The sequence below is a fragment of the Pleurodeles waltl genome, chromosome 7 (assembly GCF_031143425.1).
Source record: "Pleurodeles waltl isolate 20211129_DDA chromosome 7, aPleWal1.hap1.20221129, whole genome shotgun sequence".
NCBI lineage: Eukaryota > Metazoa > Chordata > Amphibia > Caudata > Salamandridae > Pleurodeles > Pleurodeles waltl.
In genome coordinates, this window is record NC_090446.1 from 925,565,790 (window position 1) to 925,709,968 (window position 144,179).

Below are 144,179 nucleotides of genomic sequence, written 5' to 3' on the forward strand. Positions count from 1 at the left end.
TTGGGGCATTTCCTTTCACGGGCACTAGGCCTACCCACACAAGTGAGGTACCATATTTATGGGAGATTTGCGGGAACGCTGGGTGGAAGGAAATTTCTGGCTCCTCTCAGATAACAGACCTTTCTGTCACCGAAATGAGAGGAAAAAGTATTTTTTTGATCAAATGTTGAGATTTGCAAAGGATTCTGGGTAACAGAACCTGGTCATAGCCCCACAAGTCACCCCATCTTGGATTCCCCTAGAAGTCTAGTTTTAAAAAACATGCAGGTTTGCTAGGTTTCCCCAGGTGGCGGCTGAGATAGAGACCAAAATCCACAGCTATGCACTTTGTAAAAAACAGCTCTGTTTTCTTTGTAAAAATGTGATGTGTCCACATTGTCTTTTTGGAGCATTTCCGTTCACGGGCGCTAGGTCTACCTAGACAAGTTAGGTACAGTTTTATCGGGAGACTGGGGGGAATTCTGGGTAGAAGGAAATTTGTGGCTCCTCTCAGATTCCAGAACTTTCTGTCACTGAAATGAGAGGAAAAAGTATTTTTTGGGCCACATTTTGAGGTTTCCAGAGGATTCTGGGTAACAGAACCTGGTTAGAGCCCCACAAGTCACCCCATCTTGAATTCCCCTAGGTGTCTAGTGTTCAGAAAAGTGCAGGTTTGCTAGGTTTACCCAGGTGCCGGCTGAGCTAGAGGCCAAAATCCACAGCTAGGCAATTTGTAAAAAACAGCTCTGTTTTCTTTGTGAAAATGTGATGTGTCCACGTTGTGTTTTGGGGCTTTTCCTTTCACGGGCGTTAGGTCTACCCACACAAGTGAGGTACAATTTTTATAGGGAGACTTGGGGGAACTCTGGGTGGAAGGAAATTTGTGGCTCCTCTCAGATTCCAGAACATTCTGTGACCGAAATGAGAGGGAAAAGTGTTTTTTGGGCCAAATTTTGAGGTTTGCAAAGGATTCTGGGTAACAGAACCTGGTCAGAGCCCCACAAGTCACCCCATCTTCGATTGCCCTAGGTGTCTAGCTTTCAAAACTGTGCTGGTTTGCTAGGTTTCCCCAGTTTCCGGCTGATCTAGAGGCCAAAATCGACAGCTAGGCACTTTGCAAAACTCTGTTTTCTTTGTGAAAATGTGATGTGCCCACATTGTGTTTTGGGGCATTCCCTTTCGCGGGCGCTAGGCCTACCCACACATTTGGGGTACCATTTTTATAGGGAAACTTGGACGAACGCTGGGTGGAAGGAAATTTGTGGCTCCTCCCAGATTCCAAAACTTTCTGTCACCTAAACCAGAGAAAAAGTGTTTTTTTGACCACATTTTGTGGTTTGCAAAGGATTCTGGGTAACCGAACCTGTCAGAGCCCCACAAATCACCCCATATTGGATTCCCCTAGGTGTCTAGTTTTTAAAAATGTGCAGGTTTGCTAGGTTTCCCTGGGTGCCGGCTGAGCTAGAGGCCAAAATCTACAGCTAGGCACTTTGTAAAAACCAGCTCTGATCTCTTTGTGAAAATGTGATGTGTCCATGTTGTGTTTTGGGGCATTTCGTTTCACGGGCGCTAGGCCTACCCACACAAGTGAGGTGCCATATTTATGGGAGGTTTCGGAGAACGCTGGGTGGAAGGAAATTTGTGGCTCTTCTCAGATTCCAGAACATTCTGTCACCGAAATGAGAGGGAAAAGTGTTTTTTGGCCACATTTTGAGGTTTGCAAAGATTCTGGGTAACAGAACCTGGTGTGAGCCCCACAAGTCACCACATCTTGGAATCCCCTAGTTGTCTAGTTTTCAAAAATGTGCAGGTTTTCTATGTTTTCCCAGGTGCCGGCTGAGCTAGAGGCCAAAATCCACAGCTAGGCACTTTGTTAAAAACAGCTCTGTTCTCTTTGTGAGAATGTAATGTGTACACTTTGTGTTTTGGGGCACTTCCTGTCGCGGGCGCTAGGCCTACCCACACAAGTGAGATACCATTTATATATGGAAACTTGGAGGAACGCTGGGTGGAAGGAAATTTGTGGCTCCTCTCAGATTCCAGAACTTTCTGTCACTGAAATGAGAGGAAAAAGTGTTTTTTGACAACATTTTGAGATTTGCAAAGGATTCTGGGTAACAGAACCTGTTCAGAGCCCCAGAAGTCACCCCATCCTGGATTTCCCGAGGAGACTAGTTTTAAAAAATGCACAGGTTTGCTAGGTTTCCCCAGGTGACGGCTGAGCTGGAGGCCAGAATCCACAGCTAGCCACTTTGCAGAAAACAGCTCTGTTCTCTTTGTGAGAATGTAATGTGTCCCCTTTGTGTTTTGGGGGATTTCCTTTTGTGGGCTCTAGGCCTAACCACACAAGTGAGGTACCATTTTTATCTGGAGATTTGAGGGAATGCTGGGTGGAAAGAAATGTGTGGCTCCTCTCGGATTCCCTAACTTTCTGTCACTGAAAAGAGAGGGAAAAGTGTTTTTTGGCCAAATTTTGAGGTTTGCAAAGGATTCTGGGTAACAGAATCTGGTCAGAGCCCCACAAGTCACCCCATGTCGGATAGCCCTAGGTGTCTAGTTTTCAAAAATGTGCAGCCTCGCTATGTTTCCCCAGGTGCTGGCTGAGCTAGAGGCCAAAATCCACAGCTAGGCCCTTTGTAAAAAACAGCTCTGTTTTCTTTGTGAAAATGCAAGGTGTCCACGTTGTGTTTTGGGGCAATTCCTTTCGCGGGCGCTAGGCCTACCCACACAAACGAGGTACCATTTTTATCGGGAAACTTGGAGGAACGCTGGGTGGAAAGAAATTTGTGGCTCCTCTCAGATTCCAGAACTTTCTGTCACCGAAATGGGAGGAAAAAGTGTTTTTGGGCCAAACTGTTAGATTTGCAAAGAATTCTGTGTAACAGAACCTGGTCAGAGCCCCACAAGTCACCCCATATTGGATTCCCCGTGGTGTCTAGTTTTAAAAAATGCACAGGTTTGCTAGGTTTCCCAAGGTGCCGGCTGAGCTAGAGGCCAAAATCCACAGCAAGGCACTTTGTAAAAAACAGCTCTGTTCTCTTTGTGAAAATGTGATGTGTCCACGTTGTGTTTTGGGGTATTTTCTTTTTCAGGCGCTAGGCCTACCCACACAAGTGAGGTACCGTATTTATGGGAGATTTGGGGTAACGCTGGGTGGAAGGAAATTAGTGGATCCTCTCGGATTCCCGAACTTTCTCTCACCGAAATGAGAGGGAAAAGTGTTTTTTAGCCACATTTTGAGGTTTGCAAAGGATTCTGGGTAACAGAACCTGGTCAGAGCCCCACAAGTCACCCCATCTTTGATTTCCCTAGGTGTCTAGTTTTCAAAAGTGTGCTTGTTTGCTAGGATTCCCCAGTTGCCGGCTTATCTAGAGGCCAAAATCCACAGTTCGGCACTTTGTAAAAAACAGCTCTGTTTTCTTTGTGAAAATGTGATGTGCCCACATTGTGTTTTGGGGCATTCCCTTTCGGGGGCGCTAGGCCTACCCACACAATTGGGGTACCATTTTTATAGGGAAACTTGGACGAACGCTGGGTGGAAGGAAATTTGTGGCTCCTCCCAGATTCCAGAACTTTCTGTCACCGAAACCAGAGGAAAAAGTGTTTTTTTGACCAAATTTCGTGATTTGCAAAGGATTCTGGGTAACAGAACCTGTCACAGCCCCACAACTCACCCCATATTGGATTCCCCTAGGTGTCTAGTTTTTAAAAATGTGCAGGTTTGCTAGGTTTCCCCGGGTGCCGGCTGAGCTAGAGGCCAAAAATCCACAGCTAGGCACTTTGTAAAAACCAGCTCAGATCTCTTTGTGGAAATGTGATGTGTCCACGTTGTGTTTTGGGGCATTTCCTTTCACGGGCGCTAGGCCTACCCACACAAGTGAGGTACCATATTTATGGGAGATTTGCGGGAACGCTGGGTGGAAGGAAATTTCTGGCTCCTCTCAGATTACAGACCTTTCTGTCACCGAAATGAGAGGAAAAAGTATTTTTTTGAACAAATGTTGAGATTTGCAAAGGATTCTGGGTAACAGAACCTGGTCATAGCCCCACAAGTCACCCCATCTTGGATTCCCCTAGAAGTCTAGTTTTAAAAAACATGCAGGTTTGCTAGGTTTCCCCAGGTGGCGGCTGAGATAGAGACCAAAATCCACAGCTATGCACTTTGTAAAAAACAGCTCTGTTTTCTTTGTAAAAATGTGATGTGTCCACATTGTGTTTTGGAGCATTTCCTTTCGCGGGCGCTAGGTCTACCTAGACAAGTTAGGTACAGTTTTATCGGGAGACTGGGGGGAATTCTGGGTAGAAGGAAATTTGTGGCTCCTCTCAGATTCCAGAACTTTCTGTCACTGAAATGAGAGGAAAAAGTATTTTTTTGGCCACATTTTGAGGTTTCCAGTGAATTCTGGGTAACAGAACCTGGTTAGAGCCCCACAAGTCACCCCATCTTGAATTCCCCTAGGTGTCTAGTGTTCAGAAAAGTGCAGGTTTGCTAGGTTTACCCAGGTGCCGGCTGAGCTAGAGGCCAAAATCCACAGCTAGGCACTTTGTAAAAAACAGCTGTTTTCTTTGTGAAAATGTGATGTGTCCACATTGTGATTTGGGGCATTTCCTTTCTCGGGCGCTAGGCCTACCCACACAAGTGAGGTACCATTTTTATCTGGAGACTTGGGGGAAGGCTGGGTGGAAGGAAATTTGTGGCTCCTCTCGGATTCCAGAACTTTCTGTCACCGAAATGAGAGGGAAAAGTGTTTTTTGGGCCAAATTTTGAGGTTTGCAAAAGATTCTGGAAAACCGAACCTGGTCAGAGCCCCACAAGTCACCCGATCTTCGATTCCCCAGGTGTCTAGTTTTCAAAAATGTGGTGGTTTTCTAGGTTACCAAAGTTGCCGGCTGAGCTAGAGGCCAAAATCCACAGCTAGGCACTTTGTAAAAAACAGCTCTGTTTTCTTTGTGAAAATGTGATGTGTGCATGTTGTGTATTGGGGTATTTCCTTTTGCGGGCGCTAAGCCTGCCCACACAATTGAGGTACCATTTTTATCTGGAGACGTAGGGGAACGCTGGGTGGAAGGAAATTTGTGGCTCTTCTCAGATTCCAGAACATTCTGTCACCGAAATGAGAGGGAAAAGTGTTTTTTTGGCCACATTTTGAGGTTTGCAAAGATTCTAGGTAACAGAACCTGGTCAGAGCCCCACAAGTCACCCCATCTTCGATTCCCCTAGGTGTCTAGCTTTCAAAACTGTGCTGATTTGCTAGGTTTCCCCAGTTGCCGGCTGACCTAGAGGCCAAAATCGACAGCTAGGCAATTTGCAAAAACAGCTCTGTTTTCTTTGTGAAAATGTGATGTGTCCACATTGTGTTTTGGGGCATTTCCTTTCGAGGGCGCTAGGTCTACCCACACAAGTGGGGTACTATTTTTATAGGGAAACTTGGAGGAACGCTGGGTGGAAGGAAATTTGTGGCTCCTCTCTGATTCCAGAACTTTCTGTCACCGAAATGAGAGGAAAAAGTGTTTTTTTGACCAAATTTTGAGATTTGCAAGGGATTCTGGGAAACAGAACCTGGTCAGAGACCCACAAGTCACCCCATCTTCGATTTCCTTTGGGGTCTAGTTTTCAAAAATGTGCAGGTTTGCTAGGTTTCCCCAGGTGCCGGCTGAGCTAGAGGCCAAAATCCACAGCTAGGCACTTTGTAAAAAAACAGCTCTGTTTTCCTTGTGAAAATGTAATGCGTCCACATTGTGTTTTGGGGCTTTTCCTTTCGCGGGCGCTAGGCCTACCCACATAAGTGAGGTATCATTTGTATCTGGAGAGTTAGAGGAACGGTGGGTGGAAGGAAATTTGTAGGTCCTCTAGGATTCCAGAACGTCTTGTCACCGAAATGAGAGGGGAAAGTATTTGGTTGGCCAAATTTTGAGGTTTGCAAAGGATTTTGGATAGCAGAACCTGGTCAGAGCCCCACAAGTCACCCCATCTTGAAATTCCTGAGGAGTCTAGTTTTAAAAAATGCATAGGTGTCCTAGGTTTCCCCAGGTGCTGGCTGAGCTAGAGGCCAAAATCCACAGCTAGGTACTTTGTAAAAAAAAAAGTTCTGTTTTCTTTGTGAAAATGTGATATGTCCATGTTGTGTTTTCGGGCATTTCCTTTCGCGGGCGCTAGGCCTGCCCACACAAGTGAGGTACATTTTTTATCAGGAGACTTGGGAGAATGCTGGGTAGAAGGACATTTGTGGCTCCTCTCGGATTCCAGAACTTTCTGTCACCGAAATGTGAGGGAAAAGTGTTTTTTGGGCACATTTTGAGGTTTACAAAGGATTCTGGGTAACAGAACCTGCTCAGAGCCCCACAAGTCACCCCATCTTGGATTCCCCTAGGTATCTAGTTTTCAAAAATGTGCTGGTTTGCTAGGTTTACCCAGTTGCCGGCTGAACTAGATGCCAAAATCCACAGCTAGGCACTTTGTAAAAAACAGCTCTGTTTTCTTTGTGAAAATGTGATGTGTCCACGTCGTGTTTTGGGGCATTTCCTTTCGCGGGCGCTAGGCCTACCCACACAAGTTAGGTACCATTTTTATCAGAAGACTTAGGGTAATGCTGGGTAGAAGGAAATCTGTGGCTCCTCTCAGATTCCAGAACTTTCTGTCACCGAAATACAGAACATGGTCAGACCCCCACAAGTCATCCCATCTTGGATTCCCTTAGGTGTCTAGTTTTTAAAATTGCGCAGATTTGCTAGGTTTTCCTAGGTGCTGGCTGAGCTAGAGGCCAAAATCCACAGCTAGGCACTTTGTAAAAAACAGCTCTGTTTTCTTTGTGAAAATGTGATGTGTCCACGTTGTGTTTGGGGCTTTTCCTTTCGCGGGCGTTAGGTCTACCCACACAAGTGAGGTACAATTTTTATCGGGAGACTTGGGGGAACTCTGGGTGGAAGGAAATTTGTGGCTCCTCTCAGATTCCAGAACATTCTGTCACCGAAATGAGAGGGAAAAGTGTTTTTTGGGCCAAATTTTGAGGTTTGCAAAGGATTCTGGGTAACAGAACCTGGTCAGAGCCCCACAAGTCACCCCATCTTCGATTGCCCTAGGTGTCTAGCTTTCAAAACTGTGCTGGTTTGCTAGGTTTCCCCAGTTTCCGGCTGATCTAGAGGCCAAAATCGACAGCTAGGCACTTTGCAAAAACAGCTCTGTTTTCTTTGTGAAAATGTGATGTGCCCACATTGTGTTTTGGGGCATTCCCTTTTGCGGGCGCTAGGCCTACCCACACATTTGGGGTACCATTTTTATAGGGAAACTTGGACGAACGCTGGGTGGAAGGAAATTTGTGGCTCCTCCCAGATTCCAAAACTTTCTGTCACCTAAACCAGAGAAAAAGTGTTTTTTTGACCACATTTTGTGGTTTGCAAAGGATTCTGGGTAACCAAACCTGTCAGAGCCCCACAAATCACCCCATATTGGATTCCCCTAGGTGTCTAGTTTAAAAAAATGTGCAGGTTTGCTAGGTTTCCCTGGGTGCCGGCTGAGCTAGAGGCCAAAATCTACAGCTAGGCACTTTGTAAAAACCAGCTCTGATCTCTTTGTGAAACTGTGATGTGTCCATGTTGTGTTTTGGGGCATTTCCTTTCACGGGCGCTAGGCCTACCCACACAAGTGAGGTGCCATATTTATGGGAGGTTTGGGAGAACGCTGGGTGGAAGGAAATTTGTGGCTCTTCTCAGATTCCAGAACATTCTGTCACCGAAATGAGAGGGAAAAGTGTTTTTTTGGCCACATTTTGAGGTTTGCAAAGATTCTGGGTAACAGAACCTGGTGTGAGCCCCACAAGTCACCACATCTTGGAATCCCCTAGTTGTCTAGTTTTCAAAAATGTGCAGGTTTTCTATGTTTTCCCAGGTGCCGGCTGAGCTAGAGGCCAAAATCCACAGCTAGGCACTTTGTTAAAAACAGCTCTGTTCTCTTTGTGAGAATGTAATGTGTCCACTTTGTGTTTTGGGGCACTTCCTGTCGCGGGCGCTAGGCCTACCCACACAAGTGAGATACCATTTATATTGGGAAACTTGGAGGAACGCTGGGTGGAAGGAAATTTGTGGCTCCTCTCAGATTCCAGAACATTCTGTCACTGAAATGAGAGGAAAAAGTGTTTTTTGACAAAATTTTGAGATTTGCAAAGGATTCTGGGTAACAGAACCTGTTCAGAGCCCCAGAAGTCACCCCATCTTGGATTTCCTGAGGAGACTAGTTTTAAAAAATGCACAGGTTTGCTAGGTTTCCCCAGGTGACCGCTGAGCTGGAGGCCAGAATCCACAGCTAGCCACTTTGCAAAAAACAGCTCTGTTCTCTTTGTGAGAATGTAATGTGTCCCCTTTGTGTTTTGGGGGATTTCCTTTTGTGGGCGCTAGGCCTAACCACACAAGTGAGGTACCATTTTTATCTGGAGATTTGGGGGAATGCTGGGTGGAAAGAAATGTGTGGCTCCTCTCGGATTCCCTAACTTTCTGTCACTGAAAAGAGAGGGAAAAGTGTTTTTTGGCCAAATTTTGAGGTTTGCAAAGGATTCTGGGTAACAGAATCTGGTCAGAGCCCCACAAGTCACCCCCTGTCGGATAGCCCTAGGTGTCTAGTTTTCAAAAATGTGCAGCTTCGCTATGTTTCCCCAGGTGCTGGCTGAGCTAGAGGCCAAAATCCACAGCTAGGCCCTTTGCAAAAAACAGCTCTGTTTTCTTTGTGAAAATGCGAGGTGTCCACGTTGTGTTTTGGGGCAATTCCTTTCGCGGGCGCTAGGCCTACCCACACAAATTAGGTACCATTTTTATCGGGAAACTTGGAGGAACGCTGGGTGGAAAGAAATTTGTGGCTCCTCTCAGATTCCAGAACTTTCTGTCACCGAAATGGGAGGAAAAAGTGTTTTTGGGCCAAACTGTTAGATTTGCAAAGAATTCTGTGTAACAGAACCTGGTCAGAGCCCCACAAGTCACCCCATATTGGATTCCCCGTGGTGTCTAGTTTTAAAAAATGCACAGGTTTGCTAGGTTTCCCAAGGTGCCGGCTGAGCTAGAGGCCAAAATCCACAGCAAGGCACTTTGTAAAAAACAGCTCTGTTCTCTTTGTGAAAATGTGATGTGTCCACGTTGTGTTTTGGGGTATTTTCTTTTTCAGGCGCTAGGCCTACCCACACAAGTGAGGTACCGTATTTATGGGAGATTTGGGGTAACGCTGGGTGGAAGGAAATTAGTGGATCCTCTCGGATTCCCGAACTTTCTCTCACCGAAATGAGAGGGAAAAGTGTTTTTTAGCCACATTTTGAGGTTTGCAAAGGATTCTGGGTAACAGAACCTGGTCAGAGCCCCACAAGTCACCCCATCTTTGATTTCCCTAGGTGTCTAGTTTTCAAAAGTGTGCTTGTTTGCTAGGATTCCCCAGTTGCCGGCTGATCTAGAGGCCAAAGTCCACAGTTCGGCACTTTGTAAAAAACAGCTCTGTTTTCTTTGTGAAAATGTGATGTGCCCACATTGTGTTTTGGGGCATTCCCTTTCGGGGGCGCTAGGCCTACCCACACAATTGGGGTACAATTTTTATAGGGAAACTTGGACGAACGCTGGGTGGAAGGAAATTTGTGGCTCCTCCCAGATTCCAGAACTTTCTGTCACCGAAACCAGAGGAAAAAGTGTTTTTTTGACCAAATTTCGTGATTTGCAAAGGATTCTGGGTAACAGAACCTGTCACAGCCCCACAACTCACCCCATATTGGATTCCCCTAGGTGTCTAGTTTTTAAAAATGTGCAGGTTTGCTAGGTTTCCCCGGGTGCCGGCTGAGCTAGAGGCCAAAAATCCACAGCTAGGCACTTTGTAAAAACCAGCTCAGATCTCTTTGTGGAAATGTGATGTGTCCACGTTGTGTTTTGGGGCATTTCCTTTCACGGGCGCTAGGCCTACCCACACAAGTGAGGTACCATATTTATGGGAGATTTGCGGGAACGCTGGGTGGAAGGAAATTTCTGGCTCCTCTCAGATAACAGACCTTTCTGTCACCGAAATGAGAGGAAAAAGTATTTTTTTGATCAAATGTTGAGATTTGCAAAGGATTCTGGGTAACAGAACCTGGTCATAGCCTCACAAGTCACCCCATCTTGGATTCCCCTAGAAGTCTAGTTTTCAAAAACATGCAGGTTTGCTAGGTTTCCCCAGGTGCTGGCTGAGCAAGAGGCCAAAATCCACAGTTAGGCCCTTTGCAAAAAACAGCTCTGTTTTCTTTGTGAAAATGCGAGGTGTCCATGTTGTGTTTTGGGGCAATTCCTTTCGCGGGCGCTAGGCCTACCCACACAAATGAGGTACTATTTTTATCGGGAAACTTGGAGGAACGCTGGGTGGAAAGAAATTTGTGGCTCCTCTCAGATTCCAGAACTTTCTGTCACCGAAATGGGAGGAAAAAGTGTTTTTGGGCCAAACTGTTAGATTTGCAAAGAATTCTGTATAACAGAACCTGGTCAGAGCCCCACAAGTCACCCCATATTGGATTCCCCGTGGTGTCTAGTTTTAAAAAATGCACAGGTTTGCTAGGTTTCCCAAGGTGCCGGCTGAGCTAGAGGCCAAAATCCACAGCAAGGCACTTTGTAAAAAACAGCTCTGTTCTCTTTGTGAAAATGTGATGTGTCCACGTTGTGTTTTGGGGTATTTTCTTTTTCAGGCGCTAGGCCTACCTACACAAGTGAGGTACCGTATTTATGGGAGATTTGGGGTAACGCTGGGTGGAAGGAAATTAGTGGATCCTCTCGGATTCCCGAACTTTCTCTCACCGAAATGAGAGGGAAAAGTTTTTTTTAGCCACATTTTGAGGTTTGCAAAGGATTCTGGGTAACAGAACCTGGTCAGAGCCCCACAAGTCACCCCATCTTTGATTTCCCTAGGTGTCTAGTTTTCAAAAGTGTGCTTGTTTGCTAGGATTCCCCAGTTGCCGGCTGATCTAGAGGCCAAAATCCACATTTCGGCACTTTGTAAAAAACAGCTCTGTTTTCTTTGTGAAAATGTGATGTGCCCACATTGTGTTTTGGGGCATTCCCTTTCGGGGGCGCTAGGCCTACCCACACAATTGGGGTACGATTTTTATAGGGAAACTTGGACGAACGCTGGGTGGAAGGAAATTTGTGGCTCCTCCCAGATTCCAGAACTTTCTGTCACCGAAACCAGAGGAAAAAGTGTTTTTTTGACCAAATTTCGTGATTTGCAAAGGATTCTGGGTAACAGAACCTGTCACAGCCCCACAACTCACCCCATATTGGATTCCCCTAGGTGTCTAGTTTTTAAAAATGTGCAGGTTTGCTAGGTTTCCCCGGGTGCCGGCTGAGCTAGAGGCCAAAAATCCACAGCTAGGCACTTTGTAAAAACCAGCTCAGATCTCTTTGTGGAAATGTGATGTGTCCACGTTGTGTTTTGGGGCATTTCCTTTCACGGGCGCTAGGCCTACCCACACAAGTGAGGTACCATATTTATGGGAGATTTGCGGGAACGCTGGGTGGAAGGACATTTCTGGCTCCTCTCAGATAACAGACCTTTCTGTCACCGAAATGAGAGGAAAAAGTATTTTTTTGATCAAATGTTCAGATTTGCTAAGGATTCTGGGTAACAGAACCTGGTCATAGCCCCACAAGTCACCCCATCTTGGATTCCCCTAGAAGTCTAGTTTTAAAAAACATGCAGGTTTGCTAGGTTTCCCCAGGTGGCGGCTGAGATAGAGACCAAAATCCACAGCTATGCACTTTGTAAAAAACAGCTCTGTTTTCTTTGTAAAAATGTGATGTGTCCACATTGTGTTTTGGAGCATTTCCTTTCGCGGGCGCTAGGTCTACCTAGACAAGTTAGGTACAGTTTTATCGGGAGACTGGGGGGAATTCTGGGTAGAAGGAAATTTGTGGCTCCTCTCAGATTCCAGAACTTTCTGTCACTGAAATGAGAGGAAAAAGTATTTTTTTGGCCACATTTTGAGGTTTCCAGAGGATTCTGGGTAACAGAACCTGGTTAGAGCCCCACAAGTCACCCCATCTTGAATTCCCCTAGGTGTCTAGTGTTCAGAAAAGTGCAGGTTTGCTAGGTTTACCCAGGTGCTGGCTGAGCTAGAGGCCAAAATCCACAGCTAGGCACTTTGTAAAAAACAGCTGTTTTCTTTGTGAAAATGTGATGTGTCCACATTGTGATTTGGGGCATTTCCTTTCGCGGGCGCTAGGCCTACCCACACAAGTGAGGTACCATTTTTATCTGGAGACTTGGGGGAAGGCTGGGTGGAAGGAAATTTGTGGCTCCTCTCGGATTCCAGAACTTTCTGTCACCGAAATGAGAGGGAAAAGTGTTTTTTGGGCCAAATTTTGAGGTTTGCAAAAGATTCTGAAAAACCGAACCTGGTCAGAGCCCCACAAGTCACCCGATCTTCGATTCCCCAGGTGTCTAGTTTTCAAAAATGTGGTGGTTTTCTAGGTTACCAGAGTTGCTGGCTGAGCTAGAGGCCAAAATCCACAGCTAGGCACTTTGTAAAAAACAGCTCTGTTTTCTTTGTGAAAATGTGATGTGTGCATGTTGTGTTTTGGGGCATTTCCTTTTGCGGGCGCTAAGCCTGCCCACACAATTGAGGTACCATTTTTATCTGGAGTGTTAGGGGAACGCTGGGTGGAAGGAAATTTGTGGCTCTTCTCAGATTCCAGAACATTCTGTCACCGAAATGAGAGGGAAAAGTGTTTTTTGGGCCACATTTTGAGGTTTGCAAAGATTCTAGGTAACAGAACCTGGTCAGAGCCCCACAAGTCACCCCATCTTCGATTCCCCTAGGTGTCTAGCTTTCAAAACTGTGCTGATTTGCTAGGTTTCCCCAGTTGCCGGCTGACCTAGAGGCCAAAATCGACAGCTAGGCAATTTGCAAAAACAGCTCTGTTTTCTTTGTGAAAATGTGATGTGTCCACATTGTGTTTTTGGGCATTTCCTTTCGCGGGCGCTAGGTCTACCCACACAAGTGGGGTACTATTTTTATAGGGAAACTTGGAGGAACGCTGGGTGGAAGGAAATTTGTGGCTCCTCTCTGATTCCAGAACTTTCTGTCACCGATATGAGAGGAAAAAGTGTTTTTTTGACCAAATTTTGAGATTTGCAAGGGATTCTGGGTAACAGAACCTGGTCAGAGACCCACAAGTCACTCCATCTTCGATTTCCTTAGGGGTCTAGTTTTCAAAAATGTGCAGGTTTGCTAGGTTTCCCCAGGTGCCGGCTGAGCTAGAGGCCAAAATCCACAGCTAGGCACTTTGTAAAAAAACAGCTCTGTTTTCCTTGTGAAAATGTAATGTGTCCACATTGTGTTTTGGGGCTTTTCCTTTCGCGGGCGCTAGGCCTACCCACATAAGTGAGGTATCATTTGTATCTGGAGAGTTAGGGGAACGGTGGGTGGAAGGAAATTTGTAGGTCCTCTAGGATTCCAGAACGTCTTGTCACCGAAATGAGAGGGGAAAGTATTTGGTTGGCCAAATTTTGAGGTTTGCAAAGGATTTTGGATAGCAGAACCTGGTCAGAGCCCCACAAGTCACCCCATCTTGAAATTCCTGAGGAGTCTAGTTTTAAAAAATGCATAGGTGTCCTAGGTTTCCCCAGGTGCTGGCTGAGCTGGAGGCCAAAATCCACAGCTAGGTACTTTGTAAAAAACAGTTCTGTTTTCTTTGTGAAAATGTGATATGTCCATGTTGTGTTTTCGGGCATTTCCTTTCGCGGGCGCTAGGCCTGCTCACACAAGTGAGGTACATTTTTTATCAGGAGACTTGGGAGAATGCTGGGTAGAAGGACATTTGTGGCTCCTCTTGGATTCCAGAACTTTCTGTCACCGAAATGTGAGGGAAAAGTGTTTTTTGGGCACATTTTGAGGTTTACAAAGGATTCTGGGTAACAGAACCTGCTCAGAGCCCCACAAGTCACCCCATCTTGGATTCCCCTAGGTATCTAGTTTTCAAAAATGTGCTGGTTTGCTAGGTTTCCCCAGTTGCCGGCTGAACTAGATGCCAAAATCCACAGCTAGGCACTTTGTAAAAAACAGCTCTGTTTTCTTTGTGAAAATGTGATGTGTCCACGTCGTGTTTTGGGGCATTTCCTTTCGCGGGCGCTAGGCCTACCCACACAAGTTAGGTACCATTTTTATCAGAAGACTTAGGGTAATGCTGGGTAGAAGGAAATCTGTGGCTCCTCTCAGATTCCAGAACTTTCTGTCACCGAAATACAGAACATGGTCAGACCCCCACAAGTCATCCCATCTTGGATTCCCTTAGTTGTCTAGTTTTTAAAATTGCGCAGATTTGCTAGGTTTTCCTAGGTGCTGGCTGAGCTAGAGGCCAAAATCCACAGCTAGGCACTTTGTAAAAAACAGCTCTGTTTTCTTTGTGAAAATGTGATGTGTCCACGTTGTGTTTTGGGGCTTTTCCTTTCGCGGGCGTTAGGTCTACCCACACAAGTGAGGTACAATTTTTATAGGGAGACTTGGGGGAACTCTGGGTGGAAGGAAATTTGTGGCTCCTCTCAGATTCCAGAACATTCTGTCACCGAAATGAGAGGGAAAAGTGTTTTTTGGGCCAAATTTTGAGGTTTGCAAAGGATTCTGGGTAACAGAACCTGGTCAGAGCCCCACAAGTCACCCCATCTTCGATTGCCCTAGGTGTCTAGCTTTCAAAACTGTGCTGGTTTGCTAGGTTTCCCCAGTTTCCGGCTGATCTAGAGGCCAAAATCGACAGCTAGGCACTTTGCAAAAACAGCTCTGTTTTCTTTGTGAAAATATGATGTGCCCACATTGTGTTTTGGGGCATTCCCTTTCGCGGGCGCTAGGCCTACCCACACATTTGGGGTACCATTTTTATAGGGAAACTTGGACGAACGCTGGGTGGAAGGAAATTTGTGGCTCCTCCCAGATTCCAAAACTTTCTGTCACCTAAACCAGAGAAAAAGTGTTTTTTTGACCACATTTTGTGGTTTGCAAAGGATTCTGGGTAACCGAGCCTGTCAGAGCCCCACAAATCACCCCATATTGGATTCCCCTAGGTGTCTAGTTTTAAAAAATGTGCAGGTTTGCTAGGTTTCGCCGGGTGCCGGCTGAGCTAGAGGCCAAAATCTACAGCTAGGCACTTTGTAAAAACCAGCTCTGATCTCTTTGTGAAACTGTGATGTGTCCATGTTGTGTTTTGGGGCATTTCCTTTCACGGGCGCTAGGCCTACCCACACAAGTGAGGTGCCATATTTATGGGAGGTTTGGGAGAACGTTGGGTGGAAGGAAATTTGCGGCTCTTCTCAGATTCCAGAACATTCTGTCACCGAAATGAGAGGGAAAAGTGTTTTTTTGGCCACATTTTGAGGTTTGCAAAGATTCTAGGTAACAGAACCTGGTCAGAGCCCCACAAGTCACCCCATCTTCGATTCCCCTAGGTGTCTAGCTTTCAAAACTGTGCTGATTTGCTAGGTTTCCCCAGTTGCCGGCTGACCTAGAGGCCAAAATCGACAGCTAGGCAATTTGCAAAAACAGCTCTGTTTTCTTTGTGAAAATGTGATGTGTCCACATTGTGTTTTGGGGCATTTCCTTTCGCGGGCGCTAGGTCTACCCACACAAGTGGGGTACTATTTTTATAGGGAAACTTGGAGGAACGCTGGGTGGAAGGAAATTTGTGGCTCCTATCTGATTCCAGAACTTTCTGTCACCGAAATGAGAGGAAAAAGTGTTTTTTTGACCAAATTTTGAGATTTGCAAGGGATTCTGGGTAACAGAACCTGGTCAGAGACCCACAAGTCACCCCATCTTCGATTTCCTTTGGGGTCTAGTTTTCAAAAATGTGCAGGTTTGCTAGGTTTCCCCAGGTGCCGGCTGAGCTAGAGGCCAAAATCCACAGCTAGGCACTTTGTAAAAAAACAGCTCTGTTTTCCTTGTGAAAATGTAATGTGTCCACATTGTGTTTTGGGGCTTTTCCTTTCGCGGGCGCTAGGCCTACCCACATAAGTGAGGTATCATTTGTATCTTTAGAGTTAGGGGAACGGTGGGTGGAAGGAATTTTGTAGGTCCTCTAGGATTCCAGAACGTCTTGTCACCGAAATGAGAGGGGAAAGTATTTGGTTGGCCAAATTTTGAGGTTTGCAAAGGATTTTGGATAGCAGAACCTGGTCAGAGCCCCACAAGTCACCCCATCTTGAAATTCCTGAGGAGTCTAGTTTTAAAAAATGCATAGGTGTCCTAGGGTTCCCCAGGTGCTGGCTGAGCTAGAGGCCAAAATCCACAGCTAGGTACTTTGTAAAAAACAGTTCTGTTTTCTTTGTGAAAATGTGATATGTCCATGTTGTGTTTTCGGGCATTTCCTTTCGCGGGCGCTAGGCCTGCCCACACAAGTGAGGTACATTTTTTATCAGGAGACTTGGGAGAATGCTGGGTAGAAGGACATTTGTGGCTCCTCTCGGATTCCAGAACTTTCTGTCACCGAAATGTGAGGGAAAAGTGTTTTTTGGGCACATTTTGAGGTTTACAAAGGATTCTGGGTAACAGAACCTGCTCAGAGCCCCACAAGTCACCCCATCTTGGATTCCCCTAGGTATCTAGTTTTCAAAAATGTGCTGGTTTGCTAGGTTTCCCCAGTTGCCGGCTGAACTAGATGCCAAAATCCACAGCTAGGCACTTTGTAAAAAACAGCTCTGTTTTCTTTGTGAAAATGTGATGTGTCCACGTCGTGTTTTGGGGCATTTCCTTTCGCGGGCGCTAGGCCTACCCACACAAGTTAGGTACCATTTTTATCAGAAGACTTAGGGTAATGCTGGGTAGAAGGAAATCTGTGGCTCCTCTCAGATTCCAGAACTTTCTCTCACCGAAATACAGAACATGGTCAGACCCCCACAAGTCATCCCATCTTGGATTCCCTTAGGTGTCTAGTTTTTAAAATTGCGCAGATTTGCTAGGTTTTCCTAGGTGCTGGCTGAGCTAGAGGCCAAAATCCACAGCTAGGCACTTTGTAAAAAACAGCTCTGTTTTCTTTGTGAAAATGTGATGTGTCCACGTTGTGTTTTGGGGCTTTTCCTTTCGCGGGCGTTAGGTCTACCCACACAAGTGAGGTACAATTTTTATCGGGAGACTTAGGGGAACTCTGGGTGGAAGGAAATTTGTGGCTCCTCTCAGATTCCAGAACATTCTGTCACCGAAATGAGAGGGAAAAGTGTTTTTTGGGCCAAATTTTGAGGTTTGCAAAGGATTCTGGGTAACAGAACCTGGTCAGAGCCCCACAAGTCACCCCATCTTCGATTGCCCTAGGTGTCTAGCTTTCAAAACTGTGCTGGTTTGCTAGGTTTCCCCAGTTCCCGGCTGATCTAGAGGCCAAAATCGACAGCTAGGCACTTTGCAAAAACAGCTCTGTTTTCTTTGTGAAAATGTGATGTGCCCACATTGTGTTTTGGGGCATTCCCTTTCGCGGGCGCTAGGCCTACCCACACATTTGGGGTACCATTTTTATAGGGAAACTTGGACGAACGCTGGGTGGAAGGAAATTTGTGGCTCCTCCCAGATTCCAAAACTTTCTGTCACCTAAACCAGAGAAAAAGTGTTTTTTTTACCACATTTTGTGGTTTGCAAAGGATTCTGGGTAACCAAACCTGTCAGAGCCCCACAAATCACCCCATATTGGATTCCCCTAGTTGTCTAGTTTTTAAAAATGTGCAGGTTTGCTAGGTTTCCCCGGGTGCCGGCTGAGCTAGAGGCCAATATCTACAGCTAGGCACTTTGTAAAAACCAGCTCTGATCTCTTTGTGAAACTGTGATGTGTCCATGTTGTGTTTTGGGGCATTTCCTTTCACGGGCGCTAGGCCTACCCACACAAGTGAGGTGCCATATTTATGGGAGGTTTGGGAGAACGCTGGGTGGAAGGAAATTTGTGGCTCTTCTCAGATTCCAGAACATTCTGTCACCGAAATGAGAGGGAAAAGTGTTTTTTTGGCCACATTTTGAGGTTTGCAAAGATTCTGGGTAACAGAACCTGGTGTGAGCCCCACAAGTCACCACATCTTGGAATCCCCTAGTTGTCTAGTTTTCAAAAATGTGCAGCTTTTCTATGTTTTCCCAGGTGCCGGCTGAGCTAGAGGCCAAAATCCACAGCTAGGCACTTTGTTAAAAACAGCTCTGTTCTCTTTGTGAGAATGTAATGTGTCCACTTTGTGTTTTGGGGCACTTCCTGTCGCGGGCGCTAGGCCTACCCACACAAGTGAGATACCATTTATATTGGGAAACTTGGAGGAACGCTGGGTGGAAGGAAATTTGTGGTTCCTCTCAGATTCCAGAACTTTCTGTCACTGAAATGAGAGGAAAAAGTGTTTTTTGACAAAATTTTGAGATTTGCAAAGGATTCTGGGTAACAGAACCTGTTCAGAGCCCCAGAAGTCACCCCATCTTGGATTTCCCGAGGAGACTAGTTTTAAAAAATGCACAGGTTTGCTAGGTTTCCCCAGGTGACCGCTGAGCTGGAGGCCAGAATCCACAGCTAGCCACTTTGCAAAAAACAGCTCTGTTCTCTTTGTGAGAATGTAATGTGTCCCCTTTGTGTTTTGGGGGATTTCCTTTTGTGGGCGCTAGGCCTAACCACACAAGTGAGGTACCATTTTTATCTGGAGATTTGGGGGAATGCTGGGTGGAAAGAAATGTGTGGCTCCTCTCGGATTCCCTAACTTTCTGTCACTGAAAAGAGAGGGAAAAGTGTTTTTTGGCCAAATTTTGAGGTTTGCAAAGGATTCTGGGTAACAGAATCTGGTCAGTGCCCCACAAGTCACCCCATGTCGGATAGCCCTAGGTGTCTAGTTTTCAAAAATGTGCAGCTTCGCTATGTTTCCCCAGGTGCTGGCTGAGCTAGAGGCCAAAATCCACAGCTAGGCCCTTTGCAAAAAACAGCTCTGTTTTCTTTGTGAAAATGCGAGGTGTCCACGTTGTGTTTTGGGCAATTCCTTTCGCGGGCGCTAGGCCTACCCACACAAATGAGGTACCATTTTTATCGGGAGACTTGGAGGAACGCTGGGTGGAAAGAAATTTGAGGCTCCTCTCAGATTCCAGAACTTTCTGTCACCGAAATGGGAGGAAAAAGTGTTTTTGGGCCAAACTGTTAGATTTGCAAAGAATTCTGTGTAACAGAACCTGGTCAGAGCCCCACAAGTCACCCCATATTGGATTCCCCGTGGTGTCTAGTTTTAAAAAATGCACAGGTTTGCTAGGTTTCCCAAGGTGCCGGCTGAGCTAGAGGCCAAAATCCACAGCAAGGCACTTTGTAAAAAACAGCTCTGTTCTCTTTGTGAAAATATGATGTGTCCACGTTGTGTTTTGGGGTATTTTCTTTTTCAGGCGCTAGGCCTACCCACACAAGTGAGGTACCGTATTTATGGGAGATTTGGGGTAACGCTGGGTGGAAGGAAATTAGTGGATCTTCTCGGATTCCCGAACTTTCTCTCACCGAAATGAGAGGGAAAAGTGTTTTTTAGCCACATTTTGAGGTTTGCAAAGGATTCTGGGTAACAGAACCTGGTCAGAGCCCCACAAGTCACCCCATCTTTGATTTCCCTAGGTGTCTAGTTTTCAAAAGTGTGCTTGTTTGCTAGGATTCCCCAGTTGCCGGCTGATCTAGAGGCCAAAATCCACAGTTCGGCACTTTGTAAAAAACAGCTCTGTTTTCTTTGTGAAAATGTGATGTGCCCACATTGTGTTTTGGGGCATTCCCTTTCGGGGGCGCTAGGCCTACCCACACAATTGGGGTACCATTTTTATAGGGAAACTTGGACGAACGCTGGGTGGAAGGAAATTTGTGGCTCCTCCCAGATTCCAGAACTTTCTGTCACCGAAACCAGAGGAAAAAGTGTTTTTTTGACCAAATTTCGTGATTTGCAAAGGATTCTGGGTAACAGAACCTGTCACAGCCCCACAACTCACCCCATATTGGATTCCCCTAGGTGTCTAGTTTTTAAAAATGTGCAGGTTTGCTAGGTTTCCCCGGGTGCCGGCTGAGCTAGAGGCCAAAAATCCACAGCTAGGCACTTTGTAAAAACCAGCTCAGATCTCTTTGTGGAAATGTGATGTGTCCACGTTGTGTTTTGGGGCATTTCCTTTCACGGGCGGTAGGCCTACCCACACAAGTGAGGTACCATATTTATGGGAGATTTGCGGGAACGCTGGGTGGAAGGAAATTTCTGGCTCCTCTCAGATAACAGACCTTTCTGTCACCGAAATGAGAGGAAAAAGTATTTTTTTGATCAAATGTTGAGATTTGCAAAGGATTCTGGGTAACAGAACCTGGTCATAGCCCCACAAGTCACCCCATCTTGGATTCCCCTAGAAGTCTAGTTTTCAAAAACATGCAGGTTTGCTAGGTTTCCCCAGGTGGCGGCTGAGATAGAGACCAAAATCCACAGCTATGCACTTTGTAAAAAACAGCTCTGTTTTCTTTGTAAAAATGTGATGTGTCCACATTGTGTTTTGGAGCATTTCCTTTCGCGGGCGCTAGGTCTACCTAGACAAGTTAGGTACAGTTTTATCGGGAGACTGGGGGGAATTCTGGGTAGAAGGAAATTTGTGGCTCCTCTCAGATTCCAGAACTTTCTGTCACTGAAATGAGAGGAAAAAGTATTTTTTGGGCCACATTTTGAGGTTTCCAGAGGATTCTGGGTAACAGAACCTGGTTAGAGCCCCACAAGTCACCCCATCTTGAATTACCCTAGGTGTCTAGTGTTCAGAAAAGTGCATTTTGCTAGGTTTACCCAGGTGCCGGCTGAGCTAGAGGCCAAAATCCACAGCTAGGCACTTTGTAAAAAACAGCTGTTTTCTTTGTGAAAATGTGATGTGTCCACATTGTGATTTGGGGCATTTCCTTTCGCGGGCGCTAGGCCTACCCACACAAGTGAGGTACCATTTTTATCTGGTGACTTGGGGGAAGGCTGGGTGGAAGGAAATTTGTGGCTCCTCTCGGATTCCAGAACTTTCTGTCACCGAAATGAGAGGGAAAAGTGTTTTTTGGGCCAAATTTTGAGGTTTGCAAAAGATTCTGGAAAACCGAACCTGGTCAGAGCCCCACAAGTCACCCGATCTTCGATTCCCCAGGTGTCTAGTTTTCAAAAATGTGGTGGTTTTCTACGTTACCAGAGTTGCCGGCTGAGCTAGAGGCCAAAATCCACAGCTAGGCACTTTGTAAAAAACAGCTCTGTTTTCTTTGTGAAAATGTGATGTGTGCATGTTGTGTTTTGGGGCATTTCCTTTTGCGGGCGCTAAGACTGCCCACACAATTGAGGTACCATTTTTATCTGGAGACTTAGGGGAACGCTGGGTGGAAGGAAATTTGTGGCTCTTCTCAGATTCCAGAACATTCTGTCACCGAAATGAGAGGGAAAAGTGTTTTTTTGGCCACATTTTGAGGTTTGCAAAGATTCTAGGTAACAGAACCTGGTCAGAGCCCCACAAGTCACCCCATCTTCGATTCCCCTAGGTGTCTAGCTGTCAAAACTGTGCTGATTTGCTAGGTTTCCCCAGTTGCCGGCTGACCTAGAGGCCAAAATCGACAGCTAGGCAATTTGCAAAAACAGCTCTGTTTTCTTTGTGAAAATGTGATGTGTCCACATTGTGTTTTGGGGCATTTCCTTTCGCGGGCGCTAGGTCCACCCACACAAGTGGGGTACTATTTTTATAGGGAAACTTGGAGGAACGCTGGGTGGAAGGAAATTTGTGGCTCCTCTCTGATTCCAGAACTTTCTGTCACCGAAATGAGAGGAAAAAGTGTTTTTTTGACCAAATTTTGAGATTTGCAAGGGATTCTGGGTAACAGAACCTGGTCAGAGACCCACAAGTCACCCCATCTTCGATATCCTTTGGGGTCTAGTTTTCAAAAATGTGCAGGTTTGCTAGGTTTCCCCAGGTGCCGGCTGAGCTAGAGGCCAAAATCCACAGCTAGGCACTTTGTAAAAAAAACAGCTCTGTTTTCCTTGTGAAAATGTAATGTGTCCACATTGTGTTTTGGGGCTTTTCCTTTCGCGGGCGCTAGGCCTACCCACATAAGTGAGGTATCATTTGTATCTGGAGAGTTAGGAGAACGGTGGGTGGAAGGAAATTTGTAGGTCCTCTAGGATTCCAGAACGTCTTGTCACCGAAATGAGAGGGGAAAGTATTTGGTTGGCCAAATTTTGAGGTTTGCAAAGGATTTTGGATAGCAGAACCTGGTCAGAGCCCCACAAGTCACCCCATCTTGAAATTCCTGAGGAGTCTAGTTTTAAAAAATGCATAGGTGTCCTAGGTTTCCCCAGGTGCTGGCTGAGCTAGAGGCCAAAATCCACAGCTAGGTACTTTGTAAAAAACAGTTCTGTTTTCTTTGTGAAAATGTGATAAGTCCATGTTGTGTTTTCGGGCATTTCCTTTCGCGGGCGCTAGGCCTGCCCACACAAGTGAGGTACATTTTTTATCAGGAGACTTGGGAGAATGCTGGGTAGAAGGACATTTGTGGCTCCTCTCGGATTCCAGAACTTTCTGTCACCGAAATGTGAGGGAAAAGTGTTTTTTGGGCACATTTTGAGGTTTACAAAGGATTCTGGGTAACAGAACCTGCTCAGAGCCCCACAAGTCACCCCATCTTGGATTCCCCTAGGTATCTAGTTTTCAAAAATGTGCTGGTTTGCTAGGTTTCCCCAGTTGCCGGCTGAACTAGATGCCAAAATCCACAGCTAGGCACTTTGTAAAAAACAGCTCTGTTTTCTTTGTGAAAATGTGATGTGTCCACGTCGTGTTTTGGGGCATTTCCTTTAGCGGGCGCTAGGCCTACCCACACAAGTTAGGTACCATTTTTATCAGAAGACTTAGGGTAATGCTGGGTAGAAGGAAATCTGTGGCTCCTCTCAGATTCCAGAACTTTCTGTCACCGAAATACAGAACATGGTCAGACCCCCACAAGTCATCCCATCTTGGATTCCCTTAGGTGTCTAGTTTTTAAAATTGCGCAGATTTGCTAGGTTTTCCTAGGTGCTGGCTGAGCTAGAGGCCAAAATCCACAGCTAGGCACTTTGTAAAAAACAGCTTTGTTTTCTTTGTGAAAATGTGATGTGCCCACGTTGTGTTTTGGGGCTTTTCCTTTCGCGGGCGTTAGGTCTACCCACACAAGTGAGGTACAATTTTTATCGGGAGACTTGGGGGAACTCTGGGTGGAAGGAAATTTGTGGCTCCTCTCAGATTCCAGAACATTCTGTCACCGAAATGAGAGGGAAAAGTGTTTTTTGGGCCAAATTTTGAGGTTTGCAAAGGATTCTGGGTAACAGAACCTGGTCAGAGCCCCACAAGTCACCCCATCTACGATTGCCCTAGGTGTCTAGCTTTCAAAACTGTGCTGGTTTGCTAGGTTTCCCCAGTTTCCGGCTGATCTAGAGGCCAAAATCGACAGCTAGACACTTTGCAAAAACAGCTCTGTTTTCTTTGTGAAAATGTGATGTGCCCAGATTGTGTTTTGGGGCATTCCCTTTCGCGGGCGCTAGGCCTACCCACACATTTGGGGTACCATTTTTATAGGGAAACTTGGACGAACGCTGGGTGGAAGGAAATTTGTGGCTCCTCCCAGATTCCAAAACTTTCTGTCACCTAAACCAGAGAAAAAGTGTTTTTTTGACCACATTTTGTGGTTTGCAAAGGATTCTGGGTAACCGAACCTGTCAGAGCCCCACAAATCACCCCATATTGGATTCCCCTAGGTGTCTAGTTTTTAAAAATGTGAAGGTTTGCTAGGTTTCCCCGGGTGCCGGCTGAGCTAGAGGCCAAAATCTACAGCTAGGCACTTTGTAAAAACCAGCTCTGATCTCTTTGTGAAACTGTGATGTGTCCATGTTGTGTTTTGGGGCATTTCCTTTCACGGGCGCTAGGCCTACCCACACAAGTGAGGTGCCATATTAATGGGAGGTTTGGGAGAACGCTGGGTGGAAGGAAATTTGTGGCTCTTCTCAGATTCCAGAACATTCTGTCACCGAAATGAGAGGGAAAAGTGTTTTTTTTGGCCACATTTTGAGGTTTGCAAAGATTCTGGGTAACAGAACCTGGTGTGAGCCCCACAAGTCACCACATCTTGGAATCCCCTAGTTGTCTAGTTTTCAAAAATGTGCAGGTTTTCTATGTTTTCCCAGATGCCGGCTGAGCTAGAGGCCAAAATCCACAGCTAGGCACTTTGTTAAAAACAGCTCTGTTCTCTTTGTGAGAATGTAATGTGTCCACTTTGTGTTTTGGGGCACTTCCTGTCGCGGGCGCTAGGCCTACCCACACAAGTGAGATACCATTTATATTGGGAAACTTGGAGGAACGCTGGGTGGAAGGAAATTTGTGGCTCCTCTCAGATTCCAGAACTTTCTGTCACTGAAATGAGAGGAAAAAGTGTTTTTTGACAAATATTTGAGATTTGCAAAGGATTCTGGGTAACAGAACCTGTTCAGAGCCCCAGAAGTCACCCCATCTTGGATTTCCCGAGGAGACTAGTTTTAAAAAATGCACAGGTTTGCTAGGTTTCCCCAGGTGACGGCTGAGCTGGAGGCCAGAATCCACAGCTAGGCACTTTGCAAAAAACAGCTCTGTTCTCTTTGTGAGAATGTAATGTGTCCCCTTTGTGTTTTGGGGGATTTCCTTTTGTGGGTGCTAGGCCTAACCACACAAGTGAGGTACCATTTTTATCTGGAGATTTGGGGGAATGCTGGGTGGAAAGAAATGTGTGGCTCCTCTCGGATTCCCTAACTTTCTGTCACTGAAAAGAGAGGGAAAAGTGTTTTTGGCCAAATTTTGAGGTTTGCAAAGGATTCTGGGTAACAGAATCTGGTCAGAGCCCCACAAGTCACCCCATGTCGGATAGCCCTAGGTGTCTAGTTTTCAAAAATGTGCAGCTTCGCTATGTTTCCCCAGGTGCCGGCTGAGCTAGAGGCCAAAATCCACAGCTAGGCCCTTTGCAAAAAACAGCTCTGTTTTCTTTGTGAAAATGCGAGGTGTCCACGTTGTGTTTTGGGGCAATTCCTTTCGCGGGCGCTAGGCCTACCCACACAAATAAGGTACCATTTTTATCGGGAAACTTGGAGGAACGCTGGGTGGAAAGAAATTTGTGGCTCCTCTCAGATTCCAGAACTTTCTGTCACCAAAATGGGAGGAAAAAGTGTTTTTGGGCCAAACTGTTAGATTTGCAAAGAATTCTGTGTAACAGAACCTGGTCAGAGCCCCACAAGTCACCCCATATTGGATTCCCCGTGGTGTCTAGTTTTAAAAAATGCACAGGTTTGCTAGGTTTCCCAAGGTGCCGGCTGAGCTAGAGGCCAAAATCCACAGCAAGGCACTTTGTAAAAAACAGCTCTGTTCTCTTTGTGAAAATGTGATGTGTCCACGTTGTGTTTTGGGGTATTTTCTTTTTCAGGCGCTAGGCCTACCCACACAAGTGAGGTACCGTATTTATGGGAGATTTGGGATAACGCTGGGTGGAAGGAAATTAGTGGATCCTCTCGGATTCCCGAACTTTCTCTCACCGAAATGAGAGGGAAAAGTGTTTTTTAGCCACATTTTGAGGTTTGCAAAGGATTCTGGGTAACAGAACCTGGTCAGAGCCCCACAAGTCACCCCATCTTTGATTTCCCTAGGTGTCTAGTTTTCAAAAGTGTGCTTGTTTGCTAGGATTCCCCAGTTGCCGGCTGATCTAGAGGCCAAAATCCACAGTTCGGCACTTTGTAAAAAACAGCTCTGTTTTCTTTGTGAAAATGTGATGTGCCCACATTGTGTTTTGGGGCATTCCCTTTCGGGGGCGCTAGGCCTACCCACACAATTGGGGTACCATTTTTATAGGGAAACTTGGACGAACGCTGGGTGGAAGGAAATTTGTGGCTCCTCCCAGATTCCAGAACTTTCTGTCACCGAAACCAGAGTAAAAAGTGTTTTTTTGACCAAATTTCGTGATTTGCAAAGGATTCTGGGTAACAGAACCTGTCACAGCCCCACAATTCACCCCATATTGGATTCCCCTAGGTGTCTAGTTTTTAAAAATGTGCAGGTTTGCTAGGTTTCCCCGGGTGCCGGCTGAGCTAGAGGCCAAAAATCCACAGCTAGGCACTTTGTAAAAACCAGCTCAGATCTCTTTGTGGAAATGTGATGTGTCCACGTTGTGTTTTGGGGCATTTCCTTTCACGGGCGCTAGGCCTACCCACACAAGTGAGGTACCATATTTATGGGAGATTTGCGGGAACGCTGGGTGGAAGGAAATTTCTGGCTCCTCTCAGATAACAGACCTTTCTGTCACCGAAATGAGAGGAAAAAGTATTTTTTTGATCAAATGTTGAGATTTGCAAAGGATTCTGGGTAACAGAACCTGGTCATAGCCCCACAAGTCACCCCATCTTGGATTCCCCTAGAAGTCTAGTTTTCAAAAACATGCAGGTTTGCTAGGTTTCCCCAGGTGGCGGCTGAGATAGAGACCAAAATCCACAGCTATGCACTTTGTAAAAAACAGCTCTGTTTTCTTTGTAAAAATGTGATGTGTCCACATTTTGTTTTGGAGCATTTCCTCTCGCGGGCGCTAGGTCTACCTAGACAAGTTAGGTACAGTTTTATCGGGAGACTGGGGGGAATTCTGGGTAGAAGGAAATTTGTGGCTCCTCTCAGATTCCAGAACTTTCTGTCACTGAAATGAGAGGAAAAAGTATTTTTTTGGCCACATTTTGAGGTTTCCAGAGGATTCTGGGTAACAGAACCTGGTTAGAGCCCCACAAGTCACCCCATCTTGAATTCCCCTAGGTGTCTAGTGTTCAGAAAAGTGCAGGTTTGCTAGGTTTACCCAGGTGCCGGCTGAGCTAGAGGCCAAAATCCACAGCTAGGCACTTTGTAAAAAACAGCTGTTTTCTTTGTGAAAATGTGATGTGTCCACATTGTGATTTGGGGCATTTCCTTTCGCGGGCGCTAGGCCTACCCACACAAGTGAGGTACCATTTTTATCTGGAGACTTAGGGGAACGCTGGGTGGAAGGAAATTTGTGGCTCCTCTCAGATTCCAGAACTTTCTGTCACCGAAATGAGAGGGAAAAGTGTTTTTTTGGCCACATTTTGAGGTTTGCAAAGATTCTAGGTAATAGAACCTGGTCAGAGCCCCACAAGTCACCCCATCTTCGATTCCCCTGGGTGTCTAGCTTTCAAAACTGTGCTGATTTGCTAGGTTTCCCCAGTTGCCGGCTGACCTAGAGGCCAAAATCGACAGCTAGGCAATTTGCAAAAACAGCTCTGTTTTCTTTGTGAAAATGTGATGTGTCCACATTGTGTTTTGGGGCATTTCCTTTCGCGGGCGCTAGGTCTACCCACACAAGTGGGGTACTATTTTTATAGGGAAACTTGGAGGAACGCTGGGTGGAAGGAAATTTGTGGCTCCTCTCTGATTCCAGAACTTTCTGTCACCGAAATGAGAGGAAAAAGTGTTTTTTTGACCAAATTTTGAGATTTGCAAGGGATTCTGGGTAACAGAACCTGGTCAGAGACCCACAAGTCACCCCATCTTCGATTTCCTTTGGGGTCTAGTTTTCAAAAATGTGCAGGTTTGCTAGGTTTCCCCAGGTGCCGGCTGAGCTAGAGGCCAAAATCCACAGCTAGGCACTTTGTAAAAAAACAGCTCTGTTTTCCTTGTGAAAATGTAATGTGTCCACATTGTGTTTTGGGGCTTTTCCTTTCGCGGGCGCTAGGCCTACCCACATAAGTGAGGTATCATTTGTATCTGGAGAGTTAGGGGAACGGTGGGTGGAAGGAAATTTGTAGGTCCTCTAGGATTCCAGAACGTCTTGTCACCGAAATGAGAGGGGAAAGTATTTGGTTGGCCAAATTTTGAGGTTTGCAAAGGATTTTGGATAGCAGAACCTGGTCAGAGCCCCACAAGTCACCCCATCTTGAAATTCCTGAGGAGTCTAGTTTTAAAAAATGCATAGGTGTCCTAGGTTTCCACAGGTGCTGGCTGAGCTAGAGGCCAAAATCCACAGCTAGGTACTTTGTAAAAAACAGTTCTGTTTTCTTTGTGAAAATGTGATATATCCATGTTGTGTTTTCGGGCATTTCCTTTTGCGGGCGCTAGGCCTGCCCACACAAGTGAGGTACATTTTTTATCAGGAGACTTGGGAGAATGCTGGGTAGAAGGACATTTGTGGCTCCTCTCGGATTCCAGAACTTTCTGTCACCGAAATGTGAGGGAAAAGTGTTTTTTGGGCACATTTTGAGGTTTACAAAGGATTCTGGGTAACAGAACCTGCTCAGAGCCCCACAAGTCACCCCATCTTGGATTCCCCTAGGTATCTAGTTTTCAAAAATGTGCTGGTTTGCTAGGTTTCCCCAGTTGCCGGCTGAACTAGATGCCAAAATGCACAGCTAGGCACTTTGTAAAAAACAGCTCTGTTTTCTTTGTGAAAATGTGATGTGTCAACGTCGTGTTTTGGGGCATTTCCTTTCGCGGGCGCTAGGCCTACCCACACAAGTTAGGTACCATTTTTATCAGAAGACTTAGGGTAATGCTGGGTAGAAGGAAATCTGTGGCTCCTCTCAGATTCCAGAACTTTCTGTCACCGAAATACAGAACATGGTCAGACCCCCACAAGTCATCCCATCTTGGATTCCCTTAGGTGTCTAGTTTTTAAAATTGCGCAGATTTGCTAGGTTTTCCTAGGTGCTGGCTGAGCTAGAGGCCAAAATCCACAGCTAGGCATTTTGTAAAAAACAGCTCTGTTTTCTTTGTGAAAATGTGATGTGTCCATGTTGTGTTTTGGGGCTTTTCCTTTCGCGGGCGTTAGGTCTACCCACACAAGTGAGGTACAATTTTTATCGGGAGACTTGGGGGAACTCTGGGTGGAAGGAAATTTGTGGCTCCTCTCAGATTCCAGAACATTCTGTCACCGAAATGAGAGGGAAAAGTGTTTTTTGGGCCAAATTTTGAGGTTTGCAAAGGATTCTGGGTAACAGAACCTGGTCAGAGCCCCACAAGTCACCCCATCTTCGATTGCCCTAGCTGTCTAGCTTTCAAAACTGTGCTGGTTTGCTAGGTTTCCCCAGTTTCCGGCTGATCTAGAGGCCAAAATCGACAGCTAGGCACTTTGCAAAAACAGCTCTGTTTTCTTTGTGAAAATGTGATGTGCCCACATTGTGTTTTGGGGCATTCCCTTTCGCGGGCGCTAGGCCTACCCACACATTTGGGGTACCATTTTTATAGGGAAACTTGGACGAACGCTGGGTGGAAGGAAATTTGTGGCTCCTCCCAGATTCCAAAACTTTCTGTCACCTAAACCAGAGAAAAAGTGTTTTTTTGACCACATTTTGTGGTTTGCAAAGGATTCTGGGTAACCGAACCTGTCAGAGCCCCACAAATCACCCCATATTGGATTCCCGTAGGTGTCTAGTTTTTAAAAATGTGCAGGTTTGCTAGGTTTCCCCAGGTGCCGGCTGAGCTAGAGGCCAAAATCTACAGCTAGGCACTTTGTAAAAACCAGCTCTGATCACTTTGTGAAACTGTGATGTGTCCATGTTGTGTTTTGGGGCATTTCCTTTCACGGGCGCTAGGCCTACCCACACAAGTGAGGTGCCATATTTATGGGAGGTTTGGGAGAACGCTGGGTGGAAGGAAATTTGTGGCTCTTCTCAGATTCCAGAACATTCTGTCACCGAAATGAGAGGGGAAAGTGTTTTTTTGGCCACATTTTGAGGTTTGCAAAGATTCTGGGTAACAGAACCTGGTGTGAGCCCCACAAGTCACCACATCTTGGAATCCCCTAGTTGTCTAGTTTTAAAAAATGTGCAGGTTTTCTATGTTTTCCCAGGTGCCGGCTGAGCTAGAGGCCAAAATCCACAGCTAGGCACTTTGTTATAAACAGCTCTGTTCTCTTTGTGAGAATGTAATGTGTCCACTTTGTGTTTTGGGGCACTTCCTGTCGCGGGCGCTAGGCCTACCCACACAAGTGAGATACCATTTATATTGGGAAACTTGGAGGAACGCTGGGTGGAAGGAAATTTGTGGCTCCTCTCAGATTCCAGAACTTTCTGTCACTGAAATGAGAGGAAAAAGTGTTTTTTGACAAAATTTTGAGATTTGCAAAGGATTCTGGGTAACAGAACCTGTTCAGAGCCCCAGAAGTCACCCCATCTTGGATTTCCCGAGGAGACTAGTTTTAAAAAATGCACAGGTTTGCTAGGTTTCCCCAGGTGACCGCTGAGCTGGAGGCCAGAATCCACAGCTAGCCACTTTGCAAAAAACAGCTCTGTTCTCTTTGTGAGAATGTAATGTGTCCCCTTTGTGTTTTGGGGGATTTCCTTTTGTGGGCGCTAGGCCTAACCACACAAGGGAGGTACCATTTTTATCTGGAGATTTGGGGGAATGCTGGGTGGAAAGAAATGTGTGGCTCCTCTCGGATTCCCTAACTTTCTGTCACTGAAAAGAGAGGGAAAAGTGTTTTTTGGCCAAATTTTGAGGTTTGCAAAGGATTCTGGGTAACAGAATCTGGTCAGTGCCCCACAAGTCACCCCATGTCGGATAGCCCTAGGTGTCTAGTTTTCAAAAATGTGCAGCTTCGCTATGTTTCCCCAGGTGCTGGCTGAGCTAGAGGCCAAAATCCACAGCTAGGCCCTTTGCAAAAAACAGCTCTGTTTTCTTTGTGAAAATGCGAGGTGTCCACGTTGTGTTTTGGGGCAATTCCTTTCGCGGGCGCTAGGCCTACCCACACAAATGAGGTACCATTTTTATCGGGAAACTTGGAGGAACGCTGGGTGGAAAGAAATTTGAGGCTCCTCTCAGATTCCAGAACTTTCTGTCACCGAAATGGGAGGAAAAAGTGTTTTTGGGCCAAACTGTTAGATTTGCAAAGAATTCTGTGTAACAGAACCTGGTCAGAGCCCCACAAGTCACCCCATATTGGATTCCCCGTGGTGTCTAGTTTTAAAAAATGCACAGGTTTGCTAGGTTTCCCAAGGTGCCGGCTGAGCTAGAGGCCAAAATCCACAGCAAGGCACTTTGTAAAAAACAGCTCTGTTCTCTTTGTGAAAATATGATGTGTCCACGTTGTGTTTTGGGGTATTTTCTTTTTCAGGCGCTAGGCCTACCCACACAAGTGAGGTACCGTATTTATGGGAGATTTGGGGTAACGCTGGGTGGAAGGAAATTAGTGGATCCTCTCGGATTCCCGAACTTTCTCTCACCGAAATGAGAGGGAAAAGTGTTTTTTAGCCACATTTTGAGGTTTGCAAAGGATTCTGGGTAACAGAACCTGGTCAGAGCCCCACAAGTCACCCCATCTTTGATTTCCCTAGGTGTCTAGTTTTCAAAAGTGTGCTTGTTTGCTAGGATTCCCCAGTTGCCGGCTGATCTAGAGGCCAAAATCCACAGTTCGGCACTTTGTAAAAAACAGCTCTGTTTTCTTTGTGAAAATGTGATGTGCCCACATTGTGTTTTGGGGCATTCCCTTTCGGGGGCGCTAGGCCTACCCACACAATTGGGGTACCATTTTTATAGGGAAACTTGGACGAACGCTGGGTGGAAGGAAATTTGTGGCTCCTCCCAGATTCCAGAACTTTCTGTCACCGAAACCAGAGGAAAAAGTGTTTTTTTGACCACATTTCGTGATTTGCAAAGGATTCTGGGTAACAGAACCTGTCACAGCCCCACAACTCACCCCATATTGGATTCCCCTAGGTGTCTAGTTTTTAAAAATGTGCAGGTTTGCTAGGTTTCCCCGGGTGCCGGCTGAGCTAGAGGCCAAAAATCCACAGCTAGGCACTTTGTAAAAACCAGCTCAGATCTCTTTGTGGAAATGTGATGTGTCCACGTTGTGTTTTGGGGCATTTCCTTTCACGGGCGCTAGGCCTACCCACACAAGTGAGGTACCATATTTATGGGAGATTTGCGGGAACGCTGGGTGGAAGGAAATTTCTGGCTCCTCTCAGATAACAGACCTTTCTGTCACCGAAATGAGAGGAAAAAGTATTTTTTTGATCAAATGTTGAGATTTGCAAAGGATTCTGGGTAACAGAACCTGGTCATAGCCCCACAAGTCACCCCATCTTGGATTCCCCTAGAAGTCTAGTTTTCAAAAACATGCAGGTTTGCTAGGTTTCCCCAGGTGGCGGCTGAGATAGAGACCAAAATCCACAGCTATGCACTTTGTAAAAAACAGCTCTGTTTTCTTTGTAAAAATGTGATGTGTCCACATTGTGTTTTGGAGCATTTCCTTTCGCGGGCGCTAGGTCTACCTAGACAAGTTAGGTACAGTTTTATCGGGAGACTGGGGGGAATTCTGGGTAGAAGGAAATTTGTGGCTCCTCTCAGATTCCAGAACTTTCTGTCACTGAAATGAGAGGAAAAAGTATTTTTTTGGCCACATTTTGAGGTTTCCAGAGGATTCTGGGTAACAGAACCTGGTTAGAGCCCCACAAGTCACCCCATCTTGAATTCCCCTAGGTGTCTAGTGTCTAGAAAAGTGCATTTTGCTAGGTTTACCCAGGTGCCGGCTGAGCTAGAGGCCAAAATCCACAGCTAGGCACTTTGTAAAAAACAGCTCTGTTTTCTTTGTGAAAATGTGATGTGTGCATGTTGTGTTTTGGGGCATTTCCTTTTGCGGGCGCTAAGCCTGCCCACACAATTGAGGTACCATTTTTATCTGGAGACTTAGGGGAACGCTGGGTGGAAGGAAATTTGTGGCTCTTCTCAGATTCCAGAACATTCTGTCACCGAAATGAGAGGGAAAAGTGTTTTTTTGGCCACATTTTGAGGTTTGCAAAGATTCTAGGTAACAGAACCTGGTCAGAGCCCCACAAGTCACCCCATCTTCGATTCCCCTAGGTGTCTAGCTTTCAAAACTGTGCTGATTTGCTAGGTTTCCCCAGTTGCCGGCTGACCTAGAGGCCAAAATCGACAGCTAGGCAATTTGCAAAAACAGCTCTGTTTTCTTTGTGAAAATGTGATGTGTCCACATTGTGTTTTGGGGCATTTCCTTTCGCGGGCGCTAGGTCCACCCACACAAGTGGGGTACTATTTTTATAGGGAAACTTGGAGGAACGCTGGCTGGAAGGAAATTTGTGGCTCCTCTCTGATTCCAGAACTTTCTGTCACCGAAATGAGAGGAAAAAGTGTTTTTTTGACCAAATTTTGAGATTTGCAAGGGATTCTGGGTAACAGAACCTGGTCAGAGACCCACAAGTCACCCCATCTTCGATTTCCTTTGGGGTCTAGTTTTCAAAAATGTGCAGGTTTGCTAGGTTTCCCCAGGTGCCGGCTGAGCTAGAGGCCAAAATCCACAGCTAGGCACTTTGTAAAAAAAACAGCTCTGTTTTCCTTGTGAAAATGTAATGTGTCCACATTGTGTTTTGGGGCTTTTCCTTTCGCGGGCGCTAGGCCTACCCACATAAATGAGGTATCATTTGTATCTGGAGAGTTAGGAGAACGGTTGGTGGAAGGAAATTTGTAGGTCCTCTAGGATTCCAGAACGTCTTGTCACCGAAATGAGAGGGGAAAGTATTTGGTTGGCCAAATTTTGAGGTTTGCAAAGGATTTTGGATAGCAGAACCTGGTCAGAGCCCCACAAGTCACCCCATCTTGAAATTCCTGAGGAGTCTAGTTTTAAAAAATGCATAGGTGTCCTAGGTTTCCCCAGGTGCTGGCTGAGCTAGAGGCCAAAATCCACAGCTAGGTACTTTGTAAAAAACAGTTCTGTTTTCTTTGTGAAAATGTGATATGTCCATGTTGTGTTTTCGGGCATTTCCTTTCGCGGGCGCTAGGCCTGCCCACACAAGTGAGGTACATTTTTTATCAGGAGACTTGGGAGAATGCTGGGTAGAAGGACATTTGTGGCTCCTCTCGGATTCCAGAACTTTCTGTCACCGAAATGTGAGGGAAAAGTGTTTTTTGGGCACATTTTGAGGTTTACAAAGGATTCTGGGTAACAGAACCTGCTCAGAGCCCCACAAGTCACCCCATCTTGGATTCCCCTAGGTATCTAGTTTTCAAAAATGTGCTGGTTTGCTAGGTTTCCCCAGTTGCCGGCTGAACTAGATGCCAAAATCCACAGCTAGGCACTTTGTAAAAAACAGCTCTGTTTTCTTTGTGAAAATGTGATGTGTCCACGTCGTGTTTTGGGGCATTTCCTTTAGCGGGCGCTAGGCCTACCCACACAAGTTAGGTACCATTTTTATCAGAAGACTTAGGGTAATGCTGGGTAGAAGGAAATCTCTGGCTCCTCTCAGATTCCAGAACTTTCTGTCACCGAAATACAGAACATGGTCAGACCCCCACAAGTCATCCCATCTTGGATTCCCTTAGGTGTCTAGTTTTTAAAATTGCGCAGATTTGCTAGGTTTTCCTAGGTGCTGGCTGAGCTAGAGGCCAAAATCCACAGCTAGGCACTTTGTAAAAAACAGCTTTGTTTTCTTTGTGAAAATGTGATGTGCCCACGTTGTGTTTTGGGGCTTTTCCTTTCGCGGGCGTTAGGTCTACCCACACAAGTGAGGTACAATTTTTATCGGGAGACTTGGGGGAACTCTGGGTGGAAGGAAATTTGTGGCTCCTCTCAGATTCCAGAACATTCTGTCACCGAAATGAGAGGGAAAAGTGTTTTTTGGGCCAAATTTTGAGGTTTGCAAAGGATTCTGGGTAACAGAACCTGGTCAGAGCCCCACAAGTCACCCCATCTACGATTGCCCTAGGTGTCTAGCTTTCAAAACTGTGCTGGTTTGCTAGGTTTCCCCAGTTTCCGGCTGATCTAGAGGCCAAAATCGACAGCTAGACACTTTGCAAAAACAGCTCTGTTTTCTTTGTGAAAATGTGATGTGCCCAGATTGTGTTTTGGGGCATTCCCTTTCGCGGGCGCTAGGCCTACCCACACATTTGGGGTACCATTTTTATAGGGAAACTTGGACGAACGCTGGGTGGAAGGAAATTTGTGGCTCCTCCCAGATTTCAAAACTTTCTGTCACCTAAACCAGAGAAAAAGTGTTTTTTTGACCACATTTTGTGGTTTGCAAAGGATTCTGGGTAACCGAACCTGTCAGAGCCCCACAAATCACCCCATATTGGATTCCCCTAGGTGTCTAGTTTTTAAAAATGTGAAGGTTTGCTAGGTTTCCCCGGGTGCCGGCTGAGCTAGAGGCCAAAATCTACAGCTAGGCACTTTGTAAAAACCAGCTCTGATCTCTTTGTGAAACTGTGATGTGTCCATGTTGTGTTTTGGGGCATTTCCTTTCACGGGCGCTAGGCCTACCCACACAAGTGAGGTGCCATATTTATGGGAGGTTTGGGAGAACGCTGGGTGGAAGGAAATTTGTGGCTCTTCTCAGATTCCAGAACATTCTGTCACCGAAATGAGAGGGAAAAGTGTTTTTTTGGCCACATTTTGAGGTTTGCAAAGATTCTGGGTAACAGAACCTGGTGTGAGCCCCACAAGTCACCACATCTTGGAATCCCCTAGTTGTCTAGTTTTCAAAAATGTGCAGGTTTTCTATGTTTTCCCAGATGCCGGCTGAGCTAGAGGCAAAAATCCACAGCTAGGCACTTTGTTAAAAACAGCTCTGTTCTCTTTGTGAGAATGTAATGTGTCCACTTTGTGTTTTGGGGCACTTCCTGTCGCGGGCGCTATGCCTACCCACACAAGTGAGATACCATTTATATTGGGAAACTTGGAGGAACGCTGGGTGGAAGGAAATTTGTGGCTCCTCTCAGATTCCAGAACTTTCTGTCACTGAAATGAGAGGAAAAAGTGTTTTTTGACAAATTTTTGAGATTTGCAAAGGATTCTGGGTAACAGAACCTGTTCAGAGCCCCAGAAGTCACCCCATCTTGGATTTCCCGAGGAGACTAGTTTTAAAAAATGCACAGGTTTGCTAGGTTTCCCCAGGTGACGGCTGAGCTGGAGGCCAGAATCCACAGCTAGCCACTTTGCAAAAAACAGCTCTGTTCTCTTTGTGAGAATGTAATGTGTCCCCTTTGTGTTTTGGGGGATTTCCTTTTGTGGGCGCTAGGCCTAACCACACAAGAGAGGTACCATTTTTATCTGGAGATTTGGGGGAATGCTGGGTGGAAAGAAATGTGTGGCTCCTCTCGGATTCCCTAACTTTCTGTCACTGAAAAGAGAGGGAAAAGTGTTTTTGGCCAAATTTTGAGGTTTGCAAAGGATTCTGGGTAACAGAATCTGGTCAGAGCCCCACAAGTCACCCCATGTCGGATAGCCCTAGGTGTCTAGTTTTCAAAAATGTGCAGCTTCGCTATGTTTCCCCAGGTTCCGGCTGAGCTAGAGGCCAAAATCCACAGCTAGGCCCTTTGCAAAAAACAGCTCTGTTTTCTTTGTGAAAATGCGAGGTGTCCACGTTGTGTTTTGGGGCAATTCCTTTCGCGGGCGCTAGGCCTACCCACACAAATAAGGTACCATTTTTATCGGGAAACTTGGAGGAACGCTGGGTGGAAAGAAATTTGTGGCTCCTCTCAGATTCCAGAACTTTCTGTCACCAAAATGGGAGGAAAAAGTGTTTTTGGGCCAAACTGTTAGATTTGCAAAGAATTCTGTGTAACAGAACCTGGTCAGAGCCCCACAAGTCACCCCATATTGGATTCCCCGTGGTGTCTAGTTTTAAAAAATGCACAGGTTTGCTAGGTTTCCCAAGGTGCCGGCTGAGCTAGAGGCCAAAATCCACAGCAAGGCACTTTGTAAAAAACAGCTCTGTTCTCTTTGTGAAAATGTGATGTGTCCACGTTGTGTTTTGGGGTATTTTCTTTTTCAGGCGCTAGGCCTACCCACACAAGTGAGGTACCGTATTTATGGGAGATTTGGGATAACGCTGGGTGGAAGGAAATTAGTGGATCCTCTCGGATTCCCGAACTTTCTCTCACTGAAATGAGAGGGAAAAGTGTTTTTTAGCCACATTTTGAGGTTTGCAAAGGATTCTGGGTAACAGAACCTGGTCAGAGCCCCACAAGTCACCCCATCTTTGATTTCCCTAGGTGTCTAGTTTTCAAAAGTGTGCTTGTTTGCTAGGATTCCCCAGTTGCCGGCTGATCTAGAGGCCAAAATCCACAGTTCGGCACTTTGTAAAAAACAGCTCTGTTTTCTTTGTGAAAATGTGATGTGCCCACATTGTGTTTTGGGGCATTCCCTTTCGGGGGCGCTAGGCCTACCCACACAATTGGGGTACCATTTTTATAGGGAAACTTGGACGAACGCTGGGTGGAAGGAAATTTGTGGCTCCTCCCAGATTCCAGAACTTTCTGTCACCGAAACCAGAGGAAAAAGTGTTTTTTTGACCAAATTTCGTGATTTGCAAAGGATTCTGGGTAACAGAACCTGTCACAGCCCCACAACTCACCCCATATTGGATTCCCCTAGGTGTCTAGTTTTTAAAAATGTGCAGGTTTGCTAGGTTTCCCCGGGTGCCGGCTGAGCTAGAGGCCAAAAATCCACAGCTAGGCACTTTGTAAAAACCAGCTCAGATCTCTTTGTGGAAATGTGATGTGTCCACGTTGTGTTTTGGGGCATTTCCTTTCACGGGCGCTAGGCCTACTCACACAAGTGAGGTACCATATTTATGGGAGATTTGCGGGAACGCTGGGTGGAAGGAAATTTCTGGCTCCTCTCAGATAACAGACCTTTCTGTCACCGAAATGAGAGGAAAAAGTATTTTTTTGATCAAATGTTGAGATTTGCAAAGGATTCTGGGTAACAGAACCTGGTCATAGCCCCACAAGTCACCCCATCTTGGATTCCCCTAGAAGTCTAGTTTTCAAAAACATGCAGGTTTGCTAGGTTTCCCCAGGTGGCGGCTGAGATAGAGACCAAAATCCACAGCTATGCACTTTGTAAAAAACAGCTCTGTTTTCTTTGTAAAAATGTGATGTGTCCACATTGTGTTTTGGAGCATTTCCTCTCGCGGGCGCTAGGTCTACCTAGACAAGTTAGGTACAGTTTTATCGGGAGACTGGGGGGAATTCTGGGTAGAAGGAAATTTGTGGCTCCTCTCAGATTCCAGAACTTTCTGTCACTGAAATGAGAGGAAAAAGTATTTTTTTGGCCACATTTTGAGATTTCCAGAGGATTCTGGGTAACAGAACCTGGTTAGAGCCCCACAAGTCACCCCATCTTGAATTCCCCTAGGTGTCTAGTGTTCAGAAAAGTGCAGGTTTGCTAGGTTTACCCAGGTGCCGGCTGAGCTAGAGGCCAAAATCCACAGCTAGGCACTTTGTAAAAAACAGCTGTTTTCTTTGTGAAAATGTGATGTGTCCACATTGTGATTTGGGGCATTTCCTTTTGCGGGCGCTAGGCCTACCCACACAAGTGAGGTACCATTTTTATCTGGAGACTTAGGGGAACGCTGGGTGGAAGGAAATTTGTGGCTCCTCTCAGATTCCAGAACTTTCTGTCACCGATATGAGAGGGAAAAGTGTTTTTTTGGCCACATTTTGAGGTTTGCAAAGATTCTAGGTAATAGAACCTGGTCAGAGCCCCACAAGTCACCCCATCTTCGATTCCCCTAGGTGTCTAGCTTTCAAAACTGTGCTGATTTGCTAGGTTTCCCCAGTTGCCGGCTGACCTAGAGGCCAAAATCGACAGCTAGGCAATTTGCAAAAACAGCTCTGTTTTCTTTGTGAAAATGTGATGTGTCCACATTGTGATTTGGGGCATTTCCTTTCGCGGGCGCTAGGTCTACCCACACAAGTGGGGTACTATTTTTATAGGGAAACTTGGAGGAACGCTGGGTGGAAGGAAATTTGTGGCTCCTCTCTGATTCCAGAACTTTCTGTCACCGAAATGAGAGGAAAAAGTGTTTTTTTGACCAAATTTTGAGATTTGCAAGGGATTCTGGGTAACAGAACCTGGTCAGAGACCCACAAGTCACCCCATCTTCGATTTCCTTTGGGGTCTAGTTTTCAAAAATGTGCAGGTTTGCTAGGTTTCCCCAGGTGCCGGCTGAGCTAGAGGCCAAAATCCACAGCTAGGCACTTTGTAAAAAAACAGCTCTGTTTTCCTTGTGAAAATGTAATGTGTCCACATTGTGTTTTGGGGCTTTTCCTTTCGCGGGCGCTAGGCCTACCCACATAAGTGAGGTATCATTTGTATCTGGAGAGTTAGGGGAACGGTGGGTGGAAGGAAATTTGTAGGTCCTCTAGGATTCCAGAACGTCTTGTCACCGAAATGAGAGGGGAAAGTATTTGGTTGGCCAAATTTTGAGGTTTGCAAAGGATTTTGGATAGCAGAACCTGGTTAGAGCCCCACAAGTCACCCCATCTTGAAATTCCTGAGGAGTCTAGTTTAAAAAAATGCATAGGTGTCCTAGGTTTCCCCAGGTGCTGGCTGAGCTAGAGGCCAAAATCCACAGCTAGGTACTTTGTAAAAAACAGTTCTGTTTTCTTTGTGAAAATGTGATATATCCATGTTGTGTTTTCGGGCATTTCCTTTCGCGGGCGCTAGGCCTGCCCACACAAGTGAGGTACATTTTTTATCAGGAGACTTGGGAGAATGCTGTGTAGAAGGACATTTGTGGCTCCTCTCGGATTCCAGAACTTTCTGTCACCGAAATGTGAGGGAAAAGTGTTTTTTGGGCACATTTTGAGGTTTACAAAGGATTCTGGGTAACAGAACCTGCTCAGAGCCCCACAAGTCACCCCATCTTGGATTCCCCTAGGTATCTAGTTTTCAAAAATGTGCTGGTTTGCTAGGTTTCCCCAGTTGCCGGCAGAACTAGATGCCAAAATGCACAGCTAGGCACTTTGTAAAAAACAGCTCTGTTTTCTTTGTGAAAATGTGATGTGTCCACGTCGTGTTTTGGGGCATTTCCTTTCGCGGGCGCTAGGCCTACCCACACAAGTTAGGTACCATTTTTATCAGAAGACTTAGGGTAATGCTGGGTAGAAGGAAATCTGTGGCTCCTCTCAGATTCCAGAACTTTCTGTCACCGAAATACAGAACATGGTCAGACCCCCACAAGTCATCCCATCTTGGATTCCCTTAGGTGTCTAGTTTTTAAAATTGCGCAGATTTGCTAGGTTTTCCTAGGTGCTGGCTGAGCTAGAGGCCAAAATCCACAGCTAGGCACTTTGTAAAAAACAGCTTTGTTTTCTTTGTGAAAATGTGATGTGCCCACGTTGTGTTTTGGGGCTTTTCCTTTCGCGGGCGTTAGGTCTACCCACACAAGTGAGGTACAATTTTTATCGGGAGACTTGGGGGAACTCTGGGTGGAAGGAAATTTGTGGCTCCTCTCAGATTCCAGAACATTCTGTCACCGAAATGAGAGGGAAAAGTGTTTTTTGGGCCAAATTTTGAGGTTTGCAAAGGATTCTGGGTAACAGAACCTGGTCAGAGCCCCACAAGTCACCCCATCTTCGATTGCCCTAGGTGTCTAGCTTTCAAAACTGTGCTGTTTGCTAGGTTTCCCCAGTTTCCGGCTGATCTAGAGGCCAAAATCGACAGCTAGGCACTTTGCAAAAACAGCTCTGTTTTCTTTGTGAAAATGTGATGTGCCCACATTGTGTTTTGGGGCATTCCCTTTCGCGGGCGCTAGGCCTACCCACACATTTGGGGTACCATTTTTATAGGGAAACTTGGACGAACGCTGGGTGGAAGGAAATTTGTGGCTCCTCCCAGATTCCAAAACTTTCTGTCACCTAAACCAGAGAAAAAGTGTTTTTTTGACCACATTTTGTGGTTTGCAAAGGATTCTGGGTAACCGAACCTGTCAGAGCCCCACAAATCACCCCATATTGGATTCCCGTAGGTGTCTAGTTTTTAAAAATGTGCAGGTTTGCTAGGTTTCCCCAGGTGCCGGCTGAGCTAGAGGCCAAAATCTACAGCTAGGCACTTTGTAAAAACCAGCTCTGATCACTTTGTGAAACTGTGATGTGTCCATGTTGTGTTTTGGGGCATTTCCTTTCACGGGCGCTAGGCCTACCCACACAAGTGAGGTGCCATATTTATGGGAGGTTTGGGAGAACGCTGGGTGGAAGGAAATTTGTGGCTCTTCTCAGATTCCAGAACATTCTGTCACCGAAATGAGAGGGGAAAGTGTTTTTTTGGCCACATTTTGAGGTTTGCAAAGATTCTGGGTAACAGAACCTGGTGTGAGCCACACAAGTCACCACATCTTGGAATCCCCTAGTTGTCTAGTTTTAAAAAATGTGCAGGTTTTCTATGTTTTCCCAGGTGCCGGCTGAGCTAGAGGCCAAAATCCACAGCTAGGCACTTTGTTAAAAACAGCTCTGTTCTCTTTGTGAGAATGTAATGTGTCCACTTTGTGTTTTGGGGCACTTCCTGTCGCGGGCGCCAGGCCTACCCAAACAAGTGAGATACCATTTATATTGGGAAACTTGGAGGAACGCTGGGTGGAAGGAAATTTGTGGCTCCTCTCAGATTCCAGAACTTTCTGTCACTGAAATGAGAGGAAAAAGTGTTTTTTGACAAATTTTTGAGATTTGCAAAGGATTCTGGGTAACAGAACCTGTTCAGAGCCCCAGAAGTCACCCCATCTTGGATTTCCCGAGGAGACTAGTTTTAAAAAATGCACAGGTTTGCTAGGTTTCCCCAGGTGACGGCTGAGCTGGAGGCCAGAATCCACAGCTAGCCACTTTGCAAAAAACAGCTCTGTTCTCTTTGTGAGAATGTAATGTGTCCCCTTTGTGTTTTGGGGGATTTCCTTTTGTGGGCGCTAGGCCTAACCACACAAGTGAGGTACCATTTTTATCTGGAGATTTGGGGGAATGCTGGGTGGAAAGAAATGTGTGGCTCCTCTCGGATTCCCTAACTTTCTGTCACTGAAAAGAGAGGGAAAAGTGTTTTTTGGCCAAATTTTGAGGTTTGCAAAGGATTCTGGGTAACAGAATCTGGTCAGAGCCCCACAAGTCACCCCATGTCGGATAGCCCTAGGTGTCTAGTTTTCAAAAATGTGCAGCTTCGCTATGTTTCCCCAGGTGCTGGCTGAGCTAGAGGCCAAAATCCACAGCTAGGCCCTTTGCAAAAAACAGCTCTGTTTTCTTTGTGAAAATGCGAGGTGTCCACGTTGTGTTTTGGGGCAATTCCTTTCGCGGGCGCTAGGCCTACCCACACAAATGAGGTACCATTTTTATCGGGAAACTTGGAGGAATGCTGGGTGGAAAGAAATTTGTGGCTCCTCTCAGATTCCAGAACTTTCTGTCACCGAAATGGGAGGAAAAAGTGTTTTTGGGCCAAACTGTTAGATTTGCAAAGAATTCTGTGTAACAGAACCTGGTCAGAGCCCCACAAGTCACCCCATATTGGATTCCCCGTGGTGTCTAGTTTTAAAAAATGCACAGGTTTGCTAGGTTTCCCAAGGTGCCGGCTGAGCTAGAGGCCAAAATCCACAGCAAGGCACTTTGTAAAAAACAGCTCTGTTCTCTTTGTGAAAATGTGATGTGTCCACGTTGTGTTTTGGGGTATTTTCTTTTTCAGGCGCTAGGCCTACCCACACAAGTGAGGTACCGTATTTATGGGAGATTTGGGGTAACGCTGGGTGGAAGGAAATTAGTGGATCCTCTCGGATTCCCGAACTTTCTCTCACCGAAATGAGAGGGAAAAGTGTTTTTTAGCCACATTTTGAGGTTTGCAAAGGATTCTGGGTAACAGAACCTGGTCAGAGCCCCACAAGTCACCCCATCTTTGATTTCCCTAGGTGTCTAGTTTTCAAAAGTGTGCTTGTTTGCTAGGATTCAACAGTTGCCGGCTGATCTAGAGGCCAAAATCCACAGTTTGGCACTTTGTAAAAAACAGCTCTGTTTTCTTTGTGAAAATGTGATGTGCCCTCATTTTGTTTTGGGGCATTCCCTTTCGGGGGCGCTAGGCCTACCCACACAATTGGGGTACCATTTTTATAGGGAAACTTGGACGAACGCTGGGTGGAAGGAAATTTGTGGCTCCTCCCAGATTCCAGAACTTTCTGTCACCGAAACCAGAGGAAAAAGTGTTTTTTTGACCAAATTTCGTGATTTGCAAAGGATTCTGGGTAACAGAACCTGTCACAGCCCCACAACTCACCCCATATTGGATTCCCCTAGGTGTCTAGTTTTTAAAAATGTGCAGGTTTGCTAGGTTTCCCCGGGTGCTGGCTGAGCTAGAGGCCAAAAATCCACAGCTAGGCACTTTGTAAAAACCAGCTCAGATCTCTTTGTGGAAATGTGATGTGTCCACGTTGTGTTTTAGGGCATTTCCTTTCACGGGCGCTAGGCCTACCCACACAAGTGAGGTACCATATTTATGGGAGATTTGCGGGAACGCTGGGTGGAAGGAAATTTCTGGCTCCTCTCAGATAACAGACCTTTCTGTCACCGAAATGAGAGGAAAAAGTATTTTTTTGATCAAATGTTGAGATTTGCAAAGGATTCTGGGTAACAGAACCTGGTCATAGCCCCACAAGTCACCCCATCTTGGATTCCCCTAGAAGTCTAGTTTTCAAAAACATGCAGGTTTGCTAGGTTTCCCCAGGTGGCGGCTGAGATAGAGACCAAAATCCACAGCTATGCACTTTGTAAAAAACAGCTCTGTTTTCTTTGTAAAAATGTGATGTGTCCACATTGTGTTTTGGAGCATTTCCTTTCGCGGGCGCTAGGTCTACCTAGACAAGTTAGGTACAGTTTTATCGGGAGACTGGGGGGAATTCTGGGTAGAAGGAAATTTGTGGCTCCTCTCAGATTCCAGAACTTTCTGTCACTGAAATGAGAGGAAAAAGTATTTTTTTGGCCACATTTTGAGGTTTCCAGAGGATTCTGGGTAACAGAACCTGGTTAGAGCCCCACAAGTCACCCCATCTTGAATTCCCCTAGGTGTCTAGTGTTCAGAAAAGTGCAGGTTTGCTAGGTTTACCCAGGTGCCGGCTGAGCTAGAGGCCAAAATCCACAGCTAGGCACTTTGTAAAAACAGCTCTGTTTTCTTTGTGAAAATGTGATGTGTCCACATTGTGTTTTGGGGCATTTCCTTTCGCGGGCGCTAGGTCTACCCACACAAGTGGGGTACTATTTGTATAGGGAAACTTGGAGGAACGCTGGGTGGAAGGAAATTTGTGGCTCCTCTCTGATTCCAGAACTTTCTGTCACCGAAATGAGAGGAAAAAGTGTTTTTTTGACCAAATTTTGAGATTTGCAAGGGATTCTGGGTAACAGAACCTGGTCAGAGACCCACCTGTCACCCCATCTTCGATTTCCTTTGGGGTCTAGTTTTCAAAAATGTGCAGGTTTGCTAGGTTTCCCCAGGTGCCGGCTGATCTAGAGGCCAAAATCCACAGCTAGGCACTTTGTAAAAAAACAGCTCTGTTTTCCTTGTGAAAATGTAATGTGTCCACATTGTGTTTTGGGGCTTTTCCTTTCGCGGGCGCTAGGCCTACCCACATAAGTGAGGTATCATTTGTATCTGGAGAGTTAGGGGAACGGTGGGTGGAAGGAAATTTGTAGGTCCTCTAGGATTCCAGAACGTCTTGTCACCGAAATGAGAGGGGAAAGTATTTGGTTGGCCAAATTTTGAGGTTTGCAAAGGATTTTGGATAGCAGAACCTGGTCAGAGCCCCACAAGTCACCCCATCTTGAAATTCCTGAGGAGTCTAGTTTTAAAAAATGCATAGGTGTCCTAGGTTTCCCCAGGTGCTGGCTGAGCTAGAGGCCAAAATCCACAGCTAGGTACTTTGTAAAAAACAGTTCTGTTTTCGTTGTGAAAATGTGATATGTCCATGTTGTGTTTTCGGGCATTTCCTTTCGCGGGCGCTAGGCCTGCCCACACAAGTGAGGTACATTTTTTATCAGGAGACTTGGGAGAATGCTGGGTAGAAGGACATTTGTGGCTCCTCTCGGATTCCAGAACTTTCTGTCACCGAAATGTGAGGGAAAAGTGTTTTTTGGGCACATTTTGAGGTTTACAAAGGATTCTGGGTAACAGAACCTGCTCAGAGCCCCACAAGTCACCCCATCTTGGATTCCCCTAGGTATCTAGTTTTCAAAAATGTGCTGGTTTGCTAGGTTTCCCCAGTTGCCGGCTGAACTAGATGCCAAAATCCACGGCTAGGCACTTTGTAAAAAACAGCTCTGTTTTCTTTGTGAAAATGTGATGTGTCCACGTCGTGTTTTGGGGCATTTCCTTTCGCGGGCGCTAGGCCTACCCACACAAGTTAGGTACCATTTTTATCAGAAGACTTAGGGTAATGCTGGGTAGAAGGAAATCTGTGGCTCCTCTCAGATTCCAGAACTTTCTGTCACCGAAATACAGAACATGGTCAGACCTCCACAAGTCATCCCATCTTGGATTCCCTTAGGTGTCTAGTTTTTAAAATTGCGCAGATTTGCTAGGTTTTCCTAGGTGCTGGCTGAGCTAGAGGCCAAAATCCACAGCTAGGCACTTTGTAAAAAACAGCTCTGTTTTCTTTGTGAAAATGTGATGTGTCCACGTTGTGTTTTGGGGCTTTTCCTTTCGCGGGCGTTAGGTCTACCCACACAAGTGAGGTACAATTTTTATCGGGAGACTTGGGGGAACTCTGGGTGGAAGGAAATTTGTGGCTCCTCTCAGATTCCAGAACATTCTGTCACCGAAATGAGAGGGAAAAGTGTTTTTTGGGCCAAATTTTGAGGTTTGCAAAGGATTCTGGGTAACAGAACCTGGTCAGAGCCCCACAAGTCACCCCATCTTCGATTGCCCTAGGTGTCTAGCTTTCAAAACTGTGCTTGTTTGCTAGGTTTCCCCAGTTTCCGGCTGATCTAGAGGCCAAAATCGACAGCTAGGCACTTTGCAAAAACATCTCTGTTTTCTTTGTGAAAATGTGATGTGCCCACATTGTGTTTTGGGGCATTCCCTTTCGCGGGCGCTAGGCCTACCCACACATTTGGGGTACCATTTTTATAGGGAAACTTGGACGAACGCTGGGTGGAAGGAAATTTGTGGCTCCTCCCAGATTCCAAAACTTTCTGTCACCTAAACCAGAGAAAAAGTGTTTTTTTGACCACATTTTGTGGTTTGCAAAGGATTCTGGGTAACCGAACCTGTCAGAGCCCCACAAATCACCCCATATTGGATTCCCCTAGGTGTCTAGTTTTTAAAAATGTGCAGGTTTGCTAGGTTTCCCCGGGTGCCGGCTGAGCTAGAGGCCAAAATCTACAGCTAGGCACTTTGTAAAAACCAGCTCTGATCTCTTTGTGAAACTGTGATGTGTCCATGTTGTGTTTTGGGGCATTTCCTTTCACGGGCGCTAGGCCTACCCACACAAGTGAGGTGCCATATTTATGGGAGGTTTGGGAGAACGCTGGGTGGAAGGAAATTTGTGGCTCTTCTCAGATTCCAGAACATTCTGTCACCGAAATGAGAGGGAAAAGTGTTTTTTTGGCCACATTTTGAGGTTTGCAACGATTCTGGGTAACAGAACCTGGTGTGAGCCCCACAAGTCACCACATCTTGGAATCCCCTAGTTGTCTAGTTTTCAAAAATGTGCAGGTTTTCTATGTTTTCCCAGGTGCCGGCTGAGCTAGAGGCCAAAATCCACAGCTAGGCACTTTGTTAAAAACAGCTCTGTTCTCTTTGTGAGAATGTAATGTGTCCACTTTGTGTTTTGGGGCACTTCCTGTCGCGGGCGCTAGGCCTACCCACACAATTGAGATACCATTTATATTGGGAAACTTGGAGGAACGCTGGGTGGAAGGAAATTTGTGGCTCCTCTCAGATTCTAGAACTTTCTGTCACTGAAATGAGAGGAAAAAGTGTTTTTTGACAAAATTTTGAGATTTGCAAAGGATTCTGGGTAACAGAACCTGTTCAGAGCCCCTGAAGTCACCCCATCTTGGATTTCCCGAGGAGACTAGTTTTAAAAAATGCACAGGTTTGCTAGGTTTCCCCAGGTGACCGCTGAGCTGGAGGCCAGAATCCACAGCTAGCCACTTTGCAAAAAACAGCTCTGTTCTCTTTGTGAGAATGTAATGTGTCCCCTTTGTGTTTTGGGGGATTTCCTTTTGTGGGCGCTAGGCCTAACCACACAAGTGAGGTACCATTTTTATCTGGAGATTTGGGGGAATGCTGGGTGGAAAGAAATGTGTGGCTCCTCTCGGATTCCCTAACTTTCTGTCACTGAAAAGAGAGGGAAAAGTGTTTTTTGGCCAAATTTTGAGGTTTGCAAAGGATTCTGGGTAACAGAATCTGGTCAGAGCCCCAAAAGTCACCCCATGTCAGATAGCCCTAGGTGTCTAGTTTTCAAAAATGTGCAGCTTCGCTATGTTTCCCCAGGTGCTGGCTGAGCTAGAGGCCAAAATCCACAGCTAGGCCCTTTGCAAAAAACAGCTCTGTTTTCTTGTGAAAAATGCGAGGTGTCCACGTTGTGTTTTGGGGCAATTCCTTTCGCAGGCGCTAGGCCTACCCACACAAATGAGGTACCATTTTTATCGGGAAACTTGGAAGAACGCTGGGTGGAAAGAAATTTGTGGCTCCTCTCAGATTCCAGAACTTTCTGTCACCGAAATGGGAGGAAAAAGTGTTTTTGGGCCAAACTGTTAGATTTGCAAAGAATTCTGTGTAACAGAACCTGGTCAGAGCCCCACAAGTCACCCCATATTGGATTCCCCGTGGTGTCTAGTTTTAAAAAATGCACAGGTTTGCTAGGTTTCCCAAGGTGCCGGCTGAGCTAGAGGCCAAAATCCACAGCAAGGCACTTTGTAAAAAACAGCTCTGTTCTCTTTGTGAAAATGTGATGTGTCCACGTTGTGTTTTGGGGTATTTTCTTTTTCAGGCGCTAGGCCTACCCACACAAGTGAGGTACCGTATTTATGGGAGATTTGGGGTAACGCTGGGTGGAAGGAAATTAGTGGATCCTCTCGGATTCCCGAACTTTCTCTCACCGAAATGAGAGGGAAAAGTGTTTTTTAGCCACATTTTGAGGTTTGCAAATGATTCTGGGTAACAGAACCTGGTCAGAGCCCCACAAGTCACCCCATCTTTGATTTCCCTAGGTGTCTAGTTTTCAAAAGTGTGCTTGTTTGCTAGGATTCCCCAGTTGCCGGCTGATCTAGAGGCCAAAATCCACAGTTCGGCACTTTGTAAAAAACAGCTCTGTTTTCTTTGTGAAAATGTGATGTGCCCACATTGTGTTTTGGGGCATTCCCTTTCGGGGGCGCTAGGCCTACCCACACAATTGGGGTACCATTTTTATAGGGAAACTTGGACGAACGCTGGGTGGAAGGAAATTTGTGGCTCCTCCCAGATTCCAGAACTTTCTGTCACCGAAACCAGAGGAAAAAGTGTTTTTTTGACCAAATTTCGTGATTTGCAAAGGATTCTGGGTAACAGAACCTGTCACAGCCCCACAACTCACCCCATATTGGATTCCCCTAGGTGTCTAGTTTTTAAAAATGTGCAGGTTTGCTAGGTTTCCCCGGGTGCCGGCTGAGCTAGAGGCCAAAAATCCACAGCTAGGCACTTTGTAAAAACCAGCTCAGATCTCTTTGTGGAAATGTGATGTGTCCACGTTGTGTTTTGGGGCATTTCCTTTCACGGGCGCTAGGCCTACCCACACAAGTGAGGTACCATATTTATGGGAGATTTGCGGGAACGCTGGGTGGAAGGAAATTTCTGGCTCCTCTCAGATAACACACCTTTCTGTCACCGAAATGAGAGGAAAAAGTATTTTTTTGATCAAATGTTGAGATTTGCAAAGGATTCTGGGTAACAGAACCTGGGCATAGCCCCACAAGTCACCCCATCTTGGATTCCCCTAGAAGTCTAGTTTTCAAAAACATGCAGGTTTGCTAGGTTTCCCCCGATGGCGGCTGAGATAGAGACCAAAATCCACAGCTATGCACTTTGTAAAAAACAGCTCTGTTTTCTTTGTAAAAATGTGATGTGTCCACATTGTGTTTTGGAGCATTTCCTTTTGCGGGCGCTAGGTCTACCTAGACAAGTTAGGTACAGTTTTATCGGGAGACTGGGGGGAATTCTGGGTAGAAGGAAATTTGTGGCTCCTCTCAGATTCCAGAACTTTCTGTCACTGAAATGAGAGGAAAAAGTATTTTTTTGGCCACATTTTGAGGTTTCCAGAGGATTCTGGGTAACATAACCTGGTTAGAGCCCCACAAGTCACCCCATCTTGAATTCCCCTAGGTGTCTAGTGTTCAGAAAAGTGCAGGTTTGCTAGGTTTACCCAGGTGCCGGCTGAGCTAGAGGCCAAAATCCACAGCTAGGCACTTTGTAAAAAACAGCTGTTTTCTTTGTGAAAATGTGATGTGTCCACATTGTGATTTGGGGCATTTCCTTTCGCGGGCGCTAGGCCTACCCACACAAGTGAGGTACCATTTTTATCTGGAGACTTGGGGGAAGGCTGGGTGGAAGGAAATTTGTGGCTCCTCTCGGATTCCAGAACTTTCTGTCACCGAAATGAGAGGGAAAAGTGTTTTTTGGGCCAAATTTTGAGGTTTGCAAAAGATTCTGGAAAACCGAACCTGGTCAGAGACCCACAAGTCACCCGATCTTCGATTCCCCAGGTGTCTAGTTTTAAAAAATGTGGTGGTTTTCTAGGTTACCAGAGTTGCCGGCTGAGCTAGAGGCCAAAATCCACAGCTAGGCACTTTGTAAAAAACAGCTCTGTTTTCTTTGTGAAAATGTGATGTGTGCATGTTGTGTTTTGGGGCATTTCCTTTTGCGGGCGCTAAGCCTGCCCACACAATTGAGGTACCATTTTTATCTGGAGACTTAGGGGAACGCTGGGTGGAAGGAAATTTGTGGCTCTTCTCAGATTCCAGAGCATTCTGTCACCGAAATGAGAGGGAAAAGTGTTTTTTTGGCCACATTTTGAGGTTTGCAAAGATTCTAGGTAACAGAACCTGGTCAGAGCCCCACAAGTCACCCCATCTTCAATTCCCCTAGGTGTCTAGCTTTCAAAACTTTGCTGATTTGCTAGGTTTCCCCAGTTGCCGGCTGACCTAGAGGCCAAAATCGACAGCTAGGCAATTTGCAAAAACAGCTCTGTTTTCTTTGTGAAAATGTGATGTGTCCACATTGTGTTTTGGGGCATTTCCTTTCGCGGGCGCTAGGTCTACCCACACAAGTGGGGTACTATTTTTATAGGGAAACTTGGAGGAACGCTGGGTGGAAGGAAATTTCTGGCTCCTCTCTGATTCCAGAACTTTCTGTCACCGAAATGAGAGGAAAAAGTGTTTTTTTGACCAAATTTTGAGATTTGCAAGGGATTCTGGGTAACAGAACCTGGTCAGAGACCCACAAGTCACCCCATCTTCGATTTCCTTTGGGGTCTAGTTTTCAAAAATGTGCAGGTTTGCTAGGTTTCCCCAGGTGCCGGCTGAGCTAGAGGCCAAAATCCACAGCTAGGCACTTTGTAAAAAAACAGCTCTGTTTTCCATGTGAAAATGTAATGTGTCCACATTGTGTTTTGGGGCTTTTCCTTTCGCGGGCGCTAGGCCTACCCACATAAGTGAGGTATCATTTGTATCTGGAGAGTTAGGGGAACGGTGGGTGGAAGGAAATTTGTAGGTCCTCTAGGATTCCAGAACGTCTTGTCACCGAAATGAGAGGGGAAAGTATTTGGTTGGCCAAATTTTGAGGTTTGCAAAGGATTTTGGATAGCAGAACCTGGTCAGAGCCCCATAAGTCACCCCATCTTGAAATTCCTGAGGAGTCTAGTTTTAAAAAATGCATAGGTGTCCTAGGTTTCCCCAGGTGCTGGCTGAGCTAGAGGCCAAAATCCACAGCTAGGTACTTTGTAAAAAACAGTTCTGTTTTCTTTGTGAAAATGTGATATATCCATGTTGTGTTTTCGGGCATTTCCTTTCGCGGGCGCTAGGCCTGCCCACACAAGTGAGGTACATTTTTTATCAGGAGACTTGGGAGAATGCTGGGTAGAAGGACATTTGTGGCTCCTCTCGGATTCCAGAACTTTCTGTCACCGAAATGTGAGGGAAAAGTGTTTTTTGGGCACATTTTGAGGTTTACAAAGGATTCTGGGTAACAGAACCTGCTCAGAGCCCCACAAGTCACCCCATCTTGGATTCCCCTAGGTATCTAGTTTTCAAAAATGTGCTGGTTTGCTAGGTTTCCCCAGTTGCCGGCTGAGCTAGAGGCCAAAATCCACAGCAAGTCACTTTGTAAAAAACAGCTCTGTTCTCTTTGTGAAAATGTGATGTGTCCACGTTGTGTTTTGGGGTATTTTCTTTTTCAGGCGCTAGGCCTACCCACACAAGTGAGGTACCGTATTTATGGGAGATTTGGGGTAACGCTGGGAGGAAGGAAATTAGTGGATCCTCTCAGATTCCAGAACTTTCTGTCACCGAAATGGGAGGAAAAAGTGTTTTTGGGCCAAACTGTTAGATTTGCAAAGAATTCTGTGTAACAGAACCTGGTCAGAGCCCCACAAGTCACCCCATATTGGATTCCCCGTGGTGTCTAGTTTTAAAAAATGCACAGGTTTGCTAGGTTTCCCAAGGTGCCGGCTGAGCTAGAGGCCAAAATCCACAGCAAGGCACTTTGTAAAAAACAGCTCTGTTCTCTTTGTGAAAATGTGATGTGTCCACGTTGTGTTTTGGGGTATTTTCTTTTTCAGGCGCTAGGCCTACCCACACAAGTGAGGTACCGTATTTATGGGAGATTTGGGGTAACGCTGGGTGGAAGGAAATTAGTTGATCCTCTCGGATTCCCAAACTTTCTCTCACCGAAATGAGAGGGAAAAGTGTTTTTTAGCCACATTTTGAGGTTTGCAAAGGATTCTGGGTAACAGAACCTGGTCAGAGCCCCACAAGTCACCCCATCTTTGATTTCCCTAGGTGTCTAGTTTTCAAAAGTGTGCTTGTTTGCTAGGAGTCCCCAGTTGCCGGCTGATCTAGAGGCCAAAATCCACAGTTCGGCACTTTGTAAAAAACAGCTCTGTTTTCTTTGTGAAAATGTGATGTGCCCACATTGTGTTTTGGGGCATTCCCTTTCGGGGGCGCTAGGCCTACCCACACAATTGGGGTTCCATTTTTATAGGGAAACTTGGACGAACGCTGGGTGGAAGGAAATTTGTGGCTCCTCCCAGATTCCAGAACTTTCTGTCACCGAAACCAGAGGAAAAAGTGTTTTTTTGACCAAATTTTGTGATTTGCAAAGGATTCTGGGTAACAGAAACTGTCACAGCCCCACAACTCACCCCATATTGGATTCCCCTAGGTGTCTAGTTTTTAAAAATGTGCAGGTTTGCTAGGTTTCCCCGGGTGCCGGCTGAGCTAGAGGCCAAAAATCCACAGCTAGGCACTTTGTAAAAACCAGCTCAGATCTCTTTGTGGAAATGTGATGTGTCCACGTTGTGTTTTGGGGCATTTCCTTTCACGGGCGCTAGGTCTACCCACACAAGTGGGGTACTATTTTTATAGGGAAACTTGGAGGAACGCTGGGTGGAAGGAAATTTGTGGCTCCTCTCTGATTCCAGAACTTTCTGTCACCGAAATTTGAGGAAAAAGTGTTTTTTTGACCAAATTTTGAGATTTGCAAGGGATTCTGGGTAACAGAACCTGGTCAGAGACCCACAAGTCACCCCATCTTCGATTTCCTTTGAGGTCTAGTTTGCAAAAATGTGCAGGTTTGCTAGGTTTCCCCAGGTGCCGGCTGAGCTAGAGGCCAAAATCCACAGCTAGGCACTTTGTAAAAAAACAGCTCTGTTTTCCTTGTGAAAATGTAATGTGTCCACATTGTGTTTTGGGGCTTTTCCTTTCGCGGGCGCTAGGCCTACCCACATAAGTGAGGTATCATTTGTATCTGGAGAGTTAGGGGAACGGTGGGTGGAAGGAAATTTGTAGGTCCTCTAGGATTTCAGAACGTCTTGTCACCGAAATGAGAGGGGAAAGTATTTGGTTGGCCAAATTTTGAGGTTTGCAAAGGATTTTGGATAGCAGAACCTGGTCAGAGCCCCACAAGTCACCCCATCTTGAAATTCCTGAGGAGTCTAGTTTTAAAAAATGCATAGGTGTCCTAGGTTTCCCCAGGTGCTGGCTGAGCTAGAGGCCAAAATCCACAGCTAGGCACTTTGTAAAAAACAGTTCTGTTTTCTTTGTGAAAATGTGATATGTCCATGTTGTGTTTTCGGGCATTTCCTTTCGCGGGCGCTAGGCCTGCCCACACAAGTGAGGTACATTTTTTATCAGGAGACTTGGGAGAATGCTGGGTAGAAGGACATTTGTGGCTCCTCTCGGATTCCAGAACTTTCTGTCACCGAAATGTGAGGGAAAAGTGTTTTTTGGGCACATTTTGAGGTTTACAAAGGATTCTGGGTAACAGAACCTGCTCAGAGCCCCACAAGTCACCCCACCTTGGATTCCCCTAGGTATCTAGTTTTCAAAAATGTGCTGGTTTGCTAGGTTTCCCCAGTTGCCGGCTGAACTAGATGCCAAAATCCACAGCTAGGCACTTTGTAAAAAAACAGCTCTGTTTTCTTTGTGAAAATGTGATGTGTCCACGTCGTGTTTTGGGGCATTTCCTTTCGCGGGCGCTAGGCCTACCCACACAAGTTAGGTACCATTTTTATCAGAAGACTTAGGGTAATGCTGGGTAGAAGGAAATCTGTGGCTCCTCTCAGATTCCAGAACTTTCTTTCACCGAAATACAGAACATGGTCAGACCCCCACAAGTCATCCCATCTTGGATTCCCTTAGGTGTCTAGTTTTTAAAATTGCGCAGATTTGCTAGGTTTTCCTAGGTGCTGGCTGAGCTAGAGGCCAAAATCCACAGCTAGGCACTTTGTAAAAAACAGCTCTGTTTTATTTGTGAAAATGTGATGTGTCCACGTTGTGTTTTGGGGCTTTTCCTTTCGCGGGCGTTAGGTCTACCCACACAAGTGAGGTACAATTTTTATCGGGAGACTTGGGGGAACTCTGGGTGGAAGGAAATTTGTGGCTCCTCTCAGATTCCAGAACATTCTGTCACCGAAATGAGAGGGAAAAGTGTTTTTTGGGCCAAATTTTCAGGTTTGCAAAGGATTCTGGGTAACAGAACCTGGTCAGGGCCCCACAAGTCACCCCATCTTCGATTGCCCTAGGTGTCTAGCTTTCAAAACTGTGCTGGTTTGCTAGGTTTCCCCAGTTTCCGGCTGATCTAGAGGCCAAAATCGACAGCTAGGCACTTTGCAAAAACAGCTCTGTTTTCTTTGTGAAAATGTGATGTGCCCACATTGTGTTTTGGGGCATTCCCTTTCGCGGGCGCTAGGCCTACCCACACATTTGGGGTACCATTTTTATAGGGAAACTTGGACGAACGCTGGGTGGAAGGAAATTTGTGGCTCCTCCCAGATTCCAAAACTCTCTGTCACCTAAACCAGAGAAAAAGTGTTTTTTTGACCACATTTTGTGGTTTGCAAAGGATTCTGGGTAACTGAACCTGTCAGAGCCCCACAAATCACCCCATATTGGATTCCCCTAGGTGTCTAGTTTTTAAAAATGTGCAGGTTTGCTAGGTTTCCCCGGGTGCCGGCTGAGCTAGAGGCCAAAATCTACAGCTAGGCACTTTGTAAAAACCAGCTCTGATCTCTTTGATAAAACGTGATGTGTCCACGTTGTGTTTTGGGGCATTTCCTTTCACGGGCGCTAGGCCTACCCACACAAGTGAGGTGCCATATTTATGGGAGGTTTGGGAGAACGCTGGGTGGAAGGAAATTTGTGGCTCTTCTCAGATTCCAGAACATTCTGTCACCGAAATGAGAGGGAAAAGTGTTTTTTTGGCCACATTTTGAGGTTTGCAAAGATTCTGGGTAACAGAACCTGGTCAGAGCCCCAGAAGTCACCCCATCTTCAATTCCCCTAGGTGTCTAGCTTTCAAAACGTTGCTGATTTGCTAGGTTTCCCCAGTTGCCGGCTGACCTAGAGGCCAAAATCGACAGCTAGGCACTTTGCAAAAACAGCTCTGTTTTCTTTGTGAAAATGTGATGTGTCCACATTGTGTTTTGGGGCATTTCCTTTCGCGGGCGCTAGGCCTACCCACACAAGTGGGGTACTATTTTTATAGGAAAACTTGGAGGAACGCTGGGTGGAAGGACATTTCTGACTCCCCTCAGATTTCAGAACTTTCTGTCACCGAAATGAGAGGAAAAAGTTTTTTTTTGACCAAATTTTGAGATTTGCAAAGGATTCTGGGTAACAGAACCTGGTCAGAGCCCCACAAGTCACCCCATCTTCGATTTCCTTTGGGGTCTAATTTTCAAAAATGTGCAGGTTTGCTAGGTTTCCCCAGGTGCCGGCTGAGCTAGAGGCCAAAATCCACAGCTAGGCACTTTGTAAAAAACAGCTCTGTTTTCCTTGTGAAAATGTAATGTGTCCACATTGTGTTTTGGGGCTTTTCCTTTCGCGGGCGCTAGGCCTACCCACATAAGTGAGGTATCATTTGAATCTGGAGAGTTAGAAGGAACGCTGGGTGGAAGGAAATTTGTATGTCCTCTCGGATTCCAGAACTTCTTGTCACCGAAATGAGAGGGGAAAGTGTTTGTTTGGCCAAATTTTGAGGTTTACAAAGGATTTTGGATAGCAGAACCTGGTCAGAGCCCCACAAGTCACCCCATCTTGAAATTCCTGAGGAGTCTAGTTTTAAAAAATGCATAGGTGTCCTAGGTTTCCCCAGGTGCTGGCTGACCTAGAGGCCAAAATCCACAGCTAGGCACTTTGCAAAAACAGCTCTGTTTTCTTTGTGAAAATGTGATGTGTCCACATTGTGCTTTGGGGCATTTCCTTTCGCGGGCGCTAGGCCTGCCCACACAAGTGAGGTACAATTTTTATCAGGAGACTTGGGAGAATGCTGGGTAGAAGGAAATTTGTGTCTCCTCTCGGATTCCAGAACTTTCTGTCACCGAAATGTGAGGGAAAAGTGTTTTTTTGGCCACATTTTGAGGTTTGCAAAGATTCCGGGTAACAGAACCTGGTCAGAGCCCCACAAGTCACCCCATCTTCGATTCCCCTAGGTGTCTAGCTTTCAAAACGTTGCTGATTTGCTAGGTTTCCCCAGTTGCCGGCTGACCTAGAGGCCAAAATCGACAGCTAGGCACTTTGCAAAAACAGCTCTGTTTTCTTTGTGAAAATGTGATGTGTGCACATTGTGTTTTGGGGCATTTCCTTTCGCGGGCGCTAGGCCTACCCACACAAGTGGGGTACTATTTTTACAGGGAAACTTGGAGGAATGCTGGGTGGAAGGAAATTTCTGCCTCCCCTCAGATTTCAGAACTTTCTGTCACCGAAATGAGAGGAAAAAGTGTTTATTTGACCAAATTTTGAGATTTGCAAGGGATTCTGGGTAACAGAACCTGGTCAGAGCCCCACAAGTCACCCCATCTTCGATTTCCTTTGGGGTCTAATTTTCAAAAATGTGCAGGTTTGCTAGGTTTCCCCAGGTGCCGGCTGAGCTAGAGGCCAAAATCCACAGCTAGGCACTTTGTAAAAAACAGCTCTGTTTTCCTTGTGAAAATGTAATGTGTCCACATTGTGTTTTGGGGCTTTTCCTTTCGCGGGCGCTAGGCCTACCCACATAAGTGATGTACCTTTTGAATCTGGAGAGTTAGGGGAACTCTGGGTGGAAGGAAATTTGTAGGTCCTCTCTGATTCCAGAACTTCTTGTCACCGAAATAGAGGGGAAAGTGTTTCTTTAGCCAAATTTTGAGGTTTGCAAAGGATTTTGGATAGCAGAACCTGGTCAGAGCCCCACAAGTCACCCCATCTTGAAATTCCTGAGGAGTCTAGTTTTAAAAAATGCATAGGTGTCCTAGGTTTCCCCAGGTGCTGGCTGAGCTAGAGGCCAAAATCCACAGCTAGGCACTTTGTAAAAAACAGCTCTGTTTTCTTTGTGAAAATGTGATGTGTGCATGTTGTGTTTTGGGGCATTTCCTTTTGCGGGCGCTAAGCCTGCCCAGACAATTGAGGTACCATTTTTATCTGGAGACTTAGGGGAACGCTGGGTGGAAGGAAATTTGTGGCTCTTCTCAGATTCCAGAACATTCTGTCACCGAAATGAGAGGGAAAAGTGTTTTTTTGGCCACATTTTGAGGTTTGCAAAGATTCTAGGTAACAGAACCTGGTCAGAGCCCCACAAGTCACCCCATCTTCGATTCCCCTAGGTGTCTAGCTTTCAAAACTGTGCTGATTTGCTAGGTTTCCCCAGTTGCCGGCTGACCTAGAGGCCAAAATCGACAGCTAGACAATTTGCAAAAACAGCTCTGTTTTCTTTGTGAAAATGTGATGTGTCCACATTGTGTTTTGGGGCATTTCCTTTCGCAGGCGCTAGGTCTACCCACACAAGTGGGGTACTATTTTTATAGGGAAACTTGGAGGAACGCTGGGTGGAAGGAAATTTGTGGCTCCTCTCTGATTCCAGAACTTTCTGTCACCGAAATGAGAGGAAAAAGTGTTTTTTTGACTAAATTTTGAGATTTGCAAGGGATTCTGGGTAACAGAACCTGGTCAGAGACCCACAAGTCACCCCATCTTCGATTTCCTTTGAGGTCTAGTTTTAAAAAATGTGCAGGTTTGCTAGGTTTCCCCAGGTGCCGGCTGAGCTAGAGGCCAAAATCCACAGCTAGGCACTTTGTAAAAACACAGCTCTGTTTTCCTTGTGAAAATGTAATGTGTCCACATTGTGTTTTGGGGCTTTTCCTTTCGCGGGCGCTAGGCCTACCCACATAAGTGAGGTATCATTTGTATCTGGAGAGTTAGGGGAACGGTGGGTGGAAGGAAATTTGTAGGTCTTCTAGGATTTCAGAACGTCTTGTCACCGAAATGAGAGGGGAAAGTATTTGGTTGGCCAAATTTTGAGGTTTGCAAAGGATTTTGGATAGCAGAACCTGGTCAGAGCCCCACAAGTCACCCCATCTTGAAATTCCTGAGGAGTCTAGTTTTAAAAAATGCATAGGTGTCCTAGGTTTCCCCAGGTGCTGGCTGAGCTAGAGGCCAAAATCCACAGCTAGGCACTTTGTAAAAAACAGTTCTGTTTTCTTTGTGAAAATGTGATATGTCCATGTTGTGTTTTCGGGCATTTACTTTCGCGGGCGCTAGGCCTGCCCACACAAGTGAGGTACATTTTTTATCAGGAGACTTGGGAGAATGCTGGGTAGAAGGACATTTGTGGCTCCTCTCGGATTCCAGAACTTTCTGTCACCGAAATGTGAGGGAAAAGTGTTTTTTGGGCACATTTTGAGGTTTACAAAGGATTCTGGGTAACAGAACCTGCTCAGAGCCCCACAAGTCACCCCATCTTGGATTCCCCTAGGTATCTAGTTTTCAAAAATGTGCTGGTTTGCTAGGTTTCCCCAGTTGCCGGCTGAACTAGATGCCAAAATCCACAGCTTGGCACTTTGTAAAAAAACAGCTCTGTTTTCCTTGTGAAAATGTAATGTGTCCACATTGTGTTTTGGGGCTTTTCCTTTCGCGGGCGCTAGGCCTACCCACATAAGTGAGGTATCATTTGTATCTGGAGAGTTAGGGGAACGGTGGGTGGAAGGAAATTTGTAGGTCCTCTAGGATTTCAGAACGTCTTGTCACCGAAATGAGAGGGGAAAGTATTTGGTTGGGCAAATTTTGAGGTTTGCAAAGGATTTTGGATAGCAGAACCTGGTCAGAGCCCCACAAGTCACCCCATCTTGAAATTCCTGAGGAGTCTAGTTTTAAAAAATGCATAGGTGTCCTAGGTTTCCCCAGGTGCTGGCTGAGCTAGAGGCCAAAATCCACAGCTAGGCACTTTGTAAAAAACAGTTCTGTTTTCTTTGTGAAAATGTGATATGTCCATGTTGTGTTTTCGGGCATTTCCTTTCGCGGGCGCTAGGCCTGCCCACACAAGTGAGGTACATTTTTTATCAGGAGACTTGGGAGAATGCTGGGTAGAAGGACATTTGTGGCTCCTCTCGGATTCCAGAACTTTCTGTCACCGAAATGTGAGGGAAAAGTGTTTTTTGGGCACATTTTGAGGTTTACAAAGGATTCTGGGTAACAGAACCTGCTCAGAGCCCCACAAGTCACCCCACCTTGGATTCCCCTAGGTATATAGTTTTCAAAAATGTGCTGGTTTGCTAGGTTTCCCCAGTTGCCGGCTGAACTAGATGCCAAAATCCACAGCTAGGCACTTTGTAAAAAACAGCTCTGTTTTCTTTGTGAAAATGTGATGTGTCCACGTCGTGTTTTGGGGCATTTCCTTTCGCGGGCGCTAGGCCTACCCACACAAGTTAGGTACCATTTTTATCAGAAGACTTAGGGTAATGCTGGGTAGAAGGAAATCTGTGGCTCCTCTCAGATTCCAGAACTTTCTTTCACCGAAATACAGAACATGGTCAGACCCCCACAAGTCATCCCATCTTGGATTCCCTTAGGTGTCTAGTTTTTAAAATTGTGCAGATTTGCTAGGTTTTCCTAGGTGCTGGCTGAGCTAGAGGCCAAAATCCACAGCTAGGCACTTTGTAAAAAACAGCTCTGTTTTCTTTGTGAAAATGTGATGTGTCCACGTTGTGTTTTGGGGCTTTTCCTTTCGCGGGCGTTAGGTCTACCCACACAAGTGAGGTACAATTTTTATCGGGAGACTTGGGGGAACTCTGGGTGGAAGGAAATTTGTGGCTCCTCTCAGATTCCAGAACATTCTGTCACCGAAATGAGAGGGAAAAGTGTTTTTTGGGCCAAATTTTGAGGTTTGCAAAGGATTCTGGGTAACAGAACCTGGTCAGAGCCCCACAAGTCACCCCATCTTCGATTGCCCTAGGTGTCTAGCTTTCAAAACTGTGCTGGTTTGCTAGGTTTCCCCAGTTTCCGGCTGATCTAGAGGCCAAAATCGACAGCTAGGCACTTTGCAAAAACAGCTCTGTTTTCTTTGTGAAAATGTGATGTGCCCACATTGTGTTTTGGGGCATTCCCTTTCGCGGGCGCTAGGCCTACCCACACATTTGGGGTACCATTTTTATAGGGAAACTTGGACGAACGCTGGGTGGAAGGAAATTTGTGGCTCCTCCCAGATTCCAAAACTTTCTGTCACCTAAACCAGAGAAAAAGTGTTTTTTTGACCACATTTTGTGGTTTGCAAAGGATTCTGGGTAACCGAACCTGTCAGAGCCCCACAAATCACCCAATATTGGATTCCCCTAGGTGTCTAGTTTTTAAAAATGTGCAGGTTTGCTAGGTTTCCCCGGGTGCCGGCTGAGCTAGAGGCCAAAATCTACAGCTAGGCACTTTGTAAAAACCAGCTCTGATCTCTTTGTGAAAACGTGATGTGTCCACGTTGTGTTTTGGGGCATTTCCTTTCACGGGCGCTAGGCCTACCCACACAAGTGAGGTGCCATATTTATGGGAGGTTTGGGAGAACGCTGGGTGGAAGGAAATTTGTGGCTCTTCTCAGATTCCAGAACATTCTGTCACCGAAATGAGAGGGAAAAGTGTTTTTTTGGCCACATTTTGAGGTTTGCAAAGATTCTGGGTAACCGAACCTGGTCAGAGCCCCACAAGTCACCCCATCTTCAATTCCCCTAGGTGTCTAGCTTTCAAAATGTTGCTGATTTGCTAGGTTTCCCCAGTTGCCGGCTGACCTAGAGGCCAAAATCGACAGCTAGGCACTTTGCAAAAACAGCTCTGTTTTCTTTGTGAAAATGTGATGTGTCCACATTGTGTTTTGGGGCATTTCCTTTCGCGGGCGCTAGGCCTACCCACACAAGTGGGGAACTATTTTTATAGGGAAACTTGGAGGAACGCTGGGTGGAAGGACATTTCTGACTCCCCTCAGATTTCAGAACTTTCTGTCACCGAAAGGAGAGGAAAAAGGTTTTTTTTGACCAAATTTTGAGATTTGCAAAGGATTCTGGGTAACAGAACCTGGTCAGAGCCCCACAAGTCACCCCATCTTCGATTTCCTTTGGGGTCTAATTTTCAAAAATGTGCAGGTTTGCTAGGTTTCCCCAGGTGCCGGCTGAGCTAGAGGCCAAAATCCACAGCTAGGCACTTTGTAAAAAACAGCTCTGTTTTCCTTGTGAAAATGTAATGTGTCCACATTGTGTTTTGGGGCTTTTCCTTTCGCGGGCGCTAGGCCTACCCACATAAGTGAGGTATCATTTGAATCTGGAGAGTTAGGGGAACGCTGGGTGGAAGGAAATTTGTATGTCCTCTCGGATTCCAGAACTTCTTGTCACCGAAATGAGAGGGGAAAGTGTTTGTTTGGCCAAATTTTGAGGTTTACAAAGGATTTTGGATAGCAGAACCTGGTCAGAGCCCCACAAGTCACCCCATCTTGAAATTCCTGAGGAGTCTAGTTTTAAAAAATGCATAGGTGTCCTAGGTTTCCCCAGGTGCTGGCTGACCTAGAGGCCAAAATCCACAGCTAGGCACTTTGCAAAAACAGCTCTGTTTTCTTTGTGAAAATGTGATGTGTCCACATTGTGCTTTGGGGCATTTCCTTTCGCGGGCGCTAGGCCTGCCCACACAAGTGAGGTACAATTTTTATCAGGAGACTTGGGAGAATGCTGGGTAGAAGGAAATTTGTGACTCCTCTCGGATTCCAGAACTTTCTGTCACCGAAATGTGAGGGAAAAGTGTTTTTTGGGCACATTTTGAGGTTTGCAAAGATTCCGGGTAACAGAACCTGGTCAGAGCCCCACAAGTCACCCCATCTTCGATTCCCCTAGGTGTCTAGCTTTCAAAACGTTGCTGATTTGCTAGGTTTCCCCAGTTGCCGGCTGACCTAGAGGCCAAAATCGACAGCTAGGCACTTTGCAAAAACAGCTCTGTTTTCTTTGTGAAAATGTGATGTGTGCACATTGTGTTTTGGGGCATTTCCTTTCGCGGGCGCTAGGCCTACCCACACAAGTGGGGTACTATTTTTACAGGGAAACTTGGAGGAATGCTGGGTGGAAGGAAATTTCTGCCTCCCCTCAGATTTCAGAACTTTCTGTCACCGAAATGAGAGGAAAAAGTGTTTATTTGACCAAATTTTGAGATTTGCAAGGGATTCTGGGTAACAGAACCTGGTCAGAGCCCCGCAAGTCACCCCATCTTCGATTTCCTTTGGGGTCTAATTTTCAAAAATGTGCTGGTTTGCTAGGTTTCCCCAGGTGCCGGCTGAGCTAGAGGCCAAAATCCACAGCTAGGCACTTTGTAAAAAACAGCTCTGTTTTCCTTGTGAAAATGTAATGTGTCCACATTGTGTTTTGGGGCTTTTCCTTTCGCGGGCGCTAGGCCTACCCACATAAGTGAGGTACCTTTTGAATCTGGAGAGTTAGGGGAACTCTGGGTGGAAGGAAATTTGTAGGTCCTCTCGGATTCCAGAACTTCTTGTCACCGAAATGAGAGGGGAAAGTGTTTCTTTAGCCAAATTTTGAGGTTTGCAAAGGATTTTGGATAGCAGAACCTGGTCAGAGCCCCACAAGTCACCCCATCTTGAAATGCCTGAGGAGTCTAGTTTTAAAAAATGCATAGGTGTCCTAGGTTTCCCCAGGTGCTGGCTGAGCTAGAGGCCAAAATCCACAGCTAGGCACTTTGCAAAAACAGCTCTGTTTTCTTTGTGAAAATGTGATGTGTCCACATTGTGTTTTGGGGCATTTCCTTTCGCGGGCGCTAGGCCTGCCCACACAAGTGACGTACAATTTTTATCAGGAGACTTGGGAGAATGCTGGGTAGAAGGAAATTTGTGGCTCCTCTCGGATTCAAGAACTTTCTGTCACCGAAATGTGAGGGAAAAGTGTTTTTTGGGCACATTTTGAGGTTTACAAAGGATTCTGGGTAACAGAACCTGCTCAGAGCCCCACAAGTCACCCCATCTTGGATTCCCCTAGGTATCTAGTTTTCAAAAATGTGCTGGTTTGCTAGGTTTCCCCAGTTGCCGGCTGAACTAGAGGCCAAAATCCACAGCTAGGCACTTTGTAAAAAACAGCTCTGTTTTCTTTGTGAAAATGTGATGTGTCCACGTCGTGTTTTGGGGCATTTTCTTTCGCGGGCGCTAGGCCTACCCACACAAGTGAGGTACCATTTTTATCAGAAGACTTAGGGTAATGCTGGGTAGAAGGAAATCTGTGGCTCCTCTCAGATTCCAGAACTTTCTGTCACCGAAATGAGAGGAATTAATGTATTTTTTCCACATTTTGAGGTTTGCAAAGGATTCCTGGTTACAGAACATGGTCAGACCCTCACAAGTCATCCGATCTTGGATTCCCTTAGGTGTCTAGTTTTTAAAATTGCGCAGATTTGCTAGGTTTCCCTAGGTGCCGGCTGAGATAGAGGTCAAAATCCACAACTAGGCACTTTGCAAAAAACAGCTCTGTTTTCTTTGTGAAAATGTGATGTGTCCACGTTGTGTTTTGGGGCATTTCCTTTCGCGGGCCCTAGGTCTACCCACACAAGTGAGGTACAATTTTTATCGGAGACTTGGGGGAATGCTGGGTAGAAGGAAATTTGTGGCTTCTCTCAGATTCCAGAACTTTCTGTCACCGAAATGAGAGGAAAAAGTATTTTCTTGCCACATTTTGAGGTTTCCAAAGGATTCTGGGTAACAGAACCTGGTCAGAGTCCCACAAGTCACCCCATCTTGGATTCCCCTAGGTGTTTAGTTTTAAAAAATGTGCAGGTTTGCTAGGTTTCCCTAGGTGCTGGCTGAGCTAGAGGCCAAAATCCACAGCTAGGCACTTTCCAAAAAACATGTCAGATTTCAATGTAAAAATGTGTTGTGTCCATTTTGTTTTTCCTGTTGCGAGCAGTAGGCCTAGCCACGCAAGTGAGGTGCCATTTTTATCGGGATACTTAGGGGAACATAGAATAGGAAAACAAGTGTTATTGCCCCTTGTCTTTCTCTACATTTTTTCCTTCCAAATGTAAGATAGTGTGTAAAAAAGACGTCTATTAGAGAAATGCCTTGTAATTCACTTGGTAATATGGGCACCCCGGAATTCAGAAATGTGCAAATAACCACTGCTTCTCAACACCTTGTCTTGTGCCCATTTTGGAAATAAAAAGGATTTCTTGATACCTATTTTTCACTTTTTTTATATTTCAGCAAATTAATTGCTGTATACATGGTATAGAATGAATGAAAACCCATTGCAAGGTGCAGCTCATTTATTATCTCTGGTACCTAGGGTTCTTGATGAACCTACAAGCCCTGTGTATCCCAGCAACCAGAAGAGTCCAGCAGACGTAACGGTATATTGCTTTAAAAAATCTGACACTGTAGGAAAAAGTTACAGAGTAAAACGTGGAGAAAAATGGCTGGTTTTTTCACCTCAATTTCAATATTCTTTTATTTCAGCTGTTTTGTTCTGTAGGAAACACTTGTAGGATCTACACGAATGACCCCCTTGCTTAATTCAAAATGTTGTCTACTTTTCAGAAATGTTTAGCTTTCTGGGACCCAGCATTGGTTTCTCACCCATTTGTGTCACTAACTGGAAGGGGGCTTAAAGCACAAAAAATAGTGAAAATGGGGTATGTCCCAGTAAAATGTCACAATTGTGTTGAAAAATTTAGTTTTCTAATTCAACTCTGCCTGTTCTTAAAAGCTGGGAAGATGGTGATTTTTCCACCGCAAACCCTTTGTTGATGCCATTTTCAGGGAAAAAAACCACAAGCCTTCTTCTGCAGCCCTTCTTCCCCATTATTTTGAATAAAACAAATTGTTTGCTGTATTTTGGCTAATTTCATGGTCTCCTTCAGGGCAACCCACAAAGTCTGGGTACCTCTAGAATCCCTAGGATATTGGAAAAAAAGGACACAAATTTAGCTTGGGTAGCTTATGTGGAGAAAAAGTTATGAGGGCCTAAGCGCAAACTACCCCAAATAGCCAAATAAAAGGCTTGGCACCTGAGGGGAAAAGGTCTGGCAGCGAGGGGTTAAGGGCTCTTGGTTATGGTTTCGTTTACACCTTCTCCTCTATATTTGTCTCAATACCTTCAGCCACACACTCAATATTTTCAAGTGTTTTCGGGGGATTTCCGATTACTTTGGCTACAATAGGTGGCATTTTGCTGTTGCTACTTTTTCTGCGCAATAGTTGTCCCTTTACAGTAAGGAGGACTGAGAGCGCTTCCACCAGCACAACTGTGTCATGAACGCATGATGCAGAATTTCAGAACACCACTCCTAGAACAACTGGATTGCGACTGGTACCTGTCATTCTGACCGGTTTTGGATTGTGAGCAGCCCATGTTTTGATGCCTTTGGTGCCTTTTTGAATGCGTACTGAAAGTTTGTCTTTCTACGCAGCTCTTACTTTCCTGGGACGCTGATCTGTTGATGTTCTCAATGAGGGATCATTATCAGACACGCGCATTGAGGGTGCATTTGCTGCAGAAAGCCGTTTATGAGATGCCCTTCATGGATGCTGTGACTCTTAACTCAACATTGGGCACAATACGGAATGCTGCCATCTCAGCTGGAGCTCAGGCATTGGATCACGAGTGCTCTGTTTTTCCTTGGAAAATATATTTTACCACCTGCCGAAGTAGATCATTTCCTGGCTTTGATTGTCCTGGATATAATTGGCGACGTTCAAAATTACACTGGCCCTTGAATGTGGCCTTCTTTGGCACCACAATGGAATTTTCAAATTGTCCTTTTTATTCCTGCTCAAGGGTCTTTTAACCTCTTAGCTGCTGGGCCTTTTCCTCCCATAGTGCTGAGCCCTTATTTGGCTATTTGGGGTAGTTCGTGCTTAGGCCTTCATAACTGTTTGTCCACATAAGCTATCCACGCCAAATTTGTGTCCTTTTTTTCCAACATCCTAGGGATTCTAATGGTAGCCAGAGTTTGTGGTTTTCCCTGGAGGAGACCAAGAAATTAGCCAAAATACAGTGAAAAGTTCGTTTTTTTCAAAAAAATTGGAAAAAGGGCTGCCGAAGAAGGCTTGTGTTATTTTCCCTGAAAATGGCATCAACAAAGGGTTTCTGGTGCTACAATTACCATCTTCCCACCTTTCAGGAACGGGCAGACTTGAATCAGAAAATCACATTTTTCAACACATTTTGGCATTTTACTGGGACATACCCCATTTTTACTATTTGTGGTGCTTTCAGCCTCCTTCCAGTTAGTGACAGGAATGGGTGTGAAACCAATGCTGGATCCCGGAAAGCTAAACATTTCTGAAAAGTAGACAACATTCTAAATTCAGCAAGGGGTCATTTATGTAGATCCTACAATGTTTTCCTACAGAAAATAACAGCTGAAATAAAATAAATATTGAAAGTGAGCTGAAAAAAACAGCAATTTTTCTCCACGTTTTACTCTGTTACTTTTTCCTGCAATGTCCGATTTTTTAAAGCAATATACTGTTACGTGTGCTGGACTCTTCTGGTTGCGACGATATATAGGGCTTGTAGGTTCATCAAGATCCCTAGGTACCCAGAGCCAATAAATGAGCTGCACCTTGCAATGGGTTTTCATTCTATGCCGGGTATACAGCAATTCATTTGGAGAAATATAAAGAGTGAAAAATAGGTATCAAGCAAACCTTTGTATTTCCAAAATGGGCATAATATAAGGTGTTGAGAAGCAGTGGTTATTTGCACATCTCTGAATTCCGGGGAGCCCAAACTAGCATGTGAATTACAGGCCATTTCTCAAATAGACGTCTTTTTTACACACTGTCTTACATTTGGAAGGAAAAAATGTAGAGAAAGACAAGGGGCAATACACTTGTTTTGCTATTCTGTGTTCCCCCAAGTCTCCTGATAAAAATGGTACTTCACTTGCATGGGTAGGCCTAATGCTCGCGACTGGAAACGCAACATGGACACATCACATTTTTACATTGAAATCTGACTTGTTTTTTTGCAAAGTTCCTAGCTGTAGATTTTGGCCTCTAGCTCAGCCGGCACATAGGGAAACATAGCAAACCTTGGCATTTTTGAAAACTAGACACCTAGGGGAATCCAGGATGGGGTGACTTGTGGTGCTCTGACCAGGTTCTGTTATCCAGAATCATTTGCAAACCTCAATATTTGGCTAAAAAAACACATTTTCCTCACATTTCGGTGACAGAAAGTTCTGGAATCTGAGAGGAGGCACAAATTTCTTTCCACTCAGCATTCCCCCAAGTCTCCTGATAAAAATGGTACCTCACTTGTGTGGGTAGGCCTGGTGCCCGCGACAGGAATAGATCACACAACGGTCAATGTTGGTCCTTACATTAGGCAGCTGTTGACCCTGGGGTGATCCATTCCTGACGTAGGCACTAGGTGTAGGCAATCAAGTGGGGTACTGTTTTTATCAGGACAGGTGAGGAATCACTGGGTGGTAGGAATTTTGTGGATCCCAGCATATTCCTGTAGTTTGTGTGACAGAAATGCAAAAAAAATAGAGTTTTCATTCAACATTTCAGCCTTGCAGGGTATTCTGGGTAAGAAAACTTTGGGGAATCCACACAAGTCACACCTCTGTGGACTCCCCCGAATGTCTAGTTTCCAGAAATGTTTGTATTTAGTGTGCTTCTTTATATGGCCGCCAAACCCAGGACCAAAAACACAGGTGCCTGCCTTACAAAACCAGTTTGTTTTGCGATAGATAATTTTGATGTCTCCACAATACGATTTGGGCGGTGGAATTTGGGGCTGAACTAAATTGGGGAGCTCCCAAGAGAGTACTCTCTCTCTCTACTTGCCGCCGCATTCACCTGCTCTCTGGGTTGGGCTAACCCAGTATTACCCCTTTGCACAGACTGCTTGCGAAGGGACAGCAGGACTGTCCTCATCACCTCCGTCATAATTTACTGCAAGAGGATTTATCGAATGGGACTCCTCCGACTGAAAAATCACTCCCAGAGTCTGCGACATTGTCCTATCCCTCAGATGCTGTCTCAGTATCTGATGTCTCAGTCTCTGATTCTATGTCAGAGCTGTCCTCTATAACCTGAGTTATCAAGATGCCATCTCTGCTATTGGCTAAACTGTCGCTCTAAAACACTAGCCTACGTAGACAGTCACAAAATCGATGGTGTGTGTGATATACGTGCAACAGTAGAGGCCACCTTACCTGCACTTCTTTCCTCAATCAGCACGTTCTTTCAAGACACTCAAAAAACACCTTGTCACATACCATTCGTCACAGTCTTTAGCACCTCCTGCGCCCAGTCCAACAATCATTATTGGTGCTCCCACTCCCTCTTCCTCGGATTCCAGCAAAAGCGCCCTTCATCTCTCCATAGCCGCCCTCCACCCCGCACATACATTTAATTTGTATTATAGCGCAGGTAATGACTGACTTTACTAATGTGCTCAGCTATTTACATAAAATACAGATTTGCTCTTTGCAGTAGGCATATAAACCTTCTGCACTTCTTTATGGTACTAAAACTGCCACTGGAGAAGTCTGACCCTCTGACCCTTTTGTAGCAGAAACATAATCACAATACTTACTTGACTTTTTTATTGCTGCCTAAAAGCTACAGTTGAAAAGCGTCAGTTGAAGTATGTGCATTGCTTTGAAGACGCAAGCTGCAACTGCAAGACAACTGGTGGCAAATCTATATATAGATCACTTTTATATGTGGGTCTGGTTTTCCTGGGGGCCGATCGCAGCCCCCAGGGAAACCACACATGTATTGACAAAAGTGATATATATATATATATATATATATAGATCTATCTCTATATATATATCTATCTACATAGATATATCTATAGATAGATCTATATATATATCTATATTTATATCTATAGATCTATCTATAGATATATCCATGTAGATAGATATATCTACATAGATATATATATATATATATATATATATATATATATATATATATATAGATATATATATAGATATATATATAGATCTATATTTGTTTTAGTTGTTGTATGGTTTCCTTGGGGGGCAAAATGGCCCCAAGGGAAACCCTACAACAACTAAAACAAATATTGCCCCCACAGGGGGCCGCCCTGCCCACGGGCGACCCCCTGTCCATTTTTATTTTTTATTTTTTTAAATACAATTTAGCCCCTGGGGCACCTACCTTTAAAAAATATATATATATGCCCCGGGGGGGGGGGTGCGGCCCGTTTTCCGAGGGGGTCGACCCCCCCAAGTGCAATCCCTGGTGTCTAGTGGTGTTTCCTGGCCCCCGATTGCAGCAGTGCTGCGTTCGGGGGCCAGGAAACACTTTCAGGAAGGCCTTGTAAGAAAGAGGAGAGTCTCCCCTTTCTTATGAGGCCTTCCTGAACGTGGGGAAGGCTGTTTGTGCCAGTTTTCCCCATCAGAGCAGGAAGCGGCCGCAAAGCTGCTTCCTGCTCCGATGGGGAAATCCACAAAGTGACATCAGCGCAACGTCACAAAGGGGCGGGTGGGGGGTGGGGAGAGACACGGAAGAGCTTCCGTGTCTCCCTGGGAAAAAAAAAATGCGACGCACCCGAGGATTTATTAACCCCCTCCCTGGTGTCGGCCACTGGTCGTGACCCGCACCAGGGAGGTAGTGGGGGCGTCGGCAACAGCATCCAAGGGGTTAACTTGTCGCTATTGACGTTTATGTTTAAATGCTTTTATTGATAGGATTTTGTTAGGCTTCATTTTGTTTTAAGCTTTTAAACCACCTTTGAACCGGCAAGAGGAGGTTGATGTATAGCTATTTTAGCCATATTTTAGCCAAGGTATTTTAGCAAACTAGGCCTGCCGTTGTGCACTTTGGCCCAGTTACATTTTATTCAGCATTGCTTACATTTTTTAGCAATAGTCACATTTGCATTGTTGTTTTATTTCTCTCTATCTAGATGTTCTTTCACCTAGGAAAGCATTATGTTCTCAGTAGGACATTCATTTCACTTTGTGCTTTCCTCAGTCAGATAGGGTTGCTGGCAAAGTGGTTTGCTGTGTCTCCAACATTTACAAAACCTACACACTCATATGTGGGGACCATTTCTTAGAATGTCAACTGTTTTATTATGAAAACACTCTTTCGTCCCATACACGTTAGAGGGAGATAACAGCCAGATGACCACAACTGCATGCTGATTGTTGATTGCCTCGTTACAAATACTTGCTTAGCGGGCCGAACCTCTTGGCCTACATGGGAATGGTGTCTTTCTAGACTACAGGCTTCCTTACTCAGGGATGATGCTTTCCCAGGGGGAAACCAGAAGGGTGGATTAGGCTTATTATGCTGTAGCGTAGGTAGGAGAACTTTATATCACTCTTAGTGACAGTTTCGTGGGACTGTTTTTGTGTTTCACTCTCCTTGTCACATTCTTGCTTTTATTGTGATTTATCATCGTAGTTATTGCAATACATGCTGTTTTATCTAAGATGCAGTTATTTCAATAAACCCTTATTGAACAATATGCTGCCTATGTTCGTCTTTGCCTGTGTGAGGCTAATGTAACTGAGAGAAAGGGATGAGATCTGATAGACCACGATTCCCCCCAGGAGTCTTTCTTGTCATGCACCCGGCTGCCACAATCATCCCTGCTCTTGGGTGAAGATGAGGCACTGCTAGTTAGCTGGAAATCTTGGATTAGGCCGACAGGCGTCACATGGTGTGGAATTGTTCTCAGTACGCACAATCTATGCAATTTCTCCGCCCAAATCCAGTAGCCTCATTAGGATAATGAGAACCTATGCAACATTTTAATAAAAAACTTTAATTGGTTAAGACAGAAATAATACAGGGGAAACTCTTCAACACTATGGTCTGCATAAACATTCATGGGTTTCCTAAATACTAAAGAAATTCCACTGGTGGACTCTTATTTAGCGTTAGCCCTTGCTTCATAAATCAGGGGATTCTTCTTTACCATCTTCCTCTAAATTAGGCTCCTAAACTGCTGGACTGCAAGGGAACTATGTTAGTGTGTGTGGTACACTATCCATCTTTCCCTGGAGACACCCTCTCTCCATTCTTAAGTCTTTACTTTGCCATTTACTCTTCTATCTGTTCTTTGGCTCCCTGGTCTCAAATTTTACTTCTCACTCCACTCTCTCACTTTACCAATCCATCTTCCTCCTATCCATTCATTCTTTCTCCATCCTTTCTTTTTGGCTGTCTTCATCAATGTGCTTCTCTAGCTTTCCTTTCATGTATTCTATGTTCTTTCCTCTCTTCTTTTCCACATTTTCTCTCTCTCCCTCTCTCTCTCTCTTTTCTTTCCTCTTCCCATCTCGTCATGACGCTGTGTGTGGCAGTATGCTTGTGAAGTATTTGTTTGCTTACAGTGTGCTCCACTGTTGGCTCAAGCCAATCCAAGTTGGAAATTTTAAAATCCTAAATGAAAAGCCATTTATGAGCCAGAAGCTGCATTGATATTTACACTGCATCTTCCATCCTAGGAGCGAAGACACTTTTTTAAATTGATCGCTTTTTTATTAAATAATCAGAAGCATTACACAACTCCTTTAATAAATAAAATAGTTCTGTGTTATGCCTGAATCGATCTCACTATCTGTCTCACAGGAGTTCAATTTACTTTACTCTGAAAAGAGAAATTCAATTGCTTTGTTTTTAATCAATTGGACACAGTTTACTATTTCGCAAACCACAATAAAGTAAAACTCTCCTGTTGAGGGTAATCGTGAGATTGCGGGAGGGTACATTGACTTTGAATATTTCATAAAGGTGGATTCTGTGATTCAAATGGGCATGCTATGAGGAGTTTACCTGTAGGATTACTTAGAAATTGAAAAGCGTATATTGCCTCATGGATGTCACATAATTTCAGGACCAACCATTATAAACTTAAAATTGCATTTGATACACAAATTTACACAAGGGAGACTGTCTGCTTTAAACATATTGCATTAATACCGCATATTATCATGACTCAGACCCTCACACATACACCAACTGCCACGTTCTTCAAAGGTCTCTGGTTACTAAAGGCTGAGCCTTTTTTACATTCCATAATGTTTTTGAAAGCTCCTAGTACAGAAGATCTTCCCATACTGATCCTTCCCCCCACACACAAATACTGAGCATGCTTCAGCACTTCCTGCACCCGCCAGTACCAGTTGGGGCCTCTGCTCCATATCCAACATGCACAAACTGAGGAACACCATGCTGCAGTTTGCAGTGACTACCTGTCAACAATTTCTCCAGACTGTACAGTATTCCAAAACAGATATCCGCTGTCCTTTATCTAATTTTTAACAGACAATTTCAGCTGCAGGCATATACTGAATGTACATAACTGGCAACTCACCCACTATAGTTGAAGCCATTCTCCTTCTAGGGAGCAAACTAACCTTTCAATAACTGGAATGCACTCGCTCTGGTAACAGAATGACAGGAAGGCATTTTTTCATGCACTCCCAAACTTGCTTGATACCTCAATACCATCTTTCAGGACACACTTGAAGCTCTCAAATTGACCATTCTCTTGTGGCGCATTCAGCCCAGTCATGACATGCCTGATGCCACATGTTTTTAGAAATTCCTCCATTTCACGCTATGTGAGTTGCACACCGTTGTCAGTCACCAACACATCTAGACACCCTTCCCTAGAAAAAAAAATTCTGAAGAATTCAGTCACTACCAAGGAGGTGGCATGTGCAACAAACTTGCCCTTAGGCCATTTCGAATTATAATCAATAATAACCAATGCGTACTTGGTGTTCTGGGGTAAACTTTGATGGGGATGAGATATATCAAAAGCCACTTTCTCCCAATGAGAGCCTTGCCATGACATCAGTTTGAGGGTAGCTAGGAATACCTTAAACATTTTTTCACTGTTTCTACATTCCGAGCACTCCCTCACTCATCGGTCCACCATCTTGTCTAATCCTGGCAGCCAGTAATTGGCTCTGATAGGATGTTTCATCGCACACATTCCTTGGTGTCCTTCATGGGATAGTTACAGTATCTCTCCCCGCATGGCACCTGGAGGAACACATTTTCCTTATTTGAACATCAAATCCCCATCCATTTCCATCTCTTCAGAAACTTCAAAAAACTATCTTACTTCAGGAGACACACATTTTTCTTCTGGCCACCCTTCAACAAGTTGCCATACTGCATCCTCATTCATCTCTCTTTCTCAGTCTTCCTCAGAAATACTGGTGAATTCAGCACTCACAAAGTCCTTAGAAGTCCCCATCATTCCAATTTCATTTTGTTCCTCTGTACTTCCCTCAACATGACATGGTAATCTGTTTAGGCAATCTGCCATGACAGTACATTTTCCAGGTACTTATTCCACTTAAAATGTTTATTCCTGAAACCTGGAAGTGAGTCTGACTATGCGTGCAGTAGCATTACACCCACCTCCTGGTGACAAAATTCCCACCAGCAATTTATGTTCCGCCCTAAGGATAAATCTAGTTCCCCACACACAGTTGCGGAAATGTTCAACTGCCTAGACACAAGCCAACAACTCCTTTTCATTTACAGCATATCTTTTCTCCATGGCAGTCAGTGTCCTGGATGCAAATGCATTCATCCTGCCCACATTTCTAATCCAACACTCCTCCAATCCCATTCAAGCTGGTATCCACAGTTATAATGCAAAGTTTGTTCAAACAAAACGGTTTGAGAGTAGGTGCCTGTGCAATCTCTTCCTTGATCTGTTGAAATGCTGCTTATTTTTCAGACCAAATGAAATCAGCCCTATTTCTTTCCTTGTATGAACTTGCTATAGTATTCACACAGCCCTCCAATGATAATAGCTTTTCCTTATTTTCAGGGGCCAGAGCCTTAATGATGACACCTGACAAAGATGTTTTAAAGACTACATAATCACTAGACAAAGTGTGCCCCAGATACTCTAGATAGTTATAAAAAAACTTGCACTTGTCTCCTTTTAGTGTAAATCCATGATTCTCCAATCTTTTGCATACTTCTACCACATTGTCCGTATGCTAATTTTTAATCCTGGAGAAGGTGAGGATGTCATCTTGAAAACATCTCACAGTTTGAGGGTAGCTGGGAATACCTTAAAATTGTTATCACTGTTTCTACATTCCGAGCACTCCCTCACACATCGGTCCACCATCTTGTCCAATCCTGACAGCCAGAAATTGGCTCTGATAGGATGTTTCATGGCACACATTCCTTGGTGTCCTTCATGGGCTAGTTACAGCATCTCTCCCTGCATGGCTCCTGGAGGAACACATTTTCCTCATTTGAACATCAAATCCCCATCCATTTCCATCTCTTCAGAAACTTCAAAAAAATATCTTACTTCAGGAGACACACATTTTTCTTCTGGCCACCCTTCAACAAGTTGCCATACTGCATCCCCATTCATCTCTCTTTCTCAGTCTTCCTCAGAAATACTGGTGAATTCAGCACTCACAAAGTCCTTAGAAGTCCCCATCATTACAATTTCATTTTGTTCCTCTGTACTTCCCTCAACATGACATGGTAATCTGTTTAGGCAATCTGCCATGACAGTACATTTTCCAGGTACTTATTCCACTTAAAATGTTTATTCCTGAAACCTGGAAGTGAGTCTGACTATGCGTGCAGTAGCATTCCACTCACCTCCTGGTGACAAAATTCCCACCAGCAATTTATGTTCCGCCCTAAGGATAAATCTAGTTCCCCACACACAGTTGCGAAAATGTTCTATTGCCTAGACACAAGCAACAACTCCTTTTCATTTACAGCATATCTTTTCTCCATGGTAGTCAGTGTCCTGGATGCAAATGCCACACACATTCATCCTGCCCACATTTCTAATCCAACACTCCTCCAATCCCATTCAAGCTGGTATCCACAGTTATAATGCATAGTTTGTTCAAACAAAACGGTTTGAGAGTAGGTGCCTGTGCAATCTCTTCCTTGATCTGTTGAAACTCGGCTTCTTTTTCAGACCAAATGAAATCAGCCCTATTTCTTTTCAGTTCTCCAAAAGGTTCTATTTTTGTGGCAAAACCTTGTATGAACTTGCTATAGTATTCATACAGCCCTCCAATGATAATATATTTTCCTTATTTTCAGGGGTCAGAGCCTTAATGATGACATCTGACAAAGATGTTTTAAAAACTTCATTATCACCAGACAAAGTGTGCCCCAGATACTCTAGATAGTTATAAAAAAACTTGCACTTGTCTCCTTTTAGTGTTAAACCATGATTCTCCAATCTTTTGCACACTTCTACCACATTGTCCGTATGCTCATTTTTAATCCTGGAGAAGGTGAGGATGTCATCTTGAAAGCATCTCACAAATTTGAGTCCTTGAAAATAAGAAACATTGCCCTCTGAAATACAGATGCCGCAGAAACTACGCTAAGGGCATACCTTTGAATTGGAAGAATCATTGGGATGTTATTAACTCAGTAAAACACCTTGATTCCTCAGTTAGTTAATCTGGTGATATACTGAATGGAGATCCAACGTAGAGGACACCTTGACTCCATCCAGCATACACACATTTCATTTATGTTTGGTACTGGATGGCAATCCACCACCAAATTAGCATTTAATGCTCTCAAATCCACACATAACCTGAGTCTCTTATCAGCCTTTTGAGCCAAAACAATGGGGGAAACCAACTCTGATGACTTTATTTCCTCTATAATGCCCTCTTTAACCAACCCCTCCAGCATGTTTTTTAATTCCTCTGTCACATGCACTGGCACTCCTCAGAGCTACTTCTTCACAGGAACCACACTTTATTTCACTTTGATCTTATAGCTAAAGCCCAGCAATTTCCCCAAATTCTCAGTAAACACTTTGGGAAACTGATGGGTATTGTTACCCTTCTTCAAATCACCCGTTTCTATCACCACAGGTTCTTTACTCCTAGGATTGAGTATGATTCCCAAATTCCACTGGTCTTCCACTGGTCTCTCCAGCCAAGAATATTGATCCCTTTAGTAGTCACATATAGTTTAATCCGAGTCAATCTGCCCTTAAATATTCGATTTCCACCTCTTCATAACCTTCAATATAAATTTTAAAACCATCAAAACGTTCTGAGATGATGTCAGATTCCTTGAGAACATTCAACCATACTTTGGGGGTCATTCTGACGGCCACCGACCACGGGAGCACCGCCAACAGGCTGGCGGTGCCCCCACGAGCATTCTGACCGCGGCGGTTCAGCCGCGGTCAGAAGCGGAAAGTCGGCGGTCTCCCGCCGACTTCCCGCTGCTCGGGGGAATCCTCCATGGCTGCGGAGCGCGCTCCGCAGCCATGGGGATTCTGACACCCCCTACCGCCATCCTGTTCCTGGCGGGTCTCCCGCCGGGAACAGGATGGCGGTAGGGGGTGCCGCGGGGCCCCTGGGGGCCCCTGCAGTGCCCATGCCAATGGCATGGGCACTGCAGGGGCCCCCTTAAGAGGGCCCCACTGTGTATTTCAGTGTCTGCAATGCAGACACTGAAATACGCGACGGGTGCAAACTGCACCCGTCGCACCCCTGCAACTACGCCGGCTCAATTCTGAGCCGGCGTCCTCGTTGCAGGGGCATTTCCTCTGGGCCGGCGGGTGCTCTTTTGGAGAGCGCCCGCCGGCCCAGAGGAAATGTCTGAATGGCCGCCGCGGTCTTTTGACCGCGGTGCGGTCATTTGGCGGCTCCCTCCAGGCGGGCGGCTCCCGCCGCCCGCCGGGCTCAGAATGAGCCCCTTTGTCTCCAAACTGTTGCACACAATATTCCCTAGTAATGATGATTCATGGCAAACCTGAATTCACCATCAATTCCAGCTCTACATTCAATGAACACACCACACATTTGGGGGGCCTCATTGTACCTTTCCTCTCCAGACATGTTCCAAAATCTAAGATAGAGGGCACTATGCCCATTTTTCCTCCACCTTCTCCACCATGGTTGAACTCTTCACTCACACACAACACTTTCCCTTTGGCATTGTTACCACTAGTCCCCTTTTTGAAATCTTTGCACACCTGTGCAAAGTGACCTATGCATCCACATTAGCTACATTCCTTCCGCACCGCTGGGCACTATAACAATGATGTAATGTGGCTGGGGGTACCGAACCTACAACAATGGACATTATTTCTCTCTTTTTATAACTCTGAGAACCACCACATGAGTTACTAGATGGCACACTACACATACCCTCAGATGTCTTACTATCCACGTTCAAAGACTTAATCCACCTTTATGACTGTTCTAAAGCTTTACCAGTATTGATAACAGCCTGCAAATTAAGATCTCCCATTATCAACAAGTGTCCCTGTACCTTCTTACACCTGACATTTATGATAATTTGTTCTCTAATCATCTCATCAGTAATGGATCTGACATTAAAATTTGTAGAGAAGGCTCGTAATTCTGTGAGAACATCGTCAAATGTTTCACCTTCCTATTGCTCTCCAGTATAAAATATAAACATGGTAGAGCAACACTAGTTGTGGGTTTGAAACACTTCTCCATCAGTAGCATCACTTCTTCATACACATTCCTGTCACATTGGCCTACAATTTGAGGTAATGTTCTAAAACATACATGTCCTTTTGAACCTAGACAGTGCAAAAGGATGTTTTTCTTCCTCTCACATGATATCTTTACCCCATCAATAGCTTTGAGGTAAGTAATAAACGTATCTTTCCATGTCATCCATGGGACTGGCAGTTCAACCTTATTTTGCAGAAAGTTGGATGGTGGATCAAACTACATCATTGAAATGTGATGCAAAGGAGACTGATTTCACAATTATTTTTTCAACACTGTTTTAAGTTTTCACCGTATTGTGCTAAATTATCCACGAACAACGGTATTTTAATAGTAAAGTGCACAGTAGAACTACATGAAAGAGTGAGTGGGTAAGTTAGGTCAGTAAAAGCATGTATTTATGGCAGATCACTACAGAGATATAGTAAAACTAGGTGAAGTACATAAAGTTCAAATACTCCACCTGCTTACCACAGACTACTACTCAAGAAGTCACACTTTCAAAATCAAGGCAGTAGCAGGTACCCCAGAAGCATCTCACTAAGCTGAGCTAGCTGGAAACATCCAATGGGGCAACATATGATACATGGCATGCACAATATGGCAAACATGCACTACGCACCTCTGTGATACTAGGCTCTGTTGCTGTCATATACAGTGAATCTCTCAAGCCATGTTGATTTTCTCGTGCCTCAGGATAGTTGAATCTCCCAAATTGTTGAAAAGCCCTAACAAGGCACAGCAAATCCATACAACAACAGAATTTCAAGGAAAAGACCCTTCTATCACAAAACCCTAGTGGATGGACGCATTGAATAAATAAATGCTGAAAAATTATCTTGGGTCCAATGAAGACGATATCACTCCTGTGCTGGTAGAAGAGTAGCAGAAATATATTTTTAACTCATCGCCATTGTTAAAAATTCAAAAGGATTTGTAGAAGTATTTTATATGCAGCAGCACAGTATATAAGGACTGCACTCAACAGGTCCTCTGGTAAAACTGTTTTCAGAGAGATTCTAGAACATAACTCTGGAGACAACAAAACATATACAACATTGAGAGTAAACACATAACCCACATATTATGTATGTGCAACATAGTGCTCATCAACCAGTCCAGTACCATGCACCCCTCCAAGTGTGCTGTTATGTCTATTGTCTCCATGTTGTGTGCCATTGACAAACATCTAATGGGCCATTGTAGCTGTGCAGCTGCATAGCATAGTTCATGATTAGAGACTGTTAGTGTCACCTTTCCAGAGGTGCATATAATTTCTTTAGCACCACTCTGTGGTATTCCTTGCCCCAGACCACAAAGGTCAGCCGAGAGACTGCAGATCTCCAAAGAAGGATTCTATAGTACCATCAGTAGAGCTGCAAAAAAGTACAGTAGCCCAAGCAACACCAGTCTTTTGGCCACTGCTATGCACCCTTGGGTTGGTAACAGTAAGGCCATTCAAAACATCAAGGATTGTGTAATTGACACATATGTTTAGTCCAAACCACCATCGACCAGGTCCTTTTCATCATGGAAAATATTAACTCCCAGGTACTTAATGGTCTTGATTAGACCTGGGTGGAGTTCGCGGACTTCTGCTATGCAGAACTCTGTGAAGTGCTGAAATAAGTTAGCTGCACTACCTGGAGTTCCGCAAGCTGCGGAGTTTGGGTAAGGTGTGCTTTTTGCACTGATTTTCCTAGCAGGAGTTCCTCCCACGCTGCAGAATCAAAGTGAAGGGCATCACACAGAGTGTCAGAAGGCACTAACTTCTTTTTGCTGCACAAGTAGATTTTCTACTTGAGTGGCAGCTTCCTCAAAGTGTGCGGAAGCTTTCTCATCAGAAATCCCGGTTGCGCTCATCAACTTAGCAATTTTTCTCGCTCGTGCTCACCAACTTAACATTGGAGTGGGGAAAACTGTGTGAACTCCGCCTTTGGAGCTGAATTCTTCGGCCACCGCTAGTCTTGAGTTCTAGCCACAGGCCCAATGAGTAACAACTGTTTGACATTCCTCTAGTATATAGAGTAAAAGAAATCAGCAGGTCTTGTCCCGTTTATCTCTCATCCCTGATGATGAACCAAAATCAACAAACAGATACATGAGAGAAATCAGGCTGCCATTGTGGCATTGTGACAAATGTAAATGAGGACATCATCAGCATACAAACATACAACATGCCAGTCTTTGCCTACTAAAATTCCACAGGCCTAGTTCTTAGCAGCCATGCCAGGGGCTCCATTTGTCACGTACTGCACTGGATTTCTCACCTCTGGATTTCGGATTGGCGAATACACCAAGTCTTCTACAGGTCCTGGATACTCCCAGATAAGGGCGACCCCTTCTAGTAGCCACGGTGCCGCTTGACAGGCTACGCCAAAGGAGACCGTACCCTTCAGAAGGAGTCCCAGAGGGAAAAAAAACCAACACTGGGGAAAAAACCTCTAACAGGAACTCCTGAAGGAAAACAAGAAAAAACAGGACTTGACAACAGGAAACAAAAACAGGCAGTATCCAGGGTAAAAGGCAGGAAAAAAGGAACAGGTAAAAATCTCCCAAGGCAAAAGCAGGAAAAAAGGAACAGGCAAAAATCTCCCAAGGCAAAAGCAGGAACAAGGAACAGGCAAAAATCTTCCAAGGCAAAAAAGCAGGAACAAAGAACAGGAGCGAACAGCACAACCAGAAGGAAGTGTTTGCAACGCAAGGAGGAACAAGACTGACTGACTTATATACTGAGAAAAGGGAAGTGACATCACAGGAAAGGGAAGTAACACCATCTTGGATTGGGAAAAGCCCATAGACCAGTATAGGAAAAAGGAAGTAGTATAAAAGAAAAACAGAGCATGCTGGGACAAAAACATGAAGAAGACAAGATGGACACAACATGGATAGAGACAGACAAAGGACCAACAAAAAACCCACCACCAACAACTAAAGAAGAAAAAAGGCTACAAGTAAGTAGCGCGTTCCACCCGTGAGGACAGAAACAGACGCTACGTCAGAGCGCGGCGTTACACTATTGCGATTGCAAAAATAATGGGGGAGAAGGGACATCTCTATATTGGACCCCAGCCTATCCTCAGTATCTCAGATATTGTCTCACTTGTGCGGACTTCTATCTGGTGTAGCCTACTCAAGGTGTTGAAACCTTTTTTCAACATCCACAGAGCTGACGCAGTGCTTGGTCTGGTGTCTCACACATCAATGAATGACTGAACAAGTGGCAAAGAATTAAAAAGGTGTTCCTTCCAAGTATAAAGCCATTCTGGTCATGGTGTACTATGGTCTGGATAATCTGTATTAAACACTGGGTAGTGGATATATACTTAACAGAAATCAATAATAATAGGATTAGCTCACAATAACGATCTATTGTTGGCGAAACTATTTCACCCAGCAATGCCAATTCCCCTTCCTGGGATGCCATTGGTGACAGCCCTTAGATGTTGGAGATGATGTGTGCGCATGACGGCGGGCACCCCACTTTATGTGCCAGCTTTTCCACTGGCGGGCCCACCTCATGGAGATCCTCTTACATTTCACATCAGGGCAACTACTGGCCTGGTTAGAGGCAGACTTAGCCACAGCTGGTTACTGCTTCCAGTTGGGCACCCCACTCCCACTAGAAGATTCAGTGGGACAGAATGGCCCACTAGCTGGCCAGTTTCTGATTTACAAAGTGCTGATGGACCTTTGGAGATCTGTGGGACACTGGTCGGGAGGAGTTGACAACATATGAGGTCTTACAGATTCTGAAATCCATGGGTATGGCACAGCACCTGGTGCGTTGGTTCCACACATCACTGAAGACCATGGTCTGCAAGCCCCTAGTGGTACCTAGGTGACACTGGGGAGATACCCAGGGATGAGAACTCACTGACTCACAATGTCAGTAGTATTAGCCTACCCTAAGACAGCGTCCAGAAACATGCATCTAAAATACACTCAATTTAACTACATCCATAAGACGTATTTGACACCCTACAAGTTGCAAGTTATATATGGAGGCGACCCACGCAGGTGCCCCCAATGCCACTTATTAGACACAGATTTCTGCCACATGACCTGGTGCGGCCCACGACTCCAACCATTCTGGAATGCGGTGATAGGCACACCTAATGCTACGCTGAGCAGGCCTATCTTGTGCAGCCCTAAAGTTTGTTTGCTGGGACTATTCTCTAGACCCTGTATGCACAAGGTGGGATCCAGGTTTTCGGATTTGGTGTTAGTGCTGACAAAGAGGAGAATTGCTATGGCTTGGAAGTCGGCGGTGGGACTAGTGGTAGGCACCTCGGTGCATGAAGTAACAAAGTGGGGCATAGCTGAAGAGAAGGCTTTGCGAAGATGCTAGGGGAGTGAAGTGAGGGCCACTGGCTGGGCTGCGGTCTGAAGTCCTGGGGTGCTGGGAACGCCCAGAGGTGACTTCAGAAGAGGACCCTGAAGGGGTTGACGAATTGGACGGAATAGACCTGGCAAATTTACCCAATGGCGTAGTGAGAATCAAACGCTTATAGGACTAACTGGAGCCCCTTTGGTCTCCTCTCCCACCCTCTGATGCAGACCGGCGCAATGATGAGTAGGCCTATTCCCCTGCGGCTCAGACACCCACCCCATGTCTGCACAAGGTAGCCCCCCTCATCAGTGACCCATTCTGAACACTTTCACCAAGTCCACCTCTCTCCCTCAGTGAGTAGGGCTACAGAACGCACCTTACACGAGAGACAGCTTAGTTCCCTAGACAGCTTGGTTCCTTAATGTTTGTTTTTCTTGATTTTGGATTAGTTTTGAGTGTTTAACAATGAAACTATGGACATATGTGAATTACCTCTCTCTCCTTTACTGTTCTCGGGAGCTAGAGTATCCATTTCGGTCGTCGGGAGAACAGAGAGGTAACGACTACTGTTATACGAGGTTTGAGCTTTAGATCATATTAGCAGTGGTCTAAGTTGCTAGCCGGGAGGGAGGGTATGACTTGTTTACTACCTCTCATATACACGTACATTTCACACACTGATCCGGTATGTTTGCTCTGCTGTTATATATTTTACATTATTATTTTGGATAATATTCGGAATTGACGTTGAAAATGTCTGAAAACGAGAAATGCTGCTTTGAAACTGTTTGTGATGCTTTCTTGAAATACCAATCAACATATGTTTTAAAAAGGATTTTCAGATGCTTAGAAGAGACGGCATTTCCTTCCAAATAGCACAGTTTAAACAGCCTTTGCGGCCTGTCTGAAGTTATGATACGCATGCAGATAGGTAAAGTGAGTTAGTGATAACTAATAAGATAGAATTACACCCAAATATGGATGTATAGATAGGAGTTTTGAAGGTGGAACATCAGTCAATAGAGATTACATCGAACTTTGCCCAGCCAATTCGTCAGTTTAGCACGAAAATATCTGTATGTTAAAGGAGAATTAAGTGATGGCCCTGATAAAGCCTTAATCAGTTTTCAAAGAGTAACTGTTAAGAAGCTAGAACGATTGCATGGACGGCCTCCCCTTTCATTTAATCAAGTTCGGAGGCATTTGTAAAAGGCATCCTTTTTTCACCGCCTTGCAGTCCGAAAACCACCGCTTCTTCTTACTTGATTCCTCACCAAAGATAAAAACAGGTTATAGAAATTGTTAAAGGCCAGCAATTGTCATTGCATCCCTATCATTTTGTTGTTCAGCCATATTGTATCATCCTCATGCTGCACTGCGACGATAAAAGTTTTACCTAACTTATGGGAACTTAAACTGATGTCAGTCAGAAAATGATGGTCAGCAACAGCAGTGGGGCTAAGACAGATACTTCTATTAGGTCTCTATTAGTATTAATTTCTGAAGAAAGTGCAATAGCCGCCTCAAGTTGAATCCGTTACCAGGTTTTGTCATATAATTAACATAGCACAGTAGGGTTGGGGTTGGGCCAAAACTCTGCAGTTGTGCCCATAATAGAACTCTATCAATGCATTCAAAAGCAGTTTTAAAATCAACCAAGCCTGAATATTGAATGTACTTGTTAATAAGCATTGATGGGCTATTATGTTGTCTGATGTCTTGATATTGGCTCTGAAATCAGTCTGCACTAGATGTAGCAAGTTGCACTCATCTGCCCACTAAAGCAATTATGCTAAAAAAAGATCTTGGCATTGTATCTGACTATTAAACCAAGTTCAGGGACATCCCTGTAGCTTAGTTTATCTGTCACAGAATGAGGCCAAACGTTATTTGAATTTCTTTAGTTCTATTGTGCTAAACTAGGACATTGACTTGCACAGTCTATGGCCCACCTGTTGGGACTGGCGGTAAGGAAGCCACAAAAACCATGGCGGTAGGCGGGGTCATACTCCCGCAGGTGGAGCAGTGAGGGACTCTGGGCTGGAGATGGATATCTCCAGCCCAGCAGCTGTTACCGCCGTGGTGGTCGGAGTGGTACATTGGCGGGTTGGCTTCAGCCAACCCGCTAATGTCATAATATGGCGGTAAGTACCGCCAACCTGTTGGCAGTACTTCCTGCCATATTACCGCCGGGGTCGTAATGAGGGCCTATTTATCCAGAACCTGAGAGCCAGACTCACTATTTGTCCACCTGCTCTTTTACTATCTCAATCGCAAAAAGAAATCAAATTTAATAACTACCATTGCATTGGTTAGGGCATGTACAAATAAGCACCACACATATGGAACTTTGGCTATAACGTATTTTACCTCTAATTGCAACAATGTATTACTTTCCCTTCTCATTAGATCTTCCTCTGCAGCAGCAGATTGTTAACCTTATTGGATAACGTATCCACCTTAGCCACTTCACAGTTTTCGGGAAATAAGAATCTTTCATGGTCTTCCTAATAATATGTTGAAATATATCCAACTAAAGCGGTTTTGAATCGCTCATTTGGGATCGCTTCATTTTTTTATCTATTCTGATAGCTTTTTTTAAGGGCACAAATTATCTCAGGCTGGCAATCTTAAATTCAGAATCCATGTTCAGACTTAGGTATATTTGAAGAAAAATAGTAGATTGTAATATAGACACTAACTTCTCGAGAAGTCTGAGTAAAGCTTTTTAAAATATCAAACCTTGTGTTACAGAAACTATGCTTCATATACAGACATATCACAATTTCCTTAAATTTATCACACTCTAATGTAGCCGTTCAAAGCGAGACTTAGAACGTTATCATCCTATTTTAGCTGTGGATAACCAGAAAATGATCTCACTTATGCTTTTGTAAATCGCCCCATTATGCACATACTCTAAGAAACAGCCATTCCTAAAATCATTGCAATTTGTGGTGCAAATATGTTTGTTATCTTTGGGTTGGATTTTAATACTGGCCCAATAACATGCATAATTATTGTCCTCAATGGTAATTGGTTGATTCTTTTCTATCAGAGATTGAAAAATAAACTGCCTATATATATATATATATATATATATATAGTTAGGACCAAGTTTCCATAGAAAAAGCGTTTTTTGACTTGCCTATATCTTTGGCGCAGTTTGACGAATCTTCATGAAACTTTCCAAAAAAGGCCACGTGACCCTCCTCCCCAACAAAATAATTAATAACTAGGCCGGTTTCTGGGGGATGGAGTCCTTGGGGCTGATATCGGCCCGAGGAAGGGGGCCATGCTGTCCCCCTCCCCAAAGAAAACATAATAATTACGCCAGGCCCTGGTCGGGATGGGGTCCCCTGAGCAGAGACTGGCCCTGTGGAGGGGAGTCACAGGGCCCCCCTACCCCTCCCACAAAGGTATATTTAGGAAGGGCGATGGGGCCCCCAGGTCCGAGATAGGCCCTGCAAGGAGAAGCACGTGGTTGCCCTCACACCAAAAAAAAAATTATATTTAGGTTGGGCCTCAGGGGGTATGGTCCCTGGGGCCACAATCGGTCAGGAGAGGGGGCATGCAAAGCTGCTGCCAATTACAGCTGTGCTTGGCAAAGGCCGTGTGCAACGCAGGGTTGGGTGGTTATAGGGGTTGGCCTCAAGGCCTGGCCCAACCCCCGCTGTGCATGGCCAAAGGCTGTGAGCAGCACAGGGTTGGGTGCTTAAAGGGGTTGGCTGCAGTGCTCAACCACAGGTTAGGTCCTGAGGCAAACCCCTGCAGTGCAAGGCCAAGCGCAGCGTGGGATTGGGTGGTTATAAGGTAGCCGCAGCACCAGGCCACAGGCCAGGGTGTGCCTCCAACTACCGCTGCGCATGTCTGAGGGCTGTATGCAGCGCAAGGTTGGGTGATTATAGAGGTTAGCCACAGTTTATATATATATACATATATGTATTTTATATATATATATATATATGCATATATATATATATATATATATTCACTTAAAAAACAAAGATTACAGGGATGTTATAGTTAGGAAATAGAATTAAACAAATATAGAAATATACTTAAAAAAACGAAGGTTACAAAGATGTTATAGTTAAGTTCTGAATTTACTCATATATATATATATATAGCATTATCTAGGTGCCTTGCTGATATATAATCTAGGCACATTGCAGTAGAGTTAAGAATACGTAGTTGGTTGGTCTTCACCCTGGGACTGGGACCCTGGAATACTTTGGAGTCCCAATTTCCTTCATGACCTTTGAGCTAGGGAGTTTTCTTCTCCTACCTTGGAGAGTCAGAGTTTGCCTACAGTCTGAGTGGTTTTCTCTCAAAGAAACAGGAACACAACAGTAGATACACTCTGTCAGTCTCCACACATTTCCTCAGATGTTCAAATAAGAACACATATGGCACTCTACTGCAATGGGCATGTGAAGTAACAGGTGGCTTTGGAAGCGTGGAGTAGAGGGGTGCCAGCATAGCTAGCGGTGCTTCAAAGCTAACGGGCCTGCTCACATTGATTGAAGAGAACTGAGTATATTACATAGAGAACCTAGAACCTAGATTTTCTTTTATAAATGGAGGAACATGTCCTATCTCTTTTATATCTGGTATGATACCTGAACTGTCCTTGGAAACATGTTTTCTGTTCTCGCTTACTTGTGGAAGCTACCATTCATGACATGACTGCAGTAACAAGATCAACAAAAATCCTGAAAATGAACAGTAGAAGAGCAGACACTGATATTAATCAAGGCTTGCATCAGTGGTTCCCAACCTGTGGTCCGGGGACACCAGGGCTCCGTAAAACCTAATCAGGGGGTCCGTGAATGCTTAGAAAATTAAATAATATTAACAGAATAATGAATTGTATCAAATACAGTGGCTAATTGTCCAATTGAAAATGTTATAAAAACACTCTGTAAGTGTTAAGAAATTTGAAATTGGAGGATAAAAATGAAATTAGCATCCTTGGATTGATTTGTGGGGGCAGTGCAGGTGCATCAAACAGAATATTGTGTGTGTGAAATAAAGTGGGTTCAATTGCATTTAGAAAATCTCCAATCTTCCTATCAAAATTAAAAACATATATATTTAGGTTCATTTATATTTGTTTGCAAATTAAATAAAATATGTCATCATTTTTGTATGTGTTTGATGAATGCTTGTGGCTGTATTTTTTGAGTATTGTTTTGCAATGCAAATCATCAACAGTGTTTAGGTGGAGGTCCCTGGCTCTCAGTAATGACTTAGTGGGAAGTCCCCGGATTCCAATAATGATTCAGTGAGGGTGCCCGGGATCTAATAGTGATAAAGTGGGGGTCAGCAGAAGTGAAAAGCTTAAGAACCACTGACCTAGATAATCGTTGCAGAGCTAATCCAGAAACTGTGTCTTACACACCATCTGGATATGCTTTTATTACATCGAGTCTCTGCATGTAATGGCACGGACTTTTCAGTTCTTATTAAATGTTGCCGATTATGAGAAATTATCTGCTGAAATCCATGGAACCACGGCATCACATTAAAAAATATCCTGGGAGGTGTGTTGCTACAGTTTCATAACAAAGCCAATTTCATATGCTGAACTGTAGCTCCCTTTTTCTAGGGGCATTCGTAATTATGTATTTTTTCACTGCTTTTTGACTGAACGATATGTATCAATAAGGTAGTCTTGGCAATACCATACAACTCATATCAGGGTAATTATTAGTGACAGAAACATGTTGACCTTTTTGATCATGCTGGGGGCAGAATTACATTCCCATTGGTTTTGTTTTAATATGCTCCTCAGGAACGTGTATTAAAATGTAATTTTCAGTCTACTGAGAAGCATTTTCAAATCATATTTTCACTGTACTCTTACTTTTGCACTACAATCTGTTTATTCTCACCAGAACCATCCAGCTCACATTGATGCAACTTCTGCAACAGTAGGCCAAGTGGCTCTACTCCTTTCTTTCTGAGAGAGTTGTAGTCCACTCCACCACCACATTTGTCAGTGGTGACAGAAGGAACACTTTGATGAAGCACGCCAGCTCTTTCTACACCACAGGTGCCTGCACTTTTGTTCTGACTGTGTGAGCTGCAGGAGGTCAGCATAGCCGATCTTCTCAAATGCACTTGGATGTGCAGTATTTTCGTGTCAGATCTTTGTTACTGGTGCACAAGATAGTGGATTTACTCAGTGAGAGTTCAGGTCTTGGTGGATCAAATAGGTGTTACTGTGGGTCCTTTTTACAGGATGGCAGTGCTTTTAAGATACAGTTGAACTTTCATATTTCTACAATAAAAGCTTGTGGCTTCCAAAAGCTGTATTACTCTGTCTCATTCTCTATTTCAAGCTCATCTTCTAAAAACCTTTCCCCTCTGTCTCTTGATATAATGATGCCACTCCTCTTCATATGATAAACATAGTCACCAACATCATTTGCTCTGTTCTACGAGATCTCAGTAATTTTTCACATTCCTCCGTAGGTTTTCCTAACAGCTGAAAACAAACTATCATTATTCCCCTTCTTAAAAGAAACATGTGCAGAACCCTAAATATCTCCACAATTACCATCCCTATATCACTTTTCCAATTCCCAGCCTAAATCATTGAGAAGGAAGTCAATTTTCCATCTATACAGAAGCCAATAACTTGTAAAGAAGAAAACCAGCCTAAAAATCGCACTGATTCCGCTTTCTTATCAGTATTTGATGATATTAGTATACTCTTAAAAAAGTAAGGTTCAGCAGTGCTAGTCCTATTAGACCTCTCTGCAGCCTTCAATTCAGTCTTTCATGCCATTTTAATTAAACGTGTCCCTGACAATGGCATTTGTCTCCAGACTCTAAAATGGCTTTAATACTGAGAGAGCGTAGCTTATATAATCAATATTACCATGAAATGTTTATGAACTAATTGTATAATAATGCCACATAGAAAATGTATTAATGTTCTGCTAAACGCATGCTTGAAAATGTGCCCACGGGGAGTGGCCGCCAATATATACGGGGACTAATAAAACTGATTAATAATTATGAAATGTTTTATTAAAATGTGATTTTGCACTAATATTGAAAGGGTATATGCTAGACTTCTGCTAATAAATCATTAGGCCTTAGTTAGCATGAGTCGAGGCCTAACTGCCTGGCTCTCATATTAAATGTGTTTTTTCTAACGTGCAGTGTGCTGACTTGCTGAAGGACATGAACTCTTGTTTTCCAAAGCTAGACGCTGAATGTAACTGTATTAGATACGTTCTCATGAAATTCGACTTGCTTATAGAAACATTTTTAGTTGAATGCAACAGTGTAGATTTGTACCTGCTATAAGGTCGCCTTAACCGGTACAGACAATGGAGCTACTGACTGAAGATGTGCAAAAGACCACGAGAGGATGAAATCATACCGGACATTCTACCCCCTGAAGACGTCAATCATAAGGACCAATAAACTTCGTGAGAACTGTTATGGGGGGACAAATTTGATGAGCTAATTTGAAGTTAATTGGATAGAGATAGTGGGGTGTAACCCCTCCACCAACCAGATTTTAGGGGAATGTACAACGAAAAAGGGATATAAACCTTTGACACAGGGAGCAACGTTAGACTGAAGATAGATAGATAGAGCGAGGGGAGATGCTGATGCGATTTGCTATGATCCAGATACTTTGTAACTTTGCTTAGTGACTTGTTAATTTAATTAGAACCGTCCTTGCCCTTAGATTGCCCATTTATACTTTACCTCCTTATGAAGGAAGTACCCTTTGCCCTTCCTGCCTGAGCTGAGTTCCTGACCGATGGCGAATCGAATGATGTCCTAAGGACGAAGACTGAACCTGAGTGCTGACCCCAATAAGGAGGGTAACTATATGACAATGAAATTGTGATTGTTTGCTTTTCCTTTCTAGGTACCAACTGCTTCTCTTTTGACAGAGACCCTAGTTAGATGTTTTCCACATTAGTGTTGTAAATTGTTTTTGCATGAAGCCCAACATGCCAATGCTAATTCGGGGTTAGTTAAGATGGTTCACTAAACTGACGCAAATAAACAAATGACTGAATCTATGTTTTATTGAACCGACGCGTTAATGATACTCTGTTGAAGTTAACCTATGTTGACGCCGTATTATGTTCTAATAATTGTGATTCTTGCTTTGATGAAGTCTTATTCGAGTTGCCAAATTATGACAATGTTGATGAGCTTTTTGTTCTTGAGATTAATAAACTTGACATTAGAATTGTAATCAATAGGGAATAAATATCACAACATTTTACTAAATTGGTGTGGTTATTCATGACTGAAAGGTCATGGTGGTTCTTGAGTTTTATTAATGACTTTGACTGAAGTGAATTGTCTTAATATAGTAATTATTGATGACATTATTGATATATTGATGGTCATGTTGATTAGCTATCTCGTCCTAAGATGTCTTCAATTAGGGTCAAAAGATTAATCGGCCTAAAACGAGTCCCAAAGTGTGTAAATTAGTCATAAAGGGACGCGTTAGCAATATTTTCTTCATAGTAGAGCTCAGACCAATACTGTTGTTCCCTTCCAGTGAGCCCCAGACCTACCCTATGCTCTCTGTCTCATGTTATTTAATCTTTATGCCGCTCCTCTAAACTCCGTTTGCCCATAGTACTCAAATTATCATCTCCATTGCTAAAAATCTCTGACACCACAGATTATTTTTCATCCTGTATGTTAACTATTGCCAAGTGGATGCGAGGTACCTGTCTAAGGCCTAACTGTGACAAGACAGTGGTTCTGCTGTTCAGTTAGGAGCCTGTTACCTGACCTTCCGCATGGTGGCCTCCCGAACAAATCGCCCTGCCCATACCATCTTGCTTGGGCCTCCCTCAATACCTAGTTCAACAGCTTCAGATCATACAAAGTGCACCAGCCAGTTTTTTCCATGGTACTCTTTTACTTCGGTCTGCAGTTCGAGTACTGCAAGTTCTTCATAGGCTCCCAATCAGAAAAAGGATCATCTTCAAGGGCCTTTATGCCATGTACAACGGTTTCCACCAGTAAAGTCCTTTATACATCAAGTTTTAATGTAATCACTATCATCCTGGTCATTCCCTTCGCTCTTCTGTTTCCCTGCTCCTTAAAATCCCTAGGAGTAGGAGTATCATGAACACTGGGACAGGTCCTAATTTAACTTCTATTTTAAAGTATGCTGGCATGCTAACTCGTTTACCCATCTCTTTTAGAGTCTGTGAAGTTTTAGACACATACAGAGGTGTTAGCATCATGTCTTTCAAGGCTGACATATTTTCATTGCTTATATTATGGTTATTACAATGTTAACATGGATGCTACAGTGGAGACTAAAATGTCAACACATTAACTGAAATGACACATTCATTTCCATACCTATTTTGTGCTATTGAGACATTAGTTTTGCCAAACTTATAAACATGAGATAAAAATCGGTGCTCAGGTGCGATAAAAACACGTGTATTTTTTCATATTTTGCAGAGGCTTCATGATGAAACTGTCTAGCCGGAGGTCACGCTGGTTGGCTGCAACCAAGCCACAGACACTGCTTTTTCTGGGGCTCTGAGAGCAGCACAGAGAGGTGGTCTTCTGTCTGCCATTCCCTACCTTTCCCAGGCAAGGGCTGTGTCAGCGATTAGGTAAACAGCTATTTCTTGCAAAGAAAAGAATGCAGTACAATTCCTCTTAAGGAACTCCCTTTACAGGTTTGCTATTTTCTGCGTCAGCTAAATTTTAGCATGGCGCCTTCAAGTAGAGCTAGCGTATTAGGATGCTAACAACATAGTAACAATGTTAGGACTGTTAGTATTGTATTCACTGGACAATTCATATATTGTTGCACTATGTTATGCACTAGACGTCGGTTTTAGAAAATAAACATTTTACATTTGGACCCTTTGTATTTTAGTGCTATTTTGTGTGTGTTATTGATTAATGGAAGAGAATTTGGTGTTTCTCTGGGTCCCTGAACCCATCTAGAGAGAGACTAATCGTGATGAGAAAATGCCACCTGCACATTATTGCTTAGTGGGTTGTGTATAGGTCGTAATCCATCTGGATTTATCATTTTTGTGAGTGCATTGAACTAAATTGTTGCAGTACGTAATGGCAGGAGGGGGTTAGAAATATAACCCCTGTGGCTCCTGGAGAGGTCAAAGAGGGGCGTTGTTCGAATTATCTGGTTTATTGAGACGTTTTCGATGAGACACTCAAAAGCAAATTATTACAGAGAGGGGGAGACATCCTTTGTAAAATTGGTCCCCTTCTTCAGATAAAAGAGGAAGCCCCTGTTTTCTGTAGGTTCGTCAGGCTTGGCTTTTAAAAGGGTATTCCTCCTCTGTGGTTTCAGCATTATGAATCTCACAGTAATTGAATATGTTCTGTAAACATGGCAGCCCCTGTTGCGTTAGGAGTAAATTATAGGGTAGAAGTTACACAACATCTCAAGGATAAAAGTGTTCCTTTGAGAGGAGTGCAGTAGCTTTTGTGGTTCATTCACATGCTGCATATGCCTCTGAAATGTTTTTATTCGTGGGTAGAGTTTGATCCTATAGATGCTAGTACTGTGCATTTGAAGCTGCAGCCATTCCTGCATAACCCCATAGACCCACAATTTAAGCACTTCATTCTCCTATATTAGTTGTGAAACCTGGAATTCTCTCCCACAGCAGGGAACACCCCACTTCGGTACATTTCAGGAAACTGCTCACGACCTGGGTATTGAAGCAATCTCTCAATCGTTAAATTGCTGTCTGTCTAATCTCACCCAGTTCTAGTACCTAGTACCAGGACGCCTCTTGGAGCATTAGTAAGTTTTAAAAATATGCATTTATGTATTCATTCAAATCTCATTTGGGAGTTGTGGCTCATCCAATGCAGCTCATCCAGTTTGCAACTATGAGCTGATGTATTCAATGGTCCTCACATCCATCTTTGTTTCTTCTCTTTGTCCTGCTACTTCACTATTGACCTGGATATCCTTGCTTGCTTAATGATACGGTATTAAAAGGCCAAGCCTTTTTTAGCCGCTGTATATTTGTTAAGTGTGACTATGGATGACCTGCTTTACTGACGATGATCAATTACATGCTGGGTAAAGAAAAAAAAGACTGTAAGGAAGACTGGTGGGTAAAACTGATTAGCACCAAAAAAGTATTTTGAACATTTGCATTTTTCTTTTAGATTCTTTTTGCCACTACTTTCCAGGGGGTGCTTCTATCTGAAATCCTTGCTTCGTCTGGAACAGACAGTATGATCTCTGATAGGCGCTGCTATTTATTTTAGAGGTATAGGTTCAACTTTCACACATCGTGATGAAATATCGATTTAGGAGTTAATGGATAAGAGACCCCCTATTGTATAATATTGCAAAATATAATTTGTGTTCGCCTAAGAAAATCTTCATCCTTTCATCATCACTTGCTGTGCGTGTGTTTTTGGTAAGAATAGGTAACTTGGATTACTGATGTAAGAACCATAGAGCAATTGTCTTTATGATTTTAGAAATAAATAGATACAAAGAGAATTTGCTCCAAAAAGTAGGTGGTTCATTTATGAAGTGTTCAAATTTTTAGTGTTCCCAAACGAAAGTAGAACTTTCAATGTACATACTTGTGTGAGGAGTAGGCTTTACTTACACATTGATAACTTATTTACAATAAAATTATGGGTTTGGTATATTGGGGGGTATGAAAAGAATTTAGGCAAAGCAGAGAAAATGATAATGTCCATCCAAATATTGAATATAGCACGAAGTGTACTGAGTCAAATAACTCGAGCAAACAATTAGCGCCACTACCTTTGTAGGAAAGTATTCTTGTGTAAATCTGGCTCAGATCACAAAGCTAACCTAGGATATATACATAAACATTAGTAATTATCTTTCTATAGACGGGAAATTCCTCCGTCATTGATTTAAAAAATAACACTTTTATATGCGCATAAAAAATATATTTTCTCTTTGCACTTTGAAATTTGCAAGCTCCATGTCACTGATTTTAAGAAAATATATTTATTACCAGTAGTCTTATATGTTAAGGCCATACAGCTCTGGTGTTTTGCACATTATTGCTTGATATATATGCCACCATCTTCTGCATAACCTTTCCGTTGTTGATTGCTGTAATGAAATGTTAAAATGAGACTACAGTGGTGAAACATTTGCCAGCTAGTACTGTTGTCTCTAGTTGATGGACTGAGGAAGTTTTTTTTTCTACAGTGTGAAATAAATTATAGCAGGCTTGATTGTAATGTATACAGGATGAAAACAACTACTCCACTTTTATTATACATTTTGTTTTGTTATTCGTGTAAATTCATGTTACATCACAGGCCCTGATCTCAAGGCAGCACTTACTTCAAAGAGGAACTCAAATTACACACAAATTACAAATAGTTTACCTCATTTTAAAGTATCATATCTTAAGCCAGATTTTTAAAGTCTGATGTCTTACATCTGTACTCATGCCTCCTTGTAAGAAGCTTACATTAGTATTGCTATGTCCTAAAACATGGCTGTGATGTGCTGAAAGAAAGAGGGATAGATTTTCTTAAAATACATATGTAAAGGTAGCCTTGTTTTCTGCTGGGTTCAATAATGTATGGTATATACAGACTATTTTACTCTGGGAGTTTCAAGGGACAGTGTGACTAAAATTATGTTTTTGTGATTTCATGCATTGTTGGTCAATAACATTTTCAAAGGAATCTACCTTTGTATTTTTCATGGCATTGGGTTACCTTTCAAATTAATGATAGGTGTGTGAATGTTTGATAATTGGATGTTGTGGTGCTATTTACCACTTACCCAAAGCCATTGCTGTATGTATCGTTTTTTTCAAAATATTGATCAGCTGCATTGACAATGCCTATGTAGCTTTAAGTTGCTGACAGGATAACTTGGTAAGTTACAGATGCTATTGAGAGCATAATGCAACATGATACAGGCATAACTGTGCGTATGGATCTGGAACTGTTTACAGAAAATTAGAAGTTTCAGTGCAAAATAAAATATAGGAAACTAGTTGTTTTAATCAACACCCATCAAGTCAACTTGTCCCATACCAAACAATAAATCAACGTAATTGTGCAATTGGAAACTTGAGTTGATTGAGCATAACTGCAGTTACGCGGGCCTTTATAGCAGAAACACCTAACAAATAGGTTTTTTTAAGGATTCTGTCTGGTTTGCAGAAGCAAGTGTCAAAAACAGAATTAACACAATCATTGAAAAATATTCTGAGTATACATTTTTCAAGGGAAATCCACCACTTGCTTAACAGTTATTCTAAAATGTGTCCAATTTGGCAAATTGTGTGACATATTTATGATGACCTTTTAGAATGTAATTTTCCTGAGCATCCTTAAGCCACAAACAATGAAGTCAAATATGTGATTAAGAAGGTTACCTAATGAATTTTGCAGCTGAAAATTTGTGCATGATCAACTCTTAAACCCTTATAATTAAAGCAAATGAAAATGTTCTAAGGCATAAAAGAACAACGACAAATACCTAATGGCCATACAATGTCACCATATGTTTTTTTCATCTTAATTCCACATGGCTTAGATATATTTATTTTTTTCAATCTAATAGGACCAGAATGTTTTTTTATATTTTATTTTGTTTTCTCAGTTCTCTCAATTACATTTTGCAAATGCTGTGACAGCATTCAGCTGGGAAATGCTGGGAAAGCATTCAGAGGCCTTGGGGAAAGAAATTCCTTTCTTTCGAATTAAGCAGGTGAAAATGCACCTGTCTCTGGTGACTGAACTTTGCTACGATGTTAATATAATATAATGATCAAGAATAAGATAATAACCCACAGAGATTGGGTAATCTAGCGTTTAAGTATTTCTCATTAGTATTATTTAATGTATACAATTATTCAGTCACTTAAAATAGAATATATTACATTATATAAATGAGAAAAACACCCTTAAGAGGGGCAATTATGTATAGCGGAGGGAAAATATGTATTTATACAGTGAAACCAGTTAAATGTCCTCACAAGGTGATTGAAGTTTTTGATCAAAATTACAAAAAAACAAATATCCTGTCTTCCTCTACCATATTGTGCCTAAATTTAGTGAAAAAGTGCATATCCCCCACAAAATTTAATGTTGTTTCTTCATTGATTATAAGCACTCTACTAAATTGATACAAATGTAATAGCAATTGTGTTAACACACAATACATTTTAAACATGAAGTACCTGAAAGCTTGCATTGACAGAAACTATTAGCTTTTCAATAATATGCCAGCATTCACACAGTGTTTCCTTCACTCATGGAATCGCATTGCACTGTGCACAAATAAAGAAAGTCAGTGAAAATGCCTGAGGTATTTAAAACCCTAGTTAGATGTCACTATTATGTGTAACAAATCATGTAAAACTGTGGTAAAGAAAAGTAGTTTGATACAACAGATATTATTCTAAACCTAATACAATATAGATCTGTTTCATATAACCACAATCTTATGTCTATATTACCTAGCCGTCCATTTCGCAAGTGACTTAAATTAATCACATGCAATAGTTTTTTTATCGAAATAAGGTGTAATTCCAGTAAGTGGAAGAGAAAACCACAGTAAGTCATTGTTTATTCCCCCCATTTAGTTTAAAGTTTGAAAATGAAAATTCTGTAGTGGTTGTTGTATACCATGTTTTAAAATTACACTGAAGAGCTACCACTCAAGTGAGAACTGTACTGTAGGAAGGTACAAGTTTTCATTTTTATTAATCAATGATTAAATAGTCCCACAATTCAGGTTATAAACTTGGGTAGGATCAAATTATGTGTACTTCTAAAATGTTATCCTCCAATTTTACACATTTCATAAATTAAATGTTGAAGTCCAATCTCTTTGGGCTATCTATTACTGACATCATTAGTAATGAATTTCCAAACAGTATGTGAAGGAAACAGAAGTAAGTTCCCTGTTTTATTGATATTCAAAAACACATAAAGTGTGGAATATAGGTTAAATGTATAATCTTTTACAAGTACTTCACAATCATCTTTTCTTTCTTGCTTTAATCTGATAACATGGTGTTAGACTGACCCACATGATGTGTTGCAAAGCATTAGGGCTGATAGCCTCGCATGACACCTCCAATGCGTGCAGAGTCAGATGGATGTGACGGTACTCACCCCCTTGTGGCTGCTGTAATGCCCTCAAGCACCCATCCAACTCCGGATATGCCACCGCCAGGATCCGGAACATCAGGGGGGTCATGGTGCGACAGGCACCCCTCCCACGTTGGGAGGCCATCCCCAGCTGGGCCTCCGCAGTTCTCTTGCTCCAGCAGCAAATGTCTTCCCATCTTTTAAGGCAGTGGGGGCTCCGTCTATGGTGGACCCCCAGGGTCCGGACGTCCTTGGCGATGGCATGCCAAATATCCTTCTTCTGGAGGGTGCTGACCTACAGGAATAGTACAGGGGAAAAGGAAAATCTTTAACCGGCCGGACCGTCACAGTCATTGTCCCTCGTTCCCACCCTTGCACTGACGCACATACACACACCATCCGATCATGCAGGCCTCATCCCCCCGTAACTTCCATCCAAACCACTCCAAACAGGCATTTCCCATACAGCATGCTCACAGTGTACTCACCTGTTTGTCTGGAGGACCGTAGAGTAGCGTTTACTGGGGAAGGACCCTATCCACTAGTTTGTCCAACTCCTCCGATGTGAAGGCAGGGGTCCTTTCACCAGACACATGAGCCATTGTCGCTTCCAGACTGAGGTCACAGCAGCACTTGCAGCGTAGGTCCTCTCCTGTCGAAGATCAGGTATCAAGTGAGTGAACAGACAGAAAATGGCGGTCACGTCCACAGCAGTGTGTACCGTCACAGCTGGCGTACATCGTCATTGGCTCCTGGGACCCAAAGGGTCCAATATTAGCCAATGCAGGATTGTGCTGCGGTCTTCGACCGCCTACTGCGACGGTGTGCAACACCAGCGCAGTTACCTCATATCCCCTTGTCCCACATTACAGGTCAGGAAGCTGCCATTTCAGGGGGCCACATGGCATTACTTTTAAATGCGTCACACATATCTAGGCCTTGCATATACACAAAGACAGGCACGTAGCGTATTAACAAATGTGTGCAATTAAATTCTTTTTTCCTACCTCAGTGTTGGCTGACTCTGTGCTCGCTGTTCTCATCCATAGGGCACGTCCGCTGGGGCAGGTGGCTGGGGCAGGTGAGAAGATGGCATCCTCCAGTGTACAGACCGCTGGTGGACCTGTCGACAATGGAAGAAAGACATGTAATAGTCACCTACAGACTTGATCGAACCACAATCCAGGAACTGTGTGCCCATTTGGAGCCAGACCTGATATCAGCTATCCGCCATCCCAAAGGAATCCCCCCTCTAGTGCAGGTCCTGTCAGTACTCCATTTCCTAGCATGTGGGTCTTTTCAAACAACAGTGGCCATAGCATCAGGGATGTCCCAGCCTCTGTTCTCAAACGTGTTGTCCAGAGTGTTGTCTGCCTTGCTGAAACACATGCGCAGCTACATCGTGTTCCCTCAGATGGAGGATTTGCCTGTAGTGAAAGGTGACTTCTATGCCCTGGGATATATCCCCAACATCATAGGTGCCATTGATGAGACACATGTGGCCTTGGTCCCCCCCGCAGGAGTGAACAGGTGTACAGAAACCGGAAGAGCTATCATTCAATGAATTTAGAGATGGTGTGTTTGACCGACCAGTACATCTCCCATGTGAATGCCAATTTTCCTGGATCAGTGCATGACGCTTACATTCTGAGGAATAGCAGCATCCCTTATGTGATGGGGCAACTCCAGAGGCACCGTGTGTGGCTAATAGGTGAGGACAAGGACCCTATACCCTGTGAATAGTTGTCTGGGTCTGGGGTTGTCCCTAAGGGTTAGTGTGTGTCTAACAGTTGTCCCTCGACATTTACAGGTGACTCTGGGTACCCCAACCTGTCATGGCTACTTACCCCAGTGAGAAATCACAGGACAAGGGCAGAGGAACGCTACAACGAGGCACATGAGTGAACTAGGAGAGTGATAGAAAGTACATTCGGCCTCCTGAAGGCCAGGTTCCGGTGCCTCCATATGACAGGTGGTTCTCTGTACTACTCACCAATGAAGGTGTGCCAGATCATCGTGGCCTGCTGTATGCTGCACAACTTGGCTTTGCGATGACAGGTGCCTTTTCTGCAGGAGGATGGTCCAGAAGGAGGTCTTCTGGCAGCTGTGGAGCCTGTGGACAGTGAAGAAGAGGAGGCAGAAGAAGAGGATATCGACAACAGAAACAACGTGATCCAGCAATACTTCCAGTGAGACACAGGTAAGAAGACATCACTGCCTCCTACATCTCATACAATTGTTAGACCTAACATATGTCTGTCACTTTCACCCAGTGTATGGACCCTGACCTCTCACTTTGCCTTTCCATTTCACAGATGTGGGTCCCAATGTGTGATCTCTGCTATGTTACCTCATGGACTAGAGCTCTGTGACATAGGTATGTTGACAATACAAAGGACATTGCTATTTTCCTGAGTTATTGCAAATACACATTAGTGAAAGCAAAGACTGACTCCAGCTTGTTTTGTGATTCAAGGGTGTTTATTTAAGTGCAAAATAGTGGAGGGGGTTGTAAAATGGTCAGGGGTGTTGGTGAAGGAATGTCCATGGCAGAGTCCAGTTATCAGTCTCAAAGTGCATTGTCCAAAGGGGAACAGGAAGTGGAGCTACAGCAGTTTAAGGATGGACAGGGTGACAAAGTGGGACAGAAGGATGACATTCAGGGTGGCCTCATTTCTTGGCGGGGGTCTTGGCATTGCTCTCTGTCTTTGTCCTGGATCTCAGGGACCGTTTGCGGGGTGGATCTCCATCTGCAGGGAGTGGGGTGCTGGTGTCGTGGTCCTGTGGCGGTGCCTCCTCTCCACTTGCGCCGGCGGAGGTGGTGGGCAGTTCATTGTCCAGGCTACTGTCAGGGGCCCCTTGTTGTGCCACAGTGTCCCTCCTGGTGTTCACAAGGTCCTTCAGCACCCCTACAATGGTGACCAGGGTAGTGTTGATGGACTTGAGTTTCTCCCTGATCCCCAAATACTGTGCCTCCTGCAGCCTCTGGGTCTCCTGAAACTTGGCCAGTACCATTGCCATCATCTACTGGGAATGATGGTACGCTCCCATGATGCTGGAGAGGGCCTCATGGAGAGTGGGTTCCCTGGGCCTGTCCTCCCCCTGTCACACAGCAGACCTCCCAGTTCCCCGGTTTTCCTGTGCCTCTGTCCCCTAAACCATGTGCCCACTGCCCCCAGGTCCCTGCTGTTCTTGGGGTGGTGGGTTTGCCTGGGTTCCCTGTAGTGGTGGATATACTGCTGCTTGACGTGTCCTGGGGACAGAGGTATGGGCCCGCTGGGTGGGTGCTGAGCTGGTGTTTCCTGAGGAGGAGGCTCTGCGGTGGCTTGTGCTAGTGTGAGGGGAACCGACTGTACCGAGGTCCCAGATAGGCCGGGCTGGTCATCTAGATCCAGTTGGACAGAGCTGCTGTCATCACTTTGGGCCTCTTCTGTGGGGGGTGAACATGTCTGGAACCTCCTTTCTAGTGACATTGGGTAGGGATCCTGCAGAGGAGTAAAGGCATGATTATTGCAGCTGGGTGTGCCATTGTGTGCAATGGGTGGGTGACCCTGCACCCCAGTCTTACATTCTTGTGTAGGACCTTGTGTGATAATTGTTTTGGGGTCTGTGTGGGTATCTGTAGTGGACATGCATTGGTGATGGGTGTCCATGCTTTGTTGTTGCATGCAGGGCTTGGTGTTGGGATGGGTGGTTTGTAATACTGGGACATATGTGAGGTGTTGGAGTGATGGGGTGAGGGTGGGGGTATGTGATAGCATGCAGGTAGGGTGGGGGATATGGTATTTAAGAATTGACTTACCAGAGTCCATTCCTCCAGCTACTCCTGCAAGGCCCTCAGGATACAGTATAGCCAAGACCTGCTCCTCCCATGTTGTTAGTTGTGGGGGAGGAGGTGGGGTTCCGCTGCCAGTCCTTTGAACTGCAATCTGGTGTCTTGAGACCACGGAACGCACCTTCCCCTGTAGGTTGTTCCACCTCTTCCTGATGTCATCCCGTGTTCTTGGATGCTGTCCAACTGCGTTGACCCTGTCCACGATTCTGCGCTACAGCTCCATCTTCCTAGCTATGGAGGTATGCTGCACCTGTGATCCGAAAAGCCGTGGTTCTACCCGGATGATTTCCTCCACCATGACCCTGAGCTCCTCCTCAGAAAACCTGGGGTGTCTTCACGGTGCCATGGGGTGGTGTGGGTGATGTGTGAGGTGGTGTGGGTCGTGATGTGTGGGGATGTGTTTGTGTGTGTTGTGTGAGGGGCGTGGATGTTGTGTGAGCGATGGTGTTAATTGCCTGTGGATGTTAGTTTCTTGATGGTGGTGTCTCTCTCTTGCCTTCTGTCGCAATTCTGGTCGTAAGGGTTTGTGGGTGATGTGGGTGTGTGTTTTATATTGTATTGGGTGTGTGGGAGTGGTGTGTGTATGTGCATCAGGTGTGTGTATTTGGAATTGTCCAATGTGGTTGTGTTTTGTAAAGGTGTGTGTATTTTGAGTGCGGCGGTGTGTACCGCCAATGGAATACTGCGGTTGAAAGACCGCCACATGGATCAGTGGGTTGTGATAGTGTAGGAGTATTCATGTTGGCGTGACGGTGTCGGTTTTGTTATCGCCAGTTTATCACTGACCTTTGGTGTGGCAGACTTGTGTGGGTGTCTAGATTTTGGCGGATTCCGAGCTGTGGGTCGTAATAGCTGTAGCAGAATTCTGCCGCTGCTGCGGTGTGTTTGCCGGTCTTCTGCACGGCGGTAAGTGGGATTTACTGCCAATGTTGGCCATAGTCTCCAACCACACTAGGTGTGGCAGTACCTGCAACTTAAACACTGTCTGCAGCGTTGCATGGGAGCCAGCCCCTTGGCCCTCCAGGTCTCACCTGTGAAGTCTTATCTCAAGACGTGGGGCCACTTCAAGCGCATGATGTTGGGCCTTGAAGAAGTCCTTTCACATCATCTTTACTCGCAGCACCTCCTCAACAATTTACGCTCTAAGTGGCAGATCCATCTCCAGATAGAGTTTGAAGTGGAGGACTGGACAGACATCATGGTGGCCTTAGACAGGGGTACCCGGCCCGTCTGAAGTTTTGTTTCTTTAAAATAATCCAGGACTCATATTGGACTCCTGTGAAATTTCACAGAATAGGTCTTCTACCCATGTGAATTGCTGATGATGCATGGAGACCCGGTGTGGTCTGACTCACATCCTTTGCGACTGTCCTTCGATCCAACCCCTCTAGGAGGTGGTGGGCTCCACCCTCGGTGCTTCCATGGCCCTTCAGATGCCACTCACTTCCTCTTCCATACTCCTTCATGATATGCAAGAACCCCCCAATCTTTCCCGACAGCAACGCCGCCTATTGCATACAGCTCTCACGACGGCCAAATTCTGCATCCGCCATCATTGAAGATCTCCTGCTCCACCCACACCGGAGGAGTGGATGATGGCAATGGTTCAGACCGCCACCCATGAACGTGTCATCTATCAATTGCAAAAACAGACCGCCCTGTTTATAGATACATGGGTGTCCTTCCTTCCCAGTGATTCATAGTGTGCTCACCATTCACCCACTACAATCCCAACTAATGTTGCTAATGCCATGGTTGCCTTTTTCCTTTTCTTATGCCCTCCCATCTCTCCTCCCTCCACCTCCTCCTCTCCTCTTGCCATACCCTCTCTCTTGGTAATTACTCCTGTGGCCCTCCTCCGATTTGCCCCTCCCATTCCCCTTCCAACCCCTCTCCCCCACTCCTCTCATTTTCCCTCCAGACCACACCAGGAGCTGGGTGCCCTACTCTTCTCTACCCTACTCTATTCTGCTCTACTCTACTTCCCTCTATTCTATCTACTCTTACATTACTTTAAATTACTCAACTTTCCTTTACTCCACTCTACTCTGCTGTACTCTACTTCACTCTATTCTAATCTACTCTATTCTACCATACACTATCTATCATTGCCTCTCACTCCAGTCCCACTTTCCTCTTAAACTGGTTCCCTCTCACACCCTTGCTCCCAACTGCCTCTTCCTTTCCCCTTGGCTCGTTCCCCATACCTTGTACCTATTGAGCTACTGCCCAATGACTCACCTGGCCCCACGGTACCACTGGCTTTGTCTCCCATCTACACCCCCACTTAGTTGCCACATACCTGCTCCTCACCTCCCTCCCATGGTCACCCTGAAGCTCGGCCTAAAAAGCGGGGTGTCTAGCTTCCCGTGGCCATCAACTTTAAGATTTAACTAGGGACCAGGGTCCACCTGCAATTAAGTCCAGACCCTTCTCATATTTTAGAGTATACTTTACCCTGTATGTTACTTCCCATCTCAGGTACCACCTCTCCTATGCCCTGTATAACCTTCCCCCCACTTTTCCTTTCCTCTCTCTCTTTTCTTTTTCTTTTTTGTATACCAGCTGATGACTGCCTCTGTTCCTTACATAATGCTTAGTGGCATAATGTACTCTGTGTCCTCATACAGTTATATTTCTTCAATAAAAAATTACAACACAAAAAAGAGTGGATGGTTGGGGAAAAGTCAGAATATAAAATGTAACATAGTGACTGTGCTTTCCTATACAAACAAGACTTTATTACTTCCCAAAATAACAAAATCTTAGAATAACACAGATTGAGAAAAAACAATGAGGGTCTAAATCCACAACTTACAGTTTGCATTCCTTTCCTTGATACCGGTAATTAGGTCACTGTGCACATTAGAAGCCTTGCAACTTATGTCCTGGAAGTAATAAAATGATCTTAGTATTAAAAGCAGTAGCCCAGTGACCTATCTAAATAAAACATAAATGTGTTATCTGTATGCTAAAATGTGTGTTTTTCAGCAGGCTTGCTAACCCTCTATGCTACTTTTTGAGACACACCTGTGACTGGACAAAACACTGAACTGTCCCAGTAGTGGTTTGTTCATTAAAGTTGTCTTACCTCTATAATAATCCTCTGGAAGTTGCTGGGCACACAGTGATCTCTGCAGCAGGTGTCTTAACCCTGTATCTTGCACCTCAGCATGTGTCTTCTTTTGAGGCACCAGGCATTTTAGAGCACAATTGTATGGTTATGCGAGCTCTGGAATGATCTGGACATGAAAATTACCATTAGAGGTGTGATGGAGGTGAAAGGACAGTTGTTTTGTTGCAGCCGCTGCCCGTCATCTGTCACTGAATAAACTTTGTTCAACTTACCTGGATATCTCTGCTTGATTTGTTACTCCCTGTGACACTGGCGACAAGGAATTGATGGATCCTGCGGCTTTTATGCTGGCCTTGGTGAGACGCAAAAACATCTTCATGGGAGACAGCGACAATGTTCTTGCTGGCTTGCAAGGAAGGCTAGCACATTGGGAGGCAGCGACAATGTTCTTGCTGGCTTGCACACTATTGTGGGACAAGTCATTCTGGTTGCCATTTTGGATTGAGCATTGGTAGGAACTAGGCAGAATACCAGGGCAACCTTCTTTGTTTGAGCATCTGCCCAAATTTACAAAACATTTGATGGCCATTTTCGAGTGGGCATCGGCTCAAACAAATACAAATTCTGTGGTGGCCGATTTGGGTTGGGTGTTGGCCTAACCACATAAAAATACTATGGTGGCCATTTTGGATTGGATTTCAGCCAAACTCTAATAATTCATTGTGGGTCATTTTTTTTTTGTCATATATCCATTATTTGTGCTTTATTCAAACAGCACTGTTGGTTTGAACAGATTTTACTTGACTTTTGAAATTATCAATTTGTTAATTCAAACTTTTTTGGAAAAGAGCAGCACAATTTTTTCTTTTTCTATGCCATGTTTATAAACTCTGACCTTAGGAGATGCAATCAATCAATCCACCCCTACCATTTCTACAATATCCAGGAGAATCTCCCATCAGGTGGAGAGACTGGGTCAGAGCATTCAATACATATTTGAAAGCAATAGATGGCTGTAAATGTAAAGCAGAAAAGAAAAGATGGCTTCTGGAGCACTCTCTTGGTTGAGAAGAATAGGAGGTTTTCAAACACCTACCTACAATTGTTTCAGATTATGTTGATGAGAAGCTGGATGAGTACAAAGAAGTGGTGAATAGATTTGAATAAAATTCTTCTAAATCACCTAACTTAGGCCCTCATTACAACCCTGGCGATCGGTGATAAAGCGGGCGTAATACCGCCAACAAGCCATTGGTAAAAAAAAATTGAATCATGACCATGGGGGAAACCACCAACACAAAAAGCCACTTTAACACTCTGACTGCCATGGCAGTAGAAACAAACACCGCAGCGGTCACCGCCAACCGACAGGTGGAAGATAATATACCACCCACACTATTACAAGGCACCAATCCGCCAGCTTTTCCGGGGCGGTACCAACGCCATCAAAAGCACGGCGGAAACAGTACACAGAAGGGGAACCACTCACCTCTCGACACCCAACGAGGAACCAGGACGCCATGGAGCCCGAGTTACAGGTCCTGCCCATGTTGGTTTACCGCCTCATCTACCAGGAACATCAAAGACGGGGGCGACGTTGAGTACTGCAGCTAGTACACAGGGGATGGGAGGGAGGAAAAAGAGAGTAACACACACACGCAACATGCAACAGCCCCACCCACAACAACATAAACACACACACATCCAATAACATCACAGATACACCCTGTCACCCACTGGAAGAACGCAAGGACCAAATGAAATGAGTTTAACAAGTGTAATAATTGAACAATCAGATAGCCCAAGATAACTTTAAATCATCAGTATATACAAATATTTACAGCAAGTACACAAGTCCGTACACTGTCCCATTAAATGTTCGTGGACCAGTGGTCCCAAAAAGCATGGGCGAAGCCCACACATGACACCTGCCTCAAAATGGAGAGAACACTGCAGGGACATCAGGTCGAAATAAACACAGGCACCTTAGGGGGAAGGGGACGGGGGCACCTCAGCCGGATGATGGGATGACACCCCTGCTCCTCGAGGGGGCTCCATGCCCACTGCTTGGTCCTAGGGAGTGCAAAGCCACAGTCTCTCAACTGGGTGGTTTGCCCACTGCTTGGTCCTGGGGAGTGCAAAGCCACAGTCTCCCTAGTGGGTGGTTTGCCCACTACTTGGTCCTGGGGAGTGCAAAGCCACAGTCTCTCAAGTGGGTGGTTTGCCCACTGCTTGGTCCTGGGAGTGCAAAGCCACAGTCTCTCAAGTCTCTCAAGTGGGTGGTTTGCCCACTGCTTGGTCCTGGGGAGTGCAAAGCCATAGCCTCTCAAGTGGGTGCTTTGCCTACTGCTTGGTCCTGGGGAGTGCAAAGCCACAGTCTCTCTAGCAGATGCTGTTCTCCACTGGTTCTGGAGGGGGCTTGGCGCCCAGAGTGCTTCGTCCTGCCAAGGACTGGGGTAGTGGATGCTGTTCTCCACTGGTTCTGGAGGGGGCTTGGTGCCCAGAGTGCTTCGTCCTGCCAAGGACTGAGGTAGTGGATGCTGTTCTCCATTGGTTCTGGAGGGGCATGGTGCCCAGAGTGCTTCATCCTGCCAAGGACTGGGGTAGTGGATGGTGTCTTCACTGGTTCTGGAGGGGGCTTTGTGCCCAGTGATGCTGCACCAGCTGTGTGGCAGTTCCCATTCCCTCAAATGGGTGTCTGAGCCACGAGATTTACCGGTAACCGGTGGCATGATACTCCATGTAGGCAGAGCCACACTCCTCCTTGCGACGACTAAGGTTGCAAACTGATGGAAGTGCCAGTGCTGGTGGTGGTGCCTCATGTAGTGTGTGCAGGGTCCAGGACCTGCAGCCTGGGACACCTGCCCACTGGGGATACTGCTGATGTCCGCTGTAGTGGCACTGTCTGGGCACGTCGCGGGGCAGGTGGCGATGGCTGCAGCGGTGTCTGCGGTAGAGATGCTGCCGGTGATGCAGGTGTTTGCACTTGTGGAGGGAGACACCAGGCCGTCTCCTGCAGCCTCGGAAGGCTGCCCACTGGGGACGATGCTGGTGACTGTAGTTGAGGCAGCTGCCGTGCAGGTGGCAGTGCAGATGGCGGTGCAGGTGATGGTGCAGGTGGCGGTGCAGGTGACGGTCGTTGCGGTGGTGCCCACCGCGCTACAGGTTGCTGGGCTGTCTTGGGAAAGGGGTGACACCAGTCCCTCACCCGGAGGCTCCGTGCCCTGAGCTGACTTCCCTTTGCTCATGTGTCCCTTCCCCACCTTGGAAGTCGCTGCTGGGACTTTGGCACTGTCCTCTTTGGTTCTGGAAGAGGCCTTGCTGGGTCGCTTGTGCGGCTTTTCTCTTCTGCTTGCTGGCCCCTTCTTTACCTTGGCAGGTGGCGGAATAGGGTGGTCCTTGGCTTCACTAGGTGGCACACTGGCAGCCCTGATGGGTTCCCCCTTCGATGTTCCCGGACTTGCAGAGACCACACTGGATGAGGATTTGGTGGCTGAGGTGCTGGTCAGGGCTCTAGACAACCTGGCCCTATGGGAAGGATGGGGGGAGGTGTAGGGAAGAGGTCAATGCTAGCCAGGAAAAGTTTCTTAGACACACTGGGACGGGAAGATGGAGGGGGTTTGAGAGTGGAGGAAGAGGTAGTGGTTATAGGAGGTGTACGTCTGCTGAGTTTGGGTGAAGGTGCATGTGTTGGAGGCTGTTCTGAGGTGGATGACTGTTGAGTGGGTGTGTGCCGGCGCTTGTGTACTTTGAGAGGAGGGCTTACAGACACACTGGGAGAGGACACAGGGGGCGTGTGAATGGTAGTGGGCGTGGTGATTGCACGTGAGCGGTGTATTGTGATGGGCGTGCTGGTGATGGAGGTAGAGGCTGAGGATGTAGTGCATGCAGGTGTGAGTGGAGACGAGACTGGGAGGGAGGTGGAGGACGTGGAGGAGGGGGACACAGTGGAGGCAGTGTATGTTGGTGTGTCTGCATGGGTATGGTGTTTGTGTGAGTGCCTGTGGGATGTGTGTTGCTTATGTTTGCCTGAGCCACTTTTGTGTGTTGATGTGTGTGCATGCTGGTCTGATGGTGTGCTTGGGATAGGATGAGGTAGAGGGGATTGGGTCTGGGTAATGGAGGTTGGAGGGGGAGGCTGGACACAGGGACAATGGCTGCCATCAGTGCTGAGGCCAGAGCCTGAAATGCTCTCTGTTGGGCCGCAAAGCCAGAATGAATGCGCTCCAGGTATGCATTTGTTTGTTGCAAATGCCTCTCAACACCCTGGATGGCATTCAGAATGGTTGACTGCCCAACAGTGAGGGATCTCAGGAGGGCAATAGCCTCCTCACTGAGGGCAGCAGGGCTGACTGGGGCAGGGCCTGAGGTGCTGGGGCGAAGGAGATGCCCACCCTCCTGGGTGAGCGGGCAAGGGAAACACACTGAGGAACTGCTGGGAGGGCAGTGCTGGTAGGGGGGTGGCAGCTGTACCTGTTGTTGCGGTGGGCTCAGAGGTGACCCCCACCGCAAGGGAGCTCCCATCAGAGGAGGAGTCGCTGGTGTCCACTCCAGTCCCCGTCGTGGAGCTCCCCTCGCCCTCCGTCCCACTGGTGCCTTCAGACTCCGTACATTCACCCTCCTGGGCCATGTGCTTTGCAGCTCCCTCTGGCTCCGGTGCCACTGCTCCTCCGCCAGATTATGCTAATGCACACAAGGACAGGGTGACAAAACAAAAAGGGGGGAAGACAGAGGAGACACATGGTCAATGCCAGCAACACCACTACCGTTGGCGGACACAACACACAGGGAGCAGCCCTATGCACTACCCCATGCAATAACAGTTCTTAGGAAAATCACCTGCCCATGGGGGACTATGCCTAACCCATTTGCTGCACACCTGGAACCCACAGGAGCCTGACTAATTGTAGATGGCTACTACCACTATTGGGGTTGGAGTGGCACAGAGCCTGCCTGTCAAGGGACCTACACTACCATGTTCGCCCTGGCCTAGGGGAACCCACAGCCCACATCCCTCACCCAGACACCTCGTAAAGTGCGCAGAGTCAGCTAAATGAGACTGTACTTACCCCGTTGTGGCTGCTGTGATGCCCTCAAGTGCCCATCCAACTCCGGATATCCCACCGCCAGGATCCGGAACATCAGGGGGGTCATGGTGCGACGGGCACCCCTTGCACGTTGGGAGGCCATCCCCAGCTGGGCCTCCGCCGTCTTCTTGCTCCAGCGGTGCAGATCCTCCCATCTCTTGCGGCAGTGGGTGCTCCGTCTATGATAGACCCCCAGGGTCCGCACTTCCTTGGCGATGGCACGCCAAATACCCTTCTTCTGGTGGGCGCTGACCTAGAGGAAAGGTAAAGTAAAAATGGAACTTACTCACCCGTCCGGTTCTTCTTATTCATTGCCCACCATTTCCCACCCATGCCCTGACCATACACATAACACATACACTGACCATCCTCACATGCAGGCCACAGCCCCCCCAAAAACATGTATCTTCCATCCAGACCACTCCATACATTCATGTCTCATCCATCATGCTCACAGTGTACTCACCTGTTTGTCTGGAGGACTGTAGAGTACCACCAGTTTGTCCAGCTCCTCCGCGGTGAAGGCAGGGGCCCTTTCCCCAGACACTGTAGCCATTGTCGCTTCCAGACTGAGGTCACAGCAGCACTTGCAATGTAGGTCCTCTCCTGTTGAAGGTCAGGTATAGTGAGTGAACAGATAGAAAATGGCAGTCACGTCCGCGGCGGTGCGTACTGTCACCGCTGGCGTACATCGTCAATGATAACGAATGCTGAATTGCGCGGCGGTCTTTGACCACGTACGGTGATGCTGCACAACGCCAGTTCAGTTACCTCATTTCCCCTTGTCCCTCCTTACAGGTCAGGCAACCGCCATTTCAGGGGGGGCACATGGAAGGGTACCTAACTGTGTCACAGCACATTTGGGCAGGAATATGGACAGACAGCGCCACACACTGATTAAATCACATTACTGCAAAACATCCGTGTGCAACTTATGTGGTACATGACCCTCTGCTCACCATTCTCCTCCATAGGGCACATCCGCTGGGGCAGATGATGAGATGGTATCATCCTCCTGTGTACAGAACCCTGGTGGACCTGTCGACAATGGAAGACAGACACATCATTATCACCTACAGACTTGATTATGCCGCAATCCAAGAACTGTGTGCCCAATTGGAGCCTGATCTGATGTCAGCTATCCGCCTTCCCACAGGTATCCCCCCTCTAGTGCAGGTCCTGTCAGTGACCATTTCCTGGCCAGTGGTTTCTTTCAAACAACAGTGGCCATGGCATCAGGGATGTTACAGCCAATGTTCTCTAACGTGTTGACCAGAGTGTTGTTTGCCCTGCTGATACACATGCACAGCTATATCTTTTTCCCCCAGGTGGAGAATTTGGCCACAGGGAAAGGTGACTTCAATGCCCTGGGACATATCCCTTACATCATAGGTGCCATTGATGGTACACATGTGGCATTTGTCCCCCCCGTAGGAATGAACAGGTGTACAGAAATCATAAAAGCTACCATTCCATGAACAAGCAGATGGTGTGTTTGGCATACCAGTACATCTCTCATGTGAATGCCAAGTATCCTGGCTCTGTGCATGGCGCTTACATTTTGAGAATTAGCAGCATCCCTTATGTGATGGGGCAACTCCAGAGGCTCATTGTGCGGCTAATAGGTGAGCCCAAGGTCCCCACACAGTATGAATAGGTGTCTAGGTATGGGATAGTCCCTAAGGGTTGGTGTATGTCTAACAGATATCCCTCTACATTTGCAGGTGACTCTGGTTACCGCAACCTGTCATGGCTACTGACCCCAGTGAGAGGGACAAGGGCAGAGGAACACTGCAATGAGGCACATGGGCGAACTAGGAGGATTAGAGAGCAGACTTTCGGCCTCCTGAAGGCCAGATTCTGGTACCTCCATTTAAAAGCTGGCTCCCTATACTACTCACCGAAGAAGGTGTGCCAGATAATCGTGGCATGCTGTATGTTGCACAACATGGCTTTTGCGACGCCAGGTGCCTTTTCTGCAGGAGGATGGGCCTGATGTTGGTCTTGTGGCAGCTGTGGAGCCTGTGGACAGTGAAGAAGAGGAGGCAGAAGAAGAAGATATTGAGAACCGAAACAACATCATCATGCAGTACTTCCAGTGAGACACAGGTAAGAGACTGGCACTGCTCCTCCCATATAAGACTACTGTAGGACATTGTATAGGTCTGCCTTTTTACCTCTGTGTAGGGACCCTGACAGTTCACCTTGGCTTTAATTTTCACAGATCTGGGTACCACATTCTGCCTTCTTCTTTGTTCACTGCTGCCCAACAACTGTCATACTTTGGTATGTGCAAATGAACATTAACATTGATATTTGTCAAAGAGGTTGTAATAACACATTTGTGAAAGTACAGACTAACTCCAGATTGTTTTGTGATTCAAGGGTGTTTATTTAAGTGCTAATAAGTGGAGGGGGATGTGCAATGGGCTAGGGTGATGGTGGAGGAATATCCATGGTAGAGCCCGGTCTCTTTGTCTCACAGGTGCATTGTCCAAGGGGGCATAGGAAGTGGAACAATGGCAGTTCAAGGTGGTGACATAGTGGGACAGAAAGGTGACAATCAGGAGAGTCTTATTTCCTGGCGGGAGTCTTGGCAATGTTCTCTGTCTTGTGCCTGGATTGCAGGGACCGTTTGCAGGGTGGTTCTCTTTCTGCAGGGAGTGGGATGCTGGTGGCTTGTTGTTCCTGTGGCAGGACCTCCTGTCCACTAGTGCCGGCGGAGGTGGAGGGCTGTTCATCGTTCGGGTTGGTGTCAGTGGCCCGGTTGTATGCCACTGTCTCCTCATGGTGTTGGTCATGTCAGCCAGCGCCCCTGCTATGGTGACCAGGGTGGTGTTAATGGACTTGAAGTCCTCCCTGATCCCCATGTACTGTTCCTCCTGCAGCCGCTGGGTCTCCTGAAACTTGGCAAGTACCGTGCCCATGGTCTCCTGGGAATGGTGGTATGCTCCCATGATGTTGGAGAGTGCCTCGTGGAGAGTGGGTTCCCTGGGCCTGTCCTCCCCCTGTCGCACAGCAGTCCTCCCAGCTTCCCTGTTACCCTGTGCCTCTGTCCCCTGAACCGTGTGCCCAGTGCCACTGACCCCAGGTCCCTGATCGTCCTGGGTTAGTGGGTTTGCCTGGGGTCCCTGTAGTGCTGGACACACTGCTGATTGACGTGTCCTGGGGACAGTGGCATGTGCCCGCTGGGTGGATGCTGTGGTGGTGTTTCCTGAGGGGGGAGGTTCAGTGGAGGTTTGGGACTGTGGCAGGAGAACCAACTGTCCAGAGGTCCCTGATGGGCTGGGCTGGTCATCTTGATCCAGGCGTACAGAGCTGCTGTCGTAACTGTGGGCCTCTTCTGTGGGGGGACTGGATATGGCTGGCACCTCCTGTCCGGTGACGTTGGGTAGGGGTCCTGTTGGGGTGTAAATGCATAGTTATTGTATCTGTGTGTGCCATCTTGTTCAATGGGTGAGTTTACCTCTACTCCTGTGCTTGCATTATCGCCTTGGACCTTGTGTGAGTTGTGATTGTGTGCCCTGGCTGAGTCTCTGTACTGGACATGCTTTGATGATGGGTGTCCATGCAGGTCAGTGATGGGTGTCCATACATTGTTGTTGCATGCAGGGCTTGCTATTGGGTTGTGTGGGTTGTGATATTGGGGTATCCGTGAGGTGTTGGGGTGATAGGTGTGAGGGTAGGGGTTGGTGTTTGTGATGGCATGTAGGTAGGGTTGGGGGGATATAGTAGTAAAGATTTGACTTACCAGAGTCCAGTTCTCCTGCTACTCCTGAGAGGCCCTCAGGATGCATGATCACCAAGACTTGCTCCTCCCATGTTGTTAGTTGTGGTGGAGGAGGAGGGGGTCCACCGCCAGTCCTCTGTTCTGCTACCTGGTGTCTGGATACCACAGAACGCACCTTCCCCCGTAGGTCGTTCCACCTCTTCCTGATGTCATCCTGTGTCCTTGGATGCTGTCCCACTGTGTTGACACTATTGACAATTCTCCGCCATAGCTCCATCTTCCTTGAAATGGATGTCTGCTGCACCTGTGATCCAAATAGCTGTGGCTCTACCTGGATGATTTCCTCCACCATGACCCTGAGCTCCTCCTCACAAAACCTGGGGTGTCTTTGAGGTGCCATGATGTGGTGTGGGTGATGTGTGAGGTGATGGTTGATGTGATGTGTAGTGTGATGTGTTGGGGTGTGTTCTTTGAGGTGCGTGGGTGGTGTATGAGTGATGGTGTTGTGTGCCTCTGGATGCTGGTGTTGTCTTTGCTATTCTCACTCTCTGCTTCTTCCAAAATGTTGTTGTAAGGGGTTGTGGGTAATGTGGCTGTGTGTTTTATAGTGGTGTGAGTGTGTGGGTGTGGTGTGTGTATGTGTGTCATGCATGTGTATTTTGAATTGTCCAATGTGGTTATGTTTTGTAAGTGTGTGTGTATTTTGACCGCGGCAGTGTGTACCGCCAATGGATTACCGCGGCTGAAAGACCGCCATGTTGATTCGTGGGTCGTGATAGTGTGGACATATTCCTGTTGGCGTAACAGTGTAGGTTTTGCTATCGCCAGTTTATCACTGACCTTTGGTGTGGCGGACTTGTGTTGGTGTCTGTATTGTGGCGGATTTCTAGTTGTGGGTCATAATACCTGGAGCGGATTTCCGCCACGGCCACGGTATGTTGGCCGCCGTCAGCACGGCGGTCAATGGCCTTTAACGCCAGGGTTCTAATGAGGGCCTAAATGTTTAGGGGGCACAATTTCTTTCAATGGAACAACTAGCCAAATAATATATAGACATGTTTGTGGCATCTTTGAGAGCACTGACACTGCACAGTGGATCCCTTTTGATTGTATGTTTCAAAATAATGTACTAATCTTTGTGGATCCCGGGGAAGAACACAATGGGAGGTTAGCACTTGTTTTTAGTGCTTTTCAAGAGACAGGCGTTAACCTCAGGAAGGATAAATGTGTTTTTTGGTGTGGTTGCAGTCGAGTACCTTGGTCATATAACTGGGAATGGGATTAAACCGACAACAGGACTTTGTGAAGCTACTGAGAGGGTGCCCACACCTGTGGATAGTGAACAATTGCTAGTCTTCATAGGGAAGTGTGAATTTTACTCAAAATTCATTAAACATTTTGCAACTATTGTTGAGCCCATGTACAAGTTTGTAAAAAAATGGCCAGTTTGTTTGGGGTGAGGAGCAGCAACGAGCTTCCAGCTCAATCACATCACTTCTTGTTCAGGCTCCTCTTTACTGTTACTGTTGATGCTAGCAGAGTAGGGGAGGGTGGCGATTCAATCACAGGGCAGAGATTGACATGATCACTCTAACACCTTTGCTTCCCATTCTTTGAAACACCATGAACACCAGTACTCCAAAATAGACATACATGGGCTAGTGATAAGTTCAGACCCTGTATTTGGGGAACAATTTTTTTTTAAGAACAAACAATAGACCATTAGTTACCATTTTAAAAGGTAGCAATAGTAACTCACTAAATGCTTCTCCAAGTTGGTGAAGTTGTGCTCTAATCTGCTGGAATATCACTTTGATGTGGAACATCTACCTTTGTAGAAAAAACAAAAAATCAGACTGTTTTTCTCGGTTGCTTATGAGTGAGAGTTCAGAGTCTTTGATTGCTGAAGAGCAGGATGGAGAAGACAATGAGAGCCTGATTACGACCTTGGCGGAGGGGATTACTCCGTCCCAAATGTGACAGATATCCCATCCGCCCTGTTACAAGTTCCATAGGGTATAATGGAACTTGTAATCCGGCGGGCGGATATCCATCACATTTGGGACGGAGTAATCCCCTCCTCTAAGGTTGTAATCAGGCCCTGAATGTTTAGTTGCAAGCATGTATTGGATGGCTGGAAACGTAGGTGAAGATGAATGAAGAACGGAATTTTCTGATGATGACTAAACTATGTGGTTAAAGTCTAGCTGTGGGAGAAGATTGTTTCTCCCCGATATCAACTTTATTTCATGGCACAAAGTAAACTCACACTGGGAAAGGTGATATTACTTTGCAATGACAAGTTGCTTCTTCCTTGTAAAATCTGTAACAGGTTGTTGGATTCATCTCATGAGGGACATCTTGGTATGTCAGTCAGTAAGAAAAAATTGAGAGAAGAATGTTGGTGGCCTGCTATGGATACTTGAGAATGGGCAGTGGTGGAATTGTGGATGTGTGGTCAAAGTGAAGCACGCTGAAGGCAACTTGCCTAACAAAAACAATATTTATCAATATAAGGATGAAATTGGTGATTCCCTTGTTGCCAATAACCATTCTTTTCAGACTGAAACCACATCTGAGAAAGAGTCACTTACCCTAAACAGGAGACAAGTTCATAAAAAAAGTTATTGGCTTTCTTGAAAATATAAAGATTTTATTTTGTCATGATTAACAGTTATTATCGATTTTCATTTGGTCTTTCTGGTGTCAAATCTTACTGGTGGTTTTGAAAATTATTTTACTTCTGATTCTGTAATTTATTTTTAATCAGATGGTCATGAGACATGTTCCAACTGTTTTAGGTCATGTTTTAATTGTTTTAATGTTGCATTCTCTTTTGTTAAGGTCTTCTGGGAGGAGAAAGATGTATTATATCATGTGCCTCAGTGCGTGTCTTACCTTCGTGTGTCAGACATTCCAGAGCCCGTTTGTGTGGTGATGCAAGCTCCAGAATGACCTGTGCACAAGTGTGACCATTGGATGTGCAATGCAGGGGAAGCAACAGTTGTTTTGTTGTGGTCACTGCCCCTCACCTATCACCGAATAAACTTTGTTCAATTTACCTGGATGCCTCTGCCTGACTTGTTACTCCCCACAACAGTAATCTAGAACAGATTTACTGTCACATATGTCCTCTGTTGCCAATTTCCTTGCAGCATATTTAAAAAAAAAAAACATTTTTATAAATTGAGTGTCAGGCTCTTCTTTTCATGCTCTATCCCACCTTTCCTCTGCCACACCTTGACTGCCACTTTATGGGTTCCTGCAGCCAAGGAATTACAATTCCAGCACTGATGTGGTGAAATATACGTCAAGCTGATTGTTGAGAGACACTGTATTTATACAAGTGGAAAGTCTGCAAATGAAATATTTCCAAATTATGTAGCTGCTCTGCACATTTTGGTAGGATATTTCTATTGCATGAGTCTCTCCTGTTACTCACAACTCTTTCCTATCCCCTTTGATATAACTTGGAAAGATTATATTCCCTGTTTCCTTGTAGGTGCCACGTTTACTTTAACTTTTTTGCCTTACCCTTCTCTGACATGGAAGCCAACATTGTCTCTTTTCCTATCTACATCTTTGAACCAATTTCATTCTGCTCCCTTTATTCAGGATTACAGCCTAACAAGGTGATCCAGAGAATGAGCAAAACAAATCATAGATATCAAATGTTACAACAGTAAGAAATTTGCACAAGAGGTCAAGAAGAGAGGAAACTAAGCAGAAGACACCCTAGGGAAAATAGGACCACAGAAATAATTTAAGAAACTGTTATTATTCAGTTAGCGACTTTGAGTATGGGAACCATTACTGAATAGAAATGGATGATATTCTTTTCATAGCAAACTTTCCAACTTTCAATTGCATTTTTACGTACACCAGTTTTCTATATTAACATGAACACCGAGTGCCCGGGGGTAACAATTAAGGGAGTCTCATGCAATGTCCTGTATAGTAAATCAAAATATGGATGTTTAAAGGACAAAAGCACTCTCCCACCCAGGTGCAGGATTCTTTATCGTTTGAGACCCTCCTCACATTGGCAGGGATGTTCTATCTATCAAGGTTTTAATGCTCTTTAGCATAGAATTGGGACAGCAATAAACTTTCACCAAACATTTAACCAGATTAGGAATGAATCAGGTGAATTTTCTCATCAAAACATAACTTTCATTTCTACTGCTAATTTAATAATTTAAATTTTTAATGTGAATAAACAGCTTTCGATGTCCATGATGAAGAGTTTTCTAAGAGAAATGTCCAGTGAAATTAGTGTCCTGAACGATAGGAACAAAGAAACCTGTAGCCCAATCGATAGAAAGCTTAAGAAGTAAAAATATTTTTCTTTATCTATTTTCAATTCTAGATAAAGGCACACAAAATAAAATCCACTGACTTGAATTGAAATCAACCCAATTTAGTTTAGATTATAGGGCAAATAAAAAATAAAAAACAATGCTATTAGATTGATTGCTTACTGATGGGGAAGGAAAGAATCCAATTTCCTCAGCCATTCTTTAGAAGGCAGGAAGCCTTAAATGAGAAAGATGCAATAGACACTTTTGTAAGAAATTGTGTTACTGGTTGACGGAGGAGCAGGGGCGTGGCAGCAAACACTCAGGCAGCAACCACAATCTTTGCCAGGGTGAATCCCAAAAAGTTGCCAAATTAACCTGTGCTTAAACCTCTGGTAGATGGGTACAAAGCTGCCAGGCTTCATTTACAGGTAATGTGTAAAAATTTTATGCAAACAGTAATTAAGTGAAAACATAGCACAAGAAAGAGCCTGAACAAATTTAAAAAAATACTGTGTTGTGTTAAAAAATGATATCAGAGCAACAAATGCCCAATCATTAGAAACAGAGATATAAATTTTAAAGTGTTAAATAAAATAGCATCAAAAGCACAAACCACCAACTGTAGATATCAGCTCGTGGGGAAAAAAGTCACACGTTCAGGCAAACTATGATGGAGGATATGGGCTGGATACTCGGATCAGGACAGTCCTGCTGAGAGTTGCACCGTATGTCCTCAATGCAAGGCTATGCAATACTTGGCTGTAGCTGTTCCAATGAGGAGCCACAAGGGCTGAGATGCAAGGTCCTACATTGAGGTGTGCTGCACTGCATTGGTTCCGATGAGGAGCTCAGATGTCTGCGATGAGAGGTCCTGCTTCAAGCTGAGTCATATTTGAAGGAGTTCATAGTTTGGCAGTTAGGTGTTCAGGATCTTCGGAGGCACCCCGTGGGGATCAGGGACGCACTGCAGCAGAGACACGCAGTAGGGTTCAGGCAGGATCAGTTACAGGTCCAATGTGGCAGATCAGGTGAGCAGTTGCAGAAGGGCATCTAAATCTTGCTGTGTCTGTAGCTCACACAGGGGGTGAGCCAACTGACACTTGGAGTCACTCTGGTTAGTCTGGGATGAAGGCAAGCAGGTCCAATCTATCTTCTCAAGCAGCAAGGCAGATATTCAGCAGCATTGCATTCCCCTAGCTGCAGTATAGTCCTCCTTCTGTAATTTCCACAGATCCAGGAGTGTTTTGTGGAGTGGCTCTGGAGGTCCAACATTTATACCTGGTGCCAGCCTTTGTATGGTGGGGGGTGTATCCCGGGCCCTACCACATCTGGTTCTGGAAAGTTTTTGCCCTTGTACAATCACGGTTCCAAACTAGATTAGGTACCAGATGCCTTTGTTTGTGCTAGAGGCAGAGCCCTTCGAAATGTAATCGACCAGTAAGAGAGTGATTTGTGGCCTACACCTCAAACAGAAACATGCTATAGAAATTCTACAGTATAAAACAAAACAATGTGGCAAAAATGCACTTTTCTGTAAATCTCTTTCATTTGTACTATCAATTTGTATATCATTGATAATTCACTCATATTGCTCATGGAAATGGATGTGAATTATTACAAAATAGTACATTATGCCTGTCCGTAAATGACTTTATACTTAAAGGTCCGTAAGCTTTTGTGGTTGATCTCCCAGTGACCCAGGTCTGGTATCATAGCCTTATAATTGTTGTGCTTTGAGGTGGTAGCATTGCATGCAGGGCCTTGGTGATTAGGGTGTCACGAGTATGCTCTAGACGAATCGTTGAAGGCCAGGCATCACTGATCAGCAACAGAAGCGAGGTCTGGGGAAAAAGAATGAAGAACGTGTTACATTCAATTAGAGCAAATCTGTTTCAGAAAACCAGCAGTTTCAAGATGGGCGTGTGGGGTTGTTTTGTTCCCGCTCTGATTGTCTTGTCAGCCTGAAGTCCTGGACAAAGCGAGCGGAATGAGTCACTGATGAGATTTTTTCTAGGAAGTGAAGAGGAAAAGAGATGAACATGCCTCCAGTGACAGGCGGGGGTATGAGGGGACAGACACCTGCAAGTGAGCCAAGGGATGTTTTCTGTGCCAGTGATGTCGGAGAGAACAGGAGGGGAAGTGCGAGATAGAAGAAGGCGGCGAGGGTGGGAGTTCGGCGTACAAATAGGAAGTAAATAAGGCATGGGCATAATAAGTGGGAGGGCTGATGGAGGAGGGGGACAGGCAGAAGTATTATGAGGTGGTTATGCTTCACTGTGCAGTCCAAGATATGACAATCGTCTAGAGGTGACCAAGCCACCGAAGGCTCGAGTTGCCTGGATCTGTCAGCTTGAGCCCTCCAGCCCAAAATGAGGCGATCGTTCATGTGCTTTCGGCATGCCGCCCACATTATAACCTCGTGCATCGAGAATGATAAACAAAGCTTTAACGTTTGATGTGCAACATGAGATACGATATTCATCTAGTGGCTAACTTGCAAAAAGTGAAACAGATAAAACCTGGGATCATTCCCTGCTTGCCTAAGCTGCAATATCCTAGGTGAATATTTTCTTTCAGACAGGCTTCTTTTTCTTCATTATCGTACATAACAGCACCTTCAAATAAGTGAGTGCAGGGTGTGCACCGCACAAAAACCTGTCTTGCATTTGATTAAATAGACTGCACTGTTCCTCCGTGTGTTACAGGGATCTAGGCAACATGTACGGTGGATATGACAACAGATTGCCTTTTAGCTTACTATTGGTGTTGTCGCCAGGTAGATTCTACGTACTTGTTTAAAAACTATCACTTTTAATAAATGTATTTCAATGCAGTGATACAATCTGACGTACTAACATGAGACACTTAAAGAAATACACTTTTTTGTATCTTGAAGAGACATTATCATAGTTTTACAGGTATTTATTGTACGATTTACATGGCAAACATATTTAAGGCCTGGCTCAAGAACTGCTGTTAGAGCCAAGTGAGACCTTTGGTTTGTATCCTCATTGTTAAATTATTGGCTTGGCCAGCTGTATAATCTGTTCAGGCTTGAGAGGGCTGAAAAGGCTTTATCTCATATTTAAGGAAACTGAACACGCCACCACTGCACCATAAATGTTGACGTAAAAGCGACGCTAACATAGCGCCATACTTTATTTTGTCACTAGACCTGTCTAGCGACCAACTATCAGAATTTGCATCATGTTTTGGGAGCGCCACCCCACCTTGCGTCATTTAGCGACAATGATATGCAAGGTAGGTGTTCCGACCCAAAAAGTGATGCTAGCCCTCCAGCCCCATATTTACTGTCCGAACCAAAAGTGACGCACATTAAAGAACAGGTCCCCAAAAATGACGCAAAGTCCGATTAGTATCAAATTTTAACGTCTGATCAGACCAGGCATTAAAATGAGGCCCACACACTATGACATAAGGAAAACACACAGAAGGAGTATTGGTAACCCCCTAGACAACATGAAACTGTTAATGTTCCCAACTGGTACACGCCCCATACAACAATAACAACAACAGAGCCTATGACCACAACCGCAGCAACCCCAAACTCCACCACAGCAGCCACAAAAGCAGCACAGAAGGCAGGAGAGGATGTTTCAACAGCGCACAACCTACTCAGGGAAGGTGTAATCAGGACCTACCATCTGAAGTGGGAGACCATTGTATGCCTGCTGCACCACATTGTGCCCGACATCACAGCAAGGGTGGAAACTTCAACAACTATTCCACCCATTACCAAACTCCTGGCTGTCCTCCATATGCAAAAAGAACAGATGATGGACGGAATGCAGAGCAAATCAAACATTCACCCCCAGTCACAAAGATCTGGGTTTAATCCATCGTTTAGAAAACACAAAAAAATGGCAACACTGAAAAAGCAATCCCATAGTCCTCTACAAGTTCAAAAGCTGAAGGTGCTCATACACTAAAACACTTTGTTGCCATGATGTGTATTTCTGGAATTCTATACAGTAAACCAGTAACGTAGACCAAAAGAAAAAAGATTAGTGGAGCACACAAAGTAATCAACTGTATAAACAAATTAGATATCCAATTATGTCTTAGAAACAATATTAGGAATTTCCGATTATTCTTGAAATCATATTTTAAATGAACTACAATGGTGTTGGTTCTCTTGTCATACTATACAAAAAAATTATTTAATTCATAAAAACTTTTATTAAAGACAACACATATACTGAAAACAATTCATGACAAACAATAGTACAATGATGATGCTAAATATGATGATCATGGAACATCAGCCCAATGATGATGCTAAAAATGATGATCAAATATCCCGGTAGCGTCGATGATGTCTACATATTCTGGCACTCCACCATCAACGAGCGGTTCCAGGATGGACAGGATGGACACTATGGTAATGGCCTACTCGTAGGTAAGCCACCACACCAATCAGTACACAGACAACACACCAAGCTAGTAGGGCAAACAATACATACACCACACTAAACACACATGGACAGGGGAACACAGATGTACAGACAACAATACATATGCCACATGCCACACTACACCGCATGCAATGCACATCACACACACATACACCAATATGTACATAATACAGCCACAACCTGACTGACACACCACGTAAAGAAAGTCACATATAGGCACAGCCCCACATTTGTCATGGTGTAGAAGCCTCAGACTGCACCAATATCAAATGACATCAAAGTGTTGCCATCACCAACTGCATATCACTGAAACATTCCAGACATACCAATTGTGTCCACCTTCACCTGTCTGGTACATTGTGCTGCACACATAGGAATACAGCATCTCCAGGCATGAAATACCATGTGTAGGGATGGACACCTCACAGCACTCCTACAATCATTTCTGGTAATTCCAATACTCCCTAACATGATACCAGGGTTCAAACAGGGCACTGTGGGAACTGGACTACTGACAATGCACTGGAAGAGGCCAGGCCAGAGGTGCATGTGAATGAGGAGACATGGAACTTAGCAGGACTGGTCATGCAATGCAGGGCATTGCAGAAAAACACATCATTCCCTCGCCTGTCACACAGGTGTCTGAAAATGCTTGGATACATCACTAAACAAACCATACAGCAGTGCCACACTGTGCCCATGATCCACATGCAGATGTGTATGGCACCCAGCAATTGCCAACAACTAAACTGTGTGCATGGGAGATTTTCCAAGGGAAAAGGGGTGGGACTCACATGCTTCACACAGAGCACAACACCTGTGTCATGGCACACAACACACAAAATAGGTTCAAAGTCCCAGAACATCACTCATCTGCAGGTTCAAAGTGAAGGGAGTGAGGGCCACATGTCAGGAAAGTGGCACATCATCGGCTACAGCGCCACTGTAATTGTGCCCCCTTTCCGTACCCTACTGCCACCATGTAGGCCCCATATACCATAAATGTCGCACCATAGTTCAGAGTAGGTGCAATAGTGTCAAGATAATGGATGTCATAGTTGAACTCTGTAGGAGTATTAAGGACATACCTGACCAGTTAATGCACAGTACAGGGCCCATTCTAAACTATGGTGTGCCCCCTCCTAATACCTGCTGTGTGCAGGTGTTGAAATGTCTCTGATAAGTCATGTCTAGGAACCTTAGAGAATCCTCTGCACCAATTTTGCTACTCCTCCTATTGTGTGAATCTCACACTTGTACATATGCTGGCTGGCACAGGCATAATCTGCCACAAAGGTTCAATAAGTGTTGCACTGGATGCGTAACTCCACATGGTAACATGGTGGCCTAGGTTTAGCCTTGTAGGGCTACCACAGTGTCAATACAAATGTCCCTGTTGTTGTGGAGGTGGTTTGTTCCACTAAAATTAGGACATCGCCTCAAATATGGACAACACAATACATAATTTGCATGGTCCAACTGTCATTCCATATTTAATATGACAATCACCAAGTTCCTGTTCCACAACCTACGATAATGATGCCCACCACCACACACCAATGCAACCATTCTACAAAACAGGAACACACACAATACCAGATGCAAGTCTGAGTCACCACTCTACCTAAAACTCATGTCTGCTATGACACATATGACACCCAAAATATGCATAACAGACACATGTTCTCACATTCCTTTGCAGCCTACCAAGGGTATGGCATCCAGCCATAGGTGATGACTCCTTTCGGCAACCCGACAACGGAGGAAGAGCAGACATACAATGAAAGGCACAGAAGGTCATGAAATGTGGTGGAGAGGACATTTGGGCATCTGAAGTAAAGGTTCGGGTGCCTGGTCCTGATAGGAGAAAGCCTGTTCTATGCACCACGCCTAGTATGCAAGATGATCCGTGTATGTACAATCTTGCATGACATATGTATTCTGACTGATGTCCCCTGGGATGAACTGGTAGATGTCCCCAATGAGGAGGAGATGACAATGGTGCAGCACAAGTGGAGGAGGAACAACAAAACACTGCTGCAGGAGTTTTGCAGGAGACAACAAATTATACTGAACTTCCACACCTAGACACTGTACAACAAAAATCACCCTGTAAATATCATCATTAAATCACTTTGCACGACATTGTCCATGGTGTACTCATTCTCAGCTACATAGATCATTGGAAAGTTGCTCATACCTCAGAGAGCAGGAAAAAGCCACAAGAGTTATAAAGAATGTTGGAACATAGTTTGGGATGTAAGAGGACTTAGCACCTCCGTGCGCACATCAGAGTCACATAACTCATATGCTCATGCGGCTGAGATGGCCTAGAGCCAGCCACTAGACATACTAAGTGGTGTAATGTAGGCATTGCACCAATTCTGACCCCTTGCACCATAAAATGGCTACGCCAGCGCAATATGTATGCATGGGGGGCGTACATACGGAAGGGCGGTATCAAAATGGTGTTGTTTTTAATAAGGAACTAAACTATGCCACATCCCAGGCAATTAGTTGTAATGCCTGCATTGAGCAGGTGTGGCAAGGGGGAACACCTTTGGTATCAATGGACCATCATTGACTGGTCAGAGTAAGGGACAATAGTTTTAGCCTAACCCTGCACCGTATATCAATGGTGTTATGTTCTGAGAGCGCTTTTGGCCCCAACCATGCCACATGGTGTGCTGTCTCCCAAATATAGCACACACATATAGGCTGTGGAGTGCACTAAGTGTCGCAAGACAAGTGGAGCAGCAATAAGTGCTTATCCACTCTCCACACATATGCCCCATAGCCAGGAATGATCAATAAAATTAGAGAATTCACCACCACATGAATGTGTGGGTGGAATGTAGGTAGAGTCTGTAGCACTTCCAATACACATTCTTACACACGTCTCACAGTTTTGCTGTCTTCAGATATGCCTACGCTAATCTGAAAATACATGGGAAGATGGATGTACCGGTGTATGGCCTAGGTAGAAAAAGGTCAGCAATTACCTACAATGGATGATCTGTGTCTGCAAGGTAACCCCGTATAGTCTGCATGATACCATCACACACCGCATATGAAAACACACCTCTAATTGACACTCACAAGCCTGACCAAGAGAAAGTGACCTACTGGGACCAACACTCGAAAATTACGAGGTCTCCGACATGAGAATCTGGTTTGGGATGTGCATGTACGTCTAGCAATGTCCAAACATGTCACAGACCCATCCTAAATTGTATGTGCTAAAAGGGAGACAAAAGGGATGACTTCACACACTAACAAGATACACTCATGGTGAAAGTGACATAGGTTGTGGAATGCAGATGTGAGTGCATGCCCATGTACACCAAAGGACATGGAAGAACAGCTGAGAGACTCCCTCATACACTTGGAGATATGTGCATGGGGAGGTCACTTGGATGCTACACAAGTGATGTGGCTTGTGCACTGTCTTGTGTGTGTGGAAGTCAGGTAAGCTAGCAAAGCCTGATAATGGGAGGGATACTATCACATAGCCAGGAGACAAAGATGTGTACATCTTCAAATTACATAAGTCACACATAGCATCCTGTCCATGTATGACCGGACAATGTTGCTGAGAAGATACATACAAAGTGTAAGAAGCCTAAAGAATGCCAGCAATGTAGGACCAAATCTGTTCCAAACAAAATATGGTGGTAATGTTGGAGAGAGTACTGCAGGAGACTGCGCATTGTGCTGCTGAAGAGCTATCATGATGAGGATCGGTCCCTGCCCAAAACGCCCTAACTCCCATGGTGAGACTACATTGAGTCATAGCAGAGTCAGGGGCCTGATTGAATGTGCACAGTGGACTGAGCTGAGTGGAACACCGCCAACCTGCATCAGAACATGCAACCATGGGTCGGTGTGGGCTCACAAAGTCCCATAGAAGCAATTATGACTAGGGTGCCATCATTGCCTGACTGAAACCCAGCTACACAGTTGTATGCCATTGTATGTGATAGTCATAACAAACATGTTGTGGTCCATTATATGTATCAGGTTTGTGGTTTGCACATATATATCTGAATTCTCAGCACACATGTACCACTTGAATGGTACAGACCTTGGTATTATAAATTGGAGTATGCACATAAGTCTACTTTCTACTAATGAACATGTATTTGTATCACATGATCATACATAGACTTATATGACCTTCAGATATGTTCCTGTATAGAGAAACATAGGTGGCACTGATATGACTACACAGCCATGAAACTATGGCCAACATAAGTTGTGTGGTTTCTAATCATATAAACAAACCGCATTGGCATTCATTACACATATTAAACTACCCATGTCATTCCACACACATGCCAACTAACAACCTTCATTGACACATGTGAGTATACCATCTCCTGCATCATAGAAGCATGAGGAAGTATTTGTAACATGTGTAGCATACCATCATGAACCCTGAACCATACAACACACTGCAGTGTAGACACACATGCACTCACATTGCAATGGGTTACATAAAATCAACCCAACTGCAGTCCACTGCATCCTCTGAGTACAATTTGTCAAGGGTATCAAATGCATGAATCTCTATTGGACATAGCTCATCAAATCTAAAGTGGTGTTGTCAAACGTACATTTGGAAAACATGACAATGTGGTCGACCCACATTTTTGTGTTACATCACATATGCACACTCCCAGTACACATGTGGTAACAGGTATGTGGAAAAAGACAACCAACACATGCACATATGCAAATGGTATCAGTCATACCATGCATCACACACATACAACATTTGGTAACACATTCCAATGTTACAGTTACAATATGAATGCACGTGCACACACGTAGCCATACCATACTGACTACATACATGCATAGCCCCTGTAACAAGGTATGTGAATCTGGGTGCACTGTCAGCCTTTCCTACAAAATCCACGCATTCCCATCATGTGTCAAAACTTTTCACGCAAACAGCAATACTCCACACTGTGCTATTCAAAAACATGATGCTTGGCCCCTGCGAGTCAATCGTGAGTCGACAGGCCTTGTCAGCCTTCATGGGGAGGAATTACACGCATGACCGTAATGCATAAAACGTTTTAACGCAAACGCTAATACTGCATACTTAGCTATTGAACAAAATGGCCCCTGCGCATCAATCGCAAGTCGACAGGCTTTGTCAGCCTTAATGGAAAACAAAATGCACATGACCGTCATGCATAAAAAAAACAATGCATTTCAGAAAACTACATTATTGCACAACCGATGGCTTACTACTCTTCAGATATTAAGTGAAGCAGAGCCAGTGCAAGTAGCCTTATTGTGCTGGCCAACAGTCAGTTGAGAACACAATGAGAATACAACTCTGCTCCAGATGGATGTGGGACATGTCTACGGATTGTAGCAAAGTAGATGTGTGCAGATTTACCAACATGATCTACGCATCATGATAATTGTGAGTGAGCTTAGTCACATCATGTGTGTATAGAATGTAGATGCTGAGTTTACACCTGGTACTTAGGAGATGTTAGACATGCATGTGCACAGGTAGTTCAATAATAAGGAATACTGTAGCTGCATACAGTGCAGTGCTGTTCTTCTTGTGCCCCTTAGGGCACCCAGACAGCCACCATGTGTGCATCGCATAAGACATTTTACACACCATACCACAGGATAGGGGACAATAGGTACCAAATCTGTAGACAATATAGATGTATTGTTCAAGCTTAGGGCAAACTATATGGGTATTAACCCTGAACTGTACATAGGGCCTATTGTAAGCAATGGTGTGCCCCCTTGTAATGGTTGATCTGAGCAGGTGTTAACCCAATGACGTGTTTGATGCATTGGCATTCTTTAGAATTCCCGGTGCCAATTTTTCCTATGCCCCTACTGGGCTAACCACACCTTGCATCCACGATGCCTATCCAAAGATTGATGTAGCTAAAGTGATGTCAAGGTGGTGGAATGCATGCATTGGGCTACTTTGTGACTATGGCTCAGGGATTTGGGACTTGGGCTAATTGATCCTCTCTAGAATGATGACACAAATGTTGCACAAGAAGGCAGTCGTCCACTTACCTCCGGGCCCTAATGGTCAACAATGGATAGCTGCTAACCCAGTGACATACACATGATGTGGTAGATGGCTGGTAGGAAGTTTAGTCTGGAATTGGAGATTAACATTGTTGTGGAATGCGTGAATGACAGCATGTGTCATTTGAGGATGCTGTGTACATTGCATGTTTGTTCCACTTCTACCCAATGCAGTATTTGATGCCATGTTCTCCTCATGTGTTAGCTGCCACTTTGACCACAGCACAGAAGTGTACTTTTGAAAAGAGGGCAGAGCATTTCTGCCACATCATGGAGGTACAGGCAGGGTACCGGAAGATGGCCAGGAGGTATTGGCGTGAAAAATCTTTGGGCCTTGGCATGCCTTTCTAAATGGGGGACCTCCAAAACTGCAGGGCACAACATTAGGGGACCTCAGCTAGTCCAACCCCCTCTACATCGTCAGCACCTATGCCCACTCAGCCACTGCAACAGCCACCTACAGCAGCCACTTCCTCAAATTGTGAGGCAGATAAGTTGAGGAGCATGGCAGCCATAATGGCAAGGTTGGACCTGCTAGAAAAGGACAGTGCAAGGAATTACAGGTTGCTGAGGTTCTCTAAGAAAAAGCTGAAGAAGCTCTGAACATATTGATGCACAGCCTCCCAGATCCTTTCCTTCTCCCATTGTATATTGTTATCAGTTTTAGTGGGTTTTAGGTGGGTGGTGATAGGTTAGTTAAATAGATTACAGTTAGTTGTAGGATAGAATAAGTATAGTTGGGGCTGGGTTTAAGTATTGTTTTTTATTTTTCAGGGATTGGGTGGAGGCATATGTATGGGGTTCTATGTTTATTAAAAAAAAGTTTTAAAAAGATCACACACAAAATATATTTGTTTAGGATACAGGTTAAGTTAGTATATGTGTAGTCTTAGTTTATGTTGTCCTACTCGTATCTTGTCTCTTAAAGGGGGTGGGGGACAATATTTAGTGTGTAGCGTTAAATGTTTAAGATAAGTTTAGGTTAGGATATATAGCTGTAGGGGTAAGTTGAGATATGTTAGTGTAGGTAATTTAGGGTAGGATAGTGTATAGTTTAGGTTGTAATGTTTCAATAAATCCTGTCAGTTTTAGACAATTAGGTCTACAAGTTAATTAAGTGTCTGGGTGTTCTCTTGTGTGCACTGGCCAAGTAAGAGGAATGCCTTAAGGTATTATTTCTGTATTGATTTACATGTATGAGTATGTGCATCCCCTATGACCAAGGAGCTGTCAGGTTGGCTGCATCAGCTACTCAAAACACTTGTCATCCACAGTTCCTGACATTCACAATGTGAGGTCTCTCAGAAGAAATCTTGTAAAGTGTGGCACATAATTCTTAAACTTATTTGAGGTATATATCCTGACACACTGAAAGCTGCCCATCACTGATCACAATTGTCTCTTCTGTTCCACACATATTAGGTGCTTTCATCAGTGAAAATTCCAGACATTTGGTTCCGACCCAATAATGCCATATGTCAACTTGCATGGACATCTGTTCATTACATGCTTTTAAGACTCTGTAATTTGGTTGTAACCCACAATACCATCAGTCACCTTTTTCATGTTAGAGTCCTAGGGTGTGGCATTGTGTCTGTCAGTCAGCCACACATGTAATTAGGTTCTGTTCTCATTGACATAGCTTCTCACAATGCATACATTTAGATGAGTTGATGGATTACTGTAAAAGTTGACATGATACATGTGTATGTGGAAATTTATTTAGACATGCAAGTGTATTTCCAAAGCAATACATTGTCCAGTTCACCCCATGTGAGATCCTGAGCCATCTGTTGTACATTCAGAGTCCAGGGGTAAGGGACATGTCATGAGACATGGGTAGGAGAAGTGTGCATTACTGAGGAGGTGTTCAAGTTGACCATAGGTTGAAATTGAGATAATGACAGTATAGAGCAGATAAGTCAACAGTGGTTAAGTGAAGAGGGCACATTGTCAGCTGTCACAACACTGGCATGATCTTAAGCATACAACTAAGGAGATACTGTCCATGTGGCACAGACTGGTGCTATCGGGTGGTTTTCCATGTGAATGTTTTTCCTTCTACGTCTTCATCCTCGATATGTTTGGTGCCTCCTGTGCCATGGGTGGTGCTATTGTAGAAGCTGAGGGGGCCACACACACATCAGGGGATAGAGATGTAGCCTCCCAGATCCTTTCCTTCTCCCATAGTATATTGTTATCAGTTTTAGTGGGGTTTAGGTGGGTGGTGATAGGTTAGTTAAATAGATTACAGTTAGTTGTAGGATAGAATAAGTATAGTTGGGGCTGGGTTTAAGTATTGTTTTTTATTTTTCAGGGATTGGGTGGAGGCTTATGTATGGGGTTCTATGTTTATTAAAAAAAAGTTTAAAAAAGATCACACACAAAATATATTTGTTTAGGATACAGGTTAAGTTAGTATATGTGTAGTCTTAGTTTATGTTGTCCTACTCGTATCTTGTCTCTTAAAGGGGGTGGGGGACAATATTTAGTGTGTAGCGTTAAATGTTTAAGATAAGTTTAGGTTAGGATATATAGATGTAGAATCAAAGGTCCCGACAGTTGCCATTTGTGGGAACACAAAAGGCATCACTGCAGCAAGAAGGAACTGCTGATATCTCAGCACTGCAGCAACATCACAGTGGTAGTCAGCCATGTTTTCCCTGAGGAAAGCAACTTCCAACTGTATGGACTCCAGGGTATTTTGTATAGCCCCTACCCTGTTGTCTATCATGCTGCTGCCACTTTAGGACGGCAATTGAAGCCTCTGCCTTGTGGAAGCAGCTATGTCAGCCAAAGACTGCTGAAGTCCATGTAGCGGGGAATGGGTGCCTCCGATGCCTGCTGAGTTATCTTTATAGGGACTGAGCCACCTCTGCACTCCATCGAGGCTGCCTTCCATGGTCTCTTTCCCCAACCGCACCTTCTCAGCTAGCTCCCGTTGGACTTCTACCACTGCCCTCTGAAAGGTGATGTATAGGTCCTCAGAGTCCAAGGCTGTGGCAGGACTGGTTGGTGCTGTGTGTTGGTAGTTGGGTGGTTCATGTTGAGACCCTTCAATGCTGTGTATCCTCCCTTCAACTGGAAGTGGTGTCTGGAGGGAGCCTAGGACATCCTGGAAAATCTCTTTATTGATGGTCGGCAGCTGGTCATCCATATTGTCTGTAAAATCCAGGACAGGCAGGTCAGCAGGAGGTAAGGCATCATCCTCTGTAATGAGATAGTGAAATGTCAATCTTTGACTGTAGTGGCTGTTGACATGGCTCATCATTTACCTGCTACTGGAGGCCCAGTGACATGATACAGACCCCAGGTTGTAGTTGGTAATTATGTGTTGCATTGTGCATCACACAGGGGGCAACCTGTGAGGGTATTTTGTGCATTGATCCCACACCACCATCTTTCTTGCAGGCCCATTTCCCATGCCACTGACACCATGGTAGCATGTAATTTACCTTCCTATTCGCTATGGTGGACATTCCCAAAGTAGTGTATTGTGTGTTGTCACTCTTTTGGTGCTTTACTGCATTTGCACCATGAATTATGGCACTGGCTCAGCAAAGCACAGGTAGGTCCATTGCTTAAAATGCTTTTGTTACTTTGTCATCTTCCTTTAGCAGGCCTCACACATGTGCTAATTGGATGACACAGTGCAACCATTATGGATTGTCTGCCCCATTACTTCGTCACTCCCTACATTTGGGACACTTCCTTGCATACAGCATATCTGCCACAGGTATATGTTGGTGTAAGGATATACAATGTGGATCAATGCATGTATTTTGACACTTTGTTGATGTGGCACAAGGGAATGGGCAGCTTGGATCCACATGGGCAACTATTTGTGTGATGGTACAGTTGCATTACGGGCTAGTGACATTGTGCCCGTTGTGCAACATTGATGCTACTTGTGCTAGCTCTTACACATGAAGGTGTCCCTTAATGCACAACACCAACCACTCACACAACACAGACAACCTTGTTACATCGTGCAATTGAAGCTACTTGCACAGCAGCACAAATGATGATCACAGACATGCCCCATGTGTTGTATGAGTTCACTTTTGTGCCCATTCCCAAAAGGCACATGGAGGTGTGTGTGAGTTGTTGTTGTGCCACCCTGTGCAGATTGCATTCCACATATTGCATACTGAGGCCCTGATTTTTTCTTAAGTGGCGTAACTCAGTGCAGCAGCAATAATAGTTGCACCGCGCTGCACCACTTTTGAAACACAGGGATGTGCCATGTTTTCTGGAATACGGCACACCCCTGCCTTTCCCCCAGTGCCTGCACTGATTTGTTCTCCCTGCACCAATGCAGGCATCCTTGCACCATAGTGCAAGGGTGCCTATGTTGAGGGGATAGATTTCTTATATACAGGAAGATGTCTCTCCCTGCACATAAACAGTCTATTATGGCAAGGTGGCAGGATGCAGCACACATGAGAAGGGCAATGACACGAGGAGGATGGAAAGCATTTTGTCTTGTTGCTCTATCCTGCCATCCTGACACCACCCCTGGGGTGGTGTTGACTTTAGTCGCAGTCTCTGGTTAACATGTTGTTTGGATATGGGGCAACAACAATATACAATGGGTGTTTTTGTTGCACAGCCACACTGAATGCACGCCACTTCCAGGCAATGTGCTGCGTGTGTAGGGGCCATTTTTACAAGGTGGTGTTAAGCCATAGTAAGAGGTTTAAGACCATGTTGTGTATATGTCGGAGTGCATTGCACCACCAGAGTGTCACTAAAAGTGAGGCTTGGATGACAATGGGGCCTTTTGATTCTGGCCCTATGTGTCTCAATGTGACTCTTTAGCATGCATTGTGTGTGTCCTATGTGACTCCCCCTTCTGCCATCTGTGAGATTCCAGATAGTCCCCCCTGAAACTTACCCTGCATTTGTTGTAGTTCTTGGTAGTTTGTGCTGTCCTGCCCTGCAATTCCAGTAACCAGCTCCTCCTGGATGACAGCTGACTCCATCTCCTCAACCTCATCCAGGTCCTCCTGGGGTGCCGGACTTCCAACTCCAGTCTGAAGTGTTGCCTTTTGGTTCCTGGACAGTTTCTCCTTAGTTCTGCGCTTGCAATTGTGCCAGTTCTTCTTGCAATCAATAACAGTCCTTTTCACCTTTGCCACGCTGTTGACTTTATCTACTATTGCCTTTCTCCTACCTATTGGCAATATGGTGGTGACGAAGAGCTGGTGTTGGTGCTTTGTCTGCTTCCTCTTTTTCCTCTCCTGGGAATTAGCTGGCCCCTCATGGCTGGTACTTGGATGATTGTGATCTCCCTGGGGTCTCTCCTGGTCTCCATTCTCCATCTTGTCTTGCCAATTTTTTTTAACTTGCTCAAGCATTTTAAAAAAAATGCTAATACAGTTAAATATGGTGCTTACCCATTTTGCATCAGAAAAGGAGGCACAACACGTTCTAATGCGTCCATTACTTACAGTTAATGGCTTTACTCCTAGTCCTACTCCCTTGCCTTCCTTAACCAACGAGGCTCCCTTGCCTTCCTTAACCAACGAGGCTCCCTTGCCTCACCCAGACCCCTCGTCTCTCTTTTAAAAGAGCCCCCGCCCCCCACCCAATCCTGTACAGAAACAAGCCAACCAAAAAAACTCAGTTGTCCTGTACCGGGAGGGAGGGAGGGAACTTGAAGGAAGACGAGGGAGTAGGACTAGGAGTAATGCCATTAACGGTAAGTAATGGACGCATTACCTCCCGTCCCTCCCTCGCCTTCCTTAACCAATAAGACATAGCAAGAAAAACAGGAGACAGACAACTGAGTTCCAATACAGAAAAAACACATTTAATCACAACCAGGTCATACACAGAGAAAACTCCTAATGCTTCATAGAGGACAAAACCTTGTGCCCCAAAACTGCCTCCAAACACCCCAAATCAGCAATACGGTAGTGTTTCACAAAAGTGGACGGAGACGCCCAAGTAGCGGCTCTACAAATCTCCACCACAGAAGCGCCCTGCAATTCAGCCACAGTAGCAGCCATACCCCGCGTAGAACGCCCCTGATTCACAGCAGGAGGCACCACTCCTTTCAAATCATAGGCCAACAAAACCAGTGACCGGATCCAGCGACTCAGGGAAGCAGTAGAAGGCTTTTCCCCTTTCCTAGCTGGACCAAAATTCTCAAACAAAGAATCCCCCTTGCGGAATTCAGTAACTGCCTGAAAATAACACAACAAGGCCCAACGCACATCCAAAGCATATAACCTGACTTCCTCCCCGAGGAAGGGTCAGGACAAAAAGCAGGAAGAACCACCTCTTGACGACTATGAAAAGCCGAATTAACTTTAGGCACAAAAGAGGGAACAGGAACTAGCACAACCCGATCAGGAAAGATCTTGCAAAAATGAAAAGAGGAGGACAAAGCACCCAGTTCCCCCAATCACCTGGCCGAAGTAATAGTCACCAAAAAACAAGTTTTCAGCGTCAAATGTTTTAAATCAATATCCCCCAAAGGCTCGAAAGGAGGTTCCATCAACACATCCAACACCAACTGCAGATTCCATCCAGGACAAGAACGCACCTGTCTAGAAAATAAATTTACCAGACTCTGAAAAAATTTGGGCATCTAATGACCCTCATCTGCCAGATTACGCCAAAAACTACGAAAAGCTTGAATTGCAGCTCATTGAACCGGTAGCGTAGCCACGGACAACCCCATGCGCACCCCATCCTGCAAAAACTGCATGATCTCAAACAGAGACGCAATCGTAGGGTCAATATGCTGTCGCAAACACCAGGAGGAAAAAACCTTCCACTGATGTCCATAGGAACACAACGTGGAGTTATGCCTAGCAGCCTGCAAAGTCACAGCCAAAGGACCAGGAACCCCAAGCTCCGTCAACCCCCGCCGTTCAACCTCCAAGCCGTCAAGTGCAGTCTCAGCAATGACCCCTTGAGAGACAAGGAAACACCAGCAGTGAGGGGCGAAAGCCAACCGTTGAAGCAGAGGAAACCAATTTGCACGCGGCCACCGGGGAGCGATCAAAATCACCTGAGCCCTCACCTGCCGCACCCTGACAAGAAAAGATTGGATCAACTGAAAAGGAGGGAACGCATAAAGCAGAGCCTGAGGCTACGGACAAGTCAGACCGTCCGTTGCCCATGCCTGAGGACATCGATACTGGGAGCAGAACATCCCCACCTTCACGTTCTCCAGAGAGGCAAACAAGTCCACAACTGGACGACCCCCTTTCCGAACCAGACAACGGAAGAGAGACACCCGAAGGGAGAACACCTGTGAGGAAGGAATGACCTGCTCAACTGATCTGCCAGAACATTGTCCGACTCCTGACTGTATGAGGCCCGAAGAGACAGAACCGAATGCTGGACCCACAAAAAAATCACCAGAGCAACTAGATTCGGAGAATGGGTCCTGGTTCCTCCCTGCCTGTTGATGTAGGACTTAGCCACCAAGTTGTCTGCCTGCACCAACACCGTCTCCCCTTGCAAGAGCGCCTGAAAATGCACCAGAGCCAGCCGGACCGCAATCAACTCCCGCCAATTCGAAGATCTCTCCGATTCTCTCAGGGACCAAAACTCCCGACCCCAGCCAAGCCCTCCATCCCGAGAGACTGGCATCCGTTGTTAATACTACAGGCATCGGCGGGGACAAAGGAACCCCAACCTGTAGTGGTGCCGACACCATCCACCAACCCATCTCTCTGCGAATGAAAGCCGACAAAGGAATGCGAGTCCGTAGAGTGCAAGGATCCGGAGACTATCGGGAGAGGAACGAATTCATCAGACAAAGAAGATGAAACCTTGCCCAAGGAACCAGGAAGATCACCGAAGCCAAGCGACCCTGCAGTCGCAGCCACTGAAGCGCCATGGGAGCCACTTGAGAGAGCACAGCAGTCACCTGAGCCTGAAGACCCTCCCATCTCCTGTCCGACACTGTCACCAACCCCGTAGAGTCAGAAAGCAAGCCCCGATAAACACCAGGTCCTGGGAAGGCACCAAATCTGATTTCCCCCAATTGACCAAGAAACCATGACCCTGTAGTACCCGCAAGATCCTTCTCACGTGAAACCTCAGGAGAGCGTAGTTTGGAGCCTGAATCAACAGATCGTCCAGGTAAGGGTGTACAAACACCTCTCCCCGATGCAAAAGCACCACGAGAGGAGACAGCACTTTCGTGAAGACCCTGGGATCTGACTTTAGGCCAAAGGGAAGAACACAAAATTGAAAATGGTCTGGACCTATTGCAAAGCGCAGAAACCTCTGAGAAGACACTGCGACAGGCACGTGGAGGTAAGCATCCTGAAGATCCAGAGATCCCAAAAAATCCCCTGGCAAAATGAGAGGAAGAATATCTTGAATGGACAACATTCGGAAGTGCACTGTCTTGATCCAAGAGTTCACCCATTTCAGATTCAAAACAGGACGGAAACTCCCTGTCCATTTTGAAACAAGAAACAGAACAGAATAAGCCCCCGTTCCCCATTCCTCCACGGGCACCCTTCAAATAGCCCCTTTTGACAGCAAGGACCTGACTCCCTCCACCAACGCCTCCCGGCTGCCTCTCTCCACAGGTAAAGGAGTCGGATGAACCCCAGTGTCCGGAGGAACCAGATCGAACTCAATGGAGTATCCATTTTCAACAATGTGCAGGACCCACTGATCCGTGACATCCTATTTCCAGGCGGACAGAAAACGTCTCAGCCTTCCGCCCACTGGTCTTTCTTCAATACCTTAATTGTCAGGAACCCTTCTTAGCAGCCCCTTTCGCTGAAGGAACATACCTCTTAGGAAAAATCCGGGGCTGAAACCTACGCTTCCTGGAAGATGAGGACCGAGGAACAAACTTTGGAGAGGACTTGGAGTGCGACTTCCAACCCTTGCCAGGCGCAGTGCCACCTTTTTGTAAGGCAATGCATGCTTGCGGTCCTTAAAGGCCTTAGAGATCATTGCAGGCAATTGGTCCCCAAACAGAGCCTGACCCTCAAAGGGAAGCCGCAGAAGAGCCACCTTCTCCCCAGGATCAGCCTTCCACTGTCGCAACCAAAGAGGTCTGCGTGCCCCAATCACAGCCCCAGAAGCCATAACTGCAGAGCGGATAATATTTGAGGAAAAATCAGCCAGCAAACGGGTCTGTTGTTCCATCACGGACAGCAATTCAGAACATTCCGACCCCTCCTGCACAGCCACTGCAAGTTTGTCAAAGTCCTGAACCAAGGACTGTGCAGAATAGGCCGAAAAAATACCAGCCCGAAGAGTCAAATTCCCAGCAGAAAAGGCCCTCTTCAACCCAGAGTCCACCTTCCGATCGGTGGCATCAGACAGAGCACAGTCTTCAGGGTTGACAGTCGTTTTACCAATCAAGGTAGCCAGCGTGGAATCCAAACGCACAGAAGGAGGAAGGGCATCCTCCCCTTCCAGCAAATACAATTTCTGCAGAAAACGTGGAACCTGGGCTTTGTCCACCTCCTTCCATTCCCTGAAAACCATGTCCTTAACAGGCCCCAGGAAAGGCATAGCAAACCTAGAAGGAGTCACAGATTAAGGGAACAGGGAAGAATCTTCCCCAGCAGGTTGAAAAGCAGGAAAACTCGAATTGTCCCGGACGTGAGCCAGAACACTCCACATCTCCTCACTAGACACATATTTGCCGCCAGAAGACGTAGAAGGACCATCGCCCTCAGAAGAAGAAGAACCAGCAGCGTCCACGGAGGTGCGAGCAGCCGAGGGATGACCTGCACGAACAGCTCCAGCCTGGAGAGCCCTAGAAACTGCCACTTCAATCATGTCCTGAACTTCCTCACGAGACATAAGAGGAGCAGAAACAGCCACATCAGCCCCGCCCACCCTGGTAGACTGTAATGGCACCGGAGCCCCCTCATCCTCGGAAGAGGGAGAAATCACTCTCCTGCGTTTTGCACCCTTCTTCGACATGATGAACAACCAACCAAATGACCAACAACCCAAACCTGGGTTAAAAAGGCCAAAAACGGCTAGAAAAATACCCAGTCAGAACATGACACCCAATAGGCCCCCCCCAATTGGGTAAAACAAAGAAAATATTTTAAAAATGCAGGCTGAAACGCCCGCCTTCCCCCCAGAAAACGCAGGAAATATGCTGCTGGGCGACCGAAGGGCTCCGTAACACCTCGAACCCGGAAGCACAGTCCCAGCCACAGCAGAGCCGTCCGACCACATCAGACGACGTAGCAGGAAACCAGCAAGAGGCAGCCTCGCATGCCTCCAACAAGCCGGTTGCCGAGCGAGGGGAGAAACGGAACAGGAGGCCCCGCACCAGTGCAGAAGAAAGAAAAACAATGCCCCCTCAGCCACGCCAAGGAGGAGAGACGAGGTAAGTCTCACAGGTAAGGAGACAAAAGAAAACAGGATTGGGTGGGGGTGGGGGACTCTTTTAAAAGAGAGGTGAGAGGTCTGGGTGAGGCAAGGGAGCTTCATTGGTTAAGGAAGGCGAGGGAGGGACGGGAGGTAATGCCATTTTTGCAGCATTAGCGTCATTTTTACTTACGGCATTTCACAGTGGTTAGTGTAATTCTTTTTTTACGGAAACCATTCCTTAGAGCCATTGTGCGTCATTTTCTAATAATGGCGCATAGATGGTGCTATGGTTTGCTGTTAGCTCACAGTAATTTTTTGGACGCACAACTGCGCTAGTGCAGTTGTGAGTCATTTTTCTTGAATATCGGCCTTTGTTTCCTGAGCCAGCGGCTTGCCCACAAGCCTTTACAGCGAACGAGCTATGTACCCATTTTGCAATCTTTGGGGCTTTAAGGCCCTGGATAAGTCTGGTCCATTAATCTTATGGCAGCCCACTAACTCTTACTATGCAAGAGATGATAGGGTGTGTGTATGTGTGAACTTACGGTAAGCACAGATCCGCCCAACAATACAGGTGGCCTGTTCTGTTCCTGTATCATTCCCCTTAGTCGTGTTGGTCTAGAGGTGAAATATTTTTTATTCATCTTTCTTCCCCAATTCCATCTGACCACAGAACTGCACTGTATGCCCTCCAGGTATTTAGTAGTAAGCAGCTGGGCTTCCAAAGAAGTGCGACGTTTCCATTTGGTCTGTAGTTAGCACGATTTCTCCCCTGTGTTTTTTTAACCTCAAAGAAACAACAGATCACTCAGTTTTCATTTCCATGATTTTTACAGGAAGTTTGATACCAGGATTGCTTTATAGAATTCCGCTTCTCATAACACAGACAGGCACTTCGGTTATGACGAAGTCACTTTTTGGAAATTATAGAGAACACAAGTCGTTGAGAGGACCCAACCAATAAGTGTAAAAAAAATGAAAAGTCTTAATGTAACCAAGCCAACTAATGTTCAGGGTAAGGTTTTTTTCATCACGTTAAATAATCATAAATGGAAAATGGTTTCTCCGAACAGAGAGAGGAATAAAGGGAGGGCGGGTGATTGAGGACTTGAACTGAATGAAAGACGATAAGGAAGGCAGGACTGTAAACAAATTGCGCTGAGAAATGCCAAGGGAGATTACTCATATCTCTCGGGATTTTTATCTTACTGTCTGTGTCACTATGGGAATCGTGGCGTTCTGCACTAAAGAGCAGAGAACAGCGATATATAATTCATTTCCACATCATGGACCCCTGAGGTGAGATGCTGGTCTAGCTCTGGCTCCCTCCAAAGGACCCTTCCCTGTGTTTCACATCCCTGGTATGCTGTGCGTCATCAAGCCCTCCAGGCTAAAGGACCATCTTCAGTTCAGGGCCATCCTCGCAGCCGTTCTTCCGGAGGGTGCCTCTCTGCCAACCGAAGCTTGTGTTACCATGGCAGCACGATGAAGGATGCTTTGCTTCTTTTCTGCTCACTTGTTGAAAGGATCCTGTCAGCACTCTAGCGAGATGCCAGTGTTCCCACCCTCCTTCTCATGTCCTGTGTAGACGGATTAGTTGCTTGTTAAGAGAATTAATTATTTTTAGCTCCTCAGAATGAGGAAACGGAGTTTAGCAGGTTATAATACAATGTTAAGGTTCAATGGATATATAAGTGATGTCCCGTGTTCAATTAATTAAAATTATAAATAGGGCTGATAAATACATATGACATTATGTCTGTCTGTATCATCTTTGTGTCTGTTAGATGGGTGTGAGAAAAAGCGGATTGCTGCCATGTCCCTTGAAAATTCTCCTGATATAATCATTGAGGCCTAAAAAGGCTCTTACCTCTTTCTTGGTCTTGGAGGGTTCCAAAGCCAGGATGGTTTGGATTTTGGCCTGGAAGGGTTGAGTCTTGTCACCTCCCACTTGGTGACCCAAGTAGACCAATGAACACTCCCCTATCTGCTACTTAATGGTCTTGATAGCCAGACCTGGCCTCTGCAGAGCCCGAAGCACTTCCCCGAGGTGGCACAGGTGGTCTTCTCAGCTAGGATTCAAGACCGCAATGTTGTCTAGATAGATGGCACTGAAATTCTCCAACCCACCCAGGACCTGATTAACCGACCCCCGGAAGGTGGCAAAGGTGTTCTTTAATCCAAAAGGTATTACTCAGAACTGGAAGTGCTCTTCTGGGGTAAAGAACGCAGACCTCTCCTTGCCCCCCTCAGTCAAGGAAAATACCCAGATGTTAAGTAAATGTGCTGCGGAACATGACAGCTACCAACCGGTCTTTGAGCTCATCACCTCTGGGAATGGGATGTGTTTCAGTTTTGGTGACTGCATGGAGCCCCACTAATCCTAACAGAATCTAAGTCCTGGGGTGACTCCTGGTGAAGCAGCCTTTGGAACCAACACCACTGGACTGGACCAAGGGCTATTTGAAGACTCAATAATCCCTCACTCCGGCATTTTCAACACTTTGGGGCAGATTTATGAAAAGTGCAGCACCACTTTTCTAGCGCCTCTTAGCGCTCCCCCTAATGCCACCATGTAGCACCGTATTTAAAATTTAGGGTGACTAACGTCATAATTATTGATGATTGTTCGGCACTTTAGAGGATTAGCAGAAAAAATTATGATGCTAATCTTGCAAAGCACCCAGAGGCCCATTGTAATCAATAGAACCCTCTTTTTAACGCCTGCAGTTAGCAGGGGTTAAAAATGCAGAAAAAATGTTGCAAAGGAATCTCATAGATTTCAGTGGTACTTCCCTGTAAGCAAACAACAGGCATGGCAGGAGGACTTTCATCTTCTGCCTTAAAGGCTCTGACAGGCTCATGACCATGCCGTTTAGGGTCTTCTTGCACGTCTCAACAAACAAATTAATTTTGGGGTGGTAAGGAGTGAAGAACTTGTGGGTTACCCAACACTCCTTCCACATGGCCAACATGAACTTTTTACCATGGCCAGATACAATACCTTTTGGGAATCCCATATGGGTGAAAGATCCCCATCATTACCCTACCCACCTTGGGTACAGCCACCATCCTCACAGGTATAGCCTCCAGGTACCGATTGACATGTCCGACCAAAACCAGGAATAACCTGTTTCAAAGGAAGTCCCAATGACAGGGAATGGGTACAGGGGATTCTTGTGCTTCAATCCTGACTTGCCACTGGCCTGGCAGCTAGGATATTACCTGCAAAATGCATTTGATGCCATCCCCATCCAGTGCCAGTAAAAGTGGGTGACAAGCATTTAAAGGTCTTGATCTGGGTTAAATGATCTGCTAGGAGTACATCACGAGCCAGCTCCAGTAAGAAGGCCCTGTAGCACTGGGAGAACTCCAACTCATGGGTTGCACCAGGCTTAGGAACCCTAGGCTCACAATAAAGGAGACCATTTTCCCAGTAGATCAGGTGATCATCAGAGGTGTCCCCAACTGCCTAGGCCTCAGCCTGCTGCCATACACCCTCAAGAGTAGGGTACTCCATCTGCACCTTGCAGAACTCCTCCATGGTGGGACCTCCCATCCTGATGCCAGTTGGTCAGCTTAGGTAGGTTCCCCAGGGTGACATTGTCTTCCGCTGTAGGTTCCCGGTGCATCACCTTCAGGCTCAGCCTGCTCCTGGACTGTGGAAGTTTCAGGAGCAGGTTTCCTATGCCCCTTGCCTTTCCTCTTCTTATAGGCTCCCGGTCCTCCTGACTACCCTCTCAGTTTCCATGGCCCTTATGGTCCGGCAAACCCACTCAGGCAACCCCAACATCTCCAAGTGTGACCTGAGCTCCACCTCTTTCCAAGTTTTGTGTTCAAGGTCATTGCCAAGCAGGTAATCTAAAGGCACAGATGAACTCAAAGCTATCCTGAAGGGACCAGAGAATCTCCACTCAAAAGGAACCAGAGCTACTGCCTCTCATAGTTGTTGGCTGCAATAATTTGGTGGAATGCATTAGGGGCTACCTGTTCCAAGGTTACCAGAAAACATCTGACAGTTGTCATGCTGGTTGCAGTGTCTTTGAGTCTCTACCCTCTGCTCTTGTATTGTGACCCATTGATGTATTTCCTGGTGTTATTAGACATGTGAGTTCTCTGCACTATCTCTCCATCAACCAGGGACAGTAGGGTAACATCTACACCATTGCACACACTATTGAGAGCAATCTCCTCCTCAAGCACTACACTAACCAACTCCAGTGTCTGCCCACCAGTCAGGGGCTGTGCCCACTTGGGAAAAGTGGCATCCTCGTTGTAGTGCCCAAACTGTTGACACTCATAGCACTTAGGGCACACCTATCCTGAAGGCTTACTATTAGGGAACCATTGCTTCTTCTCATCAGGTGAGAATTAGGAGTCCTGACCCTTAGAGCTAGTTTGGGGAATTTTAGAGAAGTCCCTGTTTTTATGTTTGTCTCCCCTCTCTTTCCTCTGATGGGGACACTGCCCAACCTTGTGGTGATCCTCCCCAGATACCTTCTTATGGACCCTGGTGCTGAGCCAGTGATCTGCCACCTTGGCAAGCTCCTTAGGGTCAGTGAGCTTACTGTTAATAGGTGTTGACGCAGATCTGCAAAACCAAGACTGAACATGTGCTCTCTTGCAATCGAACTGTACAGCCCCTGAAATGTTTTTACTTCACTGCCCTTTACCTAGCCATCCAGTGCCTTTCAAAAGGAGTCCACACAATCCTCCCAGGACTGCTGGGCCACCTTCTGACTGTCCCTAAACGTCTCCCTGTACTTTTCGGGGTAAGGCAATAATTTCTGGCCTATCTCTCTCATAGGTTAACATGGGGGCTGCCTTTAAATATTAATAAAGTGTAGAGTCCCTTTGAGAGCCGATAGAAATGTGGAGTTTGGGGTCTCTGAACTCACAATTTAAAAATGTATCTTTTAGTGAAGGTGGTTTTTAGATTACTAGCTTGAAAATGACACTTTCACAAATTAGGCATTTTCTTGCTTAAACCATTCTTTAAGCAAGGCAGCCCAACTGTCTAGGTCAGTTTGACAGTTGGGATGTTTGTGAATCCCCTCTAGACAGTGAGACAAAAGGAGCTGGTCTGTAGCCTGTACATACTGACGGGCCATCTGTGCTAGAGTGAAGGGAGGAGTGGTCACTTACACCTGAATGGGCTGTGCCTGCCCACTCACAATGCAGTCTTCAACCACCTGCTGTGTGTCTGGGGCCTGGCCTGGGAAAGGCAGGATCTTGCAAACAAGAGAGACTTCCCTTTGAAGTTTGCCAACTTCAAAGGCAGAAAGTGTTATAAGAATTGGACCCAAACCCCCTGAAAATTAGATCACTTCTGGAATCAAGAGAATTCTCTGCCACAGAGAAGAGCTGAAGAGTTAAAGAGAAGTGCTGCCCTGGCCTGTGACTGTACTTTGTTGGGCTATCCTGCTGTTGCTGCTTCTGCCTGTGAAAGAGGACAAAGACTGGACTTTGTTGTGCATTCCTATTTTAGAGGTATCTCCAAGGGCTTGGAGTAGAGCTTGCCTCCTGTTTTGAAGCCTCAGGGACAGCAAAGGCTTCACTATGCAGTGTTGAGTCTACATGCTGTGGACTTTAGCTTTGCCTGAGGGTGCCATTCCAGTTCCTGGGCCCCTGGAAGTGAATTTCTGGTGAAATCCTGTCTAACGATGCCGGACGCCGTCGTATGACTTCACTAAGGATGACGCTGCATGGAAACTGCAACGCCACCTGCCACGAAGCCGGGGACCTCGCAGAAGCGTGACAACCCCAATCACTCCGCAGGCCTAGCATCACCGCAGCCACTGATCCCACACGATCTCGCTGAGGTCAGAGTGTCATAAGACCGACGTCAGTGACATCCGGAGCCATCGCAGCACCCGCAGCCCTGTGACATCATCGCAACCCCATGAGGTCGCCTTGCAGCATAATGACTTCGCTGGACTTCATACATACCGGAACCAAGGGCCCGACACCTTGCAACCGACGCCGCCTCACCTCCACTGCTCTGCAGTAAGGACCCAATGCCTCTTCGTGATGCCTCTGCTCCTCTGCCCCGTAACACCGAAGCCGACAGTGCATAGGATCCAGAGGCGCCTCCCTCCCCGACTTTGTGCACTGACCTGTTTTCTACTTGCTTTACAAAGGTATTGCACCTGGGGATTCGAACAGCTCCATAAACAGCGCCAGTGCATTGTGGGAAACAACTCCGTCACAATACTGCTTAATGCCAACTTGCAGCATTTGTGCATCTATGCACCATTTTTGTGTTTTTAATTGCTAACATCATAGTTTAAATGGTATATTGTGTTTTTTATTGAATTTGGTCTTGTTTATTTAGATAATATATTTACTATTTTCTAAACCTGTGTTGTTTCATTTTGTGGTGGTTCACTGTATTACTGTGTGTGTTGGTACAAATACTTTACACATTGCTTCTGAGTTATGCCTGTCTGCTCATGTCAAGCTACCAAGGGGGTGAGCAGGGGTTAACTGAGTGTGATTCTCCTTTATCCTGACTAGAGTGAAGGTCCTTACTTGGACAGGGGGCAACCTGACTGCCAAACAAAGACCCCATTTCTAAAAATTGCCATACTATGTTTCATCTCCCTTATTATTGCAGCTCATGTTTTTTTATACTTCGATGCAATTGTTTC